The sequence below is a fragment of the Pinus tabuliformis genome, chromosome 9 (genome assembly GCF_031772625.1).
Source record: "Pinus tabuliformis cultivar Carrire ecotype Pingquan chromosome 9, CPIR1, whole genome shotgun sequence".
Lineage (NCBI taxonomy): Eukaryota > Viridiplantae > Streptophyta > Pinopsida > Pinales > Pinaceae > Pinus > Pinus tabuliformis.
Window position 1 is genome coordinate 1,357,478,250 of NC_142307.1, and position 144,179 is coordinate 1,357,622,428.

At 37.9% G+C, this 144,179-nt stretch overlaps 1 protein-coding gene across 2 annotated transcripts; it reads left to right on the forward strand.

Annotated features, from left to right (window-relative positions):
• The first annotated feature begins 31,807 nt into the window (after positions 1-31,807).
• Positions 31,808-83,753, forward strand: LOC149153545 (uncharacterized). Of its 2 annotated transcripts, none has more exons than XM_089440024.1 (5): positions 31,808-32,130; positions 32,323-32,383; positions 34,179-34,325; positions 82,537-82,764; positions 82,882-83,753. In XM_089440024.1, exons 3-5 carry the CDS (start codon positions 34,260-34,262, stop codon positions 83,572-83,574), a joined length of 987 nt encoding a protein of 328 aa, XP_089296150.1. In that variant the 5' UTR covers positions 31,808-32,130; positions 32,323-32,383; positions 34,179-34,259; the 3' UTR covers positions 83,575-83,753. The 2 variants fall into 2 exon arrangements, with proteins under 2 accessions (XP_089296150.1, XP_089296151.1); XM_089440025.1 differs by having other exon boundaries at positions 31,809-32,130; positions 34,182-34,325.
• Positions 83,754-144,179: the final 60,426 nt, after the last annotated feature.

The following is a 144,179-nucleotide window of genomic DNA, read 5'->3' on the forward strand; positions in this document are numbered from 1 at the left end:
TATTCCAAAAGGGTTAATCCCTCCTGAGAAGCTCTTTGATCATAATGATGTCCCCAAAAATCCACTTTCTGATTCACCTGGTGAAAATATTGAAATTTATAACATTGGAAGTTATGAAGAGATCAAAAACGTTAAAATTTCTGCATCCTTGTCAGGGGAAGCTAAAGATAAATATTTAGCCCTCCTTAAAACCTACAAAGATGTTTTTTCCTGGTCTTATAATGAATTAAAAACATATAATACATCTTTTATTGAACACACAATTCCCTTAAAACCAGACGCAAAACCTTTTAAACAAAAATTAAGGAGAATTAATCTTGCCCTTCTTCCTGTGATTGAAAAAGAACTAAAGAAGTTACTGGATGCTAAAATAATACTTCCATTAAGATTTTTAGATTGGGTAGCCAATCTAGTTCTAGTGAGAAAAATAAAGGTGAAATTAGATTATGTGTGGATTTTAGGAATTTGAATAAATCTTCCCTGAAGGACAATTATCCATTACCTAAGATGGATCAATTACTTCAGAAAGTTTCAGGAGCCCAAAGAATTTCCATGTTAGATGTTTTCTCTGGATATAATCAGATTATGGTTAGTCCAGAGGATAGAGAAAAAATTGCATTTACAACTCCATGGGGTGCGTTCATGTATAATCCGATGCCTTTTGGGTTAAATAATGCTGGAGCCACATTTCAACGTGCTATGGACCATGCATTTGTAGGTAAGATGAACAAATTTGTTGTTATTTATTTAGATGATTTCACTGTTTTTTCCAATTCTGATGAAAATCATTTGAAGCATTTGAGAAAGGTTTTTGACAGGTGCAGGAAAGTTGCTCAGCCACATCATTTCCAAAGAAGGATTAGTCATTGATCCTAAAAGAGTCTCGACAATTCATGCACTCATATTACCAAGGAACAAGAAGGAAGTTCAAGCTTTCCTTGGTAAAATTAATTTTTTAAGAAGATTTATCCCTAACTATGCAGAAATAGTTAAGGACATAACTGATATGTTGAAAACGAATCATGAAATCAAATGGAATTTTCTTGCTAGGTATGCATTTGATCAGACTAAAAAGGCCACTACAGAAGCTCCCATCTTAGCCAGTCCAGATTATTCCCTACCTTCCAGTGTATTTTCTTTTTCTTCTAAAACCACACTAGATGTGTTCTTTTGCAAAGGAACAAAGATGGAGATGACCAACCCATTGCCCTTTTTAGCAAGGTTATGAGAGATGTTGAGCGAAAGTATGACATCATTGAAAAACAAGCCTACTCTTTATTTCAAGCCCTGAAAGCCTTTAGAGTCTATCTCCTACACTCTTCTATCATTGCCTATGTATTTAATAGTGTTGTCAAAAATGTTCTAATGCAACCTGACACTGATTGAAGGAGAGGGAGTTGGATAACTAAAATTTTAGAGTATGATCTCATCATCAAGACTACCAAAATGGTAAAAGGTCAAGGCCTAGCTAAGCTCCTTGTTGAATCCAATTGCAAGATTTTAGGAATAAATTATGTTTTTGACATCCCAGCTGAGAAGAATACACAAGAACCTTCTGAAATCCCCACATAGGAAAATGCATAAGAACCTTTTGCATCAGATCAAACAATTTTGATTCACATTGATGAAATTTTTTTGTTATCAGATTGGTACTTTGACATTGTCAACTTTCTTAAAGAATTTGAATGTCCAACTGAATTTAATAGAAATCAATGTAAAACACTCAAATTGAAAGTTGTTAAGTCTTGTATTGTGAATGCAAATTTGTACTGGAAGGACCCTCTTAATATCCTTCTACTTTTCCTAACATAGAATGAAACAAAAGGGATCATTGATGAATTTCATGCAGGAATTTGTGGAGGCCACTATTCTTGGATGGCCACAGCATACAAGATCTTATGAGCATGGTTTGTTGGCCTACTCTTTTTTCACAGGTGGGAGCAAAGGTTAGGAGTTGTACACAGTGTCAATTTTTTGCTGGAAAGCAAAGATTAGCAGCCCTTCCATTGGTTCCAGTCTTAATCCAAGCACAATTCCTTCAATGGGGATTGGATTTCATTGGTGAAATTCATCCTCCATCAAGCAGTAAACACAGATGGATATTGAATGCTATAGACTACTTTACCAAGTGGGTAGAAGCAATTCCAGTCAGAAATGCAACTGATATTATTGTGATCAAGTTCATTGAAGAATATATATTGTCTAGATTTGGATGTCCTCAACAAATAGTGACAGACAATGCACAAGCATTCAACAGTACTAAGATGATTGAGTTCTGTTAGGAATATCAAATCTTGTTGCATAATTCTACACCATAATATCCATAGGGAAATGGACTAGCAGAATCCTCAAATAAAATTTTGGTTAAAGTAATAAGGAAAGCATTGAAGGATCATAAAACAAGTTGGGATAGTCATCTTATTTATGCACTTTGGGCCAACAAGATTTCACCCAAAAGATCAACAGGTAAATCCCCTTTTCGGCTTGTTTATGGAAAAGAAGCAATATTTTCCACATATTTAGCTTTTCCTTTTTTAAAGTTTTTGCAAGAGTCAAATGAAGAGGTCGATGACTATTTATGAAGAATAAATCAGATCATATAATTGAATGAGGATAGAGATGAAGTACAATACAAGCTTAAGAAATATCAAAGTAAAATGAAAAGCTTGTTTGATAGGAAATCTAGGGAAAGAGATTTCAGGCAAGGTGATTTGGTACTGAGATGGGATGCTAGGAGAGAATACAAAGGCAAACATGGCAAGTTTGACAACCTTTGGTTGGGACCTTTTAGCATTGCTGAGGTCAAGGGTAATAACACTTTCATTCTGCAGAATTTGGAGGGAGAGTATTCCTCATTGCCTACCAATGGGAAGTACTTGAAGCACTATATTCAGTATTGAGAGGTTTCCATTCATTCACTGGTGTATTATACCAGAGTTTTATTTTATATGCAGTGTGTATTTGTTTCAACAGAAGACCCCATTAGCCTGAGGATAAGGCACATGGATCTACAAGTTCTCTGCATCCTGTAGGAGGAAGCAATCCCCACTTGGAGCCAATGTTGTAACATGCTTTATTTTTGATAAGTTAGTTGTTATTTTATAAAAAAGGGTATGAAAAATAAATAAACAAATTGAAAATATGAAAAAATAAAAAAATAAAAAAGTGATGAAATAGAACCCCATCAAAAGAAAGTAAAAGGGATTTGAATAAGTGTGCTTGTTTAAGTTCCACTTCATGAATAAATTCCATTTGTAATAATAAAGGTTTGTGTGCATTTTGTTTTTATGCCACAACCTTTTCTTCTGATCTGAATCAAACTGTTTAATCTTGATCAGATCATTTAAATATTTGTTCTAGACTAGAGGATAAATTCAACCAAACAGTTTAATCTTGATTGACAATTAGAAATTACGTTAGATTAGGACAAATAAAAGGCCTAATATGCTTAAAAATTGGCCTAAAGTTACATAGATTAGGTTCAGATTAGTAAAATAATTTAAAAGGGCAGCTAGTCTAAAACGCGGCCTTAGTTAGATTAAATTTCATTATTGTTTAATTACCTTCCTAAAGGGTAATTAATTATTGTAAATAAATATGTTTCTTATGATTTAAACCAAAGTCATAAACAACAAATTTCTTTTGTCGGCATGTTTTAAGCTTTGGGCGGAGATCAACGGTTATTAACCTTCCCGCCCAGAGCAACGGCAAGTAAGCTCTTCGCACCCCCTCACTACGAAATGAGATAACGACGAGGGGGGGTGTACGAAAAGCAATTTTTCCCGCGCAGGCCCCCTCACCTACGTGTCACTCCCTCAACTTTTCACACACCCCTCGCTCCAAACCACTTACCACTACCCCCCACCCTTTCGAAATCCGCCATCCACACTCTCGCGCTTCCCAATATTGCACCAAAGGTCACTCCTCCTGCACCATCCTCATCCAATCACTCCATGCCATGTGCCCTCGCCCGATATTTCTTAACCATTCCCGTGTATCCGTTGCCGCCATAAATGCCCTTCCCGTTGCTGCTCTTCCTTCCCGTTAACGCATTAATTTTTTAATTAAGCCGATCAATAATGGCCTCTAATGTAACGGGTGTCTAAATTCCTGTTAAATATTCATATCCCCCGTTACATTTGCCTTCTTCTATTGTTCTTGTCTACAAATTCTCTGTTTAGCCAAGCCTGTAATTGGAAGTATCCTCTTAGCTACCTCTGCATTTTTCTTCCCTGCACCATTACAACTCTGTTATACCCATGGCTCCAAAGGAGAAGGATAAAACCTCTCCCATCTCCTTTGCAACTCCGAAAACCCCAAAGGCCTCTAATGCCTTGGACTTGGATCATATCCCATTAGACGATCAATACTTCAAAGTTGCAGACACCGAATGTGAATTCGACATGTTCGAATTACACAATTGGCTGAAGCAAACCTGTTTTGATTATGAGGTTGAAACAAACCTCTGGGAATCCAGTTTACCTTTGTATATGTTTCCCCATACTCATTCCTTTCTTGACCTGGTTATCTGGTGCCAATCCAAATATAATCCCTTACAGAGAACAATTGTAGCTCAGAATGGAGACATTCTGATAACTATTCTTGCTAAAACCATAAACAAAATGCCTCTGATACCTGATAGTGACTCCCTTAGTTTTTTCTCCACTACAACCCTAATTGACCTGTATCACAAGCTGACTTTCCCTCAGAGAGTTCAAATATTTGAGATCTTTCTCCCTGAAGATGCTGAGCTCCCCAAGAAGAATCCTCGTTACCCAGCATCTATATTCCCTGAAAGAGCCAAACATATAATTTCTCTCATTTGTTGCTTGTTAGGTTATCAGTCAGACCAATGGGTAGATGAAGCCATCCTAAGCTATCTATCTATCTTTTCCAAAGAAAATAAGCATGCCTTCATGTATAAATACAATCAATTTTTGCCTGAAGCTATGCATGAGAAATTGATGAACCTAACTACTAAAGGAGTATTTAAACACTCCTCAATTCTATTTCATATGTTTATTTTTCAACAGGGCGACAGGTTGCATATTGTTTTGCACAAGCAGGATGATCAACAAGAGAATAAATCAGTTATTCACTAGACATCATTGATTAGGAAGAGCTCAACTGAGTTCAGATTCTATGATTTCATAGATTGTTTCATTCACCCAATTGCATAGCTCCTCAACAGTTAGAGTGAACCCAGGATCAGCTTAGAAATTACAAGGATCCTGCACCTCAGTGATCAAGTCAGAACAGGGGACTAGTACCTTTACCAGAATTACACAGAGATCCGAGTATATGGCTGCGAGTTGGCTCCATATAAGTTGTCAAAATATGTTCCAATGAGAATCTTTTCTTTGGAATATACTAGGCATATGATGAACATGGATGAGCTTCATTTCATTTAAGGGAAGAGAAGATCATAGTTTAAGATAAAGGCATAGGTTGTATCATTAATCTCTAATACCAAATCATCTAGTTTAGAGGCAGATGTTATTTTGAAATAGATGGGTTTCCAACCCATATTTACCTAGTCCTATGATCCATCCAACATTATTTTAGACTTAAGGGTGGAACTCAAAACCACTCCTTATAATCGTACACCTAAGCCAAAGATTGAGAAGTTTAGAAATCAGGAACAATGGGAAGAGAATACTCTTCAAGAAGTAGAAGAACAGGTTTTACCTCCTTCTACTCTTCAGACTCCTACTTCTCAAAATAAACATGATAAGAGGCCTAGGGAAGGATCATCATCATCAACAATTGGAGAGAAGGAATTCATCCATTACCAGAAGAAATCAAGGATTGAATCAAAGGGCACTACAACTACTACTACAACTCAGGGTCAGAAGGAGCCTATCATCATCAATTTGGATGATTCATAGGTTTCTGTAGGGACAAAAGAACCTATTATTACTACTCCTTATTCTTCTTCTACTTCACAAAATTTGCTAGAAATTACTCAATCAACAGGAACAAGTGAAATAGAGGAGTCAAATGTTTTCACTAACTTCCTTGAAATCAAGCAGAAGAATGAAGCTTTGAAAGCTAATGTTTATGCACAGTTTTGGAAGCAGACTTCCACATCACAACACAGGTTATTGACAACATTTGACAGTGAGAAAGGAAGAATGCAAATGGCCTTTCTACAGGCTCAAGTCCCTTTTCCTAAAAGTTCTTCTGATTATAAGAATATTGTATTACTTTTGATGCAAATCATGTACATCCAATTGATCAAATGGACATGCATAGGCAGTGGGGGGAAATGTTGTTCTCGACCATGAGCAACACTGTTATGGCATTGTCAAAACTTAAAACTGCTCTCTCAAATGTGCAGTCACAGTTGAAGATTGAGAAAATATCATCTTTAGCCAAAGACAACATGGTTGAGTCATTGGATGACTTAGTAATTAAAATTGGATATGACCCTAGTGATGTCAAAGCTGCTGAAGCTATTATCAGGAAGAAGAACACAAACATTGCATTATTGAGAAAAAAATTGAAACTTCCTTCTACAGAGGAGCCCCAGATCAAAGAGATTGCAAAGAATTAGAAACACAAGGAAGAAATGCTCAAACTAATAATTGAGCAAAATGTATAGATTAAAACCATGGAGGAGTAGATTGAGAAATTGCTTAAGGAAAAGGAGCAATTTACTCAGTTAGCTATAGCTCCCATCACTGCTATTCTTATCACAGTGTCTAGAACAACAAGAGAGTCTACATCAACCACAGGGGAATCTTCATCGACATCACAGGATTTGAGCAAACTCTCCCAGGAGCTCACTCACCAAAGGCAAGAGAATGAAAGGATTCATAAGAAATTTCAAAATATGGAAGCTCAGAAAATAAAGAATGATAGTTTGTATGTTGAGGAAATGCAAAAAACACATAGCTTGAACATAAGAATTGATGAGTCACAGAGTCAGTCATTGATGGATCAAACCTTGGCCCAAGCCAAGGAAGACATATGGGCAAATTTCAGTCAGGCCATAACTAAAGTATGGCCTTCCATTCATATCATTTTTTAGCAGGAGGAACTCATAAACAGATGTCAGGTGGTCATTGATAAAGTGAAGCGGCTACTCAAAGATAAACCAAGTGACGCTGCAGACATGATCAGAGTTCTTAAGTAAAAAATGAGGGCTGAATTGGAGAAGATTCAAATTCAAGACATAATAGAAACCCTCTTGGAAATCAAGAAGGTGTTACAGAAGAAGAATTTGATGACTCAGTTAGAAACCAATTGTCAAACCTTGAAGCTTTCAGTCTAGAGGTTTCATTTTAAATTCAATTTACTGAATTAGAGAGGACTATTGAGATTAGTAGCCCCAAATTACAGGTTGATCAGTCTAGAATAATATCGCTAGAAGCTTTATACCATAGCCACTAATAAATCAAACTTTGCAGGTATAAAGGGGCATATTACAGGGAAACAAACATTAGAAGCTTTAGATTTTGATTTGATTATTAAGCATGAAATAAAACATCTTTTTATAAATAAGCCCATTTTTAAGAAACACACCGAGGTTGATGAAGTTTACAAAAAAATGGTAAATCTTGCCATACCAAGTGAAGACCGATGGGATCACTTGTGTGAAGTTATTGAGTAACTTTCATCAACAACTGAAGGACAACTGGGCAACACTTTTTGGGGACCACATCATCAACAGATTCCTAAAGGATAGTGCCAACACTTAGCAGTTTTCAAATTCCTACAATTTTGTATTATTTTTGTAATTTTGTTTTGAAAATATCTAGTATGACTTTTTGTATAAATAACTCCTCCTTCGAGTTATTAAGGGTTGTACCCTTGTATGAGCATTGAGAATAGAATTGTAACCGAACTAGAGATTTACAAAGCTAATGAAAGGATTCTAAATTGGCCTATTATAGTTATGTATTCTTGTAAGTTTTCATATGTGCTTATTTCATTATGTATTGCTTCATATATTGAAGTCTTTATGCAGAGCTTTGGGTAAGATCATACTGAGTATCAGTCATTCTTAAATCCCCTGTGAAGCTATCAACAATAACTAGGGACTTTCTCATAATACTATCTGTTATTATAAACTTCCCTATATCAATTAATTATCACACAAATATGCATTCGTTTGAATATATTTTGTTCTACATGAAACATTGTTTGCCTATATTCTTTGCTTATAACCAATCAAATATTTTGTTTGATATTTAGCAAGTTATACCACCACATATTTTGCTATTCATTCACTTTAAATAAATTAACTATAGATAGACGAATAACATCCCTTTCATCTAGTTTAGTAATTGTTAAGGCTTAAGCACCTATTTTAAATAATTCATATCATTGGTCATCCATAAAATTTAAAACCAACAAAATATTTTAAATGCTATGGCATGACTAACTGACCTAGAGTCATCTCAGAGGACAACAATACCCTGGGTTCCTTTGTCTTCTTATTTGATAACTATCTTTTCTCCTCAACACCTTAAATATCATCTAGCATGTCCTCCTTCTTCATCTCCTTCTTAATTATCTATCCATAGCCTGGTAGAATTCATGTATCTGTAATCCACTCATGATAATACAACACCAATCCGATAAACCCCTAGTCTAAGATTTTGCATGATAGTCCATTGACTAAGCTAGAACTGGTATTAGGTCAGGGGGGAGAAGGCTCAGTGACTATGTTGGACTGATGGATAAGATTGCATAGTGCCCACTGAGGGAAAAAAATGCATAGTGCTCACTGAGGGACAAAATGCATAGTTCAAGCATGTAGTGGTTGTTGTGGGATGAGGCCCTAGAGGACAAATTTGCACTGTTTTCAGAAGCAAGGGGAACTAGGCAGCAAAAAGGCCTAGATGAAAAATTTGTGCAGTTCTTAAGGGAAGTGAACTCCAGCTGAGGGAAGTTCAATGGAGGTACCCTCTGCGCAATTTTAGATGCCAAGGGATGTTAGGCTTTTTGTGCATTGCACAGTTCCAGCAAGCGAGGAAAAAGCTTGAGGGTTGTAGATGTGAAGTGCACAGTTTAGGAAGACTGGATTAGGATAGGTTGCTAGGAATCCTCTAGAATTTGGCTAAGTGTGGGATCAATGGAACTGATGTGAATAGTGATAGAACCTGACTATGACCACACACTTGGACACAGTGATACATCATAGATCATCTAGAACATATAAAAACATACTTTTCTTAATGCAACAACCTTTGTGGCAGCTTACGACAAGTGCAACTCTGACGATAGACTTTGTGAGGATAATGACGACACTTGTGTAATAGTGCATGAAACTTTGGAAATGAGTGTGAAACATGTCTATATGATGAGAACAACTCATTTTCACAAATATTTCCCCTTGAATCAAACCAAAAACTTCCCTTTGCATGACAAGTGATAACTCCCATGCCCGAAGACGACACTTTCTATATAAAGATAAAAGCGTGAACGACTTTTGAGTTCGAAGAAGGGAGCTTGAAATCATTATCTTACCAATAAGTTACTAAGGAACGACTGATCATAGGATCCACAATAGGCTCCAAAATTTGAGTGTAAGCCAAAATTTTGGAGGGTGTTGCAGCCACTACAACACTTGGCAACACACTAATAGAATCCAGCTTCTTTGTTTTGGTTAACTCCTTCTGTGCAGGGCCTTGGTTCTTCAGGGAGTATTGATTAATCATGCAGATCACCTTGGCCTTCCCACTTACCCCACAAAAATCCATGGTCCCCTCTATACCTTCTCAGATGAACACTACATAATATTCAACATAATCACTTTGTTTTGAGTTCGGAAGAGTAGTGTAGCTCGTGCGCATAAGATTTTTGGAGTATAAGTTTTCATATCTGGTGTTTCTCCACTGCAATCAGGCTTGGACAATACCCCGATGGAGTCACGCAGGAACACAAACATTGCTCCGCTGCCAGCGAACCTGGACAATACCCTGACGGAGTTGCTTGCTTCACCTCTCTACACAGGAATCCTTTCTCTTCTTTCACTTTTTTTAAAGAGAACTGTGCATTTGCACTTATTTATTTTGGGGTGAAAGAGGGATCCCAACTTATTGAGAGCAGAAGAGGTTTTTCCTTCAGAGAAGCATATAGTGACCTTTGATTTAGGTTTGCTCGTTTAAGTTTTTCCCCTTATTTGTTTCTACTAGTTGGATAAGCTTGAGAACGCCAAAGCAGAAAAACCAAGTATAAGCATGAGGTTTCCAGACTAGACGTGGGTTCATGGTTGGACCAAAAATCTCCTTATGGATGGACCATATTTTTCATCGGAACTTCATCGGCGAAAATAAGTAACCAATACAATGAAGGAAAATAGATGGCTAGCCAAATGTAGAAGTGTCACAAGACTTTTTATAGTTCAACCACACACATACTAAGAAGCCAAACAGGTCCACGCACAACACTTATTTGCATAATGAAAACAAAATGAAAAATCAATAAGAAATAGAACAAGACAAAAAGAAAGAAAACACAGAACCAGGAAATAAAACCATAAGACAATATAACAAAATGGCTAAAGCAAACATGGTGTAGAACCAAAATAAGAAAACGAGGACAGACTACAAGGAATGAGTGTAGAATGGGTGCAAGAGAGGGAAAGCTAGGATGCAGCTAATCCTACTCCTAACCTAATAGCTAAAAGGTTGAGTCACGTGTAATGAAATTTCCAATGAAGCCAACATAATTGTTCTTGACCTGCATCCACAAAGATATGAACAATTAAAACGGATATAAAGCACTGTGCAATAGAAAATATAAAAACTTGAATAACTTGCACAAGAAAAGGAAGGTCTTGCCCGTGGGCAAAAAGGTGTGTCACAACCAATACTTTCATCCAATCTACATGCTTACCTTTTCGATGAATACCAATTTTCAACAAACCTTGGAAGATTCTTGCAGATGTGTCTTCATCTACACCAAGCTCCTTAGCAAGTGTGAGAAAAGATTGAAACTTGTTGTTTGCAACAGAGCTTGCCAAGTAAGATTGTTCCAACCATTCAGTGATTGGATCGTAAAATTCATGATGGCCCTCTTGAAAACCCCGAAATCTTGGAAAAGGTGAATTTTTTATTAGAGAAATGGGATCACGATGGGAATCTTGTGAGAAAATATAGATCTGATCATACTTTACAGTCATGTCAAGACAATGAGGACCTGCCATAACCACTAGTGAAGGCTGAAGTGTCTCGCTTGCTTGAAAAAAGTATGAATAGATAGATGTTGAACAATGAAGATTGAGGGGTGTGAAACAACTGTCATTGGATGTGTTGATGGGAAAATGATAAGCTGAATGACAGTCACCAAAGACAAAGAAATGATCAGATGAGCTAATTGAAGCATCAGATTCCCAGTTTGCAATAAACGAAGAAAAATCAATTTGAACAATCTTGTGAATTCTCTAAACAATCGAACCAAGTTCCTTATGAGCCAGATATGACAAATTGCCTTCCTGTAACTGGTGAAAAATTGTACAAGCATCGTAGTCATCAAAAGAGTTTAAAAAGGATGATAGCACCACGAATGCATGAGACCATTTGGGACATGTTGAATAGAGAAGAACTTGATTCATGTGACAACTTGTGAATTAATTATCACTTAAGGATATTTCTAGTATAATGAGAGGACATATAAAATTCACAAGAAGACCCAAGAGCCAACCATTCAGGGAGAAATTCAAGAAGCATGGCTCCTTTAGGCAAAGAGGGTCCTTGAGATAATCAACTTCACAATTCCATGACTCTATGAGGGATGCGCTTTCCCAACCCGAGTTTCATGTGAGATATTTGCATGAAGACAAATGAACCGAAAAATGTTCTTGAGTCTGGTTAGAAGTAAAATCTCGAGAGTTTGAAAAATTACATCCAAGATACTAAACATCTTTGAGCAAGAGATTTACGTTGAATGAAACCATGCGAAAATAAGGGTTGTGCAAGAGAAACCAAATTTGACTTAGTTTGGGGGGCTTACCAGAGTCGCGAGATCTTGACATTACCATCAACGGAAGTTGAAGTGCATTGATTCCCTGGCAAGTCCCAAAACTTCCCAAGATTGTAGAATCACATTTTGAATCTTGAACCAAATCATGCATGGTTTGAGGATAATTGTTATTGTTGGTTTTAGTAAGACCACTACTCATTGGATAACAACCATATATCGGATTTTTCGACTTCAACACCCAAATTACTCAAATCAAAAGACTCTTCTGATCGCAAATTCAAAGATAAATGAATTGGTGAGATCTCACGAGCAAGCTGATTTGAAGAGTTGTCCTCATGCAAGAGAAGAGATGATGAGAGGTGGGAAGAGTTCTCTATGATTTGACTGTTTTCAATTTCATCATGGAAAACCTCACCACCTTGTGTCAATCGAGGGGATAACTCATCGAATGAAGAAACTGAAGAGCATGGAGTATCTTCGTCGCAAGTAGATGTGTTGTGAATGGTAGGACACAAGGGATAGTGAGGTGAAGAGGAAGTTTCGATATGAACATCTTCTTTGACCGAACCAGATTCTAGATCTAAATTAAAATCTTCATGAGAAACTGAAAGATCACGTGATGTGCTTGGGCATTCGTCACGACATACAACAATAGAGTCATCATCATTAGAATGATTACTGCCCAAGGTTGGGGGTTGATTGAAAGAATTGATTACATTTGATTCACTACCGATATTAACAGATTGTCAATCATCTAAGAATGGAAGTGCATCATCTTAACATGAAGGATCTTGGAAAACATAAGAAATATTGAAAGCACCTTCACCTTCCTGCTCCTCTACTTGTGTAAAGTGACTGCATTGTGCCTAATCAAAATTTGAACTAACAATGCGAAAATCAAGAAAGTGTGGAAGACTATGTGGTGGAACAAATTGCTCAAGTGGATCATGGTACAAGGAGTCATGGGTTGTAACTTATAAAGGATGTCAGAAATCAAGATCAAATTTGAGACTCGAGTTATGAACATTGACATCATCTTGTAGAGTGGAGGAGTTAGTCTTTGCCATAGGCCTCATAAGTCATTATGAAATTTCCTCCATTGAATATGAGTCATGAAAGGTAGGAGAAGAATGAGAATATGGATTGGGAATTTGATTTGCGGACTTTTCAACTTTGTTACGATCATAGAGAGGCACCTCTATCAGAACTAGAAAAGGAGGAGGACAGAGAACAAAAGGGGCAGTAAATTACTCCTTTGAAATTAGAGGTGTCCCTTGATTCACAAGAATTGGGGAAATAGAAAAAATCAGGGGTTTCAGTTTCACCGCGTGAAGCGATAAGAGCCAAGTTCTCAAACTCTTGTTTCAAGAATTCCCAATTCAAATCTTCTTCCAGAATTTCATAGAAAAGCTGAAGCAATCGATCAGAAAAACTCTCAACTGATTCATAAGGCTCCATTATTAAGAGATTGATTCTTTTAAAAACATTTCAGTAATTATACCCACCGAAGGCTTGATGAAGCTCCTCGAGGAAGTGATAAATGGAATGCATGGAAGCAAGTGGAAAGGTATGGAACCACCAATTAACATGACCTTCAAGGGTGAGGAATAAAATCACACAAGGCAACTCTTCATCATCAATTTCATAAGATTCACAAAATTTAAGAAAATCAGAAATGTACTTGGTTATGGATGTTCCATCCTCACCATCAAACTTTAACTAGGAAAAGTGATTGAGAGGTTCATCTGGGTCTGAAAATTGATGAAGGAAACAATTGGAGAAACACACCTAGAGTATGATTTGCATATGGGTCATTTTAGATAAGAGATTCAAATTAGATGCAATGGGCTCAGCTTGTCATATGGCCCTCCTTCTAGCACCATTTTGTTGATGGTGCTGGAAATCCGTCAACCAAGGGGATCTCCCTGATATGAAGTCCCAATTAGACCTCACAACGTTTCATGTAGGAGTCCCATCCAGTATAAAGGCTCATTTGCCAAATCCTTAAAGATTTTACTTGGCTTTAACTGTCAACACAAGAGAGTGATGCAAAGGTATCCTTGAAAAGCAAGGTGAGTGTACCTAGTGAGTGTGTAGTACAATTGTGTCTAGGTTCTCTTACTAAAAAAGGGGGAGAAAAGTGAGCCTCTAATTGAGAGGTAATAGTACCACCCAGGAAGATACACACACGAACTAGAAGGACCTGTCCAACATCTAGTGGAATAGTCCACAAGGGATGTGACAATCATTACAACCAATGAACAAAGGAAGATTTGTCTAACATCCAGCAAAATAGTCCACAATGGATGTGACAGTCATTATAACCGATAAGTAAAGAAAGTTTTGTCTAGTATCATTCGAAATAGTCCATAAGGATGAGACAACAGTAACAACCATTACAACACATTCTCCACCAGATAAGCACTAAAATAACCGAAAAAGTTCAACTATCTTAGTACATGTGAAAACAAACATGAAATACAAATGTTCACAGAATAGTCTCAAAAACATTCATAAGTCATGCATGAAGAACGTGTTGGGTTGTGTTATATTCTTTCCATGACTACCCCATGCGTGGGGGGGTCACAAGGGGGTGGTAGCCCCCTATACGTTGCGCGGGGGCACTGTTGGGGGGTATTCAAAGGGGAGGTAGCCCCCCTGCACAGGGTCCGAAGCAGTGCCCTGGGAATTTTTTGACCCTATATTAGGTGGGCAGACCTGCCTATCGTTTTGTGCATGGATTTCGCACATGGTTTGGGGCATGATGGTTTTCAGTATGGTATTTTGTAGATCTCGTCGAGGGAACTACAATTATGTTCTAATCCAGGGTTTATGGATGCTTCGGCATGTATATATATGTATATATATATATATATATATATGTATATATATATATATATTGTAACATTGAAAGGAAAATAATGAAAAATCAATCTGGTAGTCCCGCTTTTGGGATCCAGGGGAAAATCTTTGTGTATATTTGTTTTATGTTTAATGCTCTCGCTACTGTTTATTTTATTTTTTTAGAATTCGTATGTAGGTAATTTTTGTACAGGGTTAAAACCTACAGAACATGTTGGCCTTAAAAGGCTTTTGTTATTAAGAAAAAGCTCCAAGACACATATTTACATTGTACATCACTAGCCCCAGTAGTGGGACATTGGAGCTACTCCTTGCTCCTCAGATAACTAGCTGGTCTCTCGAATGCCTTGCGGGATGAGCCAAGGTGAAAATTCTTGTGCTCATACAATGAGGGGGTATATATAATCAAGGGTGATGCTTCCCCCTTGTGACTCTTTGACTACCCTCATGACTGTTCAACTTCCTATGACTTTTCAACTTACATGACTCTTCATATTCTTGTGTGTCCATTGGAATTTCACTTTACAATACATTTGATTTATAATATACATGGCCCATAATAATGATGTGGCATATGACAACTCATGACATGACTTGACATGACACTGATGATGTGAACTAGCTTGATGATGTGGCAATGTCAAGTCACTATTGTTGTTGAGTGCTGGATGTGTTCTTGGATATGCTTTCTCTTCTCCTCTGCATAGCTTGATGATACAGGTCTTCAATGGTCTTCGGTCTTGGAAAGTAGTTGAAAACTTGTGTCCCTTTTCTTTCTCTTGGTAGGTCCACTCATTCGTTCAACTACAAATGAGTCTTTAGGCATGCTTCCCTCCTTCTTCTCCTTCTTCATCATCTCGCCATGACTTGATAATGTACCTGTTCCTGCAATTCACTCATGATGGGACAACATCAATCCAAAAACTCCCTACTCTAAGATGGTGCATTATTATCCATGAACTGAGCTTGGGACAAGTCACATGTTGGGAGGCAGGGCTCAGTGACTGCTCATTGTGCAATTCCAGTTGGCAGGGAGAGAGCTTGGTCACTGAGACTATGTAGAGCATAGCTCAGGCTTGACTTAGGAACTTTTGAGCACAATCCTCACTAGGGAGAAAAATTGTGCAGTGGCCACTGGGAGTCAAGATTGTGCAGTTCAGGCAGACAGTGGTCGATGCGGGATGAGACCCTGGGAGAAATATCTACACAATTTCCAAAGGCAAGGAGGACTTGTCAGCAGAGAGGCCTGGAGGACCATTATGCGCAGTTCTTGAGGACAGTGAGCTCCGACTGAGGGAGGGTCACTAGAGGACACATTTGCATTTTTTTGGAGGCCAAGGGAGGTTGGTCTCTTTGCGTATTGTGGGGTTCCAGCAGGAAAGGGAAAAGCTTGAGGATTGAAAGTGTGAAGTGCACATTTCAAGGCAGACTGGGAGGAACAACTATGCAATTATGGGGACCAAGGAAGGTTGTTGGACTCAGGAATTGCACAGAGCAACAACCCTGGAGGACAGTGACTATGCACCACATAGTTCCAAGCAATAAGGTCACGTTAATGAGGGCTAATACTGCACAGTACATAGCTCAAACAAGGCTCGGTGAAGCTGAGTTTCTCGGTTGGGAAGATTTTGGCTAAGTGTCAGAGGGAGATTGACTCATGATGAACTTGTAATGTGACCAAACACTTAACATACTTCGACAACATGAAAACATAGACCCTTGGAACAACAAGAAAAGTGTTACCCATTGAGTGACTGTCTTAGGACAAGAAGTGGCAAGTGTGACACTTACAATACACTTTAGGACAATAGTGATGACACTTGTACGATAATGTTCAAGACCTTTTGTATGAGTGCAACGAATGTTTACATTGTTAGGACAACTCATATACACATAGGTGGACCTTCAAAACCACCAGAGAAGGCTCACAAACATGTCATAACAGTCAAACATGCCAAGAGACGACAATTGATCCAACAAGCGAATGCGAGCAAAACACTTAAAGGAAACACATGGAATGACTTTGAGCGTTTTCAACCATACATGTCATTGAATACATAATGATATGACAACCATAAGCAATCCTTCATGCTACACTAAGAGGTGTATTTCAACTTCATGAAAGATGTGCTTTGTTTTTCATACCTACCCTCCAAAGGGTTATGAATTAGATGGTGTATTCATGCGGTCTCGATCTTCTATCATACCCTAGGTTCCTTGGTATTCTTATATGATAACTAACTTTTCTCCTCATCTCCTTAAGTATCATCTAGCATGTCCTCGTTCTTCATCTCCTTCTTAATCATCTTTTCATAGCTTGGTATGTATCTGTAAGCCACTCATGACAAGATGACATCAATCTGATAAACCCCTAGTCTAAGATGTTGCATGATAATCCACTGACTGAGCTAAAAATGGTATTAGGATAGGGGGGAGAAGGCTCAGTGACTGAGTTAGACTGAGGGATAAGACTGCACAATGCCCACTGAGGGAAAAAAATGCACAGTGCCCACTGAGGGACAAAATTGTGCAATTCAAGCAGGTAGTGGCTGCTGCGAGATGAGGCCCTGGAGGACAAATCTGTGCAATTTTCAGAGGCACAAGGGATTGGGCAGTAGAGAGGCCTGGAGGAAAAATTTGCACAATTCCTTAGGGAAGTGAGCTTCGACTGAGGGAAGGTCACTAGAGGTAGCTTCTGCGCAGTTTTGGATGCCAAGGGATGTTGGGATTTCTATGCATGACATAGTTCCAATAGGCACATAAAAAGCTTGAGTGTTGTAGATGTGAAGTGCACAGTTCAGGAAGGCTGGATGAGGCTAGGTTGCTAGGAATCCTCTGGAATTTGGCTAAGTGTGGGATCAATGGAGCCGATGTGAACAGTGATAGAAATTGAATGTGACCACACACTTGGACACTTGGTGATACAACATAGATCATCCAGAACATATGAAAAAATACTTTTCTTAATGCAACAACCTTTGTGGCAGCTTATGACAAGTGCGGCTCCGATGATAGACTTTGTGAGGATAATGGCGACACTTGTGTAATAGTGCGTGAAACTTTGGAAATGAGTGTGAAACATGTCTATATGATGAGAACAACTCATTTTCACAAATATTTCCCCTTGAAGCAAACCAAAACTTCCCTTTGCATGACAAGCGATAACTCCCATGCCCGAAGATGACACTTGCTATATAAAGATAAAAGTGTGAATGACTCTTGAGATCGAAGAAGGGAGCTTGAAATCATCAACTTACCAATAAGTTACTAAGGAATGATCGAACACAGGATCCACAATAGGCACCAAAATTTGAGTGTAAACCAAAATTTTGGAGGGTGTTGTGACTGCTACAACAAGCCCATAAACTGACCAACCAATCCCTGTTCTACTAATTGTAGAGCCCTCATTCTAGCTTGTGGAGTAGAGACTTATACCTTTTGGGTCTCATCTAGTTTCTTAACAAAATAGGAAGGCTTGGATTCCTGATATTTAGGTCCATTTGTTACCAGTAAGTTGAAGGCCTCTATATCCATTGTAGTTAGGGTGGAAGAGGTCAGACTGGCCATAATTGACCACCCAACCTACCAGTGGCAAGACAAGCACAAATCTGATTTTCACAAGATCATTCCAAGGTGTGTAAATTTATCATCTCGTAGGTATAGGATGCAGTGGTGAATCTGCTTACATATACATAATTGTTGATTTTAGTGTACATAACAATTTACGACACATTTATTTGACAGTACTTTCCAATTTCAATTTCTAATTCAATTCCAATTCTTATGTCAATTTCAATTTCGATGTCAATCTCAATTTTTATGTCAATATTAATTTGTATTCACTTTCTAATGCATTGATTTCAGTGTACATGTTAGTTTCTAGATGTGTTGATCTAGAAATGATGAAAATTGTACACTAAAATCGATTTAGTGATTTCAATGTGCACAATTTCAATTTCAAGTTCTATTCTATTTCTATTCTACTTTAATGTCAGTTTCTACCTCTATTTCAACTTTTATTCAAATTTTGATGCATCAATATCAATAGGCATGTCAATTTCTAAATGCGTCGATCTAGAAATGATGAAAAATGTACATTGTAATTAATGAATGTGCACTTAAACCAAGTTTTCTTAGAATAAGAAAGATTCAGTGATTTACATGTCTATATCTACCTTTCAATTGTCAAAGAGACTTAAATAATATTTTCATATGTTAATATACTAACTAACATTCATGGACTTTAATAGGGTTGTGACTACAAATGGTGGTTGTAGTCCTTTTCACTCTATTGATGTGTCTATTGCAATGTTGTTAATCTATTTAGTCCAATAATTTTCTATTTTTAATTCCCCATGAGAGGATTCAGACTCCATCCCATGATCCCATGATTTGCATACATATATGTCTCTTGCTCTTATTCAGAGTACTTTATTAATGCATGTACATTGGAATCAATGCATTAATTATAGTGTACATACCAATTTTATTTTTTATTTCAATTATTATGTGAAATTCTATTTATATTTCTCTTTTTATGTCAATTTGTATTTCTATAGCTACAGGGTTATCCTCTTACTGCAATGTTTCACCAAGCTATTAATTTTCATATTTAGATATAGACCTCATTATTCTCATTTACTTCAACAATTACTTAGATATATCAAAAGCTTCATTGGCGTTTAGCGACAATGTTCAACATTCAACAACAACATGCAAGCCTTGTTTTCTACAAACAATTTCCTCTCTATGTCTACATAATCGACTCTTTAGTGAAGTAGAAAACTAAGAGTTTAAAAGTATTTCCTTTTAATTTCAATTCACACCTTACACTAAAATATATATTTATCAAACCCTTTTTTCCTATATTTTTAGCATTTATTGAATCAACACTATTCTTCTACATTCCCACCTTCATTCATGTAGATAGTAAATTGGAAGAATGCAAATATTCATGCAGATAGTAAAGTGGAAAGAATGTAAATAGGAGATATAGATTTAAGTAAGAATGTAGATTCTTACTTACTTAAATTTACATTCTCTCTTTACATTCTTCCACTTTACTCTCCATATTTCCCTATTCTTCCCTCCCCTTTTTTTTATTTCATGGATCTTTATTCTTTATTTTCTTTTATCTTCATAATTTTTACATTTCATTCATTTAATGCTTTTACTTTTATCTTTATATCATTTATCATTTTATATTTTATTAATATTCCTCCCTTTTCTTATATTATTCTCTATCTTTTTTACATCGTTTTATTTTGTGCTTATACTTTATATTTATGGAAAATATTTCTACTTTATTTTATTATTTTCATTCTTCCTAATTTACTATTTATCATTTCATGTGTATATTTTTTTATTCTTATACTTTTTACATCATTATTATTTTTTATGACTTCTATGCCTCTTTTATTTATTACTATTAGAGTACATTTTCCTCTCCTCTTCTACTAGATTTCTAATTCAATTTCATTATAACTTTAAAAACAAGAGAGAAAAACATAGTTACACACCAAACACAAATGTTACATATATTTGTTGATCATACAATTGTTTACATGTATAGGAATAGATCACCAACTAGATTCAATGTGTGACATCCCCTACGGGTTAATTCCCCTTGTAAACATTGAAAATAATCCCTTGTAATTATGTAACCAAGAATTCAAATGGCTGAGAGAGGGACACAAATTCCATTGTTTGAGGAGGGAAATTGCTTAAGGAAGTTTATTGTTTTAAATATCAGTCATGGGTTGACCGAGTGGTGTTAATGAGATAACTGTGTTATTAATCCAATTGAAAAAAAAAGGATAGGTCCATGTTCTTGATAGGCAACATCTACAAGCAAGAACAAGGGAAAAAACTTAATGAAGAGTATGGGTCATGTTGTCCAAAGCAGCAGTCCCCGTATACCATGAGAGGAAACAATTTTGTATGTGGGAGGATGTGGTGAGAAAGGGTGATGATCTGTGAATGATATACGCAAAGGCAGAAAAGAAGAAGATAGAATGAAGTGGAGGTCGAGAGGCTCCTATGGAAAACAATCATTCATGATTCATACACTCGAGCAAAGAAAGGGAACAAGGAAAAAGAGGAGGGCGAGAGGTTCCTGATGATTAAGCATAGTTTTTGAGAGGACATAGAAGAACAACATAATGAGAGAATCCAGGGAGAGGAGAAGCTCTGATGATAGCACGATTGAGAATCCCTTGATGCCTGCTAGTTGATAATCATGGAGAAAGACTAATGATAGCCCAGTTGAGAAACCCATAAGGATTTATGATTGATAATCACATAGAAGCTTTGGTAATAACATAACCAAGAAACCCATGAGGCTTGATGCTTGATAATCATGGAGGGATCTTAGTTGATAGTGCAACTATGAAACCTATAAGGTTTGCTATTATAATCATGAAGTGACCTTAGTTGATAATGCAACTGAGAAACCCAGAAGGCTTGCTAGTCGGTAATCACTGAGCAATGGTTGTGCCTTACAAGGTTGATAAATCCACTAGAGACTGTGTTTGTTGACAACTTTTGAGACATAGAGACTCCCAAGGCTAGTGGGATGAAAACACTTGATGATAGTTCCATGGGGTTGGGCTGAGAACACAAGTGGAAGTTCCACTGAGAAACTGTTGGAGAGTGCACTCTTATTCCTTTAGAGGTAACACAGATGATAAAACATCCTTAGAGTTAGCCTTATCTCTCTCTACTTTTGAATTGAGACTGTCTATCCCTAGAGATGTTGGGATGCCATTTTATAAGTCCCTTTGTACAAAAGGAAGTGTTCCCTACTGTTGTGAAATTGTTGTGTAGCTGGTGGGTGAAGGCAAAGTTGCCTTGAGACGCCCTGTTTCAGTTGATGAAATTGAATTCATCTCTTGATTAGATGATAATAGTATGAGAGTGAAATGGTTCACTAAATTTATTTTAATTAATTTGATAACTAGTGGGTGGAGGTGAGGTAGCCTCGAGACACCCTGTTTTAGCTTGTGATGGGAGAGCCACAATTCTCATCGAATTAGTTTAAGGGTGGAGGTGGTGGACCTCTAGATTCCTTGTGAGCAATTGACTGCACTAAGTAACTGGTGGGTGGAGGTGGATAGTCCTTTGGGGTCCTTGTTTCATTTAGCAACATTGGTTTAATCCCTCAAGCACTCATCCTTAAGCTCTGGAATCTAGCTCGAGGGTGATTACTACAGGAAAGGCTTGGTTGTAGTGTGTCTAAGGTTGGGTGGAGAGTTGAAGTCCCAATCTTAGTTGTTGAGCACATTTGATATGATACATGTATATTCAAGCCCTGTTCATTGATTTTAAGCATATGTCTAGTTTGTTGGGTTATAACTTGTTTGGTATCGTTTCAATTAATGACCTAATACTTATGACATATTGTGGAATGTGATTTCATGCACACATTAGGGATGATGATTTCTTATATGATTCCTGAGTAGTTGAGTGAATTCTTGTATGCATTCATGAGATTGTTTCATGTTTATTACCAACATAAGAGGCCTGTAGATTTCTGAACTGTTATGAGTTTGAAATTGGTCCAACGGGCCTAAGTATAAATGAATTGATAGAACTTTGTTTTGTTTATTATGTAATTAATAGATTTGGCTTTCAGGCCTTGTTGTTAGTTGTCAGTATTAGTAAGTACAACGTTATGTGTGTGTGTAATACATACATACATACATATACATACACACACACACACACACACACACACACACACACACACACACACACACACACACACACACACACACACACACACACACACACACAACACACACACACACACACACACACACACACACACACACACACACACACACACACACACACACACACACACACACACACACATATATGCAGACTTGACTGAAGCCTCTATAAGCTCAGGAAGAATAACTCTAAGAGCTTCACAACAATATTTATATATATGTATATGAATTCACGTTGAAATGAGCGAGGCCCAAGCCTTAAGGCATTAAGGGCCTGATCTTCGATTTGTATAGGACCATGTGCACAGGCGTCGTAATAACCAAGCGCAGAGAGCTGAAAATCCGAAACCATATACATCTATGCCTTGGGGTATGGAATTCAGGGCCTCGAGGAGTAAGGAAGGTTCAAGCCTTACATGTCATATGGTCAGGAGCCATGACTAAGGGCACATAGGTGGATGAGAACTTGAGTTGTTGGATGTTGAGGGAGGATAATGACGTCCATGTGTCCCAAAGGTTTTACCCCAAATATTTCAATGGGAGTCCAAGACAACCCCACCAATATTTTATTGTCGGGACAATGTGGCATGGTGGGGCGAGTGGATAAGAAATTCATCGTGTCAAAGCAAAGGACCCCTGAATTAATTAAAAAATGAAAATGTTTTTTACTAGCGTAGTGGAAGACGTATGGGACCGATGGCCAACGTGGAAGGTGACATGGAAAATTGGGAGGCAGGACACATGCCAACAAGATTTGGGGCTTTCATGGGGCTAAGAGGGTCATAAACGAGTGACACATGGCACTCCCAAAGTGGAGCCACATGGAGGGTGTGACGTCACCCTAATGGTAAGTGGATGGTAAAGGCCACTTACGTCACTCCAACATCTCTAACCCAATGAATTCTTGTGGCGTTGGGTGCAATCCTGCCAGGGTTTTATTCCCAGGGTGATGTGGCATTAAGGTACCCACTCGATGACGTGGCACGTTGAAGGGGGCGGGGGTCCACAAAAAGGGCTTGACCCATACGATTGGTTGAGGCACTCTCCTGGTAGTTTGACATGGCATCATGACATGGAAGCTCCTTGTAATCCTGGTGGTTCGAACACATCGCAAGGAAGGGAACAAGGTTAGGACGATGTGGTGGTGGTGGAGCCTGAATGTGCGACTTTAGCTAATGGCGTTGGGACGCGTTGGAGGAGAGGTCCACGTAACCTCAGAAGATATTCCTTGACAATTTTGATGGGGGACTGCATAGGGAATTCCCAAGATTTAATTTTCGAGTGAGGTGGAAAATAGGGGGCCCACATGATATTTATATATAGTTGGAAGGGGTTTAATCCTTGTGTGATAATACACACACACGTTCCTCTAGCTGGGAAAAAGTTGTAACGTGACACCAGTCACCAACAGGTCGACAACTTCCATGTGGACCATGACTTGGGTAGCCACGTGGTAGGTCCAATGATGTGGCAAGACCTGATAGGCCAAAATTTGATCGATCATATATTTTGATCCGAGAGTTGGATTGTGGCAAATTTTATATCATTGGAGAGGTCTCGCTGAGATGAACACAACGATGCTATGCATTTTAAGTTTTGATGAAGTTGGGAAATTCAAAGAATATAGACCCCATTTCCATAACGAGAGATTGGAAGTTGAGTCATTAGAGTAACTACCTCCTACTTCACTTAGTAAGCGCTAGGGACAGTAGGGGGTGTGTTATAGATAAACATGGATTTGATTTACTACAAATAATTAACCTAGAAACTCACAACAATTAACAACCTATAACACACTTGCAAGCATTAATTCTAATTCCCTCACTTAATGCTTACATTATAAATATTAAAATCACAAATTACAATACTGTAATAACAACATTGATATTTGTTTGATATGGTCTTCATTAACACTTCTACCCACTCTAGCATCTCATATTCTATCTCTTTCTCCACCACAACTTCGAGCTTACCACTTGACCCATCTAAGATAAAACCGCTTCAGACCATTATTGATATACTTGTAGAATTGACAATATTGACATACTCAACTCGCCGAGGCTTTAGCAAGAAAAGCAGTCAAGTAACTGAGTCACTCTATGGACATACCTCCATTTATTGAATACATGGCCTTTCACTATATTCACTAGTTATCTAGGAAGACAATCTGGATACTAAATGTATTCATAAGTCAATCATACAATGTGACCTCTTAAAACACACAAAAAACCCTATAAGTTAATGTTCCTGGCTCCACACGACCACTAGCTTATAACAAATCATAAACATAATCAAATCAATGATGTGTTCTTGTGTCATTGTATGCATCAAGAACCACCAATTTGAATTATGCTACTATGTTCTATAATTTTGGTTCTTCATAATTCATTACAAATAAAAAATAAAATCAAAATAACAATTGTGAACTCTGCACACCACTTAATAAATGTCAAACCCACCTGATTCAATAAATCTGTAGCTTTTTATACTCAGATCTACATAAAACAACAACTGATCAAGTCATAGGATCTTCATATCTCACCATGTTAAGGATGCCTTTCCAGCTCCATGGTTGTTGCACACCTAAATGTGTTAATTCTTCCATCAAATTCAAATAAAAGTGACAACCTTGAGCCATAGCCTGACAAATTGGTTGCGCCTTAAGGAAACAAAGCTCTTGGTAATGCAAATATTTCATTTTATTAATTTATTGCAAATTCTTCCCATGGTGATATGATTGCTGAAACAATTGGGCAACGACTTCACGCATAATTTAGTTTGAGTGTGGACAAAAATAATAGAGAAAATATTATTATTGTAAAAAGACGTAGGTTCTCCCGGATGCGGGTGATGATGTGGCGCGATAGGCAGGTGTCGGAAGAGGCTCGTCACGTGGGCAGATGTAAGCCCGGACGAGCCACGACACACCAGACCGCAGAGGAATTAAATGTGGTGGGCGGCTCCGTTTACATGGATTTATTGCTGGTTTTATGGCTGGTTCAGAGGGCATTCATTGTGCAGCTGAGTTCGAGGCATATGGCGCTCATTATCTCCGCTCCCCCGGTCGCCTGGATTCATTCCAACAAGAATTTCAAGCAGACGTTAGCAGAGGAGGAACATTCCCTGGTTCAGAGCATAATTGTTCAGTGGAATTCTTGTCCGGAGGGTAATTTGACGATGCAGAGGGAGAGGCCTAGGATGAGCAGTCGTCGGGGAGGTTCTAGGGGCCGCTCAGCCACTCAGCGCCCTGTCAATTCGCCCTCCTCCTCAGCGGAAATTGCTTATGAGCACAACAGAGGCTCATACAGACCTGTTGGACGCGGCACTGTGCGTGGGTGGGGAGAAATTCCTGAATGCGGTCATTTGGAGCACCCGGCTGTTCGTTATCGAATTCCTTGCACGCTGGAGAACAACACTCTTATCGTTTCCGTCATGGTGGAACACTGTAATAGTCACAGAGGGCCTCTGGACAACCTGGGCGTGCCAGTGGTTGATATGCAGGTCCCCGCGGTCGATATGCGGAGGCCAACCAAAGCAACTCAAGCTGAGGAAGCTGGCCCTAGTGAGCCGGTTCAGCGGTCGCTGCGCTCGGAAATGGAGGGCTCTCAGAAGCTCAAAGGACCGGCGAAGGATGTGGAGGTCTCGCAGAAGCTCAAAGGACCGGCGAAGGATGAGCCCCATACAACCGATGAGGACTAGTTCCTCCGACACTCTGTCTACAACGGCCAGGAAAGCAACTCCTTGTCGATTTACTGCTCTCTTTGTCGATTTACTGCTCTTTGTCGATTTACGGCTCTCTTTATCGATATGTCTATGTGTCCACCGTATCAGTCAATGTGTCCATCCACCGTGTCTGTCAATCCACTGTGTCAGTCAATGTGTCCATCCACCGTGTTTGTCAATCCACCGTGTCGGTTCACATGACCATTGTGGCGGTTTACAAGCTTATTGTGTCGATTCAATCGCTGGCTATATCGATTCAGATGTCTCTATTTTGTAATGATGCTACTCAGAAGGGTCTCTCATGGAGAAAATCTCGCTGGAGATGCAGGGCCACGGCCCTGGTGTAATTTTGCTGTAATTTTTGATTTTTGTAATATAAATTAGACTAGTCTTACAGAGAAAAAAAAAAGACGTAGGTTCGAATCTTGGCACAAAATTATGATCATAGTTCAACTTGTATCTCTAGCGCAACTCGTAATTTGGGTACAACTTTGAGTATAAGGATTGGCCAGTAACCAGAGGCAAGAAACAACACATTTCTCCTTCAATTCAACTACAAAACAACACACATGCACATGAAAATATAACACATGAATACTACACAATCCATTCTCCTACACTATCTATACAAAGGATTTAAACTTGCATAATTGGCATGATCACAAACCCTCTCTTGAGAGAGCCAAGGTTGAAGCAACTCTGATACCAAGTTAAAAAATGAGAGAGCAAAATATAATTACACACCAAACACAAATCTCACTATATGTTTATTGATCAGACAATAATTACACATATAAGAATATATCATCAACTAGATTCGATAGAAGTGGATCTAATTTACTAAAAAAACCTAACCTAGAAACTCACAACAATTAACAACCTGTAACACATCTGTAAGAATTAATTCTAACGTTATAAACACTACTATTTTCTTTGATTCCATTTTAATATTCTTTAATATTCCTCATGTTAATACTACTTTTAGTTGTATAATTGCTTCTACACATTTTCACAAAGAAACATGTTATCATAATTCAATGAAACTAAAAAGAGTTAATTGTGCATTTTAATAGGAGAAAATTGTGATGGAATTTCCTTGAAAATTCAACCTAAAAGGAATATCATATACATGTATTAACAAAAGAAATTTGCTATCATTTTTTTTAACGCTTAACCTAAAAAGAACAGCCTTCAAATAAGTTATTGGTACGCCATCATTCACACTTAACCCACACACACACTAACCTATATTACTCGAGGTTTGTTGTATAATTCATTATTTCAACTTTGGCGAGGCAAGAGTAGGCACAAGCCATATAATTGGAGTTCAAGAACTTCATGTTCATTTAGATAGATAATATTCAAAGTAATTAAAAAATAATAGATATTCAAGTTAATCTCTTAACTCAAAAAATAATGGAAGTTGTAGGTTTTGAACATTAAAATCTTTCACAAAAGACTTTGAAGATCAACTTCAAAATGCTTGAAAGAAAGCAAACCTCTAAATAGAGTAAATACAGAGTCCCAACAGAAGAGAAACTACCACAAATAATCATGAGAAATACCACCATTATTTGATGTAGTAGCTACCACAAATGCAACCATTATGCCCCAAAACCTTAGCACGATTGCTATATATATATAGAGAGAGAGAGAGAGAGAGAGCCAAATTTTGCATCACCCATTCAATATTTCACTAGACTATAACCTTAACAAGACTAAATATCTTAAATTTAAACTTTACTATTATGAATACAATAATTATTTTTTCCTCGCATGTATACATTTTCCTCACTATTTCAAGCTTGAAGTTGTGATGTGTGATCCTATGTTGCTTCTTCTTCTTCTTTTTTTTTCTTTCTTCGTAATGGTTCATTTGTTGAAACCTTATATTACATATGTTATTTGTTGAAATCTTACATTACATATGTTATTTCACGAGTTATTTGTAATGGTAAATGCACTTGCATGTGGATACATTGCAATTATTAATCCTCTTCATATCTCAAGTTCATGGATAAGCCAAAGTGTAGTAATAATTTATATTATTTTTAAAATTATATATATATTTTTGCCTCGAATTGATAGTTTTTTAGTTAATAATTTATTATTTTTAAAAGGGATATTTGTGGATATATTAAACATCTACCTCATATTAAACTATAAAAATCACCTCTAAACACAATTATCTAACATAATATATACTTAAACCAAAATTTTAATTTCAACATATCTTAATGTTTAACAAAAAAAATGTTAACCAAAAAAATATATTTGTTGAATAAATAACTCAAAGAAAGCATTAACAAACATTGAGCTTTAATTAAAGTTCTCTTAGGAATTTATTCTTAATATCACACAACAAAGGTATAATAAGGACAAACATTTCCTATTCTATGGGAAAGTGATAAAGCCTTAACTAATACTAAACATTATTGAGAGGAGTTTGCTATTTAGTTGGAGGACATAAATGATGTACTTAGCATGATCTCAATTATTGCGACAACGATGCTAATCGATTTAAAGGCATTTATAATTTTCTCTCATTTCTATAATAGAAGGCTTTAACAAAGTTTGGACTTTTAACAAAAACGAAAGCAATGTAATGAAGATTAATATTTTTATTTAAAAAAATGTTCCAAGATTGTATTTCTAGTTAAGCCACAAGAGATTAACCATTCATGATGTATTTATAACAAATGGTGGGTGGTTAGAAAAGATGAATTACAAATAGGTTTGAACTTTTTAAATTAAAATATTCGACACATAGAGACAATGTTCAATTTAACTCATTGTATTTCAGAATATCCGTGTTACTCAGAAAAGATATTGTGGGTGAAATAAAAACAATGCTTAAATGGAAAAAGATAGTGTGGAATGTAATGCAACATAAAATCCTATTTGTTGTATGCACTCCCATCCATAGAAAATTAAATCTTATTTCCTGTTAAAAATATAAAATCTCGTTAGTTCTAAGCACTTCTCTCCATTCGTTGTTGTAAGAGGCTATCTCTACAATTTTGACTAAATAAAAAGAAAAGGTGTCATTTTCATTTAAGCACTTCTCTCCGTTTGTTGTTTCAAGAGGCCATCTCTACAATTTTGATTAAATGAAAAGAAAAGGTGTCATTTTCATTTAAGCACTTCTCTCCATTTGTTGTTGCAAAAGACTATCTCTACAATTTTGACTAAATGAAAAGAAAATGTGTCATTTTCATTTAGAAAGAGATATTTTTCATTTAAGCACTTCTCTCCATTCGTTGTTGCAAAAGGCCATTTCTACAATTTTGACTAAATGAAAATAAAATGTGTCATTTTCATTTAGAAAGTTGTCTATATTCGATTATATATATATATATATATATATATATATATATATATATCCCACCTTATGTGGTGTATAACTTATTGTCTTCTTTGATGCAATAGCTTTGGAATCATTATTAAGCTTTATGTTCATTTATTATATAGCTTTTGTGTTGATTATGAAGTTTTATGCAGGTATGTTTAACCACTAAGCTTATTTACAGATGAGTTTTGTGAATATAAAAAAGAGTATATAAGGGATATCTATGGATCCAAAGGAATAACTAGGAACCAAATGTTAAGGATGTAAATACATGAAAGACGTAAACTCATATATGTATAGTGGGCTTGCCCCCAGCTTGTGTAGTGCATGGTCTATTGTCACCTTCAATGCAATAACTTTCCATGTTAATTTTTTGATGTATGTTCATTTATTGTATAACCTTTGTGTTGATTATGAGGTTTTATGTTTTTACATTAACCATACAAGAGAGAGCAATTATGAGCTCAATGTTTTAAGTCCCTTGTGGTTGGGGGGTCATCCTCATCTCGACTGTAGAATCTAGGAATGTTCTGGAAACTTACAGACATGAGCAAGGCCAAACAATTGACTTCGCTCCTATCCAACAAATTCTAGAATATTCCTAGAATTTGTAATCGAGTTAAGTTCAATTGTGATTGGGTGTTTTGAACTTAAGCATTCATGGTTTGCCTCGTGTGGTGCATGGTCTATTATCACCTTCAATGCAGAGAGAGAGTCTAGCCCCAAGAGTTACTTCAAACAATTACGAGCCAAATCTCTCCCAAGTTGTTGAGATCATGAGAGGTCCCTTGTGGTTGGGAGGCCATCATCATCTTGACTGTAGAATCTAGGAATGTTCTGGAATCTTATAAATGCGCGAGGCCAAACAATTGACGTCACTCCTATCTAGCAAATTCTAGAATATTCCTAGAATTTGTAATTGAGTTAAGTTCAGTTGTGATTGGGTGTTTTGAACTTAAGCATGTATGGTTTACCTTTATTACAACCCATCAACAATGATGAAGTCTTTAGGTGTTTTCCATGCACATTTTCAATGCATAAAGAATATATAAAAAGGAGTGGGTGGATATTCATGGATCCAAGTAAGCATCTCCTCCTAGAGGGAGTAATCAGGGACCAAATGTTAAGGATGAAAATATTCGAAAGAAGTAAACATCTATAAATGAATTTTTAGATTCTGGGAGGTAATGAAGCAAAATCCTAGATATAAAGCTCCAACGAATCAAACTAAATCATTTGAAGGAACAATTCCCAAGGTTATTCTAAAACAAGGGAAAACAAATATGTATACAACAAATATGGAACTAGGTGAAATGCATGATTACATAATCACTCCAAAGGAAAATATCACTAGTTGGATTTAAGTTTAGAGAAAGGCCTTTTATTTTTTGATGGACCCTTCGAGATAAACTTCGGAAACACACCTCAAATAAAAACATTTATAGTAAATTATTTCCCAAGACCAAAAAACAATTAGTTTGAATAAAAATCTATCCTCTTATGAACTACTAACAAGTTATATCAAGTGATCTTATTTTATCTACGCAATAATAATATTAATATTGCACATCAAAATTTTGAATTCTATCTATAAAAACTAAACCAATAACTTTTGAATATTGTAAATTTTCTATTTCTTAAAAAATAAAATAAAATATAAATATCATGAAATGTACTTAGTTGTCTCTCTTTATAGAAACTCTAAAACAAATCTCATGAAATCTAGTGGAAAATTAGTGAAGTTATGAAATTTGAATCTCAAAAACGTAATCAATATAATATACCGTAGCGAAATAAATGACTATGACTGTGTTCCCATCAAGACCGCCGGGTATAGCCAAAGAAGTTAATATGGTTGGGTTGCTTAATAAAGGCGAAAACACAACTCTCAATTATAGTTAAAAGAAACCAATAGAATTTTAAACAAGTCTTCAAAGCCATCACATCCGCTCAATGTATTTGAAATTTCAAACCAGAATACCACCAACCAAGCGGAGACGCGATGGGGCATGTGTACACGTGTACACTTGCATGATTGCTCGGATGATTGTTCACCACGTGACGTGAGAATGAAATGACTCAACCCCACACAGCATACGTGGTATGGATGATATGTATTCATGTTATGAAACACAACAAGAATCCATAAATCTTTATTATAATGTGTGAGCCTTTCTAAACATGTGTGGGTCCCGCTTATAATGTGTGAGCCTTTCTAAACATGTGTGGGTCCCGCCCAATTCCCAAGCTGTAACCTTCGTGGTTCAGAATAACAGGGTTAAGCCTTATTAACGTAGAGAAGACTTGTAACCTTCGTGATGCAGAATAACACGGTTAAGCCTTATCAACATAGAGACTGATCACGATTGATTTGAGCGCTTATCCAGAAACTCAGACTTGGTTGGCAAGGCTGCCATGGGCGAATCTCTAAGCTTATACTAAACTTCAGCGAATCTCTAAGCTTATGCTAAACTTCAACTCTGTTCTATGCTTTGAGCGCTAAAATACATTTGAACCTTCCTTCTTAAGGTTGGCCACCTCTGCTTTTTTTTCAAAAAATATAGTCTTCTGTAAACTTTCATTATTAAAGTTCCAAATACTTTCAAAATACTTACCGTAGCTCTGCGGATTCCAAAACCTCAATAAAGTGCAGTTAATTAACCTTGTTCTTTCCTTCTTCCCCCTCTAACTAACCTTTGTTATGAATTTTATGGCGCCCAGGAGCAGCTGTAAGTGCTTGCCAGACAATCTCAGAAACATTGCAAGGCCAACAACACTGCAGGTATGATCTTCTTTACACCTCTCCATATGTTTTCGATTAGCCAAAAACTCTTCTCTACACCTCTCAATATGCTTCTGACTGGTTTAAAACTCCGCATAATGAGGAAATATTTCTTTATTTTCTGTTTTATGATTTCTGGAAGAAAATGCACTCCAGTGGATGAAAGTCCTTGTAAAATGGAAGGCTTTCTGGCAGCTGCGCCTGTCGGAGCAAAGGTGAAGGCTTTCGAGCAGCTTCGCCTGTTGAAGCTTTTACTTTGACAGTTTTAACAGCATGCAAATGCCCTGTTCAAGATATTATGAACCAGAAGATGCATTTAAATCACTTAGTTATAGAAAATTTAAATGCACGATTACGATCATGTGTTTAAAGGTTTGATATTGAAAATTTCCTGGAAATACTCTGGAAGAATTGTGTTCCAGTGGATGAAAATGCTTGAAAATTTAGGCTTTTGAGCAACTGAACCTGTTTGACTGTTTTACCTGCATGCAAATGTTAATTTGAAGAAAAGACTACGCAGAAGGAACCGGATTCAAAGCATTTACTTAGAGGAAATCTAAATACACGCTTAAGATCTTTGATTAAAGGTTGGAAGATTTCTTGGAAATATGTTCTGTGCGTTTGGTTCTGGCCGGATATTTATTTTTACCTTCTTTAATTTTATATATTTATTTATTTTTAAAATTTTATTTGACGAAGCTGGACAAAATTTACCGATTTAGGCACAGCTTATCACTGAATGTGACTATCATATATTCTGCAGTTTTATAATATTGCATTTGATTTCAACGCCACTTCCATCGGGCTGTTATCGATGAAAGCTCGATTTATGCATGAAATTGGTCCTCAAACAACTTTTAATGGTAGCTTCACGGATGGCCTCTAATAAAGATACTGTTTCATAGAAAAATGTTAGATTGAAATGCTATTACGCTGGTCTTTGTTGATCTTTGTTAATGTTTTTCCAGAACAGAAGCGGATGCTAAAGCTTATATCATTTTTGTTCTATTTGTCGGAAAGTGAATATTAATACTGTAGGTAGCATCTTCATCAGGATTCGGTTGCATAGAGTTCCTTTTGCCCTTCTTGAAAAGCGTTTAAATTTTTTATTAAGAAAACTGAAAGGGAAAAATGTAATAGTGCTAGGACGAGTTTCTCGAGAGTTGTTGCAGTTGGAACTTGGGACTTTATTAGCATTTGCATCTGATGATTCCATAACAAATCCAATTCGAATGACGGGGTTTTCTTCTTATAGACGGGTTGATTGAATTTTTTATAGTCGGTAAAAAAATTAGTAGCAATGTTCAAAACAAGGGAAGTTAATCTTTTAATAATGATCTAAAAAAAAGGAAGAAGAAAGAAAAAAGGAAGAAGAAAGAAGTTATATATATATATATCATGTCTCTCTTTGAAGAGAAAATCTAGGGACACGTTTTCGTTTGAAGGGAAAAATATTTGTGACATTTTTATGACAAATAAAAATATGCGTAAAGGTCTCTTAATTCTTTGAGTTTTATCCCCTCAGAGGCCTAACTAATGTTAAATGATTGAAAAACGCAATCATTTGGATTTCAGATTATATACTTATACTGTGTGTGTGTATGTGTTTGATGACCGCACATAAATTGAACTAATTGGTAGGTCCTACTTGTTTACTATTCAGCCATATTGTCTTTGTTGTCTAGCATAATTTACATATAAATTCAGAGGTTTGTGTATGGATAGAAAATCTTGGTATTTCTCTCCCGAACTCTATGCAAAATTCTTCTGTATTAAGCTCTCTATGGATTTGCAGCAGGTTCGTCTCCAGGAAGATTCGAGTTTGGAATAGCTCTCAATATATTTTTCTTTATTGTGAGAATCACATGCTTTTAAAATGGCATCTTCTGAGCAGCTTAAAAGAGATCCATATGAGAAGTCCTATTCTTCCCTTTGCATGAAGGTAAGCTTGTCTGTTTTTCATTTATTTCTTTTAGCTACCGCATGGTCTTGATATTACAGTGGAATATCAAGTCTTCAATTTGAATTTTATATTTTATATATGTCACTCAAATTTTAAATAGATGTTACCTAAACTTTTTTGCTACTTCTTCATTCTGCCATTTCCTGTAAAATTTCTTCTTAGCCTGTTTGTTCTGTTTCGCTCCCTCCCTGCTGATTTGTTTCTTTCAAGAGCTGAAAATGGCATCTTAGTAGAAGGAAAAATAGTCTTGTACATATTAGCTTCCGTATGTGTTATTCCTCATCTCCATGGATGTACACTTCGGGTCAGAAAACAATTGAGTTCGAGATATTTTTTCCAATACTTGATAGGAAATCTATTCTGTCCACTGATTCAAGAGGCATTTAATTTTATTTCATTCTTTATACCATACAAGATCTGAATCCATTTACTCACGTGAACCTGTAGATTGACGAAGAAGATTGATTAGGCGAGAAAATATAAATGAAATGGATCAATTCTAAAGCCAAGCAATAGATTGAAATGTACATTTGTGGTAGTTGCCTTTAGGTATATTTAGATTATATTTTGTAAATGATATCAAGATCGGGGGTTAGAAAGATGAGTTCTGGTCAGAAGTAACTTATCCTTGGTATGGTGGTTTAATTATGCTTGATTACCAGTATATTCATTTGTTAGAATATAGTAAGGAATATTACCCAAATATGATATATACCATTATAGTCAAGTTATTAGCAATATATATTGCATGTGGCAAATGACCGAATGGGAGTGGGACAAAGATGAATGGTTGAAAATTATCAACTGTAACCAATTTGTGATTTCATTTTAACGAAGTTTCGGGTCTTGAAATCACGAATCAACAAGGCATTGTGATGATTCTAGAGAATTCTGTCATGCTAGCTTGGTTGTAGAAAACATTTATTCCTTTCCTGTATTTGCTCTTTATATTGTTAGATTGAAAGAGTCCATTAAGGTGATATGTCAAGTCTTTGACACATGCCATTCAACCATAAAGTTTATTAAGGTGATATGTCAAGTCTTTGACACATGCCATTCAACCATAAAGTTTATTAAGAGTTTCCTAGGAGTTGCTTCATAGTAGGATCCTCTTCCAAACCTCCTCTAGCAGTGAAGGCGGATCCAAAAGGCCTCATAAAATTGAATTCTTTATCGTATCTATTGGAGAGTTTAATGGTAGAGAGCTAGGGCCTGCCATCATTGTTGAGTTATGCTTGAAAAGTGTTTTGTTTTAACTGCAAAGAAAAACGATTCTAGGAACACAGATGCAAGGCCCCTAGTAAGATCCACATAATTGAGATTTTAGATAAAAACAGCTTGAAGTGGCTAAAAGTATTCAAGGGGAATTAGTATAAATTAAGGAGGAAATTGCCAATCTTCAAGACCAGGAACAAGAAGAAACTCCAATGGTTTCCATTGCTTTGGATGCTGGGAATAGTGTAATATTAAAATGAGGGTAAGAAGTGAGGACAAGAGAATATTTGTGGTGGCACTTGTTGATTCCAGTAACACTTATGCTCAATGGACACGAAGTTAGTATCTTCTGTGTGGTTGAAAGTCTGCCTATTACAAAATTTCCAAATGACAATGACCAATTGCATTGTGATGGAATATAAAGGATTGCTTAAGGGATTACAGATATAGCTGAAAAACTAGAAATTTTGTTATGATTGTCATGCTGTAGCCTTAGTAAGGGTTAATATGGCAGCTATTGGGCCATTGTGCATGAATCTAGCTGAATGTATAGGAAATTTGAGAAAGAATAGTATTGAAATAGAGGAGTGTTGCAACCTGTTGCAAATAGATTCTTTCAATGCAAAAAAGTTAAAACAACTAAATAAGTTAATAACATGCTAATGGTGGATTATGTTCAATTTTTCAATATAATACCATTAAAGGGCATGATACATGCCAAGGTAAAAGCACATAAATGAACAAGAAAGAACACATCATTGAGATTAAAATAAGGTCCAAATTGCACATTGCTCCTTCCTATGGGTATCCCAAGTTATTGTGTGAAGAGATGAAAAAATGGTCAAAGAGTTATTGGATATAGGTCATATAGTGCCAGGGAAAAGGTCATTTGCATCTTTAGCGGTTTGACAAGGAAGAAAGAGTTATTGGATATAGGTCATATAGTGCCAAGGAAAAGTTCGTTTGCATCTTTAGTGGTTTGACAAGGAAGAAAGATGTTTCATATGTACGTTTTTTCTTGAGAGTTGAAAAAGACAACCTTTAAACATAGATATCCTTTTTGTGTATATATGAGTTTCTTTGCCAAATTTCATGGGGCAATAGTAAGAACAATGATTGACTTGAAATCTAGATATACCAAATAAGGGTGATTGCAAGTGACTAATACAAGACAACATTCTAGATTGATCAGGATGACTACAAGTTTCAAGTGATGCTTTTTGGGCTAACCTATGCCCCAATCACTTTCAAAAGTATGATGAATCACATTTTAAGCAATAATTTAGGAATTTTATTTTGGTTTTATTTGATAATATTGTCCTCTATAAAAGAATAAAAAGCAGAATTTGCACCATTTGAGACTAGTATTATAACTTTTTTGGCTTAAATCCCTATTTGCAAAAGAATAAAGTTTGAATTTTCAAGAGTGAGATTACATACTTGGGGCATACCAAGAAAGAAGAGGGCACATCACTTGTAAAGGTGAAGTAAAAAATGACCTAACTAAGATTTATGCCATTCTCAAATGATTCTTACCAAAGAATGTGAAACATTGAGAGGGTTTAATGTACCATGCGGCTTTGCATGAGTTTGTGAAGGGGTTTGGAGATACTGTGGCACCCCTCACTATTCTTACAAAGAAGGATCACAATTCAATTGGATAGAGAAGGCAAAAGCCATGTTCCAGTACACGAAGTAAGTAATGATTTATAGCTCTATACTTACACTTCCATATTTCTCGTAGTCCTTTGTAGTGAAATATGATCTCATACACCATCACAATGGTATCAATGATGACTTGCTTTTTATTGTAGGAAGTTGATTGATGGGGAGAAGTTGTTATATTTCTACAATAAATAGATATTGGAATTTTTGCATCTTCCACAAATATTTATTCAGGGGCACTTAATTATCTAGACAAACCATTGAAGCTTGCAACATGTTTTGTCCCAAAATACCTTTAGTGAGCAATAAGGAAAGTGGTGAGCAAGTTACCAAATTTTACTTAAAAATTCAACACAAGAAGGGTATATAAATAATATGGTTGTAGATTCCTTATCCCAACATCCTCAATTACAAGCAACGTCTTCAGCTGAATCAATTCGGAACATGATTTCTCCACCTAGGTTATGTATATTGGAAAGAGAAGAACGAAGTTATCTAGAACGTGTGTGTGCACATGATATTCATAACTAACTCATACACGTAGACGCAAGTAATGACATTACATGTTGGTGGTGATGATGCAATTCAATTTTTAAGGGGCCTCTTTATAGATACGAGGCAACACACTCGATGAATTTGTTGGGAATGTCTAAGTTCACCATAAGTGGCTATCCATAGTTTGAAGACACGCTTGAAGTGTTTTGCCTAAAACCCTTCCTCATTTGCTACTTTGCTAGTGTTCATCATCCAAATAGCCTCTTGGATATCTTGGTAGGAGAATAATTAGTAAGAAGGGAGGGAGAGGTGGATTAGGGGCTATTTAAGAATGCCATAAAGGGAGGAGGTATAAGAAAACATGAATTTTTGGATTAAGGTTGTGAGGGAGAGGGGAGTGGTGAGGAAAGATGGTGAGCCGTCAGTTTTTTTTCGGAGTAGATGAGGGAGGCACTCAACTCCCATCTCCTTTGGGAGATGAAGAAGCACTTCTTGTGTGGTGGTTGTAGGAAGCCTTAAGATGGAGGTAGGAAGGGCAAGTGTGAGTGAAGGCATGTTGAGGCTGACTATGGAGGAAATACCACTGGTTCATGGGGTAGGACCTAGTTTTTAGGGAAGGTGAGGTGGATCGAGTGTAGTTGGGGTAGGATTGAAGAGCAACATCCCAAATGATGGATGAAAGATGGGTTTGTTTGGTAGTGATAGAGTTTGGGAGCATTTGGTGGAGATGGGAAGTAAAGATGCCTTGACCACCCTTGTTAAAGAGAAAAGTGGTATGAGGTGGACCAAGGGGCAGTTAGGGGAGGGGGGTGTTAGGCTGAACTTTGAAGAGAGAGATAGAAAAACATGGTTAGCTAAGGTGATGGGAGTAGCAAAAAATGGCAAATGAAGGGAGATTGGAGTAGATCTTGATTGGGCAAGACATAATCCGCTACATTCACCCTTCCACCATGAGGTTTACAAGTGAAGAATTGAGGATTTGGGTAGTAGGAGGGGCTGTTTAGGATCAATAGCTAATGGGATTCATCGAGTTGCAGGGGTTGTCTGCCATAACCTGTAATAGGCCCTAAAACATCATTATAGAATTGGTGGAGTCCCACTGGATCTAGATCTATTTACTGAATGCAAAACATGTCCTTTGAATGGTCATAGAGAGGAATATGAAGAGCTCAAATGAAGGCATTAAAGTTGCTAAGTAAGATGACTTACCTTTTTGTTGATTTTTGCATGATGCCTCATATAGGTCCAAATAGGGGTCTCTGTCCCACGGTAGATAGAAAACTAAAATGAAATTGGGGGGAAATAACAGACTGCAATGTAGATTTCTCTCGGGGAGGAGGGGCGGTAAAACCACTTAGTTGATTCCACATGAACTTGACAAACTCGTGTGAAGCAACTACAGAAACCTTGCCCCACAAGGAGTCCTTGGCTAGGTAGGCCACTTCACTTGAACTTATGAGGCTATAACACCACTTGAAAAATTAGTCTCTTTTGAACAAGTGGAAAACCATTGATAACTTTCTATATTTGGAAGTGGCCTGATAGGGCTCATGTGGGTCTCAATGATAAAGAGGATATCGAATGTACCAAGAGCATCAAATATCATGCTTAACGATGATGATAAAGGTCCAATGTTGTTCCAACAATCATTTGAAATACTCAAGCCTTGCCGCCTCCTCCAACAATATCTTCATTTAGAGAACCTGGGTTGGGAGTACCTCACAAGGGGTCGAGTAATCCTAGGTGATGGCCCTGAGGTTTCTAATGCAGGCATTAGAGTTGCCAAGTAAGATGACTTGCCTTTTTGTTGAGTATGGCATGATGCCACATATATGTTCAAATAGGTGTCTCTGTTTCATTGTAGATAGAAAACTAAAATGAAATTGGGGGAAAATAACAAACTGCAACTCAGATTTCTGAATCCACTAAGTTGAATCCACATGAACCTAACAAACTCGTCTAAAGCAACTACAGGAACCTTGCTCCATAGGGAGTCCTTGGCTAGGTAGGCCACTTCACTTGAACCTATGATGCTATAACACCACTTGAAAAATTAGTCTCTTTTGAACAAGTGGAAAACCACGGATAACTGGCTATGTTTGGAAGTGGCCTGATAGGGCTCATGTCAGTATCAATGATAAAGAGGATATCGAATGTACCAAGAGCATTGAAGATCATGCTTGATGATCATGAGAAAGGTCCATTGCTGTTCGAACAACCATTTGAAATACTCTAGCCTTATTGCGTCCTCCAACAAGATCTTCATTTAGAGAACCTGGGTTGGGAATACCTCACAAGGGGTCGAGGAATCCTAGGTGATGGCCCTGAGGTCTCTAATGACAACCCATTTCCTTTCATGTCATGTTGCTTTGACCAACTCATTGGATTGTTTTAGCTTGGTAACTTGGGATCTAGTGAGATCTTTATCTAGGAATATCCTGTTTGGAAGGGATAACAACTTGTGCTTGGCTAGGAAGGGATAACAACCTACGCTTGGCTTGAAGAGCCAATGCCCATTGTCCATTGACTTGAACTGAATGAAAAGTGGAGAATTAGCTTTGTACCAAACTATCTCAAGAGTAAGGTTATCTCGATTCTTGAAGGAACATGGCACCAACTTGCATGGGGTGCAAGGATGGAAAGGTTGAGGGAAGCCCCTTAACTTTAAGTTTAGTTCTCGAGCCCTCCAAGTGTGCTTCTTCATTAGCTTGGTTTAAATGACCTCTTTGACTATAATAAGGGGGGCGGGTCATGGCCTTACCCCTAACTGCTTGTGCCCAAGAATTAATATGCATCTTTGTTTCTCGTTTAGAAGTGGCCTGTTGGGTTTAGATTTCTTCTTGTTGTTTTTGAGGGTCTCATGGACATGGTTTTCATTTAACAATATTTTGAGATATTAGTTCTCCAATTTCACCTCTGAAATTCTAGATGAGAGTGCTCACTTCTGCTTGTTGTTGCTCTAATAATTGAGTAAACCTACAAACTTGGGCAACTAGTAGAATGGGGTTTGTAGAGAGAGTCACTATGGATACCTCTACCTCGTTTTGTATACCTACCCTTCTATTGATATGTATGTTGCTAGTCCATTGTCTTGATTGGTTTTCCTTGTGACTTTGCTTCTATCATCATATGAATTGATCATTTGTCTCTTAGTTCAAAGTTTTTTTTTTTGGGGGGGGGGGGGTGGGGGGCATGGGTTTGATGGTATGAAAGGGATGGGAGAGGGAGACAGGGTGTTGAGAGGAGTGGCAAGCGAAAAACATTGAGGGTGGTGATAATATAGGAGTGGGAAAGGGGTGGAGGAGGAGAGGGGAGGAATCAAAGGGAGTACAAGGTAGAGGAGAGGAGGGAAGGGAGTGACATTGGGGTTGTGGGCTAGTTGCAGGCTTGGAGGGACACATATTTGGGTTGATGGGACATGCTTGCAGTATGGTGGCGAGCTAGATGTTGAGAAATGCATTAGGGCAACATTTATTCTTATTTTCTCTCACTTGACATTTACTTGTGATATTATATTTGTCGTATGTTGATTACTTTAGTGTTCTCATCATCAAACAAATGCCAAAACATGAAGACCATACAATGAACACCAAATGTAGGCACTCAGCTAGGGAAAAACCCCTAACAAGGGGGAAACCCTATCAAAGTCGTCACTAGTAGACTTAAATCAAATTGAGACAAACTTGGTCTTTTTGACCAGAGACCTAGATTCCCTCCATCCACCAAGTCAGTCCTCCACTTAAGTAGTCATCCATAATTTCATCTCTTCTTTCTTTCTGCAATTTGGTCTTTTCATCCTCGGCTCCTGCAATTTTCTATAAAATAACTCATGTGACAAAGAAACACCAAGATCTCGGTTCAATTAGCTTAACCAACTCCTCTATTACCCTTTCTTGGGTTAATTCTTCTTCTTCAGGCCTTCACATTTTTTTCTTCTTTTATACAAATTGCAGATTGAACTTCATAACATGACTTCCTTGAATAGATTGAGCTCATTGCTATATATAGTTGTAGGAAGCTCCTCTAATAGGTCAACATGAATGGATGGCTAGCTAACTAGATGTGTTTGGGGCTGACTACTTGTGTTTAAGGTTGACTTGATGGTGGAGGGGTTAACATGACCAAAATAAATTTCTTTCTTCGATACAATGAGCCCAAGAAGGGTCTTATACATCATGACATTGAATTTTGACATAAGACACCAACCCTAGAGCACACAATGGGTGCTTTTGACCTATTGACCATTGACCCAAGCGTGAAACCCATGCTTTAATAAGTCAATTATATTTTAGAATAAAAATTTCTTTTCTTTCTTTTCGACAAATACAATTATGAAGATCGACACTAGTTACATTCTTCAACAGTCCCTCTTAACTAGAGAGGTATTCATAATTACATATATACGTAGGTACAAGGATGATCTCAGAATGATATGTTCTATGAAGAGTCACAACACACGCAATGCTACAAATTATATACTTGACCAAAGTATCTAATTAGATGGGACTAAGGTGTGTTCCAAGCTTCAGCCTCTATAGGGACCATCAAGCTTCAACTCTTACACTAACCCAGGGATCTAGGTATCGTATCCAAGGTCGGAGCTCCACAAGACCAACGATACCCTCCCTACTTCGGGATCTAGACATCATCATAGGCCGACTAGATGTCCTCCCAAGCATCTTGTCGCCCTAAGAAGCTTCATCTCTCCTTATCAACTAAATTAGATATATGATATATCCACCAGTCCAAGCATGATTCCAAGATGTTCAACTTTCTTATGGAGAGATCCTACACAATCACAACCCCAATCAGTGATACACTTTCAATATATATAAATTAGTATAAATCTCCATGGTTCTCAATTGTATTGATGCTGCTTAGTTTATTATCATATTATCCAAACACATCTTCGTCAGGAGTTTTCTTCTTTAACTTCTTTAGCAACACCAAAATCAACCTCAACACTTTTCAAAACATCCAATTCTTGTTCACATCTTCATCAATGACAACTTTATTGAAGAACAACCATCTGTAGTGATTCAACCATTCTCCAATCTCATTCTTTCTTCAAGGTCTTATAGTTGTCACAATATGTCCTCCTTCTCAACCGGGGAGATATGCCATTCCTTTATATCCAAGCTTCTTCTTTATATCAGAAACCTCTTTCTTCCAGCCACACAAGCTCCTTTTTATTTGTACCATATCATTTGAATAACTTTAAACTTCATTTCTTTATGAACATTATCTTTAATATCATCATTATTCTTATAGCTCCCTCTTTCCAACATGCTCATCAAGTCATGAACATCTTCATCAACTTGAAGATCATGTACCTGCAAATCATTCAACAAGTACAACCAAGTACACATTTATAGGAGCATGAAGTTAACTTTATCAAAATAGAGTTAGCCTGTCATTGTAATGGAAGCATCAAAACAATCAAGCTTTAGATATCTAAAACCTAAACCTAGTTAGGTTTACAATCAACAAAAGTTACATCTTTTCATAATCTAGACTTCAACAACTTTGCTAGGGTTTTGTTACAAACCTTAGATTCCATCATCGAGACATAAGGCCTTAGTAACTAAATCAAGATAGCAATCCAATCATAGCATTTTACATCAGGGGTTTCAATATTATGCTCTAAGAATTTCATGTCAAGCTCTACTACAATTTTGTTACAAACCCTAGATTTCATCAATCATAGATATCAACAACAAAGTTATCATCCTAATATTTCATATCTAGGGTTTCATTATTATTTCCTTATATCAATCTCTTACTAGGATTTTATCGTAAATCCTAGATACACATCAAACTTCAATAAATTTTGACCAAACTAGGTTTTTAATTATGCAGAAGCTTATCCACCTAGGGTTTCATTCCTAGGATTTTGCATTGACTATAGCAAGGTGTTTGACATAAACCCTAATTCTAGGGTTTCATCATGTAACCAAGATATCAACGACAAACCCTAAAAGACTAGGGGTTTTTCATAGCATTACCAAAAACTCTAAGAGATTAGAATATCAATATATGTTCTAGACTTTATCATCAAACCCTAAGTATACTAGGGTTTCATTATTATAGACAACATACCCTAAGCATCAGAAGGCTAGGGTTTTTTAGTGAACCCTAAAGATTAGGGTACAATGAACAAATGGCACGAGATAGTATGACAGGGGTAGATTCAATCTAGAGATTAATCACTCTAACAAGAATCTTTATGATTAAAAAATCTAGACATGAGAGAGTTAGTAATGTAAAGTAAATTCCAAAAACAATTTATCTTTTAATATGAGGAAGACTAGCTATAAATCATGTGATTTTTGAATGTACCTTGGTTTACTCCTTTTACAAACATTGTAGGGTTTCCTTATTGAAGGACCCCCTCTTAGCATCTTCATGGTCTATTACCATACAAGTCAGTTTGTGCCCAAGGATCCAACTTTTGCTTCCTTCAATATATCCCTGCAATATTTATGGACAACCATAACCAAAATATACAAGTATAATAACATAATGACTGACTAGGGTTTCCATTACCTTGAATGAATTTTAAGGGATTTTGAGTACAAATCCTTTGAGTACCTGTAAACCCTATCTATATAAAAGATTATCATATACCTACAAAACCTAAATATTATGAATTAAGGTTTCTATATATTTTATCTAAGGTTTACAATCCTTGGATATTAACATTCTTCATTATGATAATACTTGCAAACCCTAAGAACATTTCATACTATATTCTAAGCAAATGATCATACTCTACTTACCTCAAGATTACATACCTTTGTCTCTCAAGCTTGATATTTCTTTTAAAGTTTTTCTTGCAACCTAAAGACAAATTGTTAGATAACTAAAACATGAATATAACAATACTTGACTTTGATGAGGATTGCAGGCTGGTCCAAAAATGTTAGATGCTTTCTCTTCATTTCTCCAAGTAGATTTCACTCACACTGATATATACTGCTTCTGTTTGCTCAATAATAGAATATGTAGCACTTATTTCATAAGATATTTAGACTTTGACACTTTTGCAATGATCCATAAATTACAGAATTAATGGACTTCAAGATTTTATATCAGGCACTGATGTCCTTTCAGGTCGGCTTTTATGTTACTTTAGAAGTTTGGACCTTATATTTATATGCCTAGATTCTCGTCCTTTAACCACAGTAGGTCTCCAAATTTCAATTTCAGTTACTTGTGATCTTTATAACAAGATCTGTCCATAGTCTTGCTCAGATCAATCCCATAGTTCTGATCAGCAACCTTAGTAACTCTTGGGTCATTGAATGACTCAGTTCAAATGTGCTCCACAAGTCTTCCTTCTCGCATAACTTCAGACTCTTAGATTTATGTCACTGCTTCAGACATTGGGTAACAATAAAAAGATTTTCGACCTACTTCAGATTAGGTCTCAGATTCAGCTTATTGTAAGGCCACAAACTCGACCTACTGTGCCTCGATATTACTGTAGAGAAGCTTCAGAAATTCAACCTTTCTCTGGTTTCTAGTCCTTGTAATTTAGATTCTTAATTCTATACAGAACTTTGCTTTTCATAGATTTTGGTCTTGATTTCAAAGACTAAATTTTAAGCATAGAACTTTGCCTTATTCCTCAATGGATTCAGCCTTCTCTAGGTTATAGATCTAGCTGTTCGGACCTTAAATATGCTACTAGGCTCCTTTAGGTACTTAGACCTTTCAGGTTTGTGGCTTGATTTTAGTTACATAGTTTTGTAATTGTGCCCAAAAATATGCTCTCTTAAAGCTTAGATTTTCTTCTAGGAGATTTGCCTTTAAGACTGTTCTTTATCCTCTAAAAGATAGCGATTTTCCAGCTGCCAATGCTTCTTGAACTTAGCTCTTCTACCATGTTGAGAAATCCATTAGGGCAACATTTATTCTTAATTTCTCTCACTTGACATTTACTTGTGATATTATATTTGTCTTATGTTGATTATTTTTGTGCTCTCATCATCAAGTAAATGCCAAAACATGAAGACTGTACAATGAACACCAGATGTATGCACTCAGCCAGGGAAAAACCCCTAACAAGGGGAAAACCCAGTCAAACTCTTCACTAGGAGACTTAAAATTAAATCGAGACAAACTTGACATTTTTGACCAGAGACCTAGATTCCCTCCATCCACCAAGTGAGTCCTCCACTTAAGCAGTCATCCAAAATTTTGTCTCTTCTTTCTTTCTACAATTTGGTCTTTTCATCCTCAACTCTTGCAATTTTCTTCAAGATAATTTGTGTGTCAAAGAAAAACCAAGATCTTGGTTCTCTTAGCTTAACCAACTTCTCTATTACCCTTTCTTGGATTAATTCTTATTCTTCAGGCCTTCGCATTTTTTTCGTCTTTTATAGAAACTGCAGATTGAATTTCATAACTTGACTTCCTTGAACAGGTCGAGTTCATTGCTATATATAGTTGTTGGAAGCTCCTCTAATAGGCTGATGAATGGATGGCTAGCTGACTTGATGTTGGAATTTCTAAGTCTAACACGTTAGATACCCTCCATGCATTTTACTGATTTATTCCTACTTACTTGTTCTGTTAATTAACAAGTTATTTACCATGTAAATGCTGGAAATAAATACAAGTACATGCTCAACACATTATAGATCATCAACTGAAGGAAATAGAAACAAGCACACAAGTGACACCCTTGTTTTTGGACTAACGTCCCTGGAAAAACCCAATGCGGGAAAACTGGTGCAGCTATCTGAGGGTTTGATTTATTAAGCAGTTTCAGAATACAATCTGGGTGCCAAATCCGGCATACCCAACAGAGAAAAATATCGACAGTAGTACCTCTCTACTCGGAAGCAGATATTTCGGCTGAAACCCCGGATAAACACTCCGGTAGCTCCACAGCTCCAATCTGCCCCACAAAACCCCAACATTAACCTCTAGGGACTGCGTCAGCCTCTCTCTGGCTTAGCGTTAGCCCAGTGTCACTCTGGCTTGGCCCGTGTCAACCTCTGGAGGCACTGCGTTAGCCCTCTGGCCCTCTGCGTCGCCCACGCTGGTCCTTTGAGGCATTGCGCAGCTCTTGGCTAGCTCTGTGTGAGCCCTTGGCTGCTTCTGTGTCCTTCTCTTCTGCTACTGTGCTGATCTTCTCGGTGCTATCTCTACCTCTCTGCTTCTATATTCACTGCCCCTCAGCGACAACTTTGATCACACTCAACTTTCTCAGCAAACCTAGCCCCAGAAAGTCGAAATCTTGATTTCTTGGTGTGTTCTCCAAGTGACCCTCAAGCCTCATTTTATACTTTTCTCGTTGACAAATCAACGGTCGAGATTAAGTCCCTAATCATCGACTAAGATTAGATCTGGCTTGATCCATGACTTTTGGACCATTCTAACACAATTTTATATTAATTCACATTAATATTTTAATTTCCCTAAGTTTAGACTTAGGGACTCCATTAAAAATATTAATTATCTTAATATCTCCCAAACTGTTTAGAATCTGCCCAAACCCTTTTTGGGTATTAGAGATCTCATGTGCCTTAGTCTCTCCACCAATTTTCGTGGCTAGAGCACATCCGATGCTACCCCAAATCAACACTCCCTCTTAGCGAGGACTGTGCCCTAGTAATACTCCTCACTGAGTATCACCCTGATCATCCGACATCGGTCCCTGTCTTGATGCTAGGCCTGCTACCCAACATCCTCTGCATTGTTGCATCCTGTACTGCTACCCATGGCCCTGCCACTGCCGCTGCTGCATCCATACTGCAACTCCCTCTGCATGCGTGCTGCTGCCCATGGCCCTACCATTGCCATTGCTGTATCTGCATTGCAACCCTTCTCATCATGCTACATCGTGCTGCCCATAGCACTACCACTGCTAACTGTCGCACTTCAACTCAATTACTGAGAAATAAGTAACTGATCTCCCAACTCTGACATCTTTGTCAGGCTAGAAACACTCTTGATGCTGAAGCTCCCTCTGTCACTAACAAGTGCTCCCTCTCTGACCTTTGCGCTGCCGCAACAACTCCATGCATCTCGCACCGTTGCACACCTCTCTATGCCATCCTGTACTGGTGCAACACTCTCGTGCCTCTCGCACTGTTGCAACCTGCTAGCCTTGCGCTGTCTTGGGAATCCTGCACTATTGCTCCCTCTATCGCTCCATCCGCATTTGTCTCTACCGACATCCGCTAGTCCTGCTACTCTTCGGGGCTCCCGTAGCAAGGTCTAATCCAAGAGGCTGGGTACTTTGAGGATCCTGCCCCACATTGCTTGTAGTCCGCCTGACTACAGCTCGATGTCTCCCCACTTCTTCTGAAGTGGAACATGAGCACTCATGTCACAATCATTGTTTGTCTCCACTTCCTTCTTTGCCCTTGCTGGCGCTGCCTTGGTCTTGGAGGCCTCTCCCTTCCTCTTCTTCCTTGGACACTGGGTCGCATAATGACCCAGCTCCCCACAGTGGTAGCATTTGACCTTGGAGAGGTCCTTCTTCTTCCGTTTCTCCTGCTTTCCCTCAGATGCTAGGGTGACATCTTCCTCCTCCTCCTCCTTGATTCTGATCCCCTTGCTGCTGCTTCCTTGCTCAGCCTTCTGATCTCTTCTTGGCGAAGAACAACCCACATTTCCTCCCAATCTGGAAGGGTTGCCTTGCCCAGTATGCTCTGGACAAGCACCTCCTAGTCTTCTGAGATTGCGTTCAGGGTTGTTCTCACCATCAATTCTGGATCCGATGTTGCCCCTATGGAAGTCAACTGATCTCGGATCTCCTTCAATCGACTGAGGAATGGGTCGATCTGTTCTCCCTTCTTCATCTGGTATGATCGCATCCGATTTTCTAGTAGCATTTTCCTCTGCACGGAAGTATGCTGATACAACTTGGTCAGGGCCTCCCACATCTCCTGTGTCGTGTTCTTCTCGGCAATATTTGGTAATATATGATCCTTGACCCTGTCAAGGATGATACTCTTAGCCCTTGCCATTGCATCCTCGTACCTGTCGTTATCAGCTGGGTCAACTGGGATAGCTATCGTCCTCAAGGCGAAGTGCTTGACACGATTCCTGTCTAGTACGGATAAGATTTTGGCCTTCTAGACTACAAAGTTTGAGGCTCTGTCCAGTCTGTCCTGGTCTCTTACTCCGTGTAGTGCCATTTCGCTGCTCCTTTACTTCCCTCCTGGAAGTTCTTGGTATGACTCTTCTGAGCCTCGATTTCCCTTATGGAAACCCTTCTGCCAATGTCGAGATGCCCCTCTCCAATCGTTTGTGCAACTGCAACACTGATCTGGATTCTTTGGCAAGAAACCCACCTCGGCAGCAACTCCTTCTACCTTGGTCTTGCCCTGTTAGGTACTGTTTTGACTACAGTACCACACCAGCTCCACTCTGCAACTTACCCACAACATCCCAAAGCCCAACAACCTGAAGGTTAGAGCTCCTAGGCTCTGCGCAATCCCGACACAGACAAATCAACCTCCTCAGCCCACTGCGTCAGCCCTCCTGGCCTTTGCTTGAGCCTGCGTTTGCCTCCCTCAGCCTTGCGCTACCTCCTCTTGGCTCAATCTTGATGACGCAGGCACTGTGTCACCCCTTCCTTGCTCCTACTCTGCTAGGAACAACTTCTGTCACTCGGGACAACTGTTTTTTGCCGCCGCTGCTCTGTTCGGCTGATGTCCTCAATTCTCTTGTGATCTGCAACCACGCTGTAATACCATGTTGGAATTTCTAAGTCTGACACGTTAGAAACCCTTCATGCACTTTACTGATTTATTCCTACTTACTTGTTCTGTTAATTAACAAGTTATTTACCATGTAAATACTGGAAATAAATACAAGTACATGCTCAACACATTACAGATCATCAACTGAAGGAAATAGAAACAAGCACACAAGTGACACCGTTGTTTTTGGACTAATGTCCCCAGAAAAACCCAATGCGGGAAAACCGGTGCAACTATTTGAGGGTTTGATTTATTAAGCAGTTTCAGAATACAATTTGGTTGCCAAATCCGACATACCCAACAGAGAAAAATATCGGCAGTAGCACCTCTCTACTTGGAAGCAGATATTCCGACTGAAACCCCGGATAAACACTCCGGTAGCTCTACAGCTCCAATCTGCCCCATGAAACCCCAGCGTCAGCCTCTCTCTGGCCCAGCGTTAGCCCAACGTCACTCTAGCTTGGCTTGCGTTAGCCTCTGGAGGCATTGCGTCAGCTCTCTGGCCCTTTGCGTCACCCACGCTGGCCCTTTGAGGCACTGCGCAACTCCTGGCTACCTCTGCGTGAGCCTTGGTTGGCTTTGCGTGAACCCTTGGCTACTTCTGCGTCCCTCTCTCCGGCTACTGCACTGATCCTCCCGGTGCTATCTCTGTCTCTGCTTCTGTATTCACTGCCCCTTAGCTGCAACGTTGATCACTCTCTCAACTTTCTCAGCAAACCCAGCCCCAGAAAGGTGAAATCTTGATCTCTTGGTGTGTTCTCCAAGTGACCCTCAAGCCTCCTCTTATACTTTTCTCATTGACAAATCAACCACTGAGATTAAATCCCTAATCAACGACTAAGATTAGATTTGGCTTGATCCATGACTTTTGGATCATTCTAACACAGTTTTATATTAATTCACATTAATATTTTAATTTTCCTAAGTTTAGACTTAGGGACTCCATTAAAAATATTAATTATTTTAATATCTCCCAAATTGTTTAGAATCTGCCCAAACCCTTTTTGGGTATTAGAGATCTCATGTGCCTTACCCTCTCCACCAATTTTTGTGGCTAGAGCACATCCGATGCTACCCCAAATCAACACTTGACGTGTTTGAGGCTGACTTGATGTGTTTGAGGCCGACTTGATGGTGGAGAGGTTATCATGACCAAAATAAATATCTTTCTTTGATACAATGAGCCCAAGAAGGTTCTTATACATCATGACATTGACTTTTGACAGAAGACACCAACCCTAGAGCACACCATGGGTGCTTTTGACCTATTGACCATTGACCCAAGCGTGAAACCCATGCTTTAATAAGTCAATTATATTTTACAATAAATTTGTTTTTTCTTTCTTTCTGACAAATACAATTATGAAGATTGACACTAGTTACATTCTTCAACACTAGAGGGGCCATAGGGTGTAGGTGGTTGTAGGACAAAGGGTTGTAGGTTGGATGCCCTAGTCATAAGTTGAATGGCTGCTAGTTGGAGGGGTGACAATTGAATGGGATGGTTGTTTGTTGGATGATCATGGGATGGACAAGGACAAGCGTGGGGTTGGATGGGCACTGGGCTAGGAGGTTAGAGGGGTTGTGGCTTGATGGTTGGATGTGGGCTAGATCGATGATGGTGGAAAGGGACAATTGCAGGGTTGGACAAGGAATATTGCTAGGGGTAGAGAGTTTTGGAGGATAAGAAAATTCGAATAAGATAAATATCTCATGATTTGTTTGAGAAAACGATAAAAATGTTGGAAATTGGTTCAATAAAAAGGCAAACTTAGTCAATAATCGAGTGAGGATGAGGAAGCCATTGACAACAAAGCTAGCAGTGAGAGAAGGAAGAAGGAATGGAGGTGCCTTGTAAGAGGGTAGTAATGAGGAGGCAACTTGTGCACATGTGAAAGTAACAATATGATAGAGGGGCTTTGAATGCCATTCCCATTTCAATAAATTGAGATGACAAGTGTTGGTGGAGATGGCGTGGTGGAAATCACCGGCCCCTCCCCCCCCCCCCCCCATTACTTGTTTTTTTCTTGAATGACTTCATGGGATGGACTATAGGAACATGGAGGGTTCCATCCAAACCAAATTTTGCTTCAATCCTTTGTTTAATTTTATATCTCAATGGCCTTTGAATTGTTTTCCGTGTAAACATGAAAGAAGTGAGCTTGGGCAAATTGTTGGATTAGAGCTTTTGACCTAAGGAAGAGTCTTGCTAGGGTGGGGGATGCATTTTCTTGTTCATTCTTCATTGCATTCATGATCAATGAGGAATCTCTAACGATCGTAATGGTATCCCTAGTGAGAGGTGAGAAGTTTTAGGCCTTGGTAAATTGCTAGTGCTTCTAAAGTTCTACCTTATTGTTGATGACTTCCTCAATGCCCCATGGAAATCATATTTCTTTTGTCCTTGAGGAATAAAGAAAACCCTGCTTGCACTTGTTAGCCCATACAAAGTCTATCTTGTTAGCCCCTATGACACTTTGGTTATTTTTTATTTTGTCAAAAATAAGGTCATTGGGATTTTAACTATTCGACAAATTTTCCAATTCTGGTGGTTGGATTCCGTGCGCCGGGTCCCTGCCAATTGGTTGCCTCCTTAAGCCTGCCACTTGGTCAAGTTTGACCCGAACTTTGACTGCGAATATCTGGAGCATAGGAACTCAAATTTGAGTACCGTTCACACCGCTGGAAATAGGGCAATGAGCACTACGTTCTGGTCCTAGTTATATTTCAATCTAACAACCATATATATATATATATATATATATATATATATATATATACAACCTCATATATTTGAGGTTGATAAAGTCAGTCAGATGAGAATATCAAATTGCCAATACATGAAAGTGTCAGAAACAAAGTGTTTAATGTCTAGGAGAGATTAGTGGTTAAAGTGTTGTAAAAACTTGGTTTGAGTGAGAAATTTATAATTGATGTCATGTGGGTTAGATGTGCTCTATAATTAGAGTTCTTATTGCATTGAAGGCAATTTAAGTTCTTATGTCATTGAAGGTACACACGTACTTTATTTAACTCTTCTATACTATTGTAATTTTTTAGTTAATACAATTAGCTTATCTACGATTTGAGAGTTCATCTATATATGTGTCCGTAACAACCTTATATGTTTGAGGTTGATAAAGCTATTTAGATTATTAGATTAGATCATCTATACATGAAAGTGTCACAAACAAAGCGTTTAATGTTTAGGAGAGATTAGTGGCTAAAGCACTGTAAAAGCTTGGTTTGAGCCATAAAGCCATGATCAATGTTTTGTAGGATAGTTGTGCTCTACAATTTGAGATATTATGTTGTTGAAGGCATACAAATACTTTATTTAACTCTACTATCCTATTGTAATTTTTTAGTTAACAAAATTTGCTTAATTGTGATCTATGAGATCATCTATTTCTATGCGATCTTTCTTGTTTCTCTGTGATCTTTCTTGTGCATTCACTATTCATAAGAATTTGTGGAACCATGAATTTTTATAAGAGATATCTAAGTTAAATGGAAAACAAAGTCGCAAGTAGCTAAATTAGAAAGTATGTTAATATTAGGGCATTGACTTTGAATATCAATATGCGCTTTATAGTAAATTGTATTTAGTCTTGAGCTTACTATAATGCTTCATGCACATGCACACTTGTCTCTTGAAACTCTCAAATGGTAAGAAAGTTGATAAGTTTAGTGTGTTTATTAGAGTGTGTAGCAAGCTAGTTTTCTTTTGCCCTTGAAATTATAGTTCACTAGAAGTAAGTGTTGAATCATTGAAGTTTCTCACAAATGTTGTCTTCATAGAAACAAATATTTCCCACTCTCTGCAATCTTCTTTGGTGCGCTACAATAACTTTCTAGTCATGTTCATCGAGCCTAGGTTAGATTTGGACTTACCCAAGTACCTTTCTTACCTTGTCGAGTACCAAGTCCATCACTTTCTTATCACCACTATCACTACATACATTACTCTAATGTCCGTTTACTTCTAAACATCATTCTCCTATATGATACCCACCACTTCTTTTTGCACGCCACTCTCTCATGCTACACTTTGTTATCTCCTAGGCCTGCACTGAAAGAAATTCAAGTCGTTGCACAAAGTGAAACCCTAGAGGCACTTAGGAAGGTAACCCACTTTCAGCATTAGCAATTCTTTCTCTCTTTAGGTCGGCCCTCCTTCAGCATAAAGGGGAAAAACCTAAAAAAAAGTTTTTTATGATATTCTTATATTAAAGGTGATATTCTTAGAATTAAAGGAATGATGGATTGCCAAAATCAGTGCTTATCTAACGGGTGTTGAAGTCAAGATTAGGAATCAAGAGGGTTTGGAGTTTTGAACTTGTATGGAAGAAGGTGTAGCTATGTTGTTACAAAAATGCTATAATCAGCTACATCGATTCACTTCTTTGGTGTGCTATGATATTTTATTAGTCACATGCATTGAGCCTAGGTTGGATTTGGAATTCTTATTCAAATACCTCTCTTACCTTGTCTAGTAGGGAGGCCATCACTTGCTCATCTTTACTATCACTAGATACATTATTCCAATTCTTATTCACTTCTAAGAGTCACTCTCCTATATGACACTCACCAATTATTTCTACACTCCACTTATGCTACACTTTTACCTCCTAGAACTACACTCGAAGATATTGAAGTCCCTGAAAAACAAGGTAACCCTAGAGGCACTTAGGAGGGTTTCCCATTGTCACTACAACAATTCTTCCTCTCTCTTTACACTGCCTCCTTTAGCGTAGGTGGGGAAACCTTAGAAAAAAAATGTTTATGATATTCTTAGAATTAAGGGATGGTGGATTGCTAGGACCACTGTCTTTCCAATGGGTGGAGTTAGGATCAAGGATCAAGAGGGTTCGAACTTGTATGGAAGGACGTGTAGCTAGGCCGTTACAAATATATTGTAACCAACCACATGAATTCACTTCAATATGTAGAAAATTAAAGAAGGGTTCTTCCAAAGATGCTTCTCACAATTGGTACAAAATCAGCAATGTCCAGCCATAAATATTAAAGGACAGCCACATATGAAATTATAAAAGAAGTAGACAAGAGTAGGAACCCTTATAGAATGAACAACCAATGATACATTATGATTTAAGTATGATTTCACATAGGTCAAGAGCTGTAAATGTGCCACACTTATCCTTCAACCTGAGCGAGGGAAACCCTCAAAAAGGAGCGAACTATCCTAATTGGAATGTTATATCGGCAAATATTACAGCAAGAGGAAGGGAGGGTTTCACCACAATGCTAATGTCTCTTATTGGAGCAAACATTACCCTTCTACGAAGATTATTCCAACAAATTTGTACTTGTAATTTTCAGCCATCAAATTGATCCAAGAAGACAAAAGAAAGATGAAGAACCTTACATTGAAATGCCCCTTAACTTCTTCCTCCCAATAGATCTTCAACTAAGCTTACAACTCCTGCTATGCCTTTAGCGAATGAAATTTTCTTTTTTTAATACTTTTTTCATCTATCTATCTAGGTTTCCAGTGAATGAAAATAATATTTTAATGCATGGAATGCACCTTGCTACTGAGATTGCTCCTCCATAGGGCTTGTTATGCACTTTAGAGATCTTTTTAGCCCTAGCACACCAATTAAAGACTTGTAACAACTGATTCACCTCCTCATGAGTGAAAGTGTTGTTACATTATGGATTCTTTAACTTATCGGTCCAAGTTTGACATGGGACCTCATTCACTTTTAGATAGGTCTGCTTGCCATATATCATCATTTTAATGCTTTTGAGGATGCATTTATTCTTTGCTTAGGGATTAAAATATGTCATGCATGTCACATGGTGCTTCCTTTTGCAAATGAATTTTCTCCAAATATATAGAACATGCCTTGAACCAAGTGTTTTTGCCTCAATGATGAAAGTTGAAACAATGCTTTTGAAATCCCTTTTTCCCTAAATGCCCCTTTTACAATGGGGATTTACGATCAAGCAGCCACAATGCTATTTTGAAGTGGAATGCTCATCATCAAGTGATCTTTGATTTAAAAATTGCTCCAAGCTCTCTTCCCTACCACTTGTCATCAAGTGATCTTTGATTTAAGAACTGCTCCAAGCTCTCTTCCCTATCACTTGTCATGAACCAGGCCTCCTCCAAGCTATGCATTTTCGCTTTGGACCTCCAATGTGTGAGGTGTTCCTGCTTTCGGCTATATTTGACTCCTTTACTTGCCATATATCATGCCCTAGATATATTAAACATATGCCTAGAGGGGTGCTTTAGTAACTATGTTGCATGCTAGCAAGCTTCATACTTACATTGGAAAAGCATTGGTGCAATACAACATAACAAACATTGATAAAATGCTAAGGTTTCTTATAATTATTACACGCCCTTACTAATTAATTCAATTGTTGATGACACCCAAGTCCTAGTTGTTTGTAATTGCTTGAACGAGAGCACATAGAGATTGAAACAACTAACGATGAATGCCAAATTTGTCGAAACCAAGATGAAATCCCATTCAAGTATCAACATTGAAGTGACTGAGAATTGAGGTAATCTATTGGGTTTTCTTGAATTTATAGCGTTATAAGCAAACATTTCACTAAGGGACAAGGTAGTGGAAATTAGGCCTCCATGATCTAGGCGATATAAAATTACTAGCAAGAATACTAGCACCTTTTATAAAATACTAGCAAGAAAGAGAGGAAATTAGGTTTCCCTGATTCAGGGCATATAAAATAGTAGCACGTCTTATAAAATACTAACAAGAGTGAGACAGGTTGCATATACTCTTAGCTATGGACTAAGTTAGTCCATAGTACATTTCAATTTTCATGTCTTATGCTTGAGAAAAGTAAAAATATTTTTTGGTTGCTTGAGAGAAGCAATTGATGGATAAAGTATTGTTAGAGTATCTCAGTCGAGATTAGGCCTCCATGATCTAGGCCATATAAAAATACTAGCACGTTTTGTAAAATACTAACAAGAGTGAGACAAAATTAGGCTTCCATTATCTAGGCCATATAAAATACTAACATGTCTTATAGAATACAAATAAGAGTGAGATAGGTTGCATATACTCTTAGCTATGGACAAAAACTTAGTCCATAGTACATTTCGATTTTCATGTCTCATGCTTGACGAAAGTCATAAAATTTTGTGGTCGCTCGAGAGAAGAAATTGAGGGATAAAGTATTGTTAGAGTCCTCATTTGGTGGAATGGTTTTTCCTTAGAGGATGTTACAAGAGATGGAAAGAGATACTTTAGTACTCAACACTCCAATTGCTTTGGGATGAAGAGATTCAAGGTGGGAGCACAATCACGACTCTAAAGACCATGCCATTCTTACACTAGAGAAGAACTGGCAACATTCATCCAATGATGAAGAAAATGAAATGCCAACATTCATGCCAATGACGAAGAAAATGAATTATGGAAGGTTGGATTGGAGTTAGAAAAGCTAACATAGGATTTACGTAATTGTAGAGAACATAGATAAGATATTTAGCTTGGAGTAACAAAACATATATAAGACAATTCCATTAATGTTCAACTGATGATCACAAAAGTAGATCAATGGGATTGCCCAGTACAATGATGTCGATACAATGTAGGAGCACCAAAATGCTTCCTCTATAAAGAGAAAGATACAAAAAGAAACTAAAGCCTAAGATATATGCTAAAGCATTCAAAACTCTCGACTTTGAGTACGAGCAACCACACTAGGAGGGAGATGTACAGAAGGAATGGGCCAAGGACAAGAGAATCATGGTCTACTAAATCTATCTCTCCTAACATTTAAGGTCGAATGAGAAAAACTCATAATAGAATGATGTCTCAAGGAATGGTATGGGGAAGATCTAGACTGCCCATTGTGTTGTTGTTTGGAAGAGATAACCATCATTGATGCTTGGGTTATCTTGCCTCCTTGCTGGTTAGTGGTAAAGGATTTTGGTTCGGCAATGCCGCTAAGATATTTGGGGAGGTGGGATAGTCCCCTGTCTGTATTGATTTGCAATAAGAGGCATTGTTGCCGATTTGTCTCTTGGCTCCCCTAGTTGATGGGAGCACCATAAAGAAGGAAGTAATCCTTTTGGATAGAATATGGTCTAGGAGGAGGCTAGAGAATGCCCGAGAATGTGGGCATGAAGCTTGGAGTCCTTTTGCATGTATAAGGCAAAACTTCTCTGGTCTAGGTACCTAAAGAAATTAGATAGTGTTTAGGCCCCTTTTAATAGACAATGGAACCTTCCATGATAGACAATAAAACCTTCCATGGACCTTATAATAGACGGGGTAGTGGAATATGGATTGCTCCTCTATGTCAACCTCATGAAGATGACACAGTTGGAAAAGCTGCTTGTATAATATAGTGATCTGTCCAAACTTGAATCTATGCAAACCCACTCGGAACTAGTCTAGGGGGATACGAAGAGAGTGTGCCCAATGACAAGATGTGTATGAGGGTTAGATGATGAGTTTGTCCCTCACCTCTATGAAGCGCTCAAAATAGAAGGCCAACTTTGGACATAGCTTAGCTCAGGGCTTTGTCCAAGTGACTTGCACAAGTTGCCTATAAATGTCATCATGATCATGTTCAACTCTTACTTAGTAGGTAAGAGGTGGCTAGGTGCATCCAAGAGAAGGAAGTTGATCCGTCCAAATACCAAAAGTCTAAGACCACTACAAATCAACACTTGGTATGACTATGAGGGTTAGATAAGGCAGTGGACTTTAATGATCAATAAGCCAAGTATGGGTACCGGCCTTGACCCTTTGTCGAGTTGGAAAAACTTCGGATGCGGTGTAGAATTGAAATAAGGAGGAAAACAGTTTGAAGCTAGAATAGTAACCAAACCTCACAAGAATGATGTGTCGGGGTATTGTTTGCTTGCATTTGATGATGCTTCGAAGGAGAAGGTTTTGCACTCTCTCAATTGAAGCCTAATTATCCTCAAACAAACAAGATCCCAAACCTCTAAACCGTAAAGAATTGTGGGCTAGACAAAGGAATCCACGAGGGTCATCTTGGAGCCCAATCATCCTCAAGCAAACAAGGTCCCCAAACCTCTAAGCCATAAATAATTCTGGGCTAGACAAGGGAATCCACGAAGGCCATCTTGGATGGGATGTCCTGAAAATAGTGTTGGGAACATTGTCCTCTAAAAAGCAGCCAAGGATTTGTAACCTTTCTTGACCTAGGGCTAAAGAGCATGTTGAAAATTGAAGTGAGGCCCCAAGAATTGTACTCCCAAATAAGTATATGTGTTGATGATCTCAATCTCTTCTCCTTGGAAAAAGAAACAATGATCCAATAGTACTTCTTTGATCCATTGAAGATCATCACCTTGGTTTTACCTAGGTCGACTGTCAACTATTGGATCATAGCAGTGCCAAAGCGTCTAGTTGTTTTTGTAGGCTCCTTGGGGATAGGCCAAGAGGACCACATCAAGTCAACACAATCAAGTCAACAATTGTACTCCCTGTTGTCGCGCAGATTGACACGACAACGCTCGGACCGGGGGCTATCACTCTGATCCCCGATCCCTCCGTTTAAGCCTGTCTCCCGCGGCTAAGGGGGGTAGTCCCTGAGAGATGATGAGACCAACTGTCGACCAGTTGGTTGGGATACACGAGATACGATATGAAAAGCACTCGATGGATTTGATTAATTGAGCAGACCAGTGCCTTAAGAGATTATGGTTAAAACGATTACTTGTTAAATGATATAGAAACATGAACCATGAACAGCGATCATCTATCATCAGCTAAATCACAATGCTCAAAACGATATCCGGTAACTAAAAAATTTTGAAAAGATGAAAGCCTTAAAACACCACGAGAATCGTAAATCATTAACCAGATATCAATTTCGTATCTCGACTTGAAAGTCTAGATCTCAGCATGAAAGATGATGAATCCCGAAAATGACTGGATCTGACAAAAAGAATTTTTTTTTTTTTTTTTTTACTTTTTTAATATTAAAACTAAAAAAAATTCTAAACTATGAAAATTTAAAACTAAATCTAAAGATTTTTTTTTTTTTTTTTTTGAAATTATTTCAAATCCTAATAAAGTCCTAACATCAAAATATTTAAATTACAAACTAAAATGAAAATTTGAAATATAAACATTTTTTTTTTTATTTTATTTATTTTTTATATAAAAAATCTAAACTAAACGATTTATTGAAAATCTAAAAAAAATTAAACAAAAGTCTAAAATCTAAAAAAAACTAAAATCTAAAGCACAAACAAACTATAAACCTAAGTCTAAAACATAAATGCTTTTTACTATTTTTTTTTTTTTTTTTATATTTAAAAAAAAAAAAACCGAAACAAAACAAAATTTTAAAATCTAATTGAAAACTAATTAAAACAAAATAACATTAGAACCAACGTGAAATCTAACCTATGACCCAAAGATTACACTAACCATTACACTAACGCTAACACATTAGAAACAAAAACTAAATAAAACAACAACTAAATAAAACATAAATTAAAATCTAAACATTAACGACAGAGCTAAACCAAATACGCATTACATAACCACAAAGAAATTTCGATTACCTGCTATGTCTGCTATGAATCGTGGATACCTGGACCGAATGCGCAGGCAGAACAGCGTGCAGATAGGAGCCCGCGAGGAATGATCCTTGTCATTCATCCACAGGCGTTTTGACGGCATCAACAAAGAACCACAGCGTGAAAGGGGTTCATGGATACAGCAGAACGAGCAGCAGACATTAAAACACAAAAAAAATATCACGTTTCTCTTTGATGGCGGACAGGTACGTAAAGCCACAGATTTTGCAGAAGCGGCGGAGGTGAAAAATGATGAAAACCCGCAGATAATGGTGGGGAAACACGTTTTTTTTTTTTGTTTTTTCGATGGAGCAATCTGAGCGCTGAGCAGATCTATTGAATCGATCTGGTGCGGTGGCTTGAGATCGATCTCTTGCGGATAGTGAATAATTTGCCCAGCGTTAAATCTCTGCTACTTTCGGATTTACGTTGATTCGGTTGTTGAAGCCATTTTGGGAATACGCATGACCCTTGGATCTGATTTCGTTTGCCGTAATGGAAAAACAGCGCTTGATGCAAATTAAAATCGATTTTAAGAACAGACAAAACGCTGAATGCTTACGCCTATCAAACTTTCTCAAGGGTATTGTGCAACGACTGCGCCTCGCCAACTGATTGCAAAACGATGCAGCTAGTGATGGAATAGGAGGGAGCAGCGAAACTGTGTCATGTGCCCTCAGATCGATATTTGGTGTTTGCTTCTGCCACTTGAAATCACCCCAAAAAATAGTATGTACATAAAAACAAATTCAAAACCCTAAGTAAAGCTGATCTAAGCAAAACGAAAATTGAAACCCTAGATCATAAAAATTGAAACCCTAAAACAGCTGATCAATGTACAAATTTGGCCCCTTAACAACCAGATCTGGCAATAAGCACGGAAAATATTTAAAAGAACAGAAATTCCAGATCGTCACTGTGAAGAACTTCAGAAAATCTCTCATGCAAACTTAGAAAAATAAACCGAATGATAAACCCAGGATCGAATCCAACTGGTCTCAACAAAAAATGCTTGCGGGAGTTGGCTGGTTCAGCCGAGAACTTCCCCGAACACCCACAAAATTTCCTTCAGAAAATGTTTTCTGCACAGCTCAAAACAACCGTCAACAAAGAGGGCAAAAATGCTGCTAGATCTCAAACAGTAATGGAGATACCTGCCATTACTTCAGAAACCCTAACAGCACCCAAACCCCAGCAAGTGAACAAGATACCTGTGCTCACAATACTCTACGAAAAGCTATTATTAATGGCTGAAAATAACATATGCAGAAAATGAAATGATCTCACAGCATTCCAAGAGAGTAACACCAGCAAGATATGGACCCCAAAGTCTTCTTTTATTAACCAGAAACAGATTTACAAGAGAGCTTCTTCAGTATCTGACTCACAGATCGAATGATCTGAAAATGACTCCTAGCACCCTATATAAAGGAAATGCTCCAACGGCTAGTTCGATTGATCCATGTAAAAATGATCTCGACCGTTGATGAGGATCAAGACATCTCTTGATCTCATCCGTCGATTTATTCAATTAACTTTTTATTATTATTCTTTAAATTTTTAAATTATTTTTTTATTATTATTTTTTAAATTTTTAAATTTTTTATTATTATTTTTTATTATTTTATTTCATTTTTTAAATGGATCATCGAACTAAACCATTGGAAACATCACCTAGGACCTAGGACTTAGGACTCACGAGGGGATTTAAAACATTTTCAACCCTCAAGACACATTTCATGATGATTTTTTTACAATTTACATCTCAAGGGGACAAACCCACTTAATACAGACCCTCATAAATCACCCAGTTCTGCGACACAACGATAATCTAGCAGATCAACACACTAGGATTCTCCTAAAGTTCTAATGACAAAATCAATCCCGGCTTTGGGGTCAGGTTTGAAGGAAAACTCTGCCGATCCGTGGATCGGTGAGACAAAAAACCTTCCGGGACGTAGATTATCATCAGAAGGTTAGGTCCACCTAGGCAAATTACATACATGACTTCATGTCTGCTAAGATTATTTACAGTTAATACATGCAGACTGGGTTTACAATCAAAAAGATCAAACTGCTGATGATGGCAGGATGGCACGGACATGCTGATCAGGTGCTGCTTCTTTCAAGAAAAACGGGGTGCACTGCATGGGTAGTTGACCAGTAGGGGTCAACATCTGGCTCTACTTGGGGACACGTTGCTGCTTGCAGGAATGTGAGAATCCAGAATCTGCATCCATACAACACAAAAATAAGTAGCGTCCATCCAAAAATCAGCATATACGTTAAGCACAATAAAGATAAAAGCTCTTTATTAACTATCTAAAACAGAAACGAAAATGCGGAAAAAAACAAGGAGTAGGGTTAGAAATACGATACAAAGGATGCCCTACGGCATCAGATGTTTTCAATATAGTGCATACTGAGCATTTGCCTGCTTTCAGGCAAATCTGTCGGCTGCTTGTCGGATGTGCCACGTCCAATTTTGCATATGGTAGGACTTTTTCCTATCCGAAAATCAAGCTGCTCACGGCCGTCTGATGTATCAAATCTTCGTCTTATCTTCTTTCTCTTGCGCTTTTTCTTTCTGGCTGGTTGAATTACTGATGACCTGGTACTTTCTGTTTCAAAGCTATCAGATGAAGTATGTAAGATATGCGTGCTATGTCTTTCTTCATCTTGCATCTGATCTTTATCATTCTTAAGTCTGTCTGGATCACCCTCAATCAACCATCTTTCAATCGAATCAACCACCTCCCAATAATAAGATGAATCTTGTTGCGGCAAATGAGAAGGCTCCTGATCTGTTGATGTTACCTGGTTTCTTTCATCTTCCAATTGCTGAAACCTTTGAACCTGCATTCTAATGGCATCCATCTGTCTAGAGTGTTCAACCTTTATATCACTGATTTGTCTGGCATGGTATTCGTGCATGTCTTTTATTACTTTAACATTTCCTTCCTTTATGTTCATCAAGCAATGCTGTATGGAATTTATTTCTTCTCTGTGATTTGCTTGCATGTCAGCCAACTGATTGTTATGATTGAATGTCATGATAGTCATTTCCTCATCCATAGTGAATAACTTGTTTTGCATAGAGTCAATTTCCCTATCATGATCAGCTTTCATGGTCACCATATTTTCCTCTAAGACTGACAACCTGCTATGCATGTTTCCAATTTCTGTTTCATATTTAGTTTTCATGGCCTCAATTTCTTTAGCATGGTGACTTTGCGTGACCTCAATCTCCCTGTTACGTTTTTCCAGATGGGTGCATAAAGTTTTCACATCATTGACATAATTAGTTTGATTGATTTCCATATTTCTCACCAGCATCATTAGATCTCGTAAAATTTGCTTTTGCTCTTCCCTTTCATTGTCATTTGTCCCTGATTTTTCACTATCATGAACTTGATCTGCAATATTTCCGGTGGATGACACATTCTGACATGATGAATCGTCTTGGGATCTTTCAGCTGGACCTCTTATCAAATTACTTTCATTCTGCTGCACAATTTTAGAGGCAGAAGGCAAGCTGTTTGGATAACCATATCTGTCTTCAAAAGCATTGATAATATCAACCAAAGAAGTGAAAGATTCCTTAGGAAAACTGTTAAACCAATTCAAAGCATCATCTTCTAAAGAAAGGACAAATAGACGCATTTTGATATCGTCATGATTAAACTGAGGGGCTCTGCAATATATGATCATGATGCGAATAAACAAGTCAATATGCCTTTTAGCAGCGATTGGATCACCATCTGAAAAAATAGGTAATTCACGAAGGGCCTCCTCCGGAAAATCATGGAGACGGTGAGTAAAACGACATGGTTTACATGAATAATCCATGATGAATAATAAGGGATGAGATGGATGATAGAACTAGATCTATGCTCAAGAAAATCGAAAGATGAAAGAAGTGGAGTCGCCACTTGAACAATAAATCTGATTCTAAGATCCAGAAAGTAATCAACAAACAGATATGCGGGAGGCTTCTTGTCTGGGAAAAAATAAGAAAATGGAGTCGCCACCCAAACAAGAAACACACCGAAGATATGCTGATGATACGTGATGAAAAGATGCCAAAATATTGACTCTGCCAGCTCAAGTGAGAGATGAGAAGTTGAGAAGATGAATGATGAAAGTCGTTGAAACACCAAGGACAGAAAAACTCTATCCCCGGCAACGGCGCCAAAAAATGTTGTCGCGCAGATTGACACGACAACGCTCGGACCGGGGGCTATCACTCTGATCCCCGATCCCTCCGTTTAAGCCTGTCTCCCGCGGCTAAGGGGGGTAGTCCCTGAGAGATGATGAGACCAACTGTCGACCAGTTGGTTGGGATACACGAGATACGATATGAAAAGCACTCGATGGATTTGATTAATTGAGCAGACCAGTGCCTTAAGAGATTATGGTTAAAACGATTACTTGTTAAATGATATAGAAACATGAACCATGAACAGCGATCATCTATCATCAGCTAAATCACAATGCTCAAAACGATATCCGGTAACTAAAAAATTTTTGAAAAGATGAAAGCCTTAAAACACCACGAGAATCGTAAATCATTAACCAGATATCAATTTCGTATCTCGACTTGAAAGTCTAGATCTCAGCATGAAAGATGATGAATCCCGAAAATGACTGGATCTGACAAAAAGAATTTTTTTTTTTTTTTTTTACTTTTTTAATATTAAAACTAAAAAAAATTCTAAACTATGAAAATTTAAAACTAAATCTAAAGAATATATATATATATATTTTTTTTTTTTTTTTTTTTGAAATTATTTCAAATCCTAATAAAGTCCTAACATCAAAATATTTAAATTACAAACTAAAATGAAAATTTGAAATATAAACATTTTTTATTTATTTATTTTTTATATAAAAAATCTAAACTAAACGATTTATTGAAAATCTAAAAAAAATTAAACAAAAGTCTAAAATCTAAAAAAAACTAAAATCTAAAGCACTAACAAACTATAAACCTAAGTCTAAAACATAAATGCTTTTTACTATTTTTTTTTTTATATTTAAAAAAAAAAAACCGAAACAAAACAAAATTTTAAAATCTAATTGAAAACTAATTAAAACAAAATAACATTAGAACCAACGTGAAATCTAACCTATGACCCAAAGATTACACTAACCATTACACTAACGCTAACACATTAGAAACAAAAACTAAATAAAACAACAACTAAATAAAACATAAATTAAAATCTAAACATTAACGACAGAGCTAAACCAAATACGCATTACATAACCACAAAGAAATTTCGATTACCTGCTATGTCTGCTATGAATCGTGGATACTGGACCGAATGCGCAGGCAGAACAGCGTGCAGATAGGAGCCCGCGAGGAATGATCCTTGTCATTCATCCACAGGCGTTTTGACGGCATCAACAAAGAACCACAGCGTGAAAGGGGTTCATGGATACAGCAGAACGAGCAGCAGACATTAAAACACAAAAAAAATATCACGTTTCTCTTTGATGGCGGACAGGTACGTAAAGCCACAGATTTTGCAGAAGCGGCGGAGGTGAAAAATGATGAAAACCCGCAGATAATGGTGGGGAAACACGTTTTTTTTTTTTTGTTTTTTCGATGGAGCAATCTGAGCGCTGAGCAGATCTATTGAATCGATCTGGTGCGGTGGCTTGAGATCGATCTCTTGCGGATAGTGAATAATTTGCCCAGCGTTAAATCTCTGCTACTTTCGGATTTACGTTGATTCGGTTGTTGAAGCCATTTTGGGAATACGCATGACCCTTGGATCTGATTTCGTTTGCCGTAATGGAAAAACAGCGCTTGATGCAAATTAAAATCGATTTTAAGAACAGACAAAACGCTGAATGCTTACGCCTATCAAACTTTCTCAAGGGTATTGTGCAACGACTGCGTCTCGCCAACTGATTGCAAAACGATGCAGCTATTGATGGAATAGGAGGGAGCAGCGAAACTGTGTCATGTGCCCTCAGATCGATATTTGGTGTTTGCTTCTGCCACCTGAAATCACCCCAAAAAATAGTATGTACATAAAAACAAATTCAAAACCCTAAGTAAAGCTGATCTAAGCAAAACGAAAATTGAAACCCTAGATCATAAAAATTGAAACCCTAAAACAGCTGATCAATGTACAAATTTGGCCCCTTAACAACCAGATCTGGCAATAAGCACGGAAAATATTTAAAAGAACAGAAATTCCAGATCGTCACTGTGAAGAACTTCAGAAAATCTCTCATGCAAACTTAGAAAAATAAACCGAATGATAAACCCAGGATCGAATCCAACTGGGCTCAACAAAAAATGCTTGCGGGAGTTGGCTGGTTCAGCCGAGAACTTCCCCGAACACCCACAAAATTTCCTTCAGAAAATGTTTTCTGCACAGCTCAAAACAACCGTCAACAAAGAGGGCAAAAATGCTGCTAGATCTCAAACAGTAATGGAGATACCTGCCATTACTTCAGAAACCCTAACAGCACCCAAACCCCAGCAAGTGAACAAGATACCTGTGCTCACAATACTCTACGAAAAGCTATTATTAATGGCTGAAAATAACATATGCAGAAAATGAAATGATCTCATAGCATTCCAAGAGAGTAACACCAGCAAGATATGGACCCCAAAGTCTTCTTTTATTAACCAGAAACAGATTTACAAGAGAGCTTCTTCAGTATCTGACTCACAGATCGAATGATCTGAAAATGACTCCTAGCACCCTATATAAAGGAAATGCTCCAACGACTAGTTCGATTGATCCATGTAAAAATGATCTCGACCGTTGATGAGGATCAAGACATCTCTTGATCTCATCCGTCGATTTATTCAATTAACTTTTTATTATTATTCTTTAAATTTTTAAATTAATCTTTTATTATTATTTTTTATTATTAAATTTTTTATTATTTTATTTCATTTTTTAAATGGATCATCGAACTAAACCATTGGAAACATCACCTAGGACCTAGGACTTAGGACTCACGAGGGGATTTAAAACATTTTCAACCCTCAAGACACATTTCATGATGATTTTTTTACAATTTACATCTCAAGGGGACAAACCCACTTAATACAGACCCTCATAAATCACCCAGTTCTGCGACACAACGATAATCTAGCAGATCAACACACTAGGATTCTCCTAAAGTTCTAATGACAAAATCAATCCCGACTTTGGGGTCAGGTTTGAAGGAAAACTCTGCCGATCCGTGGATCGGTGAGACAAAAAACCTTCCGGGACGTAGATTATCATCAGAAGGTTAGGTCCACCTAGGCAAATTACATACATGACTTCATGTCTGCTAAGATTATTTACAGTTAATACATGCAGACTGGGTTTACAATCAAAAAGATCAAACTGCTGATGATGGCAGGATGGCACGGACATGCTGATCAGGTGCTGCTTCTTTCAAGAAAAACGGGGTGCACTGCATGGGTAGTTGACCAGTAGGGGTCAACACTCCCAAATAAGTATACGTGTTGATGATCTCAATCTCCTCTTCTTGGAAAAAGAAATGGTGATCCAATAGTACCTTCTTTAATCCATTGAAAATCATCGCCTTGATTTTACCTACGTTGACTGTCAATTGTTGGATCATAGCAGAATACCTAAGCATCTAGTAGTTTTTGTAGGCTCCTTGAGGATGAGGCCAAGAGGACCACATCAAGTCAACACAATCAAGTCAACAAAGAGTAGGATAGATATCAAGAGGCCAAGAGGACCACATCAAGTCAACACAATCAAGTCAACAAAGAGTAGGATAGATATCAAGACTTGGTGAAGGTGGCACCCATTGACTTCCTAGATATGATCATGCAGAAAGGACTCTAGGTCATCTATGTAGATACCAAAAAGGGTTGGGGATAGGGGGCATCCTTCTTTGACCCCACTCCTACTAAGGTTGGACACCTAGTGGACATCTAGTGTACAATACGGAGATGATTAAGGACCAACTCATACAAGCGCATGATGGTGGTTAGGAGTGTCTTGGATAATGCTGATGCCTCTAAGCCTTTGGAATAGGGCCTCACGGGGAACAAAGTTGAAGACTGTCAGAAAGTCTATAAAGCAGTGGTAGACTTTCAAAGAGTGACGCTGCACGTTCTCAATGATGGCCTGGAGTGTAGAAATGTGATTGTGGTCTGATCTACAGAATGGAACCTTGCCTATGCACTATCTCTAAGGAGTCTTTGCTCAAGCTCCATAGGTATCTTCATATGAAGGACAGTGGTATAGAACTTGGAACTGTTGGATCACAGCAGAGTGCCAAAGCATCTAGTTGTTTCTGTAGGCTCCTTGGGGATGAGGCCAAGAGGATCACATCAAGCCAACAAAGAGCGGGATAGATATCAAGACTTGGTGAAGGTGGCACCCATCGTCGTCCTCGATATGATCATGCAGAAAGAACTCTATGCAGAAATAACTCTAGCTCAGCTATGTAGATACCAAAAAGGGTTGGGGATAGGGGGCATCCTTTTTTTGGACCCCAGTGGTGGTCCTGATAAAGTTGGACATCTAGTACAGTATGGAGATGACCAAGGACCGACTCATACAAGCGCATTATGGTGGTTAGGAGTGTCTTGGATAATGCTGATGCCTCTGAACCTCCCGAATAGGCCTCATGGGAACAAATTTGAAGGCTTTCCAAAAGTCTACAAAGCAGTGGTAGACTTTCAAAGAGTGATGCCGTGCCTTCTCAATGATGGCCCTGAGTGTAAAAATGTGATTGTGGTCTGATGTGCAGAATATTACCCTGCCTATCCCCTAGCTCTAAGGAGTCTCCTGTCAAGCTCTATAAAGATTTTCATATGAAGGACAGTGGTATAGAACTTGGAAAAATGTGTGGCCCACCATGATTGTCCCGTAGCTGTTTGGATCTGCGCTGTGGCCCGATTTATAAATTGGACATTAAGGTAATACGCAATGTTGTGAACATAGTCATCGGGATAAAATCGGCAAGGGTTCAGAAAACCAAAAAATGGTAAAAATCGGGAAAATATCAGTAAAAAATCAGCAAACATCGGCTAGGCCAAAAAATTGTGATTTCGAGATAAAATCGGGATGTTATCGAGATGTTCGCAACACTGGTAATACGTAACAGAATAAAAAAAAATATCATATAAAATAATTTAGGCAGAAATGAAATTCTAGCTTTGTGGTAGAGAATGTTTTGGAATCTTTTATTGTAGGCTGTGTTGTTCGGGGGTGAGTCCCTGGAATGGGTCTCTCTCCTGTACCTACCTGTACCTGAGAGAGGTACGGAGACGTCACCTGCCTGAGAGAGGTACGGAGACGTCACCTGCCTGAGACAGGTACGGAGACTTCCCCAGCAGGTGAGGACGTCCCTGGATTGGTGGAACATATTTTGGAATGTTTTCTTGAAGACTGTGTTACCAGGGGGCAGATCCCTGGGATAGGCCCTGGTCTCCCATATCCAAGATGGGTGTGGAATGTTCCTATTAAGCAGAACCCAAAATTAGGGGATGTCTCCTCTTATAACTTACAGGGGATATCCCTCTCAAAAAATTAAAAAGAAAAAAAACTGGCCAACAGGAAAAAATTCAAAAATGCCTTTTGTTTTTAGAAAATGTGTGGGCCTCAACAGCAAACACCGCTGTGCCTTCGCTGGGCCCAATAGTCGAGCAGGACAAACTCCAATTGCTTTTTTTTTTCTCCTGTTTCCAAAAGCAGCAGACATTGGACAAAGAGAAGGGTTCTCAAAGTGGATTTCTGACTAGAAATCTGTTTGTAGTGGCCAGAAGCAGCATCAAAAGACCAAATCACCTCATCAAGTTCTTGGGCCTAAATTTTTGACTGTGGCAGCAGCAACAAGCAGTCAAAAATCTTTTTGTTAAGTGTGCCAAAGCCAGAAACAAATTCCCAGGTTCAAATATTTTGAGTTTTAAAAGTTCTTTCCATTCTATTTTTGACATCATGTCAACCAATCCTTACTCTTTTGAATCTTGTAATACCAATTGGCAAATTGGCAAATTTATATTTTTTTATGACTCAAATTTTACTGTGTTAGATAAATTTTGGTTTTGTTTTTATTAATTGTAACTTTTTTGTACATTTAAACTTTTCTAATCTGATGTTCAAATGTAGTGTCATTCCCTGCACCAATGGGCCCTGGCAGCTTAGGTTGCAGGTAGTTTGTGAGAAATGGAAGTATTAATGTGGAACAGAATCTGATCTTAGGAATATGCATGCTAATGTGGTTATAGCTTGTAATTATGGACATCTGAATGATAGACAACCCCAAGCCAAAGAGGACTCATAGGACCCACAGGAGATGACAACGCAACTGTCAGCAATGAGGACTCATAGGACCCACAGGAGACGACACCATGATTGTCAGCAATGTTAATACTGGAGCGAGAGACAGAGTCTTGGCTAAGTGCAGATCCACATTGTTTTTGGAGACTCTTTAGACCTGACTTGGTATTGGCACCTTCTTAGGAATTCAGCTTATGTATTGTCTTAAATGTTGGTTATTAGCTTTAAAGTTTCTGTGTTGAGGTTTTCCACAAATATTTTAATGTTTTTTCAGCTTTGTTATCAAATATTTCAGATCTCACTCTGAAATTCAGATTTAAGAACGTTTAACAGTTTACATTGTGACCTGCATATTTTTTTCACTTATTGGGAAATTTGACGATGTTATAAAGTCAGGTATTTTGACTGAAACCTGGGTTCTCTAGCTAGTTCAGAAAGTATTTATTATAACAGCTACCCTAGCTGCATTGAATAGCTATTATATGGTCAGAAACGTAACAGTTACAAAAAAGGAGCTTGGATAACCGACTTTGCAGGAATTATTAACTTCAGATTCTCAAGTTGCATTTCAAATCTGGAAAGTGAGCAACACTGGAAAGAGCAGAGTTCACTTTCTGACAAGAAATTATGGATAACACGCTCATTAAGATAAACAGTGTTCTTAAAATTGTATCATGTACAGTGTACATATATATTTTGGTGTCTAACCGTTGATAAACAACGGGACAAGGTTAGACAACACACAAGCATTGCAAATCATTTTTGAACGGGCCAGATATCAACTCAATGTCGTTAGGGTATTACTGAATCCCGAGAGCATTGAAAAAAAGGAAACTGGCCATGTTGCAAAACTATTGTTTCGTGTGGATCACAAAGACAACAAGATCAAAATTTTAAATGTGTGGATAATTAAAAGAAACTCTAAATGGACACAAGGTCTATGAACTTGTAAGGTACAAAGTCAAACTAAGCAGCGTCGCTGACTGAACTACATTACAAAGAGAACATTAACAACATAACTACACATGCAGATGCGAATGAATGGATATTTTTATCATGGATTGTGGAAAACAAAATATATCCTATGCTGAAGTGAGTAAGTGAATGGACTGATTTTGATGTGTTCATTAAATTATCATTACTTGGATGAGTAGGCCAACTCATAAAATGGAGAAATTTGATTGTGAAAGAAGTAGCTAGTCGATTCACATAATGGTGATGAATTGGACATGGAATAATGTGACACATAATTGTGATGAATTGGACATGGAATATTCTGAATGTTGTTGGATGGGTTGGAAATATGGTTATTTTTTGTGCTAAATGTATCAAATTGGACGAGGGTTTGCAAGACGTTGACTTGCAATACAAACATACGTTTTTTCTCAATGAAACAACATATTTCATGAGTTAAGTGCTCATGAAAAGAAATATTAAAGGATGTCAGAGGAATCGAGGGGTAGCCAGATTGGATGTGCCATGCTTTATCATAATATTAAAGAAATTGAGGCATCATCAAAATAGAGAGTAACCGGGTTAGATGTGCCATTCTTTATCATAACAAAAAAGAAATTCAGCATATTCAAAATTGATAGTAGCCAGAATGGGTGTGCTATGCTTTATCATAACATTATTTTATCAAAATATTAAGGAAATTGAGGCATAGCAAAATAGAGGAGCCAGGTTAGATGTGCCATTCTTTGTCATAACGAAAAAGAAATTGAGGCATCAGCAAAATCGAGAGTAGCCAGATTGGATTTGCCATGCTTTATCATGACATTAAAGAAATTGAGGCATCAACAAAATCATAGGGATGTAGATCAGGAGATTGCCTATGGAAAATTGTTGTAGATTGAATGTGGCATGCTCTACTTGCCATGCATTATCATAACATTAAAAAGATTGAGGCATCAGCAAAATCATAGGGATGTAGATCAGGATATTGCTTACAGAAAATTGTTGTAGATTGAATGTGGCATGCTCTACTATAACATTAAAGACATCGAGGCATCATTAGCGAAACGATGGGATCTAGATCAAGAGAATGCCTACGAAAAGTTATTGTATCTATATTTCTAGATCAAGAGAATGCCAACAGAAAGTTATTGTATCTATAAATGTTGTGTGCTACAACCAGGATTTGGAAATGACGTATGAACAAACTACTATGCTGTTAAATTGTAAATAATGTTTTTCTTTTCTTTTCATAAAAGTAGATTCTTGCAGATGTTGAATTTTCAATTCAGGAGTTACCCATCGATCAACAAGGGAGAAAGGTAATAGATGAGAATCTTTAACCAACTCTTGAATTCCAATAAATCAATTGATAAAACTATGCAACTTTCGTTTGAATGAGGACGTTCAAGAAGCTTTACCTAATGAAATATTGGTCGGTGTAGATGTGAAGAAAATCAAGGTAAGTTGGCTAATATAGAAGTGGCGGATTTGGTCCATGAAGAAGGAAATTGAGGAATGAACTTGGCAAAGTTCACGGGGAAGTAACTTGAAGAATGGACATGTCGAAGATCGTGGGGAAGGTGGGGATTGAAGATATGACAGAAACAGAATAAGAAGCGAATTGGTGGATTGGTGCTGGACAAGAACAAAACAAAACAAATCTTACAGGTTTAATTGAAAGGCCAACTACGTGAATTGGCTAATGGTTAATCGTGAATGGTTAGTGGTTTAGTCATATTTTTGTGTGAGCGGTTAGAAGGTAATGATGTCATATCAAAATGGTTTGGATCGTTTAGTTTTTCAAATGAGATGGATAAACTATGTTAACATATTAAGGATTAAATAGTCCTCAGGCTCATTCAACAGAGTAGTGTGAAGGCTATTCAACAAAGTAGTGTGAAGGCAATGTGTAAGTATGTCTGTCTATCTTAAAATAAAAATAAAATATTCTCTAAATAGAAAAGCGATTAAACAGTCCTCATTGAGCCGAAGGCTCATTCTACAGCTTAGTGTGAAGGCGATGTGCAAGTATGTCTATCCGTCTTAAAATAAACATAAAATATTTTTTAAATAGAAAAGCAATGTTGGATATAATAAAAAAGAAAACAAAAATATGTTAGACATATTTAATTACTTGTCCATATGAGCTTAATATAATTTCATCTAAAATAATTAGAAGTAAAAAACGAAAGAATATGTGAGTAAGATGTTTAAACCAATGTTGCATGACTCGTACTCGTATAAGACTCGGTGAGGCATCGACTCGTCTACTCGTATAAGACTCGGGAACGACCCTTATAAGACTCGTATAAGACTTGTCAAAATACAAAAAAATCTTAAAATGTGGTAAATTTTAAGCACAAAAAAGAAACTAATGACAATTCCAAACCTTAAAATTTATAAAAATAACAATATTTGCAATAATTCATAACATAATCTCATATCTATAAAGGTACAACATAACATATTCAATTTTTGTAAGCAAAACATTTAGATACTGAATAAGAAAAGGACTTAAGATTCCATAATTAAAATAAAAAATGTCAGCAAGTTCAAAATTCAAATACATGTCATAAATGATAAATGATTGTATGTCATAAATGATAAATGATTGTCTCATAACAATCTTGTGTCTCATCACTCATAGATGACTACACCTACAATAAGCTCTTGTGGAGCTAGTGTTAACATCAAAAGGTTGAAGCAATTGTGAGGCAGGTGTCTTTGGAGTCTCCATTTGAGATGGCAAACTAGAGAGATCCTTAGTCTCTTCATCAAGCCAACTCAAATCAGGGGCCTCCTCCACAACCCAATCAGACTCTAATTCAATAGTATCCAATAAAATTGGATCTGTATCCTTTGGTTGCAATTGTTTTGTGAGCATTCGAAGGTTGTAGTAGATGAAAACCAACTTCTCCAACCTCTCATGCTCCAACTTGTTTTTCTTTTTGCTGTGGATGTGCTCAAACACTGACCAATTGCGCTCACAAGAAGAAGCACTGCAGGGTTGACTTAGAACTTTGATGGCGAATTCTTGTGATTGTGGTGCCTCAGTGCCATAATCTATCCACCAATGAGCTGTAAACAAATAACAACACAGATTATCAGTTTGCAATGCCAAACATATAAAAGAGAACTAGCAAAATTACAAGCTAAGTTCTAACAATTTGCACTTACAAGGCATTTTCTTGTCCTTGAGACGGTGGCTTGAGTTGAATCCAAACATGCCAGATGCTTCCTTGTACATATCTTGTTGTAAGTTGATTTTGTCCTGAATATCTACATCCGAGAACATCTTCTTAATGCATATCATGACACTCTCATCACCTTGGGATCTCTTTGAATGCTAGACCCCTCATTATAGAATAAGCTCGGATGAGATATGCTCCTGCTGCATGCAATGGTGAATGTAGTTGTCTGTCCCCCTGGAATCAATAATTTGCCATATAGGGATATATTTAGATTCATTTCCCTTATAAAAAGTCTTGATGGCCTCTTTGGCCCTGTCCATGCCCTCATAAATATATCCCATTGCAGGTCTCTTTCCATCCATCAATCTCAAGACTTTCACGAGGGGCTCAATGAAGTTGACAATCTCAGTCACTTTGTCCCACACACTATAAGCAAAGACAGACGTTTTCACAGACATTGCTTCCGATTTTGTGCTATCTTTCCAGAATACCCATTACTGGCTACAAAACATTCTTCTCAAAGCTTGGGACTCATACAAAAGGCTTTGGAGGGAAAGAAAGTTTGTAGCAAACCGTGTGACCGCTGGGCGACTAAGCTCACCCTGTGTAAATTCCCTCATAAGGTTCAACACCCAAACATGATTATAAATATACTTGGTAATATGCTTGCATTCTTGTACAATGTCTTGCACCCACTCCAACTTCGTAATGTCCTCTAGCATCAAGTCTATGCAATGGGCAATGCATGGAGTCCAAAAAATGGTGGGATATTTGGCACAAAGCAACCTTCCAGCTACCACATCATTTGCTGCATTGTCCGTGATTACTTGAACAACATTTGCAACCCCAAATTCCTCCACCACATCAGCCAACAATGAAAAAATCAAATGTGCATCTTTAACATTTGCAGATGCATCAATGGATTTTAGGAACATGGTTCCTTTAGGGCAAGCTACAACAAAATAATCAAATGTGCATCTTTAACATTTGCAGATGCATCAATGGATTTTAGGAACATGGTTCCTTTAGGGCAAGCTACAACAAAATTTATTATTGTTCTACCCCTCTTATCTGTCCACCCATTAGACATAAGTGTACAACTTGTAAATTTCCATGAGCTTTTAATGCTCTCCAATTGTTCCTTGACACACTCAAGCTCTTCATCTAGCTCTTTCCCCCTAAGTGCATTATAAGTTGGGGCTTTGTATCCAGGGCCAACATATGCAATGGTATCCACCATGGGCTGATAAAAATAAGACTTTGCATAGTTGAATGAAAGACTGTTATGGTACCAAAACCTCCTCACTGCCATATCTGCCTCCTTCCTCTTCTTATCATTGAAACTGCCCAAGGTTGGTTGAGATACTGGAGTTGTACGAGGACTAAAGAAAGAAGAGGTTATACTCTTGTTTGCCATAACAGTTGAAGAGAAGTTACCAATACCTGGACTTTGAAACTGTGCCTCACCCCGAGATGAAGATCTACCTATCCCAACAATCTCATCCTTCTTGCCCTCTTAGAACTTGCTTCTTTAATGGATTCCAAAACAACTAGCATTTCAGTAGTGATTTCATCAGGGCAACTTTGACAACATCCCACACCATGCCCAGGAATTCTGGCTAGGTGGTATTTCAGCATGTTTATCCCTGAATACATTGTGGCATTTCAATAATTGCACTTGCTATTGTGGTCATTACTGGGAATGATTTGTGGACCATGTGCCCATGCCGAATCACGAGACTATCTAAAACCCTTTGGTGGCACAGTAACAAAATTTGGAAGAACAAAATTTGGAAGAACAATTTTTTATGGTTGTGTGGCTGAGAAACTCAGCCATAGGGGGCCGGTGGGTGAGAAACTCAACCACACAGCGACCCTGTGTGGGTGAGAAACTCAACCACACAAGGCTGCTGTGTGGTTGAGTTTCTCACCCACAAGCATTCCCAATAAAAAAAAATTTACAAAATAAAAATAAAATAAAAGAAAAAAACAAAAATAAATACATGGAAGACATTCTAACTAGGTTCATGAAGCCTACCTGAAGCTTAGTCTGATCCGATGAAGCCTCCTTTATCTTCACTCTCAAGTTTCAACAGTCACACAAATTAGCCAAACACTCAAATGACAATTGAATGAGAAATAGAAGGGAGAGAGGTGCTTATAAAGTTTTTTTTTTTCCCTCCAATTTCCCTTTTCCTCCACCTCATTCCAAAAAAGAAAAAAAAGAAGAAAAAAAATGAATTTTTGGACAGTTTGGGGGTTTTGTTGCCCGAAGGGTCTTATAGGGGTCCGATGGGAGTCTTATAGGCTACCTGCGGGTCTAATGAGGGTAAACGGGTCTTGTACAAAACCCACCGAATAAGCGTAAAGAAAGCGGGTTTAATGAGGGTCACCCGCCCTCCTTTCTGACCTGTAACTTCATATATCTCTATATATAGAAAAAAATGTTAAAATAAAATATTTTAATGTTGTATAGAATAAAATATCGAATGTGGATTATGAATAAAATATTTGAATATTAATTAATATTGACATATACTTAAAGATATATTAATAACAAAAAAACCAGTTTAATGTGCGCTGATAAAATGACCCAATGCACATGTTATGTAATCTCTATAATATTTAAAAATACAATTTAAACAATAAAAAATTAAACATTGTTTTTTTGTACTCTAAAATAAGTTTAAATCTAAAGAAATTTGATCCCTCTAGGCTCATGTTAGATCAGTGGTTAAGTTTACCTCTGAAGAAATTTGATCCCTCTAGGCTCATGTTAGATCAGTGGTTAAGTTTACATCTGAAGAAATTTGATCCCTCTAGGCTCATGTTAGATCAGTGGTTAAGATGGATCTATGCTGGTTTAGTACAATGGACAATGCATAGTACTGTGAAAGGATTCTATGTATTCTTTCTGTATTCTCAAGGAGATGTACGCTGTATGCAAGCCACTAAAGCATATGTCTCCATCTTATTCGAAGGGAATGCAACAAATCATTTTTTGGAATGGTAATTGACAATCATAACAATTATTGATGCTTTCCCATCTTTCCTTGTTCTTATCCTTGATATTAAGTTTCCAGTTTGGTTTTGATTCATGGGAATATTTGTGCTGTTTATCTTTGGCTATCCTTTTCTTTCCTTTCTTCCAAGAGGTCATGTGTTCTAATCCAGAGGGAGATATAGTATATATAGTATATACACCTTCGTAAATTTTATTTTGATTTTATCAGTTAAATCCCAATATCAAGGTAGATCGGTTTCATATATCAATTTGGTATCTGGCTTGATTGTGACTTTAAAATTGGATTATTATTATTATTTATTATCACCAATGAAAATTAATATTACTTCTATTCAAGTTATTTTATTGTTGGAGTGACCTCAACATAAGAATTCTCTTAGATCAATTTGGTGTTTGACTTAACTATAATTTTAAAATTAAATTAGCTTATTGTTAATTTATTTTATTATTGGAGTGACCTCAATATAAGGATTTTCATACATCACTTTGGTATTTGACTTAAATATAATTTTAAAATTAAATTAGATTATTGTTATTTTATTATTAACAACATAAGTTAATATTATTTCTATTGTTCCTATTGAAATTATCTTAATATTATTTATTTTAATATTACTTGAAAATATCTTAATATTATTTACTTTACTATTACTTTTACTCAGAGCTGCGGGGGAGTGCTCCCCCCCCGCTCCCGCTCCCAATCCGCACTTTGGGCGGGAGCAGCTCGGGAGCGCGCTCCCAATAAAAAATTTTCCGCTCCCTGCCAAAATCGGTAGCGTCGCTCTCGGAGTGAAAATTACAGCTCGGGAGCGATTGGGGAGCAATCGCTCCCGAGCTTTAAATTTTCGCTCCGAGAGCGATTCGGCGGACGACGGGAGCGATCTGGTGGAAAAAAAATCGCGGACGCCAAAAAAAAATCAAATTTAAAAAAAAAATTATGTTTTAAAAACACAATGGGGCCAAAAATATTTCATTATCACTTGAATGAGAGCAAGAGCAAAGGAGCGAGGAGAAGCGAGTAGCAAGCGTCGAGGAGCAAGGAGCAAGCCTGCAAAGAGGTAAGTAACTTAGTAATTTAATTAGTTTAGTTAGTTTAATTTAGTTAGGTAGCAATTTAGTTAGTTTAATTTAGTTTATTTAGTTTATTAACTATATTTAGTAAAAAAATCATAAATCTAAATTAAATTAATAAATCTAAATTGATTAAATTAATTTACAGATTCAAAAGCCTACAAATATCAAACATCATGGACCTGGCTATATTTCTTGGCATTTTCCTCTTCTTGGTCCCTTTTATGGTTATTATGGTGCTGGAGAGTAGGAAACAGAGGGGCCAAAATGAAGAGGGGGATGAAGAAGCTGGAGAAAGTGGATTTGATGAAAACCTCGGTGAGGAGGAGCTGGAGGATGGTGAACATGACTCTCAAAAAACTAAACAAGACCAAACCCCATTGTGGAAATATGTTAACAGGCCTGAAGCAGGGAGAGGGGGTGGAACCACTAAATTTCTTTGCCCCCATTGCAACAATGATTACACAGGTTCATACACCCGTGCTAGAAAACACCTTTGCGGGAAAAGGCCATGGGATGGAGATAAACAAATAGGAATCAAAACTTGTCCAGCGGTGTCAGCAGCGGATAGAGCCAAATACATAAGGGAAGAGGAGGAAGCCCAATACAAATCAAAAAAATCAAGAGGTTTCTTTGAACCAACCTCACAATCACAAGCACAAAGAACTTCTTTAGCATCCTCCCAAGGCAGTGGATATGGAGGCACAGGGTCATCAGCTTTAAGGTGTAGAACCATATCAGATTTCCTTGATGAGGGGTGTAGGAATGATGTGGATTCAAAGGTTTACAGGTTTCTCTATGCATGTGGGATACCATTCAATGTTTTTCGCTCAACTTATTGGCACGAAATGGTTTCTGCCATAAATGATGCCCCTAAAGGATACAAGAGCCCTGGGTATGACAAGGCAAGAACCGTTGGACTTGATCATGAAAAAGCAAAAATATCACATTCTTTGAATAGAATGACAAGTTCTTGGACTGACCATGGGGTGTCTATTGTATCTGATGGATGGACAAATGTAAAAGGCAAGCCATTGATAAGTGTTCTTGCTATGTCTGTTAGTGGTGCCATCTTTCTAACTGCACATGATTACTCAGACAAGTTCAGGACCGCCATCAACATTGCAGAAGCATTACTTGAAACAATTGATCGTATTGGGCCATACAATGTCATCCAAGTCATCACTAATAATGCTCCTAATTGTAAGGCAGCGGGAACAATTATTGAGGATAAATACCCCAACATATTTTGGTCTGGATGTTTGGTTCACGCATTGAACCTTCTGATGCATGATGTTGTCAAGAACAAAAATGCACAATACAAATGGATTGGTGATTTGTACAAGAAAGGCAAACAAATGATAAAATTTATTACAAATCATAGCAATACCCATGGCCTTTTCCGCAGTCACTCGAGATTGGAGTTGTTGAAGATTGCGAAGACCAGATTTGGTAGCTATTACCTCACCTTCAGGCGCCTTTTGAAGGTAAGAGAGTCATTGGCTAGCATGGTATCAAGTCCACATTGGCAGGTATTAAAGGAAAGGGCTACAAATGCAGCTGACAGGCGAGGTTTTGAACTGGTGGAGGAGGCCGCTCTTGATGGTCAGTTTTGGACAAGTGTGAGGCAAGTATTGGATTTCACCAAGCCCATTTATCACATGATTCGGTTTGCAGATACAGACAAACCAGTGATTGGCGAGGTGTATGAGCAGATGGATACCATGTTGGGGCAAATAAAAGATATTGTTCATAACAGAGATCCCGACTTGTACAAACTGATTCATGATTGTGTGTGTGAACAGTGGAATAGACTTAATCTTCCACTACATTGCTTGGCATATATCCTTACGCCAAAATATACTCTACATCTTGGTTGGGCCAACCTGCACTAGGGGGTGAGATTAGGACCAAACCTCATTTAGATGCAGAGGTAACTAGTGGATATTTGCAAGCATTAGAAAAGTTGATACCTGACAGGGAGGAATGTGCAGCTGTGCGCCTTGAAATAGGCAAATACTTCAGTGGCACTGGTTTGTTTGGTACCTTCCATGCAATGGAAGACAGAGATAGATTTGATGCTCTCACATGGTGGGAAACATATGGCGGCCATGGACTTTTGCCAAAATTGACAAAAAAAGTTCTATCACAGGTTGTGAATACTTCTTTTGCAGAGAGGTGTTGGAGCACCTACAGCTTCATACACAATGTGAAAAGAAACAGACTCAATGAAAACCGAGCAGAAAGCTTGGTTTATGTGCACTACAACTTGAGGTTGTTGAGTCATTACTGTGATCAGGCTTACGAGGATCCCACATATAAAATTTGGGACAATCACCCAGACGATGACAATTTGGAGGATGGTATAGTGCATCTTGAAGAACTGGAAGAGGAACTTATAAGGGATGAAGATGAAGCAGCTGCAGCTGCAGCTGCAGCAGCCATGCCACCTCCACCTCCACCATCCAGTAGCAGTGCTCGAGGTCCGAGTCTTGTTCCTTTGCTGTCGCCACCTCCATCTACACCCTCACGTGGAGGGCATGTGCCTTCTAGTTCTGGTCGTCGGTCTGTGCGGGAGACTCCTAGAAGAGCACCACGACTTGCTTATACTCCGGGAGACTCTCGTGGCAAGGGCCACATGTAGATTTACAGTTTACTTGTCTTTTCTAGTTTCTATTGGTTTTCATAACTGTTGAGTCTTGAGTCCTTGACTCTTGACTCTTGACTCTTTCATATCATAATGATATTTTTTTGTAAACAATATATGATTGTGACAATGAAAATTTGAAGTTTGAAGTTGGCAATTATAACTCATTGGTAATGATTGTGAATTATGAATATGATGCTTCGTGAAAGACTAAAGTTGTTTCATTTCATTTCATTATTCATGTTTCATTTTATAACATTTCATTTCATGTTAACAGTTAGAAGTTAGGACTTAGAAATATCTAAGATATTATTTCTTGTAATGGTTAAACTTAGCTTACAAGTACAACTTTGGTGATCAATGATGATAAATGTTATATATTGAATTTTCAATTTTGAAAGCTTGAAGTTGAAACTTTAAGATTGAATTTGATGAATCACGATTCACTAGACTCAACATGTTGCAGTTGTAATATGTATTTTACTAACTTGTGGACATGGTTAATGAAGATTATAACTCCTAGATGATTGATGTTTGATGTGATATGGTTCAATGATCATTTTTTTTTTGTTATCTAATTCATCATTCTACATGTTTTTGTTGACATATATGTATCAAAAATTAAAAAATATAAAAAATATATATATTTTTAAAAATCACTCCGGGATTTGCTCCCAAACCGGGAGCTTCTGAAAATGTCGCTCCCGCTCCCATGTAACATTGCTTTTACTACAGAAGTTATCTTAGTTCTCTACTCATTCGAGTGACCCCAACGACACACAACCTTTTGTACTTGGAAGTTAGCTTTAATGGTTAATAAGAAATCGTTGCCCGTGAGATGTTGTACTTCCATTGAGCTTTTCTTTGGATGGAAATTATCCGACTTAAAATTCCCTTGAAAATCCCTTGCGCTTCTGTCTTTTGGTGGAGTGGTCATTGCAAGTTATATTGTATACAGCTGGCTTATTTTCTGATTCAGCTCTGACAAATTGAACTTACCTCCCTAGACTGTATTTTGATGTTTTGTTATTTATTTCAGAATGGAGTTCGGCTTTGTAGTATTTGAGACCTTTTACTGTCTTGCCCATGATATTTGGTTTTACAAAAAGGAGAGTGTGTAAGGGTGGTTTTTGGTTTTGCAAAAGGAGAGTGTGTTAGGATTTCAATTTTGCTTCCTCCTTAAAGAAAGTACGGATTATCAGGCCTTTCCGAAATGAAAAGGCTACATATAGAATGCTGTTGATGATTATACAGCAGTTGATTTTGTCCTGCATGTGAGGTTTGACCGGAATTTGCATACATGCTGAAATTTGATTGATTTACAGTTCTTATTTTATTTCAGGAGTCGCTGCCAAAGAAAAACCGCAGTCCAAGACCAAAGTTGTTCAATAGCTGTGGCCGTTCATTAATTACGATCACACATTACTGTTGCGGGAAAGCAAAAGAGTTGCCTGTTCCCTTTGGACAGTTAGCAGTTGTAATTGAAAAAACTACAGGCTCATGGATGCTGCCTGTGATTGTGTCAGTGGAGGGTCAGGGTTTGCATCTCCTGACTTTTGCTGATAACCAAGTAAATTTAAATCTTCATAATTTATTACACGTAACTTCATTGTCTATTTTTTCAACGATGCATATCTCACATTTTCATTCTTCTAATGAAATATTTGGATCTATTGGTTTTTGCCAGTTATGTTTCCTTGGGGGCATTGTTGAGTATATTTTACCATCAGTTTCCGTCTTGTTTGAAAAAGCTCAGAAACTAGAAGAATTTTCTATGCAACTACCAGATATAATAATCACCACTGTGGACAAGCTTTCGGTTAGGGGAGTAGTTGGTTCGATCGCAGATTTATGGGTTAAATATGAAGCTGACTTGAAAGATCAAACAGACAAGGTGCTAAGGATGACACAAAAAATACCGTTATTGAGTCCTATTGCACGTGTAGTTAATGCAGTGGCGACTCCTTTTGCCAGCATGGTCTCTAAGTGGATGCTTATACACAGTGAAGCTGAAGTGAAGGAAGTTTTCTCAGACGATAATGCTACTAAAGCTGTTGTTGAGGATACCCTTGATGACGCTGAACATGGTTCTGTTGATGATCATATATTCCTTGGGAAAAAGGAACCTTCTGCGGAAATCTGTGATGCCATTACATCTAAGGATGATCAAAATTTTGATAAGATATCTCAAGAAGACGAGAAGAAATCTCAGGAGGCAGATGAAAGAAAAGGTGTGTTAGCGCCAATCAAGGTTTCAGATTCAGATTCAGATACATCGGCTGACCCAATTATTGAACTGTTTGATACCAGCTGGCATATGAAACCGTCTAGGATCTCTCTAAAAGCTGGGCTATCTCCCAAGCAGAAATCAAGCAAGTAGAACAGTCTTATCAGCTTTGTCTAGAATTAGAATTCCAATTTTCTTCACAGAACTCATAATTCTGTATATATTTACTGAGTTGTGGATGTTTAAAGGGACCTTTGCAGAAAATATCTGCATGCTTGTACAGGTGATTTTACAATACTAAACTCTCACTAATTAAAATCAGAAGTTTATCATGCATGCCTAGTATACTTCCGAATAAAAGGCTGGCCCACAAATGGTGTGTTTTCTGGCACAAATATTATGCTTAAATATATGGAGCATTATTTTGATGTGTTGCTTCATCCAAAGACACTACCGACCTTTTCTGAATATAGGGATGGAGTTCAGGATGGTATGTTTTGGCACAAGTATTATTATGCTTCAATATATGTAACATCATTTTGCAACGTTCATGCAAAATGGCAAAATGCATTACCAACTGTTTCGGAGATCTTATTTTTATATCCTCATTTCTTTAAAGTCCTTTTCCCTAGAACTGTGGTGGCGGTGGTAAAGAATGTTGTACTTTCGAGCACTGGAAGTATTTCAAAATTTGTAATTTTCTTTATAGGTCAATTGTATTGCAGAGAGAATACACGCTTGACAACTGCAATGGTCGGAAGATACGTGAAAACCTGGTATCTAGCAGTAGTTGCTAGATTTCATAAATTGCAAGTTTGGATGTTTACCTTATATACTAGGTTTAGGTTTATGAATTGCAGCAAAGGAAGCTTGTTTGATTCTAGTCGAGAGGCACTTTGGACAGTAGAAATTCAAATTAGAGCAAAAATTATATATGGCATTAAGGTCAAAACTTTGCTACATATATTTTAGATCAAAATAAGTGGAGGATCATTACATTCCATGCTTTTTCGTTATCCAAAACCGCGACAATGAAATATGAGTTAAGAATCATTGCATTCCATGCTTTTTCGTTATCCAAAACTGCAACCTAAGATTTAATTATTAATTTCGATTTTTTATTTTTGGTTGGTAACATACTCTTCCTGTCATTCGAACTTCAATACGTACAAATCAAAAGTAGAGCTGGCCATCACCATGACAAATAAGCTGGCGTAATGACCGGTAACATCGGGTTCGGAAACTTTAAGGCTGACAATTCTTTACCCACTGACTGCACCAATGAACATGAATAAATGTATTTAAACGTAAACGACTAGTCAAGGTACGCCGAAGACAGAAACCAGTCAAGGATGATTCACTGACCCATTGAGTCTTGATTAGCCTTGATCTCATGCCTGATTGCTGTAATCCATCTCCTTCAAATCAAAATGTAGAACATTTACCATATTTGAATTGCAGACAACCTCAACTGAAATGGTTAAGAAAATGAAATGTGCACTAATTTAATGCGCAGGCTTTCCCTCGCTCTGATAGGGATTTTCTAGACTCAGAGTGAGACTCCTCTGATAATTTACAGTGGTCCTTTGGGAATGGGCAAAAAGTTCACGTTGGGATCGACGCAATTCTGGGGGTGTGCAATAACCATATCCTACCTATCCGGGTACTTGAAGCCTTGCATGCGAGGGGCATTTTCTTCCTTGCTCAGGTCTATGGGTACGGGAACGATATTTTTCCCTATCGGACATGGAAAGATGCTGCAGAGGTTGGGCTATCTGGCTTCAATGCTGAGGTGTGAAATCGATACATTACAGAGTTACGAGAGGCAGGACTTTCAATGCCGGGGCGTGAGGATGGCCTATGTTGGAAAGGAACCCTGCAAGACGGAAATGTGGTGGTCTCGGAAATTTATAATTACATTTCCTGTTTTTCTCACGGCTTGGAAAATCAATGCTGGTATAGGAGGGCTTGGCAAATCAATGCTGGTATAGGAGCGCATGGAGTTGGAAAGTGTCTTGAAAATTATTAAAAATTGGGTGGACTGCGTGGAAAAGTCACATTCTTACTTGGGACAATATGTGTAAAAGAGGTATCAATGGGTCCGGGCTGGTGTATCTTCTGCAGGGACTCACAGGAGGATGTCCATCATCTATTTTTACAATGCCCTTTTGCCATTGTGGTGTGGGTGAGGGTTCTGGAAATTTACAAGCTGTCTTCAGTTTGGACCTTCCCCTCGTTAGCGATGTGCTATCAATGGTGGTTCAACAGGCGAGGGAAATTCAGATCAATCCTCTCCACATCACCTGGGAAATTGGGAAATTTTGCGGGCGAGAAACTCTTTGATTTTTGAGGTAGTCCTTTGAATATTGTATGTATTTGTAACAACGTCCAGGCTTGGTTGGAGGCTGGGGTTTTGGAAAATAAGTCGGTTGTGGCGCCCAGGTTGCTGAAGAATATCTTTCGGGTGATATTTCCCGCTAGTGCCTCTCAATTGGGTAGATGTGGCTGTGTGGTTGTGCTGTTGATCACTTTCAGATTCAATCTTTCTGGTCAGGTGGAGGGGGCACAAATACAGGAGCAAAGACACTTGCTTTATGGGGATTCTTATACATGGCTAAGAAATATAGTTTGGATCGGATTTCTATCCATGGACACTCCAGAATTATTATTGATTGGGCTGGTGAAAAGACAAAAATATCGTCCCCCAACTTGGTAAATTGCTTGGTTCGTATTGAGAATCTAAAGGAATCCTTCACAGGTATCTCTTTTCAGCATGTGTTCAGGGAGTTAAATAGTGTGGCGGATGGGATGCCTAAGAAAGGCTTGGATGAGACTTCGGGGTTTCTTCACTACAGCTTAAAATATGATGGTAGGGTACAGGACGAAGGTGTGATGCCTCTTGCTTTTGTGGAGGGGGCACAAATACAAGAGCAAAGACACTTGCTTTATGGGGACTCTTATACATGGCTAAGAAATGTGGTTTGGATTGGATTTCTGTCTATGGAGACTCCAGAATTATTATTGATTGGGCTGGTGAAAAGACAAAAATATCATCCCCCAACTTGGTAAATTGCTTGGTTCGTATTGAGAATCTAAAGGAATCCTTCACAGGTATCTCTTTTCAACATGTGTTCAGGGAGTAAATAATGTGGCGGATGGGATGTCTAAGAAAGGCTTGGATGAGACTTCGGGGTTTCTTCACTACAGCTTAAAATATGATGGTAGGGTACAGGAGGAAGGTGTGATGCCTCTATGTTGATCATTTTTTGAGCAAGGATGGTCGATTTCTCCTGATTTTTCGGTTTCGGGTCTAGATATCTAATGGATGCATCGTTTCTCTTTATATGGATATATATGAACCTTGACATGTCCAATACAGGGTTTTTAGGATTGTTGAATTAGATATGCCCGATGTTGATGTACAGGTGTATATGTTTTTTTTTTTGGGATTGGAGTATTTAGATTGGCATATGCTGAACATGATTGGCAATATATGTGCTAGTTTTTACATCTTAATTGAATTACCAGAGTTTTTTTTCCCTTCCGGGAAAAAAGTGAGACTCCAATTGCAAAACTAATTGATTCATACTTTTTTTTTCTTTGCTGAGCCTAGCTCCTTTTTGCTGCCCCTAGGCTGGCTAGCCTTAATGTTCTTTTATTTTTTAGCCCTCTTAGGCCAGCGGCTAGCCCCATTGTTGGATGGAAGAACAATCTAGTGGGATGCTATCACCAGGATTAGGATTATGCAAAGCTCAATCGAGCTTGGACGCTTGGATGCCCATTGGAATAGTTTAATTCCCCAAAAAATGGCGCCCATCCAAAACCCCTCTCATGAGATTTAATTGTCACTGCTGGACACTGAAACCAATTCATTGGCTTTAGCCATCTCTCTCAGCGAGATTGTAGGTCCCAGTATATCCATTCTCCTCATGGTGAAAAACTCATTGCAAAACTAATCAATTGCCCTCCCACCCCGAATGCCTTGTTGAAGAAGAATTTTGGCATGTAATTTTTTCAATAATCTGTCTACCCAATAGTGGACACTAGCCAAGTAATAGAGAGGCGAACACTTGTGCATCGAGAAACCGTCAAAATGTTGGTGGCGCACACATTGTCTGAATGGTAAAACAAATAAGGATATAGATGCCGTGCTTATTTCTCCTTAAAATCAAGAATTTCTTACTCCTAAACCACTGTTAAACACTGTAATATTTCGTTTTCTGGATATGGTCAAAATAGACGGAGTCTACCTCTGGTATTTACCCATAGTATCTGCCCACAATATTCTCCTTTGTTTTTCGAGGGAAAATAATAAAATAAAGTTTCTAGAGAGTCCATCAAGCCTATAAAAGGGGATGGGAGCTAGGCATTGAGGGCATCTGGAGTTATTTATCTATTTTACCTTTGTTGAGAACTCGGCAAGGCCAGTTCTAGTTTGATGAGCAGCGTTGCATGCCATTGGCGAAGGTATGTTAATTGTTTTGGCATGTACAATATTGTTTGATGAGCAACCTTGCATGCCATTGGTGAAGGTATGTTAAATATTCTGGCATGTATCATTTGTAGTAATTAATTAAATAAAGTGGATGTAGTTCTAGATTCCTTACCTGTTCTTGTTTTTATTGAATGCTTATGCTAATTAGAACACTATAGTGTGCTAGATCGGTCAAAGTTTTTAAGCTTCGGGATATTACAGTGGTATCAGAGTTGTGCATCCTGTTAGCGTGAGGGTTTTATGCTGGAAACTTCGGTGGGATTTCTTCTCATCCTAACCGGCATTTCCATCTTCGGTGGTATTTGATATCGCCCTAGTTGGTCTGCTATTTTTCAGTTTGCGAATAAATCTATATATGTCAAGGGTTTCTCATAAAATATATTTTGTTGACCGCATGCGTTTTCTGAAACTGTAGATGGTGAATCAAGGTTATTCTCAAGAATTGTCGAGCCCTAGTCAAGGTTGGGGCTCTGACGACCCTATAAGAGTGCAGCGATTGAGAAAAGATGTGTTGCCGGAGACAAGACTTTCATATGACTGACGGTGTAAAAATCAGTCAACCAAGACTGAGAAGAACAAGCACACAAGAATTCGAGCGTGAAGAGGCCACATTTTCTAGATCGTATTGTGGAGGACAGATCCATCGATCCCATCTTGCATAGTTCACAAAAGCATGTGAAGCTGCTTGAATCGGGCCGAGATTGGCAATTTCGGTCACAAGTGTAGAATTGATAAACCTTAGCCTTGTGAATCATTGGAACCAAGGCCATATAGGCTGCAAACTTGATCGACATGATCCATACCTATATGGTGGCCTGGCACACACATCACCGTGCAACAGTGCGCTAGCAGAACTAGAATTATTTTGTTGGAACATGTCAGGCCAGGAGTAACTCCACTTTGGCAGAAAACTGATTCGATTTATTTCATTAGGTAGCTATTGTTATATACAAATGATGTGACTGCTCAGTTCATCTTCTGATGACTGTTCACATTCCTAATTTAACTATTTTCACAAATTCACCCAATTGTAGAGGATTAGGTGTCAACATTCCCCCCTTAATCTGAAGGGATGTTGGTGAGTCCAAGCATCGTTCTGAATCTTTCAAGCTTTTCTCTTCCAAGCGCTTTGGTGAAGATGTCTGCAATTTGCTCATTTGTGGAACAATGACGGAGATGGATTGTTTTGGCCTCAACATGATGTCGGATCAGATGATATTTAGTATTGATGTGCTTTGTACGATCATGGAACTTTGGGTTCTTGGCCAACTTTATTGCAGAGGTGTTGTCAATCATGAGTGGAGTTGATTGTACTTGTTTTACCTGCAAATCTTCAAGAATTTTCCTGAGCCACACAATTTCTTTCGTTGCTTCAACTGCTGCCACGTATTCTGCTTCTGTTGTGGAATCTGCTGGAACTGATTATTTGCGTGATCTCCAGGAGACAGACCCTGATCCAAGACGCATAACATATCCTGAAGTAGATACCCCAATTTCTTTGTCTCTATCGAAGTCTGAATCAGAGTATCCAATCAAGCTGAAGTCGTCCACCTGTGTATACTTGATTCCAAGGTCTTGAGTTCCCTTCAAGTACCTTAGAACTCTTTTTGCAGCAGACCAATGTTCCTTACAAGGCTTTTGCATAAACTTGGAGAGGATTCCAACAACAAATGAAATGTCTGGTCTGGTAGTAGTGAGGTAGATGAGACTTCCTACAAGCTGTCTATACTTTGTTGCATCCTCAAATTCCTTTCCTTCAATAGATGTGAGCTTTAAGTTTTGTTCCATTGGAGTAGAAAGAGGATTGCACTCTGTCATGCCAAATCTGTTTAACAAATCTCCAATGTATTTCTTTTGAGAAAGAAATATGGATTTTGGATGTTGGGTTACTTCAATGCCAAGATAGTAATGAACATAGCCCAAATCAGTCATTTCAAAACTTTTCCCCAATTCCTTCTTTATGGATGCAATGTAGCTTTCATTGTTCCCTGTCATTAAAAGATCATCTACATATACCACAACATATACAACTATTTTGCCAACTTTCTTGACAAATAAAGTTGCATCATCAAGATCAAAATGATTGAAGTTGAGTTTTAGAAGATGCTCAGTTAGTTTTTCATACCAGGCTCGCGGTGCTTGTTTGAGGCCATACAAGGACTTCACAAGTTTGCATACTTGATGTTCATGTCCTTTCACAGCAAATCCTTCAGGCTGGGACATAAAAACATTCTCTTTTAGATCTCCATTCAAGAAGGCTGTTTTTACATCCATTTGATGGACTTTCCAACCGTTCTGAGCTGCTAGTGCAAAGAGTGTCCGGATGGTGGCCCATTTTGCTGTGGGGGCAAAAGTTTCCTCATAATCGACCCCTTCCTTCTGTGCAAAACCTTTTGCCACAATCCTAGCTTTGTGCTTGTCAAGTGAGCCGTCAGCTTTGTACTTGTTCTTGTAGACCCACTTGCAGCCAATTGGTTTGGTTCCAAATGGAGGATCAACCAGCTTCCAAGTGCCGTTCTTTATGAGGGCATCATACTCCTTTTGCATCGCTTCTTTCCATTCATTATGAGAAGCAGCTTCTTTGAAGGAAGTTGGTTCAAAATCTGTAAACAAGTTCAATTCACAATCATAAGAAACATCCATATTAACAGGTGAATTAGAGTCATCTACATCACCTCCATTTTGTCGGTTTGAATTTCTGGTTCCTGTTTTTCCAATTTCATCAGGATGAACACTTTCAAGTGTCTTCGTCAGCCACTTTGGGGGACCTTTCTGAGATGGTCCAGGCTGCTCTGTTGATCGAGTTGGGACTGAATCAAGATTGAGTCTCCCAATTCTATCAATTACATCACTTAAAGCATCATCCGTTGTTGGAGTTTCATTCGGGGAGAGTGTTCTTCAGCAGAAGATTCCACATGTTGATCTAGAATAGGAATCCCCCCTTCAAGATGTGGAATCTGATTATCAAATTCTTGAAATGATTTTGTTTTTGTGAATCTATCCAAGCGATCAAATTGCCGCTCAACAACATTGTCAGATTTGGATGATTCAAGAAAAATTACATCTCTAGATACAACAAACTTTTTAATTAGTTCATCATAGAGGCAGTATGCTTTGGAGGTGTTTGAATACCCCAGGAAGATACACTTACGACTTCTAGCACCAAGTTTGTTTCTATGTACTTTTGGCATCAAAGCATAACAGGTGGAACCAAAGATCCTGAGATGTTTTACCGAAGGAACATGTCCATACCACAATTCATAAGGAGTCTTGTTTCTTATAGCATTAGATGGACATCTATTCTTTATATATGCAGCACATAGAACAACATCAACCCAAAACATTATCTTTACATTTTTGAAGAAAAGCATGGATCGTACCATATTCAAGATTGTTCTATTCATTCTTTCAGCTACACCATTCTGTTGGGGATTATAAGACACAGTTGTTTGATGTTTGATCCCATGTTGGCGAAGATAGTTTTCAAATTCATTTGATGTATATTCTTTTCCATTATCAGTGCGAATAGACCCAATATGAGATTGTGCATCATTTTCAATCCATTTATGAAAATCCTTGAATGTTTGAAAGGCATCAGATTTGTTCTTCAATAAATAAACCCAACACATTCTGGTGTAATCATCAATAAATGTTATGATATATTTATTTCCATTTGCAGAAGGAACAGGCATTGGACCACATAAATCTGAATGAATGAGTTCAAGCTTCCTATGTGCTCTTGAATGTGAATCATGAAAACACTGTTTGCTATGCTTTCCTAGAATGCAAGCATCACATTGCTTATGTTTCCTAGGAATTGTAGGCAAACCAGCAACACCATTTTTCTTCAATAAGCGGAGACTGTCATAGTTTAAATGTCCAAATCTAGCATGCCATAATAAACTTGATGGAAGTGTACCATCTTCATGATGAGAAATATATGAGAAATGTTGTGCATGAGCAGAGGTTCCTTGCAGTTTGAGAAGCCTTTCTTCTTCTATTCCCCTCATGACAAGTGAGTGGTCAGAAGCTTTTCTTACCTCAAGTTTGCCATCAAACATATGAATGGAGTGACCTTGCTGGCGGATGTGGACCAAGGACAACAAGTTTCTCTTGAGCTGTGGGAGATATAGAACATGATCCAAAAGAAAGTCTGGAAGACCAGGCAGTTTAAGCCTGATTGTGCCAAGCCCTGATGGCTTGATTTTTGACTGATCTGCAAAGTATACTGCTCCATCAACATTATCAGTGAAATCTTCAAAAAATATTTTCTATGAGTCATATGAGAGGTTGCTCCTGAATCAAGCAACCAGTCATTTTTCAAAGAAGCAAGTGAAGCATTAAACAAATCTTCATTTACTCCAATGTTACATTGTGCCTCAATATAGTGAGTGGATTCAGGTGCTTTACCTTTGTCTGTATCATCAGTTTTACCTTTTTGTTGGTTTCTTTTCTGCTCAATTTTGTCCCGTGGTAGCTTGCATGTAGAGGCATCATGTGATCCATTTCTTTTGCAGCGAATGCAATGTAAGTCTGCCTTTTCTCCTTGAGAATGTCTGCCCCCCTGCCTCTGAAGTATCTTCCTCTTCCTCTTCATGCACCTCTTCCTCTTGTAGAATCTTGAGCAGGATGCTTTTCTTTATGAGCAAGGCACACAGTCTCTTCGGAAGATTCAGGGGTTGTCTTCTTTCCAAAGGCTTTCTCTCTTTCAACAAACTTTTTCACAAGAGAGTCAAAGGTTATATCTTTAAGATTTCCATTTGCTTGTAAAGATTCAAGATAATTGGAGTAAGTAGGATAGAGTGTCTTGAGAAAAGCAATAAGAGGGATATCCAGCTCAACCTTAGTGGATTTGATATCATGCATTATAGATTTTACTTCAGATGCAAGAGCAAGAGGATCATTATTTTTCAGTTCAAGAGTGAAGAGTTTAATCATGAGCTGAACAACTTCAAGTGCAGAATGTGAGTCATAGAGTTCTTTCAGCTTTTGTAAAGCTTCAAAGGCAGTTGAATATGATGAAATATGGCGACTCACCTCTTCATTTACAGATGCTGCGATTAATGCATAGGCTTTGTTATTCTTGTTTTCCCAAATGACGAGCTCTTTGTCTGATGTAGGCTGCACTGAGTCATTGTCTGCTTCTTCGACACACACTCCTTTCCACAAATCATTGAAGATGAGGGTGTGTTTTATCATCCGGGACCATTCAGGATAGTTCTCCTTGCCAGTGAGAACTATTACTACCATAGAGATGATTGAATGCATTCTGTAAAAAAATACTTCTGCTAATAAAAAAAAAACTTCTACTGATATATAGTGAAATTGTACTCAAAAGGGCAAAAATATTTCGAATTCTTTATGCACTATGTTTTCTTCAAATGTCTCCAAAATTTATAAAATATCCTCATAATATTTCCATATCACCTCCCCTTTTATTATCTTTTAAACAAGAGCTCCACGCACAAATGAAAACCATTCAATATATATATCATTCAATATATATACCATAGACCATTCGTTGGACCGATTCAAATGCAGTTCATAGGTGGTGTATATCACTTAATAAAGCCGCAGTTTAAATACCATTTCAACCACACAGTGCTGAACTATTCAAATAACGTTCATACCACAGTTCAAAATACTCAAAACGCTTTGTCATTCAACATATATATTGACCAAACTTTTAAAAGAAAGAAGTATGGCAAGTAGAGACAGACATTAAAATACATCGGGCACGGTTAATAGAACATCCACAGAGCGTTATGTTGCAATCGACTTTTTTTTTTTTTAGTAGTTTGCAATACCACGGAGTGCAACACGAATATGCTGCGACCGGGCCCCTCTCACAACACGAATATTACACTGCCGCTGCGCAGAGCAGCCACACCATTACGCAGAAGGTCTCCGGTTCATATCCAGCAGGGTATTGTGCAACTGGACAACTAAGGAAGCGATGGATCATTCAACGTTCAATGAAAAAAGGCGCCAGAAACTGTATTGAAAGCAATGGGACAAGCAATAAGCAAGACTGTAGCTACCGCAGAGATTATAAAACGGAAGGTTCCTGGACTGTATCAGAATACAGAGCTCAACTCGACAAGCATAACTGATGCTTGGGACTATTGCCTCTGGAAACTACTCGACATGTCCCTATGATTGCAATTACTCTTTCAACAACGCCACTGGATGAAAATACAACTGGCTATCAGGATCCATTGAGCAGTCGATACCATCAAAGCTCACTGATTACGGAGCCAACGACATAGCACCAGGAAGCATGACACACAAGGTGCGAAACCAAGGGAGGAGCACAACGTGTTACCATCATTCAACGTTTCAATAGTGAGTTTGCAGCAGAGGCAACGCGTTATGGACAGAGATGAGTTTGCAGAGAATATGAAACGGTTTTGGATTCTGAGCGCATTCAAATGAACAGGGCGCAAAAAAAATCATAAATAGAATATGTCAGGGCAGCGCAGGTGTGGCAGACAGAATGTAGGTATGGCAGATAGAATTATAGAGAGAGCAATGGAGCAGATCAGGAGTTACAAAGACATAAAGGGTAAACAGGGAGCTGGCTCTGATACCATGTCAGGCCAGGAGTAACTCCACTTTGGCAGAAAACTGATTCGATTTATTTCATTAGGTAGCTACTGTTATATACAAATGATGTGACTGCACAGTTCATCTTCTGATGACTGTTCACATTCCTAATTTAACTATTTTCACAAATTCACCCAATCGCAGAGGATTAGGTGTCAACAGAACAACACCCAAGGTTGCAGATCATAAGTATCTGTAGGCCGAAGGGAAGCAGACCACGGGTCGGTCTCATAGATATAACGATCAGATTTGGCATTGTTAAGACCCTTGTATTAGACTTTGGAGGGAAAAAAGGCGAAAACCACGCGCTTGAGAGAAGGAAAAATTTGGTGTTGAAGACGTGTTCAAGTAAGAGAGAGCCGAGGAGCGTGGTCCTGTCAGGAGACGCAACCTTGTCGAATACGTATCACTATCACCGATCTGACAACAATCACAGAAGGCGAGGGGAGTATCGAATCTGCAAAGCTCTGTTGGAGAAAAGTCGTTCATTCGTAAGAGGACGTGTTCATTCCCTTAGAGGGTGATAATCTTCTCTATTTGGATAAAGAGCAATTCCTACTAGGGGCTCGAGGCTGAATTTCTCACATATTGGGAGGGCGAGTCTGTCTAATTTTTGGGAGGACGAGTCTATTTAATTTTTAGAGGCCAAGATGCAACATTATCACCAAAGATTGAGCTCGAAGCCATCCGAGAGACTCAGTTGATGGTGTCACATGGTCACCAGCCCCTCGTTGACCAAGTCCGATCCACGTTTGGAGTCCGAGAGGCAACAAAGGAGGAAGTTTCGATTTTGGAAGGTCATGGGCCCCTCGTTGACCAAGAAAATTGTTGAGATGCGGCTGGAGGGTAGTGCCAACGGATCTAGACAACGCAACTAAGGACGCAACATAGTCCTAGGTCTGTCCAGTGGGTGCAGAGGAGCTTGAGCGCATCATTGTTGTGGGTGAAAAACGTCTATTCAGCTCGTTGCATGGCCAAGGGAGATTTGACTTAATTTCCCCACACTCTGGACCGACTGCATATGGAGTGATATGGTGCAGCAATTATGCATTGACAATTAAATTCATGTATGTTGTGGAATTTCCCCCTGCAACTATTACAGACAGTGCGAGATCGCCATCAGTGACATTGCTGGCATGTATTTCAAAATCCTTGTTTTCTTTTGAAATAGAGTAGGCATATCCATGTTTGATTGCAAGTAAGAGGCATGCAATAGTGGTAACTGCAAGTATGAAGCTTAGGGAGGAGGCCACGGTAGCAAAGTATTTCAGCCGATCCGAAGTTAGAAAAAGAGCATTGGGTGGTCGATTGAATCCAGGAAAACACCATTACATTAGAGCTTCTAGGTTTGGGTTTTGCAAGAGCATTGGGAGTTTTTGCAAGTGGATTAAATATTAAAAAAAAAAACACAGAGGAGAAGAAAAACCAGGAAATTAGTATTCTACCGGTTATTGTAGGAGTGATATTGCAAAAAGTGTCTTCCCAATTATTATTACAGAGGAATTTCTTCCATTGGGGTGAATCGATTTTATTGAAGACGCTGGGGAAAGAGAAAGGAGGCTAAGTATCAGAATCCATTAATGCCTAACAATAATGTCGTCATTTTATTTTTGGAAGCACCTCAGGAATCGACATGGTAACACATCACCCGGTCCTTTGAGCTAAAATACTTCTGCGGATAAAAAATGGCAGCAACTTACAAATCAGAAGCAAGAACAAAACAACAAGCCTTTCTCTCAGAAGGTCCATGCTCTCCTTCCGCAATCAAAGGACATCTAGAAGGAAGATGTAAACAACAAGCGTCTCTTTGAACTTGGATCCAAATTGCAGTATACAAAGTTTGAAGATGTACTCTTATGGTTGGACACATTAGATATGGCGTTGTCCCTGATAGAGCAATTAGATTGGAAAAGGTCAGGTTGGGCCTTGAATCCATCAATGATTGCTTTGATACAACCCATGTTTTTGGAGCATTCTTGTGAAAATGCGCAGTTGCCTCTTGTCTTAGCAGGATCATAGCTTTAACATCGCCACTACCACCTTACAACAATGATATCATGAGGGAGATATTGTAGTTGATAGTAGAAACCCTTCAAGGGTTGAACAACATCATGTTTCCAACCTTTCAAAAGCGGCACAAAATTCTAGAATTGATGGCAGAGTTCAACTTTGGCACATTCATGTTGAATCTGGAATGTGACGACTTAATCTTTCAGGGATTCCAGAACTTTTACACCAACATCACATCAACTCATCCAGACTGTGTCAAAACAAGCATGCAAAAGATTGTGTCCTTCTTCCTAGAAGGAGATACCGACATCTGCAAGATACTGAGATCCAAGCTTTTGACCATTTGGAGGAAGGAACTAATTATATCACCAACTGCCTGTGATCTAGTGGAAAAGTTGGTCATACAAAACATAAAATTGCTCAGAAGGGTGTTGACTAGGAAGGAGTTGAGAAGGATTGATGGAGGAAGCAAGAACAAACTCTGCAGCAAGAATGAACTAAGGAGGAGAGGACTATGCTTTATCTGCAAGACACTTTAGTCCCTTAACCATTCATGTCCAGGTGATAGGAAGGAAGCAACAAAGACAAACAAGATGAGATTCCTTCGGATCACGGGGAGTCTCCGGTAGTCAGGTCTATTGATTTTCACGATGGCGAGAAGAAGCGTGATATTATTCAGGGAGACTTGCAATGACAAGCATTTGGAAGTGCATGAGAAAATTCTACCTAATGGTATTGATGAGGTAGGCTCTTATACAACTAAGTCCATATGTCTCCAGGGGTATGTCCATAAAGAGTATGGGCCATCAGGTATAGATAACAATCCACCGATACATCCATGTTTGACATCCAGAGAAGGTGGACAAATTATCCACACATGTGAAGGCGGCCACGAAGAAGACATTCAAGGTTAATCAAATGAGGAGCCAACAATAATAAACTGACATGATGAGCATGATCATGCGGGGAAGCATGACAAATATAGTATGCAAGATGAGCCATTTTGGAGGGTTAGTCAAAGGTTCAAGATGAAGCTGTAGTTGTGGGGCATCTAGTGTAGACAAATACAAAGACATTCAACAGGGAACCAAAATTGCTAGTAGAGGAATTTCGGGAGAGGATCATGCTTTTTAAGACAGATCTTATGATGTTGAAGCAGAGAGTCTGGACAGTGCAAGAAACTGTCTTACAGGAAAATAGAAAAATTGAGGAGCTCATAGGGGTATGTGCTGAATCAACGACCAAGTTGTCTAGTGTTGAGGAACGACTCAAGTCCCTCACAAGGCAGCAAGAGGAGTACAATTGGGAGTTCCAAAGCAACCATCTACAAGAGTACATAGATAAGGCTTGCAACACTACCAACCCACCTTTATTTATTGGGAAGAGCGGGGCAGAGTTCTACAAATGCATCATTTTGGGTGATCGAGTGGAGCAACATGAGTTGAGCATCAAACAACATCAACATAATAGATTTGTAGGTATTCATCCTTCCCAAGGCATGGATTGGCGAGAGATTATGAGTTGGTGCTTTATTGATGGGTTGATTCCTAGGAAGATACTCATAGCCAAGAGCATATTGCATCTTGGGCCCTTTGGCATAGGAAGTGGTGGAAGGCTGAGATGGTATCATAACCCATAGGTCCCAAGACTTAGGTTGCATTGGGATCCAGGAGAACCCATTGGGGGCAGGATTTTTGGGATCTAGGTGAATCTATCGAGGGAAGGATTGACCAAAGGATTGTTTGGGATCCAGGTATCAGAGAATACATTCAGCATCATTTAGCATGGAGGCATAAATATCCCAATGCTTTTGTTGTGGATACGATGAATTGTTTGAGGGCAAGCAATTTTTGGGCGGGAGGATTTGTAATATTCCATTTTCTGGATATGGTCAAAATAGACGGAATCTACCCATGGTATTTACCCAAAGTATCTGTCGATGGTATTCCCCTTCATTTTTCAGAGGGAAAATAATAAAATAAAGCTTCTAGAGAGTGCATCAAGCCTATAAAAGGGGATGGGAGCTAGGAATTGAGGGCATCCAGAGTTATTTATCTATTTTGCCTTTGTTGAGAACTTGGCAAAGGCCAGTTCTAGTTTGATTCCAAGGACGAAAACCCCGTGGGATTAATTTGTCTAGTGGATTCATCCAGGGTCTACAATTGCGCTTCAATATCGTTTGATGAGCAACTTTGCATGCCATTGGTAAAGGTTTCTTATGTTAATTATTCTAGCATGGATCATTTGTAGTAATTAATTAAATAAAGCGGCTATAGTTTCAGATCCCTTATGTGTTCTCGTTCTTGTTGAATGCTTATGTTAATTAGAACACTATAGTGTGCTAGATTGGTCAAAATTTTTAAGCTTTGGAATATTACAAACCTATTTGTAAGAAGGGGGAAGGCGAGCATTTCATTGAAATGTTCTATTTATTTATTTATAATTTCATATAATGACATATAAAACATTTTCGGAAGAAATCACATTGAAGATTTTGGTCGACGCGTTTCGAACCAACCAGTGTGATTCATCTTCAGCACAAGATGAAGAAACAGATCTAGGTAGTAGGTTAAATAGGAAGATAGACCATCCTAACAGCTAGAAGAAAACAACTGTATTTGATTAGGAGAGGAAAAGGGAAATATTTTATATTGCTTAAATAAATTTTTTATCGCTTAATAATATTTATTTATTTATCTAAACAACTATTTTTCACTGGGGGGAAAAGGGAAATATTTTATATTGTTTAAATAATTTTTTTATTACCTAGTAATATTTATTAATTATTATTATTTTTTTAATCTATTTCATTAAATCTGACTTGGAAAAAAGAATAAATAACAAGGATTAAAACAAATTTTTAATTTGGGTATAAAGTAAGAATAAAATAATTCATTAAAATAAAAAAAAAAATAAAATAATAATAATAGTAAATAAATAAATAAGCCCCAAGGGATAGCTCAAATGGTCGAGTTCCCGTTGCTAAGCACTTTCCCAGTTGGGAGGTCACGGGGTCAAATCTCCTCGACGCCCTCGGGGTTAGGCCTGATATGGCCGACCGGCAGATCCTTCGGGTGGAACTGCCCCGCTTCTCTACGTGGACGTAGCAGCCACTCATTGAGTGCCCGTGAACCACATTGAAAAAAAATAGTAAATAAATAAATAAATAAATAATAATACTAATAAAAATTAATAAATAAAATAAACAAATGAGGGTATTCCTCTCTACTTAATGAAAAATACATAAAAAGGAAGAATGAAAAAAGAGGATTAGTAAATAAAACAAACAAGAAACGGGACAAAAAGCCCAAAGAATGACCGAGAAAAACTAAGAAGAGAGGGCACGAATCCAAGAACTACAAATTTTTCAGCCGTCATCCTTATTAATATTATTGGAAGACCTCTCAATTTGAAGAGCTTCCCTAAACTTACGGTGATGAAAATGAGAAATCCTTGCGATAACCCTAGCCTCCTCAATGCATATATGATGCTTGGTCTTCTCTGCATGCTTCGCCAAAGCTGAAGATCTGGTCCTCCCGTGCTTGATATCAGCGACGTGTTCCTTAATCCTCTGGTTAATAGATCAACCCATTTCGCCAATGTATGAGGTTCCACAAGTACACGGGATGATATAAACACCTTTCATATCCATAGGGTCCACATGGTCTTTAACAGATTTTAGGAAACTTCTAATGGCGCTGAGGGGTCTAAAGATTGAGGAAACATTATGATTTTTCAGGATTCTCGCAATCTTGTCTGTTGTCCCTTGGATGACAGGGAGGTGAACTCCTGAACTACGATAAATGGTGTCTTTCTTAACCTTAGGACCCTTACTCACTTTGAAGAAAGCTTTAACACCCTGCTGCTTACTATACCTACTCTAGACAAAAACATTAAGGAGATGGGACTTTTCTTTAAAAAGGTGGTCTTCATCAGAAATCCTTAGAGCACGAGCGGCTAACGTGCTAAGAACACCTATCTTTTGAGCAGGAAAATGAAGATAGGTGTTCGCAGCACGTTAGCCACTCGTGCTCTAAGGATTTCTGATGAAGGCAATCTTTCTAAAGAAAAGCCCTGTCTCCTTAATGTTTTTGTCCAAAATGGTTATAGTAGGCCGCAGGGCGTTAAAGATTTCTTCAAAGCAAGTAAGGGTCCAAAGGTTAAGAAAGACACCATTGATCTAGTTCAAGAGTTCACCTCTCCTTCATCCAAGGGACAATAGACAAGATTGCGAGAAGCTTGAAGCAGCATAATGTTCCCTCAACCTTTAGACCCCTCAACACCATTAGAAGTTCCCTAAAATTTGTTAAAGGCCGTGTGGACCCTATGGATATGAAATGTGTTTATATCATCCAGTGTTCTTAACAATGTAAACTTTGAAACGGGAACAATAAACTCAAAACAGGAACTCTGGCTAAAAAACCCCGTAAAAACATCAAAAACAGTGTTAAAAACGAAAAGCGTTGATGTTGGAATAACACCTTTTTCTTCTAGGGTAAATTTTCAACATGTTTTAAAAATGGTGGTGAAAACCAATTTTTTTGTGCAAAAATTATCCACAAAACACCGTCAAAACGAAAAGTGTTGACATTGGGATAACACTTTTTTTTCAAGGGTAAAATTTCAACATTTCGAAATAATGGCGAAATATATTTTATTATGACTCTCAAAAACATTAAAATTAAAAAAAATAATAAAAACATAAAATAAAATAAAAAATTAAAAAATGAAAAAACACAAAACATAAAAAGGTTAAAAAATAACAAAACATAAATTAAACTATATACTAAAAAGAAAACATGAAACAAAAATAAAAAACAAAAAAAATCAAATATATAAAAAAGGACAAAAATTCGTTTAAAAAAAAATCAATTTTTTTTTAATAATTTTTTAAAATTTTAATAAAAATAAAAATTTGTTTAAAATATATTTTTTAGAACTTTTTAATAATTTTTTATTTTTTATTTATTTATTTTTAAATAAAAAATTTTTTGTTTAAAAAAATGTGTTTAAATTTTTAATAATTTTATTTTTTATAAATAAAAAAAAAAATTGTTTAATTTTTTTTTTAAATATTTTTTTTTTAAATTTTTAAATTTTTAATTTATTTTGTTTTTAAATAAAAAATGTAAGCTTAATAAAAAAAGTTGTTGTTGTTGTTTTTGAAAATTAAAAATACATATTTCTTTAAAACTAAATTTTCAAAAGAAATATATATTTTTAAAATTTTCATATATATATATATATTTTAAATATTAATTTTATTAGTTTTTTTTGGTTAATTTTCTATTTTTTTTAATCTAGTTTGTTTTTAATTTTATTTATTTATTTTTTTAAATTTTATTTTTTCTAATTTTTGTCAATGTTTTTCACTTAATTATATATATATATATATATATATATATTAATTTATTATTATTATTATTTTTTTCAAATTCTTTTATGGTTTAATATATATATATATATATATATATATATATATATATATTTTTCAAACATTTTTATTTTGTTTTTGTTTTTTTCTTTTTTAAGTAATCAACTTTAAAAAAAAGAAAAATAAAACAACTTGAAAATTCGTTAAGTAATCATAATTTAAAAAAAATGGACATAATAAATTTTAAAGTGTGAAAAATAAGTCTTATAAAACAAAGGTATGCTGCGTCAACACGTTTCAAAATCAACATGAAAATCACTAATGATTAAAAACAAATATTTATATTTGAGACATAAGAAAATTTAAAGTGTCAAAAATATGCTCCAAAAAAAGAAGAAGTGTATTTTGCATCACCACTTTTCAAAATCGGGTCACGTTTTTACTACCCCTACGAAACGGATAATTGTATCAGTTATTTAAAGTGCTAAAAACTATGCTCTAAAAAAATGTGTGTGTTTTGCATTGCCCCTTTTCAAAATCAGGCAATTTTTTGCTATCTCTACGAAATGGGTAACAGTATTAGTTTCTGTTTCAAAGTTTACGTTGTTTCTTGTGGAACCTCATACATTGACGAAACGAGTCGATTTATTAACCAGAGGATTAAGGAACACGCTGCTAATATCAAGCACGGGAGGACCCGGTCTTCAGCTTTGGCGGAGCATGCAGAGAAGACCAAGCATCATGTATGCATTGAGGAGGCTAGGGTTATCGCAAAGATTTCTCATTTTCATCACTGTAAGTTTAGGGAAGCCATTGAAATTGAGGGGTCTTCCAATAATATTAATAGGGATGACAACATGAAAATTAGTAGCTGTTGGATTCCCGCCCTCTCTTCTAAGTTTTTCTCCATCATTGTCTGGGCTTTTTGTCCCGTTCCTTGTTTGTTTTATTTACTAATCCCCTTTTTTCATTTTTCCTTTTTTATGTATTTTCATTAGGTAGAGAGGAATACCCTCATTTTTATTTATTTATTTTTTTAATGAATTATTTTATTCCTACTTTATACCCAAATTAAAAATTTGTTTTAATCCTTGTTATTTATTCCTCTTTCCAAGTCAGAGTTAATGAAATAGATTAAAAATAGTAATAATAATAATAATAATAAATAGACAAATAAGTAAATAAATATTACTAAGTAATAAAAAATTTATTTGAACAATATAAAATATTTCCCTTTTCCTCCCCTAGTCAAATATAGCCATTTAAAAATTTCTCCATAGGTTAAGGCCATTTTGAAAACCTTTGCTTCGTGCGCGCAACAGCCCCTGGTGTGATCTGAGTACTCTCTCCATCGCCACGGCCCTGGGAGGGGGCCTTGAGGCCCCTTCTCCTCTACCAGAGATCCTTGCGTTCAGGAAGCTGATCGACGATAGTAGTAAACGCCCAGCAAGGGAAACTCAGCACAAGTTTGTAAAGAAACTTGACAGCATCCCCACAGTCACCTTGCCCGTTGAAGATTCTTGCAGATCTGCTTTGAACTTAGCTGAAAGAGGGCTCATTGGTCAATTTACAGGGCTATGGCCTTCCCCCAAGGCTGTCGAGGCATGGGTACAGAGGAACTGGCGACCACTAGTAAAGGAAGGCATCAAAAGTTCTTGGTCGGTAAGGGCTTTTTTGTCTTTGTTTTTGATTCAGTAGAAGACATAAATCTCATATTTAAGAATGGACCATATTTCATGGGTCCTCAGGGTCTGTATCTAAACTCATGGTCACCAGATTTTGATCTGACACAAGATGTGCCATCAGCAGTTCCAGTGTGGGTGCGCCTCCCTCATCTTCCACTGCACTGTTGGAACCTGAAGTCACTAGAAACGATTGGTAACACCCTGGGAAAATATATAGACAGAGCAGAGAGAAGGGATCAGTATTCATGTGCAAGAATATGCGTCGAAGTCGACATGGAAATAGGGTTACCTGAAGCCATAAAGTTAACAATAGCAAACTGGTCTTATATCCAAGAGTTAGACTACAAGCAACTACCATTCAAATGCAGAAACTGCCATGAATATGGGCATTTCGCAAGATACTGCAAAAAAAGGAGGAGGAAGATCTAGAGAAGTCAAAAGGAGAAAAATGGATCCAGGTGCAGAAAGCAGTCCAGGCTAAGGTGAGTAACAGGAATAAAGGGAAAGAGGTACCGATGGAGTCTGGAACTCCCTTAACAGGAATGGTTCAAACGGAAGGAAGAGGAGAACAACCAAAGACAACAACCTCAATAAACCCATTCGAAACCCTCAGCGCTTCAATCAAAATTCCAGAAACATAGATAGAGGAGATTGAACGCCAAGTTCCTGCACTTGAAGCAGAAAAGAAGAACATAGAAGTAACTCAACTTGACTCCCCAGCAGGAACCTCCTCCTCACCTACATATGCAAAAATGACAACGAAAAGACCCCCGGAAACCTCTGGGTCATTGGAAGACGAGACATTCGATAGACCCTCTAAAATAGTTGGAAGGAAATCTCATAAGGAAGCTAGGGAAGAAGAGGCGGAGAGGCAAAAAATGCAAGGCAACCAATCCACCATTGAAATGTCTATTGGGAGAAACACTAGAACAAGGTCCTCTAAGGGGGGATCAACACACTCCAATCCCGTTAAATAATGAAACTAATATCTTGGAATTGCAGAGGCTTGCGGAACCCTTCGAAAGCTGAAGCAATCAAAGATCTTCTGAAAATAAAAAGTCCCGAGATCCTCATGCTCCAAGATACTAAGATTGAAGGGGAAACACTTCTTGAGATCAACAAATTAAAATGGGGAAAAATGCAGGAAGGGCCATTAGTGCAAGAGGTTCCTCTGGTGGCCTAGCAAGATTGTGGTCGGAGGACAAGTATCAACTAGAAAGATCCTTTGAGACCCAACATTGGATATTCACCGAACTTCGACACCTCTCCAGTAAGCTCTCCATCTCTCTCTTCAACCTTTATGTTCTAGTCCACCTAACTGAGAAGAAAGAATGCTGACAGACCTTGTCTGATTTCTTAGAAATTTACTCCCCTCAGAATATAATAGTGGCTGGAGATCTCAACCTCGTCATTGATCCAAAAGAAAAAAGAGGTGGCAATAGTGGCAGGGACCAAATGCTTCCATTAGTAGAGGAGCTAATACTTCATTGGGATCTTCTTGACTTCAAACTGAAGAAAGGTCTTTACAACTGGACAAACAATGTAGAAATTTTGAATAATTTAACACATATTCAACAGAGATTATCCTGATCATGTACTATTGCGGAATACATACACAATACATAAGCTCCTCTACGTTGATCATCAATATAGCAGCATCAATAACAATAAAACATCAAGAGCATTCACACATTAACACAGTATGTAACCGGGGAAAGCATCTTGCTAAAAACCCCACACTATCTGTATATTAATGATTGAGACCATGTAACATTACAAAGTACAATGCTTATCACAAGCAATCCAATACCAGCTCCACCTGTTACACACAATACAGCTCAGATCTGATCTCCAAATCTATTCCACTGCTTGCCTGCCTCTCCATCTCAATACCTGCTCAAGAACTGATGAGAATGGTTTACCAAACTCGTATTTCACCTACAAAGAATCACTCACACTGTGTTGGACGTGAGCACAGGCTACAATTCTTGATATTGGCCAATTCATTGGCATACTCAATCCCTCTGATTGTGCAAACCATCATGCACAACTATAGTCACAACTGATAGCAATCTGATCCTCTAACACTTGTCCCTGCTGAACTGAACATGCACTGACATGCAACTGAGTTAACTGATGTATTCTATAGTTGCATTATGAGTTAATAACTTGTGAATTAATTAATAACTAATTCACCCAACTCATCTCTAGTCTATTTGCCAGTTAGACTAAATACAACCAGTTTAACAAAGCTAAACTGAACACAACTCCATCAACTGCACCTCCAGTCCACTAAACTCAACTCACTTGAGTTCTAACTGAAGTCCTGCATGCAAATATTAGTCATCCCATAGGTAACCACGTATTTCCCTCTGGGATTTGCATGTACCACATCCGTAGCTCATCCTGAAGTGCTCCAAGAGAATAAGATCAAGTTTATAGTCCAAATATTATTATGAGACAATAATATTTGACGTTTCTATTTTTGACAGCCAGTCTAAAAATAGACTTTGATCACTCATACTGTGATCACTCACACTGTGGTCACCCACACTGTGATCACTCATACTGTGGTCTCCCACACTATGATCATCCCTGCTGGGATCAAAAATAGAACTTGCGCCATAATTTGCCTGCGGCCCACTTAGTGAAGGCGACTCTTTTCATTAAGCTCTATCATCTTGTTGCAATCTCAACACTCCCTCTCGACAAGATATGGATTATCAGCAACCCCTATCCTGCCTCGGTGGTACTCGAATTTTCTCCTGGTGAGAGCCTTCGTCAGAATATCAGCATCCTGATCCTCCGTTGGAATGTACGAAAGCAACATGATCCTCCGCTGCACACTATCTCTGATATGATGGTACCTGATGTCAATATGCTTAGATCTATCATGAAATACAGGATTAGCCGAGAGTTTAATGCAACTTTGGTTATCACAGTAAATCACAGTAGGATCCAAATGAGAACCGAACAAACCAACCAGGATCTTCCTCATCCATATAGCCTTGCATGCAGCCAAACTTGCTGCCATATACTCGGCCTCCACTGAACTGAGTGCCACGGATCTCTGCTTCCTGTTGTACCAAGAAACTGCTGTCGATCCAATACTGAAGACCCCTCCTGATGTGCTCTTTATGTCCGTTGGGCTCCCTGCCCAATCTGCATCCGTGAAGCCACATAGCTTCACCTCATCCTCTTGTCTGTACCATAAAACCATATCCCGATGTGCCTCTCAAGTAGCACAATACATGCTTGCCCGCCTTCCAGAAGAGCTTGGTAGGCTTAACCATAGCTTGTGAAAGTTGGTTAACTACATAGCATATATTAGGTCGTGTATTGACCAAATACATCAGCGACCCCACCAACTGTCGATAAACAGTGGCATCCACTTCTTCTCCAAAAGTGGCATCCTCCTTCCTCCAACCTCTAGGAAGAGGAGTATCAACAGGCTTGTAGCCATGCATGTTGAACTTCTCCAGTATCTCCTGAGCATACTTGCCCTGAGAAACAAACAGTCCACCACTGTGCTGCCATATTTCCAATCCTAGGAAATAGTGAAGGAGGCCCAAATCCTTCATCTCAAACTCTGTAGCAAGATCCTTCTTGCATGACAGTATCAACAGCTCATCACCTGTTAGAATCAAATCATCAACATACAGTACAATGTTAAGCAACTTACCCTCCACCACAATCTGGTATAGGTTAGGATCCGCCTCGCTCTTGGAGAATCCAAGTCCTGTGAAATAGCTGTCTATCCGTGTGTACCAAGCACGTGGTGCTTGCGTCAACCCATACAGCGCTCTCTTGAGCCTGCACACATGCGACTCGCTGCTGAAGACCTCAAAGCCTTCGGGTTGCTCAATGTACACCTCCTCCTCAATGACTCCGTTGAGGAACGCAGTCTTCACATCCATCTGATGAATGTGCCATCCCATCTGCGCTGAGAGAGCAAGAATCGTCCGTATGGAAGAATACCTTGCGACAGGTGCAAAGGTCTCCTCATAATCGATCCCCTCTATCTGTGAAAAGCCTCGGGCAACAAATGTTGCCTTGTACTTCTCCACACTCCCGTCAGCTGCCTGCTTAACTTTGTAGATCCATCTCGAACCCACCACTGATTTCCCTTCCGGTCTAGGAACAATCTCCCATGCACTGTTTCTGACAATAGAATCATACTCTTCCACCATGGCGTCTACCCATGCGGGATCCTCCACAGCTTCCTCGAAAGAGGATGGCTCAGTCACAACACACTTGCTCATAAGAGCCATGTATCCAGTGTACCGATCAGGTGACTGTCTCTGCCTGCGTTGGGCTGTAGGTGGTCCTACAACTTTCTCTGCATCTTGAGCCAGTCGCTCAGCTTCTTTCAAGCGCTTTCGCCCTCTGATGGTTGGCGCTGCATGAGTGGTCTCTTCCACTCCATGAACCTCGTCCTGTGGCTGATCCACGTCCTGAAGCTCATCCTTAGGAACTAATAGCTCCTCATATGCATGCAAGTGTAGCTCCCTCTCAAGCGAACATTTCATGGCTTTCTCCTCCTGAAATTTTATATCCCGTCGCACAACAGTTTTACCACTGTCTGGCAAATACACACGATAGTTGTGGGGCGTATCAGTGTACCCCACAAATATCCCAACCTCTGCGGTCGGATCCAACTTTTTCCTGGCATCCTTCGTCATATGCATGTAAACGTTAGCACCAAAAATCCTCAAATGAGAAAGATCAGGCTTCTTACCAGAATAAGCCTCCTCGGGTGTACTCATGCCAAGTATCCTATGAGGACAACGGTTCTGCACATAAACTGCTGTATTGCATGCTTCCGCCCACAAGTGAAGGGGTAGGCCCTGATCGTGCAACATTGCCCATGCAGCACCCACAATCGTTCTGTTCTTCCGCTCAACTACCCCGTTCTGCTGTGGGTTATGGGGAGCTATGAGCTCTCTTCGAATCCCTTCTGCCTTGAAGAAATCCTTGAACTCGTCCAAGATGTATTCACCACCATTATCGCTCCTAAGAGCCTTCACCTTCTTCCCCGACTCCTTCTCGACCAGTGCTTTGAATTCACAGAACTTTGAATATGTCTCGCTCTTCTTCTGCATGAAGAAGATCCAACACTTACGAGAGAAATCATCAACAAAAATCACATAATACCTGTGTTTTGCTGTCGAAGCAACTGAGAAAGGTCCACACACGTCTATGTGAATTCTCTCAAGGATCGTCGTGGCGCGACTATCCTTCTCGTGAAAGGTGGCTTTCACAAACTTCCCCAAAGTACACCCCTTGCACTGATCTGACTGCGCAAGTGTGCCTTTAGGAAGCCCTGTAGTGATCTGCTGCAGTATCTTCAAGGCTCCATGGTGAAGGTGACCCAATATCCTGTGCCACAACTCGCCATCATCCCGGCTCACCAATCCTTCTGCCTTGCCCGCCATTGCTGCGCATCCATCTACATGCAACTGATAAAGGTTCCTCACTCGAACCCCTATCTTCCGGGTCTCACCAGTTGTCTTGTTGTGCAGGAAAGCCTTTCCCTCGCTGAAAACAACATCATACCCCTTGTCTTCTAACATCGCCACTGAGATAAGATTCTTCTTCAATCCTGGAACATGCATGACTTCCTTCAATACGAAGGGTTTACCAGACTCCCTCTCAAAGGAAATGGTACCGATACCGGTCGCACTGTATCTACCATCATCGCCCATCTCGATGTGCACTCCAAGATCTTTGTCCTCCAGATCAGAGAAAAAATCTCTATCTCCCGTCATGTGAAAAGACGCACCACTGTCCAAGAACCACACTGATCCCATCACACTTGAAACCAAGCATGCGATCAATGAAAAATCAAGCTCAAGTTGTGAGGCTAGAGCCTCTCCTGCTGAAGATCCAACAACCTGCTTGTTCTTCTTCTTCTGCGGACAATTAGTGGCATAGTGTCCGTGCTGGTGACAGTGAAAACACTTCACCTTGGACATATCCTGCTTCTTGCCTTTCGCACCAGACTGAGAAGCTTTCTTGCTCTTCCCTTTCTTTGCTTTGGCAGCCAAAGCACAATTCTCTTCATCAGCTCCCTTTGACGAAGATCCGTCCCTGGTACTCCGCCTGATCTCCTCCTGCACAAGATCTGACCATAGTCTTTCCCATCCTGGCAATTTCTCCCGACCATTGAGAGAGTCTTGATAGGAATGCCAACTCTTCGGAAGACCAAGGAGAGCCAAGCTCACCAAGTCCTCATCATCGACAGTAACCCCCACACTTCCCAGCTCATCTCGACACTGAGTGAAGTTCGTGAGATACTTGGGAATACTGTCACCCTTCTCGCATTTGATGTTTCTGAGTTTATCTTTGAGCGCCAGCTTCCTCTGATCGCTCTTGCTTTGGAATAATTCTGTTAATGATTTCCACATCAAATATGGAGTAGCCTTTCCATGGAGGCTGGACACAATGTGATCCTTCACGCCCTCCAACAGAATCCTTCGACATTTTGCGGTCTTCTTTTGCCAAACTTCCGCCTCAGCAGCATCAGTAGGCTTTGGGATATCCGTATCTATGAAATCCTTCAGCCCGTTATCATCCAATACTGCCTCCATCCTGTCCTTCCATGCAATATAGTTTGAGCTGCCCTCAAGAGCATACTCCAATCGCAATCCGTTGAAAAACATTGCTGCGTTGTCACCAAGAAAACACTGCTACAAATTCGAATTCCACCAGCAACCAACTCAACCGCCTCGGATCTAAGATTCGTGAGAACACAATATTTCTCATACAGAGATTGATTGTATGGGAATTCACCAGATATCTCACCTTCCAAAGGAAGGATGAATCCAGAGGCTACCTGGCCCGATTACAGACTCTGCCTGAAGAAATAGAATGTAAACACTTCCTGAATAGTAGATCTAATGATCAACAACTCTGATACCATGTAGAAATTTTGAATAATTTAACACATATTCAACAGAGATTATCCTGATCATGTACTATTGCGGAATACATACACAATACATAAGCTCCTCTACGTTGATCATCAATATAGCAGCATCAATAACAATAAAACATCAAGAGCATTCACACATTAACACAGTATGTAACCCGGGGAAAGCATCTCGCTAAAAACCCCACACTATTTGTATATTAATGATTGAGACCATGTAACATTACAAAGTACAATGCTTATCACAAGCAATCCAGTACCAGCTCCACCTGTTACACACAATACAGCTCAGATCTGATCTCCAAATCTATTCCACTGCTTGCCTGCCTCTCCAGCTCAATACCTGCTCAAGAACTGATGAGAATGGTTTACCAAACTCGTATTTCACCTACAAAGAATCACTCACACTGTGTTGGACGTGAGCACAGGCTACAATTCTTGATATTGGCCAATTCATTGGCATACTCAATCCCTCTGATTGTGCAAATCATCATGCACAACTATAGTCACAACTGATAGCAATCTGATCCTCTAACGCTTGTCCCTGCTGAACTGAACATGCACTGACATGCAACTGAGTTAACTGATGTATTCTACAGTTGCATTATGAGATAATAACTTGTGAATTAATTAATAACTAATTCACCCAACTCATCTCTAGTCTATTTGCCAGTTAGACTAAATACAACCAGTTTAACAAAGCTAAACTGAACACAACTCCATCAACTGCACCTCCAGCCCACTAAACTCAACTCACTTGAGTTCTAACTGAAGTCCTGCGTGCAAATATTAGTCATCCCATAGCTAACCACGTATTTCCCTCTGGGATCTGCATGTACCACATCCGTAGCTCATGCTGAAGTGCTCCAAGAGAATAAGATCAAGTTTATAGTCCAAATATTATTACGAGACAATAATATTTGACTTTTCTATTTTTGACAGCCAGTCTAAAAATAGATTTTGATCACTCATACTGTGATCACTCACACTGTGGTCATCCACACTATGATAATTCATACTGTGGTCACCCACACTGTGATCATCCCTGCTGGGATCAAAAATAGAACTTGTGCCATAATTTGCCTGCGGGCCCACTTAGTGAAGGCGACTCTTCTCACTAAGCTCCATCATCTTGTTGCAATCTCAACAAACAATAGAGCTGGGGTAGAACACATCTCTGCTCGCCTAGATCGTTTCCTAGCGCAAAGATCTTTTTGGCTAGGAAAAAGACTGATCTCCTCGAAAATTTCCCAAAGCTGGCCTCAGATCACAAACCTATTCTCTTACAGTGGGAAGAGGAAGAAAATTTGGGACCTATTCCCTTTAGATTCAACCCGCTTTGGTCAGGGAAAAAAGGGTTCATGGAAATTGTTCTGGAGGCATTGTCCATACCCGTGACAAGATCTCCTAGCTTCGTGTGGGAGAAAAAACTAAAAATAACCAAGAGAGCTCTAAAAAAATGGATTAAAGAACCCTAAAATTCTCCTACCAGCAACAGAAAGGGGACAGTTCAGTTTTTATCAGATCTGCAAATGGATTTGGAAAGTAAGGAGATCTCTGCTTCAGATTTAGAAAAATAACAAGCTGCCCAAAACAAATCATTTCGCGCTTTCCGCCACGAAGAAGAGACTTGGAGGCTTAAGTCTCGTAGCATGTGGCTTAAAGCTAGAGACCAAAATACCTCTTTCTTCCATAGACAATATAGAGCCCGGTTATCTCGAAATCATATCTTTGAAATCACTTGCTCAGATGGGACTGTGCTCGAAGGTCAAGAACAGTTAAAAAAGGTAGCAGAAGATCATTTTCAGAATCTGTATAAAGAGGATGGGAATGGGAGTGAAGAAGTCATCTCGGAATTTCTCTCCCACATTCCATCTTTGGTAAGCAAGGAGGAAAACAATAGTCTTACGAAACCTTTCTCCGAGGAGGAAATCTGTAAAGTAATATGGTCCATGGAACCAGACAAGGCACCAGGACGTGACAACTTCTCAATTCATTTTTATAGAATTTTCTGGGAAATAATAAAAACTGATCTTCTGAGGATGATTAAAGCTTTTCATCAAAAAGCCAAAGTGGGAGGCAGTACTGACTCTACCTTCCTTGCATTAATACCAAAATAAGTGAATCCGGGCACTTTGGACAGGTTTAGGCCAATCTCGCTCCGCAATGCATCACACAAAACACTGACAAAATTGCTGGCAAACAGAATCAAGCCATTGCTTGGGAAACTCATTTCTCCCACCCAAGGAGGCTTTGTCAAAGGGAGACACATACTAGACAATGTAATACAGGTGCAAGAACTCATACACTCCAGTTACCTTCGGTAGGAGCAAGGTATGCTCATAAAGTTCGACATGGCAAACACATTCGACTGGGTAAATCTTTGTTTCCTGTACAAAGTCCTCCTTTCCTTTGGTTTCAGCTCTAACTTTGTCAATTTGATTAAAGCTTGTACTGAAAATCCATGGATAACTCCTTTAGTTAATGGCAGGCCAACAAACTATTTTCAAGCCTCGAGGGGAATAAGGCAAGGTTGCACCCTCTCCCCTTTATTGTACATATTGATGGCAGACTCGTTAAGTAGAAAACTGATAGCTGAAAAGAAAGTAGGGACAACTCTAGGAGTTAGGTTGATGAAGGGGCTAGAGCTTCTCAACCATGCATTATTCGTAGATGATTCTCTTCTTCTAGGCGGAGCCTCCTTCAAGATAGCCAAAGTTTACAGTGGAATCCTTCAAAAATACTGTAGCATATCAGGAGCTCTTATAAATAAAAGGAAAAGTGAAATATACGGGTAGAATGTGGAACAACAAGCAATTCAAAGAATAACTTACTCCTTAGGCTTTTTGGGATATGCTTCTTGGGATAAAATAAAATATCTCGAGTTACCAATAACCCTGGGCTCTAACAAATTATCGTTGTGGAAAGAGGTAATAAGAAAAATTAAGTCCAAGATTACAGCTTGGGGAGGGCAATGGCTCACCAATGCGGGAAAACTCATCTTTATAAAATCTGTTTTGTCCTCCTTGCCAATCTATCAGGCTTCTTTTCCACTGGCTCTAAAGAAGATCACAGGAAAAATCTCTAGAATGATTAGGGATTTTTTGTGGAGAGGAGGAAGAGGAAATCAAAGAAAATTCCATTTAGTGAATTGGGATACAGTTAAACATCCCATCTATGAAGGAGGCCTGCAAATAAGAGACCCAGGCCTTGCCAATCTAGCTCTTGGAGGAAAAATACTCTGGACCCTCTTCTCAAACAGCAAACACCCTGTCAGTCAGGTCATAAAAAAAAAATCTAAAAGGCTCAACGCTAAGAAACATTCAGATAGATAACAGCATCAAAGGGACGTTGATATGGCACCTCTGCCGTTGGGGGCTCGAGTTATTTCAAAATCACTTGTATCGCATCCCAGGCAACGGAAAAAACATGATGCTGTGGCAAGACAACATAATGGGACAGTTGCCTTTGAGCAAAAATGAAGCAATCAAAGACATCAGGAAATTCCTCATGCAGCAAGGAATCCTCACCCTGGCAGATATTTCAACTTGGGACGACTCCAGAAAATGGAGAAATTGGGAAATTCCACGAGTTCCTGAACAACTGCGCAGTCAAAAGACTCTCCTGGAAGAAGCGCTAACGGGCCTAGCATCGGTTCACATGCGTTCGATGGATAAATGGGGATGGGGAAAGATTGGAATTTACAAGGTAAGGAATCGATTTACGTCTCTTCAAGCACATCAAGCTTCGAGCCACACTGCATCGATGTGGAAACAGATTTGGGATCCTCTTGGGCTTCCCAAAATAAACTTCTTCACTTGGGTTTTAATGCATGGGAAAGTGCTAACTGGCGAAAATCTGAGTAAAAGAGGCATTCACAGGCCACAATGGTGTTCTCTTTGCTACAAAGCTCAGGAAACCATGGAGCATGTGTTTGTAGATTGCACTTTTGCTCAAGAAGTCTGGGACTGCATCCTCCAAGGTCTCAATGTCCCTGCCCCATCACAAGTCAAAATAGCTAACCTTTTCAGCACCTGGAGAATGTGATATCCTCACAGGACCCAACATGGAACAGAATCTGGAAAGCAGTTCCTAAATACATCTGCTGGAAAATATGGCTCGCTAGAAACGATAAGATCTTCAACAACATTTCAAATTCCCCATTGAAGGTGGCAGCAAAAGCAAAAGCACTACTCCTCGAGATTGTGGCCAATCACCCCCTTAAAAATGATAACGCGCTTCTCCCTGAAGAAAAGAAATGGATGGGAACATATATTTTTTCGAGATAGGATAAAGAACACCACTTGCCCCAATAAAATTCTGGTATAGGGATTATGAGAAACAAACTCAGATTTTCAAGATTGGTGGAGGAAACAGGGTAAAACAACAATATTTTTTGATGGTGCCTCTAAAGGCAATCTAGGAATAACAGGAGCAGGTGGAGTGATCTACTCCTCGGAGGGAATTCGAGAAGATAGCTTCAGTTGGGGCCTTGGACAGAGAACCAACAACCAGGCAGAAATCCTTGGGCTGCTAAAAGCCTGTCAGATAGCACGTGAAAAAGGCAATAAGGAAATACAAGTATTCAGGGACTCAGAAATTTTGATAAAGATACTAAACTCGGAGGACCACTTTAGTAATCCGGCGCTCAACAAGACACTTCAAAGGCTGAGATACATACTCCAAGATTGATCTTCTTAACTTCTTTTCCATATTCTACGTGGCTCAAATAAGGAAGCAGGCGCAAAAGCAAACCAGGCATGCCTCCTGCCACAAGAAGCTTTTAGCAAGAATGATGAAGAATCTACATGGATCCCGATCCCGTAATTTGGAGTAAATCTACACCTATGTAAAGAAATGATAGTTGCAACTAAAAGTATTTCTGAATATTGTAATGATGGTTTTTTTTGGCCTCGGCCCAAACAAGTTTAAATAATTAATATAACCGTTATAGTTAAAAAAAATATAGTCATTTAGATAAATAAATATTATTAAATAACAAAAATATTTATTTAAACAATATAAAATATTTCCCTTTTCTTCCCCTAGTCAAATATGGCCATTTTCTTCTAGCTGTTAGGATGACCTATCTTCCTATTTAACCTATTACCTAGATATGTTTCAGATGACTTATCTTCCTATTTAACCTACTACCTAGATCTGTGTCTTCATCTTGTCCTGAAGATGAACTACATTGGTTGGTTCAAAATGTGTCGACTAAAATTTTTAATATGATTTCTTCTGAAAATATTTTATATATCAAGATATAGATCACAAAAACTTAAATTCGAATTTCATATAATGTTAAAATGCTTTATTTATTTCTTAATGATTTCTTATAGCATTCAAATGATCATTTTATCGATTAGTAATTAAATATAATGATCAAATGCTCTTTTTATCTATTAATTTCAAATTTTAAAATTATATATACGTTTGATGCAAGTGATTCTGTCGAATTCCTCCACTTTAAGTTCATCTCGAGTTAGAAAGATAGGCATAAATAGTTAAGCAACTTCTATTAAGCCTTCGGGCACATTCATTTTGATTTTTTGATTCAGGGAATATAATATAGGCGATGTTGACACCTAATTATCAGGATTGGGTAAATAAGTGTAACTGATGTAAATAAATAATAGAAAATATGAAAAGTCACTGGGAGATGAAATGAACAGTCTCTCCCCCATGTATATAATAAAGACCAACTTGAATGAATATAATGAATTGTTTTGAAGAGTTACCTCCTGGTCTGACATGGTATCAGAGCCAGCACCATTTTTGGCTTCCAGCTCCATTTTGTAACTCCCTTCTGCCATTTCTTCAGAAGTTTTTCCTGCATTTTTTCTGCCAATTTTGTAACCTCCCACGCTCCTCTGACATAGTCTAATAACGCTGCTCTGCTACGCTGCTCGATACCTGCACCCTTGTCAACAGTATGGCATTGCGCGCATTTCATTTTGAAGATTTTTTCTCTGGCCTTACCATCGCCTGGAGGAGCCTCCGAGAAGGTCGCCATTGATTAATGTCATTGATACTCGGCATTACTGTTAGCAATGGCATCCTCCTCCTCTTAGTCAGCGCCGTGTCGTGCTTGTTCTGGTATTTTGCATTGCGTTATGTAATGCTGGTCAAAACATTGGTTCAAGTCGAATTGTGTTAAGACTGTGGTGCGAGTTGTATGTTAAAACTCTAGTGTTGTTTGTGAATTAAGACCGCGATGCATCCTTGTATGTTAAAACTCTGGCGCTGTCTGTGTCTTTTATGCATCTAGAGTGTTAAAACTTCATTAATTGGTATGGAAATCCATGTGTTGCAACTGGTGGTTTGAGGTATGAAAATTCAAATATATGTTGTCTGGTTAATACGTTGCCTCTGTTGTTAATACTCCAGGTTAATACGTTGCCTCTATTGTTCATTACACCCTCACGTGTAATATTGCTCGACAGTCACGGTTAATGCTGTAGTTAATACTCTCTGGTATCCACGGTTAATACTCTCCCACGATTTACTTCACGGTTAATACTCTCCCGATGCTTGTGCGCACTATGATATTCTATCCATAGTGTCCTCCATCCCACGCATTTAATCTTTCGAGCTGTCTTCAATTAGTTTTGCCTTCCATGCATATATGGTAAATCGATGGTTTGGGTATAGAAACCTTAAATCTCATTTCAATTGCGCGTTGCTCCATTCTGGCATGTATTCTAGGGGATACAATACCACATTACCCCTCATTTCAATTGCACGCTGCTCCGATACTATTACTGTCTAGAGCCTATGCGGGAGAGCCTCCTCTCCTGCGTGAATTCTTTAGCATATTTTTTTTCTTAGCAGAAGTATTTTTTCTCTCAGCAGTAGTATTTTTTCTATCAGAATAAGTATTTTTACAGCACTCAGATTTTACAATGCATTCTTTTTTTTTCCTCTAGAAAAATCCATAAATATTTCATTAATAAGCAAAAATTACATGAGAATGTGTCTGTTTTTTACAAAGTATTTAACAGTTTGTGCTGTTAGTTGCATTACCACGCAGGGTATGCTGACTGTTCTATTATAGCCTGTTCATCATTTATCAATCCCAAAAATATAACCAAAAATTTCAGTATAAGTCTGTATAAGTGCTGCTGTCATATGTAAGCGGTTCCTATTATGTTGTTTGCTGACCCAAGGTTGGATATCCCGGGTCTATATACGGACGGTGGAAATTTTTTTGTTCCTGCTGGTCTTTGACCTCTGTTATCTCCCAAATGCCTTTGTCCATCAGCGCTGCCTCCTTGGATAATTTGTCGGCACCTTTGTTATGTTCCCTGTAGATGTGAGAGATAGTAATATTGTTAAAAGCTGATTTGAGAGCAAGTGCTTCATGTAATATAATGCTGAGAGAGTGCATGTGACAAGCAGCTGTGCCATTAATCCAATTTATGATGATCTGTGAATCCCCAAAAATATTGATGCTAGTGCAGTGGTGCCTCAGTGCAAAGTGAAGTAAGTGGCGGAGAGTGATGAGTTCTGCAAAGTTATTGGTGCCAGCACCCAGACCAGCCTTGATTCTGAATTGATGATTCTCTGATACATGTAGGATAATGCCTCCTCCACAGCTTTGCATGTTTGCAGCCCCATCGAAATATGCCCAAGGCGTACTTGGGTCGATGGGAGGGGGTGGGGCAGGTTGACGAGATGAAGGAGGGGGCGGGTCGGGAAGTTCCCTCAGGGCAGATATAATACTGGCCTCAAGCAATGGCCAGTGTATTGGCTTGTTATCAAATATCACGCTGTTTCTTGTTTTCCATATGGCCCAGTTAACAATGATGGGGAGGTTGATAATTTTAGAACCTTTGTTTTTCTTTTCCCATTCAGACCATGCGTTAATGAGATCAGTACCGACCCAATCGCCCGAGTAGTTTATGAATGGCTTGAGGTTTTTCCAAAGGATCAGTGTCGAACGACATTTCAGGAATATGTGGTCTGTAGATTCCGAGTCCTCTTTACATAGAACGCACCATGTGGGGCCATGCTGAGCTCTTTTCATAAGCTGATCTCCGGTGGGAATTTTATTCCGCAGTATGCACCAATTGAAGAGCTTTGATCGGGGAGATGCGGATTGTTTCCATATACTCTGCCACCAACTAGCATTGACCTCAGGTTTTTTGTGGGCGATAAGCTGTATGTAACCATCTTTGGGGGTGTATAAACCGTGTTCTGTCTGGTTCCATACTAGCTCATCCGGGCCCTCTGTAATTCGAATGTGTGATTCGATCAAGGCTTCTCTGTATTCTTCCCAGGCTGCATGCCATCTTCTAGGGAGGTTTAGTTGGTGCGCGGATTTCCAAGCTTGGTGGAAGATGTCCGAATGATCATGGTCCGCAATCTGTGAGATAACCTTGATGTTTTGTGCTGAGAGGTATACAATCAGATCTTGTGGAAGTGTATGCCTTCCACCGCTTCCCGACCAAGGGTCAAGTCCTATCCTTGCGCTGTTCCCTTCTCTAATACGCCAGACCAGGTTATCTCTTATGAGAGGCAGTGAATGTAAGAGGGCCTTCCATATCGAGGATATGCCAGTTTTATTCCACTCTGGGAGCCTAACCCAATCGCTGATGCTGAGGGGCCAGATGTATTTATGGAATGTAATGCTGGTCCATAAACTTTGGGTCGTCAGTAGGGCCCAACCCATTTTCCCTGCAAGAGCTTTTGCGAAGATAGGGAGCTCCTTTAACCCCCAACCTCCCCATTTCTTTGGTAGGGCAATCTTGTTCCAGCCAATCCAGGCAAAGATGCGCTTGTCTTGGTTGCCAGCCCATAAATATCTATTGCATAGCTGCTGTAGTTTTGCCAGAATGTTCCGAGGTATCCAAGCCAGTGCCATCCAGAATACCGGAGTAGCTTCAAGTACGGATTTTATCAGGGTTAGTCTCCCAGCCCTGGAGAGATATCTGTGGCTCCAGCATGATAGCCTTTTTTCTATCTTCGATACTAGCCATACCCAATCAACAATCTTTTGACATGTCGGTTTTAGCCAATATCCCAGATATTTAAGGCCTCTGTCCAATGGCTGGGTGGTATAAGGAAAAGCCTGTCTGGCCACTAGAGATTCGTTGGCTGAGGTACCAACCATGGTGATAGTGGACTTTGATCTATTCACTTCCATACCCGTGGCTTTTGAGAAGAGATCAAGGATGCGAGTGAAGGAAGATGAGTCCTGTACGCTGCCATCCAATAGAATTAAGACATCATCTACAAATAGGAGGTGTGTGAGGAAACATTCATCCGTGATTTTGAGGCCTCTGATAGTCCCCTCCCTTTTTGCAGAGATGATAAGCCTGCTTAGAGCTTCTATGACCAATAGAAAGAGTAGTGGCGAGAGGGGACAGCCCTGTCGCAGCCCCCTTTCGGAGTGAAAGAAGTGTGAGGCGGATCCATTGATCAAGATACTGAAAGTGGGAGAGGTGATGCAAGCCATGATCCAATTGATTAAGGTAGGGGGGAAGCCAATATGGATAAGGATCATCTTAATATATAGCCAGCTTACTCGGTCAAATGCCTTGGATAGGTCTATCTTCAGCAGAATACACTTGAGGTGTTTAGTCCAAATGGAATGTATCGCCTCTTGTGCCGAGCCAATGGCTTCATGGATCTGCCTGTTTTCCAGAAATGCAAATTGTTGAGGGGAGATATGTCTGGACAGTATGGGCTTGATCCTATTGGCAATGATCTTGGAGATGATCTTATAGAGAACATTGCAGAGGGATATGGGGCGGAAGTCATCAAAGGAGGATGGGTTGTCTGTTTTAGGAATGAGGGCTATGAAAGTAGAATTAATAGCATTGTAGAGACTACCCGAGGTCCTGCTTTCCTCAACAACCTTTAGAATATCTCCTCCCAGAAGATCAAAGAAAGCGCTGTAGAACTCTATAGTCCAGCCATCCGGTCCAGGGCTCTTTTCCTTTTGGAACCATTTGATAGTACTTTCCAGTTCAGCCATAGTGACGGGGGCTTCAAGATCTTCGGAGTCCTCCTCCTCAACAAATCTGGGGAAGTGTGTGGCCACATTGATGATTTCTGTCAGATTTGTGCCTGCAGGGCTCTTGTATAAACCAGATTTTACAATGCATTCAATCATATCTATTGTGGGAATAGTTTTCATTGGCAAGGAGAATTATCTTGAGTGGTCCTGGATGATAAAACACACCCTCATTTTCAATGAGTTATGGAAAGGAGTATGTGTTGGAGACAGAGACAAAGAGCCAGAACAACCTACCTCAGACAAAGAGCTCGCCATTTGGGAAAATAAGAACAACAAAGCCTATGCATTAATTGCAGCATCTGTAAGTGAAGAGGTGAGTCGCCATATTTCGCCATTTTCAACTGCTTTCGAAGCCTTACAAAAGCTGAAAGAACTCTATGACTCACATTCTGCACTTGAAGTTGTTCAACTCATGATTAAACTCTCACTCTTGAATTGCAAAATTATGATCCTCTTTGCTCTTGCATCCGAAGTAAAATTTATAAAGCATGATATCAAAACCACTAAGGTTGAATTGTATATTCCTCTTATCGCTTTTCTCAAAGCACTTTATCCTACTTACTCCAATTATCTTGAGTCATTGCAAGCAAATGGAAATCTCAAAGATATTACCTTTGACTCTCTTGTGAAAAAAATTGCTCAAAGAGAGAAAGCTTTTGGAAAGAAAACAGCCCCTAAATATTTTGAAGAGGCTGTGTGCCTTGCTCATAAAGAAAAGAATCTTGCCCAAGATTCTTCCAGAGGAAGAGGTGGTTGAAGAGGAAGAGGAAGATATTTCAGAGGCAGGGGGGGCAGACACTCTCAAGGAGAAAAGTCAGATTTGCATTGCATACACTGCAAAAGCAATGGATCACATGATGCCTCTACATGCAAGTTACCTTGGGACAAAATTGAGCAGCAAAGAAACCAACAAAAAGGTAAAACTAATGACACAGACAAAGATAAAGCACCTGAATCCGCTCATTATGTTGTGGCACAATGTAATATTGGAGTAAATGAAGATTTATTTAATGCTTCACTTGCTTCTTGGAAAAAGGATTGGTTGCTTGATTCATGAACAACTTGCCACATGACTCATAGAAAATATTTTTTTGAAGAATTTACTAACAATGTCGATGGAGCAGTATACTTTGCAGACCAAACAAAACTCAAGCCATTAGTGCTTGGCACAATCAGGCTTAAATTGCCTGGTTTTCCAGAATTTCTTCTGCATCATGTTCTATATCTCCCACAGCTGAAGAGAAACTTGCTGTCCTTGGTCCACATCCGCCAGCAAGGTCACTCCATTCATATGTTTGATGGAAAGCTTGAGGTGAGAAACGCATCTGACCACTCACTTGTCATGATGGGGATAGAAGAAGAAAGGCTTCTTAAGCTACAGGGTACCTCTGCTCGTGGACAACATTTCTCATACAACTCTCATTATGAAGAAGGTACACCTCCATCAAGTGTATTATGGCATGCTAGATTTGGACATTTGAACTATGACAGCCTCCGCTTGTTGGAGAAAAATGGTGTTACTAGTTTGCCTACAATTCCTAGGAAACTTAAGCAATGTGATGCTTGCATTCTAGGAAAGCATAGCAAACAGTCTTTTCATGATTCACATTCAAGAGCACATAGAAAACTTGAACTCATTCATTCAGATTTATGTGGTCCAAAGCCTGTTCTTTCTACAAATGGAAATAAATATATGATGACATTTATTGATGACTACACCAGAATGTGTTGGGTTTATTTATTGAAGAACAAATCTGATGCTTTTCAAACATTCAAGAACTTTCATACATGGATTGAAAATGATGCACAATCTCATATTGGCTCTATTTGCACTGATAATGGAAAAGAATATACTTCAAATGAATTTTAAAACTATCTTCACCAACATGGGATCAAACATCAAACAACTTTGCCTTAAATCCCCAATAGAACGGTGTAGCTGAAAGAATGAATAGGACAATCTTAAATATGGTGTGCTCCATGATGTTTTTCAAAAATGTAAAATTGTTGTTTTGGGCTGATGCAGTTCTATGTGTTGTATATATAAAGAATAGATGTCCATATAACGCTATCAGAAACAAGACTCCCTATGAAATGTGGTATAGGCACATTCCTTCGGTAAAGCATCTCAGGGTCTTTGGTTCCACCTGTTATGCCTTAATACCAAAGGTACATAGAAACAAACTTGGTGCAAGAGGTCGTAAGTGTATCTTCCTGGGGTATTCAAACACCTCCAAAGTATACTGTCTCTATGATGAAGTCAATAAAAAGTTTGCTGTATCTAGAGATGTAATCTTTTTTGAAACATCCAAAACTGACAATGTTGTTGAGCGGCAACTTGATCGCTTGGATAGATTCGCAAATGCAAAATCATTTCAAGAATTTCATAATCAGATTCCACGTCTTGAAGGGGGGATTCCTATACTAGATCAACCTGTGGAATCTTCTCCTGAAGCACTCTCTCCCCCGCATGAAACTCCAACAACGGATGATACTTTAAGTGTTGTGATTGATAGAATTGGGAGACTCAATCTTGATTCAGTCCCAACTCAATCAACGGAGCAGCCTGGACCATCTGAGAAAGGTCCCCCAAAGTGGCTGACAAAGACACTTGAAAGTGTTCATCCTGATGAGGTTGGAAAGACAGGAACTAGAAATTCAAACTGGCAAAATGGAGGTGATGTAGATGACTCTGATTCACCTGTTAATATGGATGTTTCTTATGATTGTGAATTGAATTTTTCTACAAATTTTGAACTAATTTCCTTCAAAGAAGCTGCTTCTCATGATGAATGGAAAGAAGCGATGCAAAAGGAGTATGATGCCCTCATAAAGAGTGGCACTTGGAAGCTGGTTGATCCTCCATTAGGAACCAAACCAATTGGCTGCAAGTGGGTCTACAAGAACACGTATAAAGCTGATGGCTCACTTGACAAGCACAAAGCCAGTCTTGTGGAAAAAGGTTTTGCACAGAAGGAAGGGGTTGATTATGAGGAGATTTTTGCCCCCACATCAAAATGGGCTACCATCCGGACTCTCTTTGCCCTAGCAGCTCAAAATGGTTAGAAAGTCCATCAAATGGATGTAAAAACTGCGTTCTTGAATGGAGATATAAAAGAAAATATTTTTATGTCCCAGCCTGAAGGATTTGCTGTGAAAGGACATGAACATAAAGTATGAAAACTTGTGAAATCCTTGTATGGCCTCAAACAAGCATCGCGAGCCTAGTATGAAAAACTAACTGAGCATCTTCTGAAACTCAATTTCAAACGTTATGATCTTGATGATGCAACTTTGTTTGTCAAGAAGGTTGGCAAAACAGTTGTATATCTTGTGGTATATGTAGATGATCTTTTGATGATAGGGAACAATGAAAGCTAAATTGCATCCATAAAGAAGGAATTGAAGAAAGGTTTTGAAATGACTGATTTGGGCTATGTTCATTACTATCTTGGTATTGAAGTAACTCAACATCTGAAATCCATATTCCTTTCTCAAAAGAAGTACATTGGAGATCTGTTGAACAGGTTTTGCATGACAGAATGCAATCCTCTTACTACTCCAATGGAACAAAAAATAAAGCTCACATCCATTGAAGGAAAAGAATTTGAGGATGCAACAAAATATAGACAACTTGTGGGAAGTCTCAACTACCTAACTACTACTAGACCAGACATTTCATTTGCTGTTGGAATCCTCTCCAGGTTTATGCAAAAGCCTTATGAGGGACATTGGTCTGTTGCAAAAAGAGTTCTAAGGAACTTGAAGGGAACTCAAGACTTTGGAATCAAGTATACACAGGTGGACGACTTTAGCTTGATTGGATACTCTGATTCAGACTTCGATGGAGACAAAGAAACTGGGGTATCTACTTTAGGTTATGCTATGAGTCTTGGATCAGGAGCTGTCTCCTGGAGATCACGCAAACAATCAGTTCCAGCAGATTCCACAACAGAGGTAGAATATGTGGCAGCAGCTGAGGCAACAAAAGAAATTGTGTGGCTCAAGAAAATTCTTGAAGATTTACAGGTAAAACAAGTGCAATCGACTCCACTCATGATTGATAGTACCTCGGCAATAAAGTTTGCCAAGAACCCAAAGTTCTATGATCAAACAAAGCACATCAATACTAAATATCATCTGATTCGACATCATGTTGAGGCCAAAACAATCCATCTCCGCCATTGTTTCACTAATGAGCAAATTGCAGACATCTTCACCAAAGTGCTTGGAAGAGAAAAGCTTTAAAGATTCAGAATGATGCTTGGACTCACCAACATCCCTTCATATTAAGGGGGGGAATGTTGACACCTAATCATCAAGATTGGGTAAATAAGTGTAACTGATGTAAATAAATAATAGAAAATATGAAAAGTCATCAGGAGATGAAATGAACAATCTCTCTTTCATGTATATAATAAAGACCAACACGAATGAATATAATGAATTGTTTTGAGGAGTTATCTCCTGGTCTGACAGGCGAAACAAAATCTCTCTCCTAATACACTACCTACTAATGGGCGAAAAGACCCACCCGGACTTCATGATACGAAACTGAGGGGAAGCCACGGGCAGTTACGAATTATGGGTTACACCATGAGAGAAAACTAGGTGACCAGAGAAAGGTTGAACCGGAGATAAGATAGGGAATGGTTGAATGGAGGTCTTGGGGTACCACATGATTCTACATGTCCAACATTTTAATTTGGGTACGTAACAATTTCAATTAATAATAATATTGAATTTATATTTCAAGGTGAAAATATGAAGATGGGTTATATTTTTGGGTTAAATAATGTGATGATTAAATTTCAAGTTGTTGTTTGTTTTTAATTGAATTGAAGTTTTTAAAATTCATATAATACTCTCTAAATTTTGATTCAGAGTAAAAAAACAAATTGTGGAGAATTATGTTGTTGTCCTAATAATATTTTTTTGCAAGTTGTACAATATGTCAATTTTCCATAATTTAGTCTGAAATGTGTAATTTAAAAAAAAAAATATACAAGAGCATGATCTACACAGAGTTTTTTATATTAAAAAAATATTTTTTTATGCAAATATATATATATATATATATATATATATATATATATTATTTTAATTTTTTAAAGTTGGTGAAGTAATATTTCATTTAGTAAACGAACATAGTGATAGTTTTTGAAATTTTTTCTGTGTATATTTTATGATATTGATTTTTTATTCAACCTCCTTAAAACAATTCAAAAAAATTGAAACATTATGTTTAAAAGAAATTAGATAAAAAATATCATATGAATTTGAAAATGTCAAACTCATATGTCCTTGGATAGATGATTCCTTTGGATTAATGATTCTTTTATGAATCCAACAATCAACTCCGCCACCTAAAGACAAATTTAGCACTAAGTCTGCTAGGATACAAAATGGAGTTGCAAGAAATTTTGCAGAAGGGGTGCTGAAATTGTTGATTTTAGGACTTAATAGGCTTGAATAACGCTATGGTTTGGTCTAGTCTCTATAATTTTTTTTTGAATGATTTAAAATTAAACTTTTATCTCATTTTAAAATTAAGAAAACTTTTACCTCATTTTCTTATTAGAATAATAATAATAATAATATTATTATTATTATTAAATTAAATGATGAAATGATATTAATATAAAATATTTAATATTAATATTAAATTTATTAATTTTGAATTAATATAATATTATTAATTTTAATATAATATAAAATTTCTTATATTATAATATATACTAGCACAAACACATTAATAAATGTGGTTGATATACACAATAGGCATCAACAAGAGTCATTAAACAAAAGGAGTCATACAAGCTGACTCAATATGTTAATTTTATTTAACCTAATTTTATGTATCTTTGATGAAGGTAGCTGGAACATTAATATTTTTGTAAAATTTAGATAATATTTCCATGGAAAATTATCATTTTCCCTCTAGGTGAATGTACAACACACATTTGAAATCTTGCATTTCAAATATGTATTATATAAAAAAATTAAATTGTTGTACAACATCAAAATAAAAAATTTAAACTCAATATTTTAATTGTCAAAGTTTAAGTTTTTTGAAATATAGAGTGAGAGAGAGTGGGAGAGAAGGACAATAGAGAGAGAAGGGGAGAGAGTCTCCAAGAAAAAGAGGGAGCCTGAGAAATGGAGTTGGAGGAAAAGATAGGGTATGAAGAAGTTCAAGACATAAGGAGAGTAAGGTTGAGAGAGAGAGGGGGAGTGACAAGGGAGAGCTGGAGAGATAATGTGTATGTTTGGGGTGAAATAGAAAGACAAAGAAGGAGAGATGGAGAGAAGGGGGAAAGATAATGGGAGAGAGAGGGAGATAGTTAACAAAGTTGTAGGAAGAAGCTCGAGAGAGAGAGAGTGAGTGAGTGAGTGACGTGGGGGAGAGACAAAGAGAGGTGGGAGAAAAAGGAAGAGAAAGAGGAGTGGCAAGGGAGATGGAGAGAGAGAGAGATGGAGTGACAAGGGAGATGGAGAGAGAGAGAGAGAGGGAGTGACAAGGGAGATGTAGAGAGAGAGGGAGCTAGAAGAGTAGGAGGGAAGAGAGATGGAAGGGGAGACAAAGGGAGAGAAGGGGAAGAGGGAGAGAGAAGGAGAGGGAAGGGAGATATATATAGATATGCAGAAACAATGCGTATGTTTCCGGGGTGATATAGAGAGATGAAGAAGAAGAGACAAAGGGAGATAGAGATATAGATGGAAGGGGGAGAGAGGAGAGAATAGAGAGATATAAGGAGGGAGGTAGAGAGAGATAGATATGAAGAGAGAGAGAGTGTGTGTTTCTAGGGGCGAGATAGAGAGACAAAGAAGGAGAGATGGAGGGAGATATCGATATAGATGGAGGGGGGCGTGAAATGGAAGACAATTTCTTGCACTAGATGCATTGATTTCAATGTACATATGCTGATTTCTAATCCTATTTGATTTCTTGCAAATTAGATGCATTGATTTTTGTGTAGATGTTGATTTCTATTTCTATTTCATTACTTGCATTAGATACACTAATTTCATTAAAGATGTTAATTTATAATCTTGTTTGATTGAGCTTGCATTAGATGCATTGATTTCAGTGTAGATGTTGATTTCTAATCCTATTTGATTGCTAGCACTAGATGCATTGATTTCAGTGTAGATGTTGATTTCTAATGCTATTTGATTGCTTGCAACATTAGATGCATTGATTTTAGTGTAGATGTTGATTTCTAACCCTAATTGACTATTTGCATTAGATGCATTGATTTTAGTGTAGATGTTGATTTCTCATCCTATTTGATTGCTTGCATTAGATGCATTGATTTCAAGAAGATGTTGATTTTTGATAAATGTTTAATTAGATATATGGTGCACATTAATTTCAAGGTAATTAGTTTAACATTGTGTGTTGATTTCAATGTAAGCAAAAAAAAATTATTGGCAATGTGCATTATGATTAAGCTTGTGTAGATACCCTCAAACAAAATAAATCAAATAAAACTTTTATTTGTAACTTTTACATCTCCACATCTTTTAAAATTGAATATTTAACTTATATCAATCATATTTGAGTTTTTAGAAATTGAATAAAACTTAAAATTTCCATCATAAGGAATTGATTGAAATAATTGGATAACTACTTGTAAATTTAGGATAGTTGATAACATTATATAAAATTATAGAAAGGTTTCCATACATTGTTGTTTGATTTATATATTAATTTTCAATATGATTTATTTGTATCATGTTATGACTAAGCTCTTGTAGATAATCTCAAAATAAATAATGTTGAATACAATCTATTTGTTGTTTACATGACATCTTTTAATATTAAAATTGAATAAAACTTATTTCAATCATTTTTGTGTTTTTTAATTGAAATTTGAGATAAGAAATTGATTGAAATACTTAAAAAAGTTGTCCATGCAATGGTATATGGGTGTGTCACAAAATTTTTCACACACACACACATATATCTTATTATTATTATTATAATACATATGACTTTATAATTCAAATAACTTAATTTTAAAATTGAATTATAATAACATACATGTTGATTGCACTGAAATACACTTTCCACAAGCCAATATGAAACATGATTGGAATTCTTTCCATGTTCAATATTAAATTGATAAATGATATATTTTAGTTCATTTTAAGTATCAAAGTGACTTGCATCATAATTTAAGATTATACTTATTTTCCTAGTCTATGAAACTGGAAATCAAAATTGAACATATATTTTACTAATAAAATTTATAGCATATAGAAAAATTATTAAATTAGCGAAATAATTTTAATAGAACCATAAACTTCAAAAATTAATGAACTCTCACATGAACATCCATAAACTTAAATAATAAGCATCCATAAACTAAAATAACGTCCATGATGTACATCCATAAACTATCCATGTATGAAAATATACAAAGTTTGTATCACACATGTGAATATGCCTTATGAAATGAGCCTGAAAATATACAAACTATGACACTCTAAGTACCACCAGAACTCGTATGCGAGTTCTGTTGCAAAAAGTAAGTGTCCATAAGCTGGTACTGCAATATAATACATCTAAATTCAAACTAATTAGATCATTATTTGTACAAAATAAACAATATGGAAATAAATGATATTGAACCACATTTTTAATTACATATACATGAATATACTAACCTCAGTCGAATCCAAATGCAAGTTGGATATGATGGGAGTCTGATAATTAATCTGGATTTGGTGCTCCCTTGCTTGTGGCTCAATGATTGGGGTCTTCATCGATGGACCAGCATCATCAGTGTCTCTAAACCCAACATCCCACTCATGTCTCCACATAATAATGGCATCAATGACACTACATATGGGCTTGTGCACACAATGGAAAGGACAAATTATAATTAGTCTACAAATTAAGTAGCATATTTGTGTAACTTAAAAAAAAGAAAATGTTGAAATCTTAGTAATAAAAAAGTTTACCTCAATTGTTGGTTCATGTAGTTGTACAAACTGACTCTCCTCCACATTAGTGAACATATAAGGTAGAGGTGGAGGAGGAGGAGAATCCATGGAAACATGCTCTGGTTGAGGACGGCCTCGCTGATCAACTGCCCCCTCAGATGACTTCATAAACTCATCCATGTAGCTGGGGTATGTCTACATCTTATCACAAACTCATTAATATAAATGAAATCTAATACGAATTATAAAATTTAATATAAATATTTATGCATAATTTTACAATAAGAGTCGAAAGTTTCGTATATATATGTACTCGGCCTGTGTCACATAGGTTGTGCACCCTACAAGTCTCACGAGGTAGTGGTGGTTGTCTCCTAATCTATCCCTCTAATGCAACATATGCACTAGCCAATGAAGCCTGCATGCTGTTTACAATAGTCTCCCGCGTCTCACCACCGAGTTGCGAAAACTCCTCTAGCTCTGTCGGTAATACAAAACTTTGAGACAATAGTGGCAAGAATCTCAGAGGTGGTAGTAAATTCCCGTGGTCCCCATGAGCCCCCTCACACTCATAGGTACGTCCCAAGTTGGTTCCATAATAATGAGATCCAGTATCATTGTAATCCGACCTCATATATAACACAAACTCTGCATATAAATGCTTAACAAAATAAACAACGATCTGGTCATGGTTGGGGAACTTTCCCCAAGTTCCAATGAGTCTATAATACACGAAAGGGGTTGCATGAACATTACTAAAATATTTCAGTGGAATCAGACCTTATGTTTAGTAGGGAGATCTAAAGGGATGCCGAACAATTCCCCACAAATATCAATGTCCTTGGTAGCCTCTTTCACGACGTCCCAAGAATATGGGCCTCTAACATCATGCCTCTTGAACCTTTGTATGAACTGTAATATGTGGCTATGTGGGCTCGACCTCCAGTATGTCTCGATCAACCTAGTCATGCTATCCAACATCAACGACAATGCAAGATGAGTTAGTGAATTGGCAGGGATATTCTCTATCTCTGTTGTGATCTGTGTATGATGGGTTGTAACATCCTCTAATGTGATATGAGATGTAGCATCATCCCACAGAGGGATCTATGCTGCACTCTGATCCTCAGATTCAAATTGCTGAGGACTTGTAAATCATAAACATAATTTAACATATATATAATTAACAACCTAGAAGCACAATAAAATACACATTAAATTCAAACACATCAATTGAAGGAAATTTAAAAATTAAAGACAATTCAAGACATAAATGCATAAAGTTTAAAGAGGATTTAAAAATGCAGGTGTACCTAAAATGGGCGAAAAAGGTCCACTGGATGTACCATGGTCATCAACAAAGACAATAACAATGCCTCTGACACTTCGACTGGTGTTGGAGGCATGAACTACGAGGGGAACATGAACTCTTGGTGGGCTACATGATCTATCACGAGCTCGACTACATATAGCATAATCTATCGCACTACGATGGCCTGCAATTGGGGTGCGTATATGGGATGCCTCAACGTATTACATATAATACATATAAACTAATCCAAAAAAAACGTTGACAAAAAACCATTTATAAACTCAAGCAAAATAATCTAGCTTGAAGTCCTAAACTTTAGAGTCCATTTTTTTATTATAATTTATCAACCAAAGTACATTAAGTTCCATGTAAACACAATTGAAAGAAGTGATCAAATCTACCCTCACACTTTTTCTCATTTCTAAATAATGCATTTTATTCGTAGTGCATAAATATGTAAATATTTAATGTCAACCTATATTCAAAATTAATAAAATTTCATGCCAACCAAATACTATAATAGACTTTACATTCTTAATGTTTGACTTTGACACATGACATGTACTAGGTGCAAGCACATGAAGACAATGTTTCTTGTACAACACACTACATAATGAGACGATATTGTAGAAATTAGAAAAGAGTCTAAATACTTCTATTCACTAGACCAAACACACTATTCATGATGGATTTAATGTATCTATCAATGATACATTATTGAAACATGAACTTATATATATAGTTATATAATAATATATAGTTATATGTTAAATTCTATATATATATATGTGTGTTATGTTTTAAATAATTATACGATGTTAAATGTTATAGTTATACTATGTTATAGTTATGCACAATGTACATGTTACAATATATATATATATATATATATATATATATATATATATATGTTATGATAAATAGTTACAAAATTATCTTATATATATGATGTTATAGTATAATAATTAAATATATCTGGTTAATATATAATTATGTTATAACCTATGTAGTTATAGTTACTTGTTATATTATCTTTTATAATTATAGAACTATGTTATGTTAACTAATTTTATGTTATGTTTTAAATGTTAAATAACAAGTTATGTTATGTTAAATAGTTATAGAAAATTTTATGTTATGTTATAAATAATATATATAGAACTATAATATAGCTATGTGATATGTTATAACTTTATAATCTAGTTAAATATATATAGTTATATTTAAATAATTATATAGCTATAGTTATATTACATGTTATGTTATATATGTGTGTTTTATGTTAAATAATTTTATGTTATACATGTGAAATAATTATAGAGTTCTATGTTATAACTAGTTATAGAACTATGCTATGTTATATATATGTATATATGATGTTATAATTTAGTTAAATATATAATTATATTATGAGTTGTAGTCATATTATGTTGTTATATCTAATAATAATAATAATAATTTTATGTTAGGTTAAATAGTTGTAACACCATGTTATGTTATATATTTTATATATAGAACTATAATATATAGCTATGTGATGTTATATTTAAATATAGTTACATGTTATCTTATATAGTTATATATATGCTATGTAAAACGTCATAATTATATACCGTTAGATGATGTTATATAGGTTTTAGTTATATATATATATATATATATATAACAAATTTTTTTTTTTTTTTTTTTTTTCTAGTTTAAGACTAACCTAAGTACCCACGGGGGATTTGAACCGGTGACCTATCGCAAGGAGTGCCTTAACAGCGCACCCATTCACCATCAATCCAAAGCCCCGTGGGCATTTTGTTTTAAATTTTCAACTTTAAAGGTTTTTTTTTTTTTTAAACTACAATCATATTATATTTATTATTTACGAAATATTTAAAATAAAAATTAATTTAAATTTAAAATAATAAAATAAAATTCCTCGATCGGGGTGTGTGCCGACGGTAAATAGATCTGCAGGGGAATGATGGTGTCAATCCCAAGAAGCCCCCCTCCACCCTCCACATGCACGAAGCACATGGAGTGGTGGCTCCTTGCATGCAGCGAGTAAATGAAGGTGGCAGGGTCATTAACGAGAAAGGACTTATAAGTTTTCTCTATGGTCAGTTCAGTGAGTTTTTGTATTTTTCTCTCCTCCTGCCTTGGCTCCAGTCCGCACAACACAGTGACAGGGAGACAAACGTACTGGTGCGTTTTCCTTGGAAGTGGGCTTAGTCGCGGTCGATCCTAGCTTTGGTCTTCGAGTATGTTCATAGTTTCTTCACCCGTGTCCCTATGATCTACTATATCTGTATGTTGGCTTTCAGAATGAGAGGCTTTGGTGAAATCCAGTGCGATTGGAAGGTGGTTTCATTAACGAAATTTTCAACAGGGGAAGCAATGGTTGTGGTCTTTTATTTTCCTGTGTCTGTCATTTTTGGTATTTATCTGTCTCGTATGGGATTATGTTGGTTGTGGTGCTATGACCACTCCTGGGCTCTTGTTTATTTTCCTCTGTGGCCTTGAGGCCTCCCTTCAAGTATGTTTATTATTAATTTTGAGTTGGCTGCCCTGAGGCTCTAGTATGCAAATGATTCAACTTATAATTTCATCTCTCGGCCTGAACGGAAGAGGATGTTTGTTGGGTTCTGGGGGTTTCTTTCTTCTCGCTTTTTTTCTTGTGTCAGACATATGAATTGGGGTTTAGCTTAATTCTTGGTTTTCCATCTGTTTCCCCTGGCAGGGCCTCGATTCTGTGGCGGCCCCTGGAAGCTTTGTGTTTCTGGGACAGCGCTTCCACTTGGGGCGTTTACGGGGTCTCTGTTGGTTAGATATTGATTTTTCATGTATCATTGCATGATGGCTCGCTTTGCCTATGGCAAGGGTAAGGCTACCCAAGGCTTGGGTGGCTGATCTAAGAGTTAAAGGAATTCCCCAGGGGGAAACCAACCCAAATCCTCTGGGGTCCGGACTCACAATCGAACATCGGTTTCTTCAATTATCAATGAGGCAACAATGACTTACCATGAAGGCACCTCAACTTAGGTTCGCTAGTTGGTAGAGGAATGAGAGGAAGAGTTAAATCAGAAAGCAGGGCTCATGGATATTGATTTGGAAGACTCACAAACATTAGTGCTGGACCTTGGTCATACCCGGGGTCGGACTACCCATTTTAAGCAAATACTCCATCTATACTAGTTAATGAAGATCCCACTGGCTAAATATCTTGAACAAATCCCGGCTGGTGTGGCGACACCCACTCATGGGTTCCTTGACTATAATAAATAATTTCAGAAAATTTAGTTTCAATTGCAGCAGCAGAATGGACGGCTTAGTCGAATTGAGGAGCACATTCTGTGAATCCCTCAAACTGAGTTCCCTGGATCTAGCGTCAAAGCCCTGCTCTAGTTAAGTCAATAGAAGATGATTAGCTTGAGGTTGGTCTTTTAGACTTTCTTTTTGTTTATGCAGAAGTTTAGTATAGTTCAGTATGTTTAATGACACTTTAAGTTATTTAGAGTTAAGACATTTTAAAGACAACCAAACTTATTTGGCATGGATGATCAAACTTATTACGTTTTGTTATTGGATGGCTTTGTAACAGCCCCCGGGGTAAATGTGCATATAAACAATCAAATAGGAATAGAAATACAATAAACATATCAACCATCAAAATCCATATATACATCAATACATTTGCACATGAAAATCAATGGAATGAATTTTTCATTAATAAATGCATTGAACCAATCGGTGATGGGACTACCACGTTCCACTCGACCATAGATTGGTTGAGCCAAGTCTCTCTTCACCCAATCACCCTCGTGCCATATTCCAAGCATGAATGTGGGACTCATAGAACACATATAAAACACCAATCAATGTCGATGCCACCAGAGTTCTCTACCTACACAGTGAGGAATTTGAGTGCCTCCTAGTCTCTCAAGCTTTACCGTGCATCCGCAGTATGATCCAAGGATCACTAGGCCCTACATTGAGACATAATCTCTAGGCTTTACCATGCATTCAATCCCGGAATCACTAGGCCCAACGGAGAGAAAATCCACCTCTTGGCTTTACGTATATCCCACCATTCATCGACAAGGATTCCTAGGCCCATCGAGGCACACAATCTGGATTTACCACAACCCACAGTCCATTTTAGGGGTTACCAGGTCAGTGGATTCGTGCATCCTTAGTCTGGTTTAGGGATCACTACCACCATGTGTTTGTCCACTCAGCTTCGAATCCAATCCGGCCATCCCCCACAAAACGCATCAGAGAACCCATCTCATCAAATCTATTAGGAAATAGAAAGGCTAGGCTAAAAATACTGTCACACCTAGAAAGGCCCATGCCATGGTAGAAAAGAAACACATGCAATCCCATGCATGTCAAATCTAGTAAGGAAAATACACATGCAAGTTGATACTTGCAATGAAGCCTGTTGTAGCTGCTTGACCCTGCCTTTCTTTGCTTGATCTTTGCTTCCTCTTGCCTTCTTTGCCTTTCTTGCTCCAATGCCAAAATGTTCCAAGAAAACTCTAAGTGTCCAAGAGTATGAGAGAGAGAGAGAGAGAATAATGAGAGAGATCCAAAATTGAGCTGACCAAGTCTTGCCCACTAATTAGTGAGGCATCTATTTTCTTCATTTTCCATTATTTTCCTTCAATTTCCTCCTCACATGCAACATATGACCTTTCACCTTCCTTTTCTTCTAATTTCCATTATTTTCATAAATAAATGTGCCATAATACCTTTTTGCCTTTTTAATGCCTTAGCCATTGCCTTTGCCACTTTCCTTAGCCATAAACAACCAAATGAATACACACTAGGATGTCCTGCCCACCATTCAACTTGGAATATGTGTCCCATCATCCGTGGTATTTATATATTTTTACATGGAATTTTCACCAGGGCTATTATAGAACCCCCCCACCCCTGGGGGAACGCCATCCTCGGTGTTCAATGACACCTCTAACCAACAAGACTGCTGAAAACAAAACATACTGCCATGGATCTTTATAACATAGATCATTGTAGTATTTACAATGAAGGACCTTCTCAAAATCAAAACATCATGACAACATGACAACATACCGCATACTAGAGCTTTATAACACAACTCATTACGGTATTTACAATAACCACATATACATATACACATATGCACATTTTATCAACAAGAAAATAAAACAATATGATCCCTGCATCTGCAACAAGGGAATCTAGAGGCTCACACCTCCACCCTCAAAGTAATACCATGATCCACCTCCTTCCCAGGAAGTCTAGAATCCACTGCATGGTCAAATCTACATCCAATGTCCAATGCTATAATCCCGCGCCACTTTTCCTCTCAACGAATAGTTACTGGCTCATTGTTCCAGGGCGCACTCCCAATTTGCATTTGATTCCATCTAGAAATGTTAATGACCAAAACAAATCCATCCCCGACCTTCCTTCTCTACTACACAGTCCCTTAGGAAATTGGTCAATCACTTCCATGCAGTCACTCACCTTCCAAATTCCGCTGACACCCCCATCTCAGGCAATCCATCCCTTGGTAAGGCTTCCTCGCATTGAAAGATACAAAAACCAAGGCATATACGTGCCTCAATACATCATATCGATCATAGCATCCTCATGGAAATCAATGAACACTATTGGGTACCAGTGTCCCATAATGGCCCTGCTTCTGAGGTGATCTACCAACATACTATGACATTTCTAATTTCTTTCATTGTTGTTGCTAATTCTTGCAGACTATTTCAACCACCCAACTGGGCATGTTCATGCTTCCTGTACCAAGGACATAACTTCCATTAGATTCAAAATAAATTGAAATAACTTCAAGTAATACCTCATTGGTAGTTTTTCAATAAGGTACACTCGGAATCCTGTTCGCTTCCTGTCACAATAAGTTAAACTAGCATCTTTGACCAAATCAACATGTATAAAAATATCACATCAGGTTAGCTCAAAACACAACCATCATAGATCAAAATCATAAATCACATGTAACCATCATAAACCAGAATCATAGATTATAAACGAGAATCATAATTGACATGTAATCATCATATACAAGAATCATAAGTCACATGCATAATAAAATTGAAACACAATATCGATACCTATCCTTCGTCGATCCTTACTTCTGCCTTTGTTATTTTGTACACACCATATCAGTCGCCACATGAAACAAACACCCAGTGCCTTATCCTCCACTAGGTGCACATACGCATAGTGTGCGTCACACACATATAACCACACTTGACACATGACACCATGCAATACATGCACCTACACCTGGCGTACAACTCCTACACTACAACCAATGTACAACACAGTGCATCCATCTATACCCGAGGTGCAATACCACCCAATACATGTACCTACACAGAGTACAAAACAAAGAGTACACACGCCACAATACCACAACTACATGGAGCACATACATAATACCACAAGCCCATAACACAACATGGATGACACGCGTACAATACTACACATACACTAGTACCATATGTACAACATGTACACAGTACCAACAGTACACCGCACCACATGCACAACATCACATGTACATAGCACCACCTGCACACAACATCACATGTACAAGGCACCACCTGCACAATGTGTACACAACGCCACATGCACACTACACCACTATACAATGCATACATAATACCACATGCACACTGTACCACACACACGACATGTATGCGACACCACATGTACACAACACCATATGCACGACATGTACATAACACCACATGCACACAACGCCACTTGTACAATATGTACACATCACCACACGGACACAACACCACTTGTACAATCATGTACCCCACACCATATGTACATAGTACCAATGTACCACATGCACGAAACACCACTTGTACATAGCACTACATATCCAACACGTACATAGCATCATCTGTACACAACACTGCATATCCAACATGCTGATAGCACCATATGCACACCACTGCATATCCATCATGCACACAGTACAATATGTACACAATATCGCATATCCAACATGTACATAGCACCATCTATACCCAATATTGAATATGAAACATTCATACAACACTATCTGTACCATCATGTACATAACACTGCATAAAAAACATGTACACACACTATGTATACACAACATCACATGTGTACACATCATAGATGCAACATGTACAACATATACAATATATGTACAACAATAATGCCACACATCCGAAACCACGCTACCTCTACCAAGAAACCTTGTTTCCAGTGTCTTATCCATGCTTATCCTAGCATGCCACATACCACACTTCTTTCACTTTGCTGATGTATCCCTTGGTGTGACCTTTCCATAACATAATCATATGCATAATAGAAGCATACAATATAAGTTCATATTCACATGATACTGACCTCATATATTTGTCGTGACTAATTTTCCCAATTGATTCCTTGTAAGATCAGGAATCTCGTCATGCCATTCTCCTGCATAAGCAATCATTCCTCTACGAGAATGAATCCTAATGACCTGTCGGACAGTGGCATAGATACATGGATACATACATACATATACATAAACATCAACATAGAATACTAATGATCTAGTCAGTCAATGACATACATACATACATGTATAGATATAAATGTTAGCATTAATAATCATGATCTATGAAAACTATGTCAAACATGACATACATAAATTCATGTATACATATATAAACATCAACATAATCATAACATAATTGCAAGATAACATAAGATTTAGGTTAAGAGAAATTAGGTACCACACATCTTCTCTCAATTTCCATCAACTTTCCTCTTTCCCAACCAATTCCCAAGACTCAAAACATAAAAGGAAAGGACGAGAATAACAACAAGAAGAAAATCATGAAAACCAATAACAACACGACTCTGCAAACAAAGTGGTATGGCCATACTCTAGACATAAACAAATATGTAAATCAAGCACAAGAAAATCACAAAAGACCAAATGCACAAGACTAACAACAAACACCATGACTCAATCCCCATGGTTCCCAGTGCATCCAAGTGAAATCTCAACTTGAGCCTTCTTCACGATTCATGGCAGTCTCTCTTGCCATGCAACTCCCTGCATTATACTGTCATTAACACATAACTGCTAGTGCATTGTTAATCTAGGTTGTCATTGATGTCAATATAGCAGTGTTTGTGATGGCAAATTCTTTGATACATGATTGCCCATTGATGCCCATTGATCATAATGCTCATAAGTGATGAAAGTTTGATATATGATGAGATGGAGGACCTAAGTGGATTGAACAACAGGAGGTCAATTGAACAACAAATGATGCAGGAGGTCAATTGAACAACAATTGAACTTCAGTTGAACATCAATTGAACAAAAAATGAACAACAATTGAACAACAAATGACGCATGAGGTCAATTGATCAGATTGAACAACAATTGAACAGAAAATGACGTAGCAGATCCAGTAAAGCAACATGAGCAATTGAACAACGATAACAAAGGAGTAAAGAAGAAAACTATTGGAAGAGCGGAAGAGTGAAGTGAAGCCACAGGAGCAACAACTATCGGAAGAGGGGGTAGGAAAGTATAGACTTCCTTGATTGTGGCTGAAGTCCCACACTCAATCCTAGTTGTCAATCTCATAGTAAACCCTTAGATCACGGAAAACTGCGGGGGTTAAGGCCATTATTAATCCATGTGCTAGTGGAAGTCCCGCAAACTGTCGATTTCGATAAGGCTGTGGACCCGACAGATTTATTAACAAATGTTTAATGTAATATCACATCCGCAGTATCACAAGTTTCAAAGGGATGTTAAAACCTCTGATTGTGATAGAGTTGTGGACCTGATGGATTCATTAAAAACAGTTCATTGAATATCGCATTCGCTCCATCAAAAGAAAGAGCATGTGAACATTTGTAAAACCTCCGATTTATTATGAAATTGCGATTGCGGGATTAAAGGTGATGACGTGGCATGTGGGATCTCCATGTGGAGAAGAAGGATAGTTCACAAGTTGTGAATGTGAATTAGCATAAGAAAGGAAGCCAAAGGTCGAGCAAACGGTAGAAAGAAAGCCGAAGGTCGAGTGAGCGCAAAGGAAGACGAAGGACCAGCGGAAGATGAAGGTAAAAACATTCTGTTGATTGGGTTAATCTTTAAAAAGACTCAGCCCTGTGATAAATTCAATGATGGAAGAAGTACATAACACAATTTTGAAAACAATTCTATGAAAAGAAATAAAGTTTCATCTTTCATCGTTTGAAGGGAGTAGTAGACAACACCAACATTGAAGTGATTGTGAGTTTGTTTCTTGGAAGTAAGATATCGCGACAATAAGAAGCAGTCATTCCCGAAACAGTTACTGCAACACAGATCTTGGAGATGTTATTGGAGATCATGATGGCTATTTGAAATCATCATAAGGTAACTTCGCAGACTCTGTGTGGGCAATATGAAGAATTGTGAAGACTCCTTCATATGAAGACATGTTGTCATTGATGTAGCAATGAAGCTATAGATTGACAGAACACAATGAAGAAGATTTTGAGAGCAGTTTAATACAATCAAAACATTTCTTAACAAAGCAAAATTATAGGGTCGGAGCCCTTGGGGTTGGTGCCTCAGAATTGGAAGGATTGGTGTCCTTGGAGTTGGTGCTCCTAAACACAAGGTTGGTGCCTTGAGAAGATAGGGTTGGAGCCCTAAAGGTTTGAGCCTCACAAATGACCAAGTTGGTGCTTGGGAACAGATTTGAGCCTTATATATTGTACCTGATTTATTGTAAAGATTATATTAATAAAATCATTTATTCCTATTGCTCATTTTGTGTTCTAAATATAAATAATTTAACTGCTAAAAATAACAATTGAAAAGAAATACTGATTCACCCCCCTCTCAGTATTTCCAACATGCATAAATAAACATAACAATACACTAGTTACCTCATCTTTTTGTGCCAAGAACGCTGCTTGCAACTGAACACATCCACGTCATCTCTCAAGGGACTCCAATCCTTTAACAAATCCACCTATAGCTAAAGACTAGCTAATATACCTATCAAGTACATGTTCATGAATATATCACATATCCACATAATGTCATACAAAATCAAGGTTACGAAGGCTTCCTGTATGAAAAGAACTCATTAGTTTAGAATTAGGGTTTCCAAATCAAATGAATTCTTGCCTAATTCCTTTCTTTGACCTTTTCCTTGCTGCAATCGAGGCTTAATATGCACTGTCACATCACCCAACTATTAGTGATATAAACACATCAACTACTACCTTGTCAGGCTAATACCGACATGTTTCCTGCAACTGCTCACACATGCCAACCACATGTTCCAAATATCAAGACAATCATATTTATCAATTTGAAATCAACTTTTACAAATAATCATGTCATAATCCATAGTCATTAGACATAATGCTACAACTATCAACTACATTCAAGTACATATCAACTATCTCAACACATACATGTTAGTACAATAATCTTAAAACAAGATCATTGGAACACATATATTAAGCAATTCATCAATCATTCAACCACTTTCAAACATACCATGTTAAATAAATCAAATAGGCACCAAACACTCAAACACCAAATAGACGTCATAATCAAACAACCAAGCACCAAATATACGACATAAGAAAACTCATACCTTAATGTATATTAGGGGAGGCTATCTTGTCTACACAATAAAGCTAGGTTAGCATGATGCAACTTTACAACATATCAACTCTAACATAAATCATGATATCCCTAACAGTAACTAACTAACATGTTCACATCATAAGCTCATAAGCATTTGTTGTTCATACATAAAAATCACATATTTATGATCAATCTAGCTTAGCATGACACCATCTCACAAATATGTCGGTTCATACTTGAATATCGCAACCATAACCATCTGCATAGGTCAAACCAGGTTAACACAATACATATAACATCAAGATCTTCAAGGCAATGAACAGAACCATCACGCATATGACCAATCGAAATTATAACATCAATATCTCAATGAAATTACCCTAATCATCAAGTTAATATCATATAAAAACAATAAGCAATATATCATACTCATCAACAACATACACCATAATCATCACGTTATCAAATATAAAACAACAATAGAAATGCATACAACTACAGGTTATTATCATTCTTGACTATCTGACACATATGCATATAGCCACACTAATCATCTAAAATCTATCATGAATATAACCATAACATCAAATACATGTTCATAAACCTAATGTATATAACCCTAATGCATATAATAATCCTTAACTTACATACCCGCATGCCAAACATACACTACCCGTATGACAATCTGCTCTTATCCCAAAGTCTAATGCTGCAACCTCATTATGATGATATGCATCTCCTGCTCTATCTCAACCAACACATTAGCATCATAACAACCAATAGCATCATGATGAATGAAATTGCATATAATGAATTCACAAGGCATGTTTGACCTACTATACGTGCATAACCATAGCGACGACCATACATGCATAAAAACAACCATTACTCCATTGTACACATTGCCACATGCAACCAACAATATGCATAAGCAATGCAAAATCAACTACACCTATGCATAAACATGTATTTAAACACAAGCGATCAATTCTTGTAATCAACCTACAAGACTGATACATGTAATCAAAATATTCAAAAATGTAACCTAACATACAAGGATGTAAGTTGGTATCATGAAATCAACATGTAAGCGACATATAATTCATACACAGTTAGTCACATGTTCCAAAAAACAAGACATCGTTCCCATTAATTTGAAATCAAAATTCACCAATACTAACAACCTATAAGAATATCCCTTTACTATCCATGGTCTACACTAAGGTAGAAGGAGGAAGCTACTATAATGACCCGATCTCCAATGTCCAATTATGGAAATGGGATCTCCAAAGCTCTACTAATCTTAACCACACTTGAAAATAAATTGATTTTTTATTTCTCATACATTTTGTATGAAATTAATTCAAAACATTGCACTTATTCCACTTGTAACATAATAACTAAAAACATGCCACTTTTCCATTTCCTTACATGCAACTTTTCAAATTCCTTGCATGCAACCTTTCAAATTCCCTACATGCAACTCTTCAAATTATTTGCATGAAAATAGGCATATATCAGCGACATCCATATTATCATGCTATAATACTATCCCATCTAAAAAAAAAAAAAAAATCATTTTCTTCAAACAATTACCATACTTTTACATTTTCTTCAAACAACTACTATACTATTACATTTTCATGTAAGCATTTATTCAAACACTTACATGCAAACTAATATAGAAAACTATTTGCATACAAGTAATAATATATCAACTACAACAATATTATTATGCATCAATACTATCCCCAACCACAAACAACATACTCATTGGGGAATTTTATCAAACAATTTGTATGCAAATAATCATTGAACCGTTTAAGCATTTCATCAAATACTTTGCATGTAAACTAACATAGCGAATGATTCAATGCATATATCCTAAAATGTAGTAGCACAAGTTATAGAAACTGAACCATATGATTAGTGGTATTTTCCCTCACTATGGTTCAAGTTTCAACTTCTCAGATTTCATAGGTGAAAAGTTATAACAAAAATACCAACACAATCCTATTTGTTGCACAATTATAGGAGTATCCAGAAAGCTCGAATTCCACTGGTCATATCTCATAAAATATAGCGAATAAATGTCTAAATTTTTTTTATCAAAATATTAGTTGGATTTCCCCTCATTGTAGAAAAAAGTTCAACTCCTGAGAGTGCCCAGAAGAAAAGTTATAACAAAAATGTCAGCGTGAACTGTTTGAGGCCTAATTTTAGGAGCACTCAAAAGCCTCGACTCCCTCTACTCATATCTCCTAAAATATTGCGACCCAATATCTGAAATTGCTACCAAATAATTAGTGGTATGTCCCCTCAATGTGGACAATTGTTTAGCTTCTGAAAGCCTACAAAATATTAGTTATTGTAGAAATTACAACATGACCTGTTTGAAGGTGCATTTAGGAAGGTCATCTTCCTTAGATCATAATTCCTAAAGTATTGTGAACCAATATCTGAAATTTTTACCACAATATCATTAGGATTTACCTTCAATATGGACAAATTTTCAACTTTTAATATGCCACAAAATAAAATTTATAACAGATATGACAGAAAGATCTAAAATTTAACCTTTGTTCTTCGTTTCATCTATGATAGAGCCCATCTAGTCCAAGTGTTTGAACCTGGAAGCTCTGATACCATTCTGTAACACCCCCCGAGGTAAATATGCATATAAAAAAATAATAGGAACAGAAATACAAT

Bases quoted from the DNA above. Each gene is read 5' to 3' on its own strand.
- LOC149153545 (XM_089440024.1), top strand. From the start codon at position 34,260: ATGGCATCTTCTGAGCAGCTTAAAAGAGATCCATATGAGAAGTCCTAT. The intron at 34,326-82,536 runs GTAAGCTTGTCT...ATTTTATTTCAG, and splicing joins ATTCTTCCCTTTGCATGAAG to GAGTCGCTGCCAAAGAAAAA. The intron at 82,765-82,881 runs GTAAATTTAAAT...GGTTTTTGCCAG, and splicing joins TGACTTTTGCTGATAACCAA to TTATGTTTCCTTGGGGGCAT.